Source organism: Molossus molossus, unplaced genomic scaffold (assembly GCF_014108415.1).
Source record: "Molossus molossus isolate mMolMol1 unplaced genomic scaffold, mMolMol1.p scaffold_m16_p_6, whole genome shotgun sequence".
NCBI lineage: Eukaryota > Metazoa > Chordata > Mammalia > Chiroptera > Molossidae > Molossus > Molossus molossus.
Genome location: NW_023425399.1, coordinates 57,189,418 through 57,333,596, shown reverse-complemented (window position 1 = coordinate 57,333,596; position 144,179 = coordinate 57,189,418). Strand labels below are relative to the sequence as shown.

At 41.6% G+C, this 144,179-nt stretch overlaps 1 protein-coding gene across 2 annotated transcripts; it reads right to left on the bottom strand.

Moving 5' to 3' along the window:
- Window positions 1-24,585: 24,585 nt before the first annotated feature.
- On the bottom strand, window positions 24,586-97,001 carry ALDH1L1 (aldehyde dehydrogenase 1 family member L1). 2 transcript variants are annotated; one of them, XM_036245024.1, is made up of 22 exons: window positions 96,875-97,001; window positions 94,772-95,006; window positions 93,756-93,921; window positions 91,583-91,684; window positions 90,674-90,763; window positions 89,702-89,839; window positions 88,609-88,734; window positions 75,522-75,613; window positions 51,862-52,009; window positions 50,234-50,353; window positions 48,959-49,086; window positions 45,104-45,254; window positions 43,984-44,054; window positions 40,579-40,684; window positions 38,952-39,039; window positions 35,773-35,866; window positions 33,048-33,147; window positions 31,601-31,699; window positions 30,506-30,671; window positions 27,806-27,911; window positions 26,416-26,615; window positions 24,586-24,641 (listed from the first exon to the last, which is right to left on the bottom strand). In XM_036245024.1, exons 1-22 carry the CDS (start codon window positions 96,999-97,001, stop codon window positions 24,586-24,588), a joined length of 2,709 nt encoding a protein of 902 aa, XP_036100917.1. The 2 variants fall into 2 exon arrangements, with proteins under 2 accessions (XP_036100917.1, XP_036100919.1); XM_036245026.1 differs by lacking the exons at window positions 91,583-91,684; window positions 93,756-93,921 and having other exon boundaries at window positions 90,674-90,748; window positions 94,783-95,006.
- Between the last annotated feature and the right edge of the window lie 47,178 nt (window positions 97,002-144,179).

Genomic DNA, 144,179 nt, shown 5'->3' with positions numbered 1-144,179 from the left:
GGAGAAACATCTGTAACAAAAATAAAATTAAAAAGAAAAAAAAATCTCATGTAAACATGACCTTTGGAATTATCTAATCTAGTGCATGAATCATGTCAAAGCTAAAATTTATCTTGTTATCATTGAGTATTAGGCACTTCCAAATACACTAGAGGAAGTTCAGTAACTTGTCAACAGCTTTGATGAAACAAGTTTATCAATCCATTCATTCTTAGGTACTTTCAAATGACCAAAGGTATATTTCTAAGAGTAAATTGGTCTCATGTAGGCATTTCAGGCAAGACTGACTACTGTATATGTACATTTCAATCTGACGCTGTTTTTAGAGTGATGTGTGTGTCCTCATCTTTTTAAAAAATTATTTTTATTAATTTATTTTTGTTACAGATCTTTTTCCTTTTCCTCCCACTGGCACCCCCCTCTCAATCCACGTCAATCCCACCCTGACAGCTTTGTTGTCTATGTCCATTGGCTTCACATACATGCATATAAATTCTGTTGTTCATCTCTTCCCTTCCTACCCATCCCCTCTTCTGAGGTTTCTCTGTCAGTACCCTACTTCTATGTTTCTGGGTCAATTTTGGTCATCAGTTTGTTTTGTTGATTATATTCCACAAATAAGTGAGATCATGTGGTATTTGTCTTTCTCTGCTTGGCTCGTTTCACTTAGGATGATACTCTCCAGGTGCCTCCATGTCCTCTCGAAGGATAAGGGATCTTTCTTTCTTATAACTGCATAGTATTCCATTGTGTATATGTACCACAGCTTTTTTATCCACTCATCTACTGCTGGACGCTGGGCTGTTTCCAGCTCTTAGCAATTGTAAATAGTGCTCTATGAACATAGGGGTACACATATTCTTTCTGATTGGTGTTTCATGCTTCTTAGGGTATGTTCCTAGAAATTGGATCACTGGGTCAACTGGCAGTTCAATCTTTAATTTTTTGAGGGAAAACCATAGTGTTTTTTATACTGGCTGCACCAATCTACATTCCCACCAGCAATGTACTAGGGTGCCTTTTCTCCACACCCTGGCCAACACTTGTTGTTTGATGATTTGTTGATGGTGGCCATTCTGACAGGTGTGAGGTGATACCTCATTGTTGTTTTAATTTGCATTTCTCTGATGATTAGTGATGTTGAGCATTTCTTCATATGTTTCTTGGCCATTTGTATGTCCTGTTTGGGGAGGTGTATCTGTAGGTCCTCTTCCCATAATTTAATTGGGTTCCTTGTCTTCCTTTTGTTGAGTTGTATGAGTACTCTATATATTATGGAAAGTAAGCCCTTATCTGATGTATCATTGGCAGTTATGCTCTCCCATATAGTGGGTTCCCTTTCACTTTGATGGTTGTTTCTTTTGCTGTGCAGATATTTTTAATTTGATGTAGTCCCATGTGTTCATTTTTTCCTCTGTTTCTCTTGCTTTAGGTGTTGTATCAGTGAAAATTCTGCTGTATATGATGTCCAAAATTTTGTTGCCTACATTTTCTTCTAGGATTTTTATGGATTTATTAGTCACATTTAAGTCTTTTATCCATTTTGAGTTTATTTTTGTGTATGGTGTAAGTTGGTGGTCTAGCTGCATGTTCTTTGCATGAAGCTGTCCAATTTTACCAACACCATTTATTGAAAAGGCTATCTTGACTCCACTGTATGCTCTTGCCCCTTTTGTCAAATATTAATTGAGCATATTGTCTTGGGTCAATTTCTGGCTTCTCTCTTCTGTTCCACTGATCTATGTGCCTGTTCTTGTGCCAGTACCTGACTGTTCTGATAGCAGTGACTTTGTAGTATAATCACATATCTGGTATTGTGATCCCTTCTACTTTGTTCTTCTTTTTCAAGATTGCTGTGGTTTTTTTCGGGGTTTTTTGTTTCCGTATGAACTTTTGAAGTATGTGTTCTAGTCTGTGAAATATATCTTTCGTATTTTGATGAGGATTACAGTGAATATATAGATTGCTTTGGGTATTATGCACATTTTAATGATGTTAATTCTTCCAGTCCATGAACATGGTATATGCTTCTACTTTTTTTTATTTATCTTCCTCTATTTTTTTTTTCAATGACCTGTAGTTTTGTGTGAAAAGGTCCTTTACTGCTTTGCTTAAGATTATTCCTAGGTATTTTAATTTTCTTGCCATGATGGTAAATGGGATTGTTCTTTTAGTTTCTCTTTCTGTGAGTTTATCATTGGTGTATAAGAATGCCATTGATTTCTTGACATTAATTTTGCATCCTGCTACTTTGCCAAATTCATTTATTAAGTCTGGTAGATTTTCTGATGGAGATTTTAGGGTTTTCTATGTACAATATCATGTCATCAATGAATAATGACATATTCACTTCCTCCTTTGCGATTTGGATCCCTTTTATTTTTTCTTCATTTCTGATTGCTGTGTCTAAGGCTTCCAGTACTGTATTAAATTAGAGTGTTGAAAGTGGGCATCCCTGTCTTGTCCCTGTTCTTAAGTGAAATACTTTTAATTTTGCTCATTAAATATGATTTTGGCTGTAGCTTTTTTTATATTTGGCCTTTATTACCTTGAGATATGGTCCCTATATTCCCACATTGCTGAGCATCTTTATCAGAAATGGGTGCTGGATTTTGTTCAATGCTTTTTCAGCATCTATTGATAAGATCACATGATTTTTATATTTCAATTTGTTTATGTTGTGTATCACATTTATTGATTTGCCAATATTGTACCCTTCTTGCATCCCTGGGATGAATCCCACTTGGCCATGATGAATTTTTTTTTTTTTTTGATGTATTGTTGGATCTGATGTGCTAATATTTTGTTAAGGATTTTGGCATCTGTGTTCATCAGTGATATTGGCCTGTGGTTTCCTTTTTTTGTAGTGTCTTTATCTGGTTTTGGAATTAGTATTTTGCTGTCCTCGTAAAATTAGTTTTAAAGTCTTCCATATTCTGGATTTTTTGCAATAGTTTGAGAATGGGTATTAGACCTTGTTTGAATGTTCAGTAAAACTCCCCCGTGAAATTGTCTTGGCTTGGGCTTTTGCTTTCTGTGAGTTTCTTGATTACATCTTTCATTTCCTCAGTTGTTATTGGTCTCTTCAAGTTTTCTATCTCTTCCTGGTTCAATTTTCGGAGACTGTATTTTTCGAGAATTTTGTCCATTTCACATAGATTGTCTAATTTGTTGGCGTATAATTGTTTGTAGTGTGTTTTAATAACCCTTTGTATTTCTGTGCTGTAGGTTGTTACTTTTCCTTTCATTTATGATTTTGTTTATTTGGGTCCTCTCTTTTTGTTTCTTGGTGAGTCTGGCTAAAGGTGCATCAATCTTGTTTATCTCTTCAAAGAACCTGCTTTTTGTTTCATTGATCTTTTGAGTTATTATTATTATTATTTTTTAGTTTCTATGTCATTTATTTCTTCTCTGACATTTACTGTTTCTTTCCTTCTACTTGCTCTGGGTTTTTCTTTTTGTTTACTTTCTAGTTCTTTAAGTTGTAGGGTTAGAAAGTCAATTAGCAATTTTTGTCTTTGTCTTTTTAATATATTTATTGTTAAATCTCTTTACCTGTTTGTAAGGAGACTTCATTCCTTAGCCCAGCTCAGAAGACCCCACAACAGCCAGTGAATGGTTAAAGTGCCCATCAGGCATTTGTCAGAGAATAGATAGGAGAACTTCATTCATCAATGTGCCTTAAAATTCACTTTCTAGAAGCAGTATTTTTTAGAGGATTAATAATGGGATGTGCAGTCCAAACAGGTACGCTATGTTTGGACTCACATAAACAGATACTACTTGTAATATACTTTGTTCCTGTGCTCTGCTCTGCCTCTGTATTCTTGGGTACATGAACCACCTCATCTTTGGGTTTGCCCCAAAGGAGCAGTTCACAGGAAAGCACAGGGAACAATGGGCAATTGTTGACTTTGGAGGGGAGAAGTGAAAAGGAGCTTACATTACACAATCCCACATTTTCTTCAAGACTGTTTGCCTCTCTGTTGTTGAGGGTCTCTCTTCCCTTCTTTTCCCCATAGCACCTAGCCTTGCCAGCTCCACATTCTCCCTTCTCCACCCCATTCCCACACACATTTTGAAGACCTTTTCTTTTACTGTGTGGAGCATTCCTGTGACTCAGCAGCCCATTTGTGCCACCTAACATTTATTCTGATAAATACAAGGGTCTCTCCAAAAAGTGTTCTGGTAAATTTTATTTCCTCTGACCCATCACCTGGGTCAAGTCAAATCAACAGAGAGCTACAATTTGGATCACTGTAGTCTGTCTATCCCACACTCCCACTCCCATTCTAGTTGGTGTAGTATGTGCTCCATTCCACTACAAGTACAGTTGTTTATAGTGGTTGTGGTTTAACCTGTGCTCTGCCTACTTTGGATCAGGTCACAAGAAACAGCTGTCTGCAACTTACCACTCTACTGTGAAAGAGTGTAAGATAGTTCTCATCACATTATAAAATGGTTTTGTAGAAGGACTCATAAGATGAATTTCTTTCCTACTCCAGGAAAAAACTGGTTTGTTTCTGTTATAAGGACACTATAAATTAAGTCACTGCTTAGGTTTCCTTGCACTCTTGGCAGCTAGAAACTCTGAGTTGAATTGTGGTTCAACTTTAGAAGGGTACAGAATTTCACAGAATGCAGCTTCAATATCAACCACACTCCTGATTTATCTTTCTACCACATTTCTCTTTGTCATGCTTTGCTCATTCATATTTTTATTTTGTTTATTATACTTCTAAACTGCCTCAAACTTTTCTATTAACATGGTGAGAAATAAATGCATTTATAAATTATATAAAGAGAGTGGTAGATGCTTATTTTTCTCATGTAACATTTCTTCCATCATATACTGCTCCACCCTCCCCCCAACCCAGCTGCTGCCCATATCCACATGATTGGAAAATGGCCACCACTGTGTTCACTGGGTCTGCTTCCAGCCAGTCCAAGGAGAGGAAAAGATGGAGAGTGATAGCTGACCCCTCCCATAAAGGGCATGTCTGGAAGTGGTACATAACACCTCCAATCAAATTCTGTCCATTAGACTGGTTTCCATGACCACTGCTTAGCTGCAAAAAAGGCTGTGAATTGTGTCTTTCTTTGGGGTATCCATGTGTTCAAATACCCCCAGGTGTAAATTTTGTGGTTTCCATGACTTAAGAAAGAAGGAGACAAAGAAAAGGAAATGGAAAATAACTAATAGTCTTACAATCCTTACTGTGAGATAATAGAAAATATATATTGGTCTCTGCCCCTTTCTCTAGGCACAAAACTCCTGAAACCCTTATCATTTTCTAAGTGATAGAGCACTAGGAACATCTTAAGTTGTAATGAGGTGACTGTCAGTGGGTTTACAGATGGCTCTTGAATAGGGAATGGTCACTAGAAGACAAATCTGTGATTAGAAGCTTAACATTTTCAGCCCCACCCCCACTTCTCCAGAGAGGGGAGAGGGGCTAGAAATTGAGTTAATAATTCATCATGCCTTCTTGAGGAAGTCTCCATTAAATCCCATAGGACAGGGTTCAGAAAGATTCCAGGCTGGCAAACAAATCCACACTGGGGGGAGGGGTGAAGCATCCCAACTCCAAAGGGAGAGAAGCTCCTGTGTTCAGGATTTTCTAAGACCTCACCATATGTATCACTTCCTTTCTTCACTGTATCCTTACCATATCCATTATTATATAATAAACTGGTAAACATAAGTAAATGTTTACCTGAGTTCTTTGAGCAAATTAATTGAACCTAAGGAGGGGGTCATAAGAACTTCCATCTAAATTAGATAGAAGATGGAGATAACCTGGGGACCTATAATTGATATCTTCAGATTGACATACGAAGTCAGGTGTAAACAGTTTTGTGGGACTGAGCTCTAACGTGTAGAGTCTGACACTATCTCCTGGTAGATAGTGTCAGAATTGAGTTATATCACAGGACATTTAGTTGGTGTTTCAGAAAATTGCTTGATGTGGAGAAAATCCCTCACACATTTGGTGTCCAGAAGTGAAGTGTTCTATGTAAAAGTAAAGGAGACACACAGGCGAGAAACACATGGGGGGGGGGGGGAGATTGGGTGGTTTTTAAAATTATACTTACTATATAGGCTCAGAAAAATTCTTAAAGGGGGAAAAGCTTTTCTGGCAGTGACAACCTCCCCATGATAACATGCTTCTCATTAAGAATCCCCTTCATCCCTCTCCAGAAGAAGAGAAGAGAAAACACATGAAGAAGTATCCAGTGCAGAGCTCCAGTTCCTACATCCTGGATGTGAAATGCCTGGGATGCTATAAAATCATTATATCTTCAGCCAAGCAAAAGTGGTTGTTTTGTGTTGGCTGTTCCACTGTCCTATCAGCTTAGGAAAAGCACAGCTGACAGAGGAGGCTCCTTCATAAGGAAGAAGCACTAAAAGCACATGAATCAAGACAAGTGGGGAACCATCCCAATAAGCACATTTTGAAATTAAAAAATAAAAATAAAAGAGGTGGGGGATGGACAGTGAAATGAATGGAAGCTACACAGAACATCTCCAGGACCAAAATGGAGTTACAACTAAAATAAAGACAAAGCATCAGGAAAACCCAACTGAAAAGCAGCTGGAGAGAACCCTTATAGCCAAGGGTGGAAAGAGAACAACAAATTGAGCCTGACAGGAACTGCAGAGATGGAAGAGGGCAGGCCGAGAGTCCACAGACAGCAGCTGAGGGCTGATTTAGTTGTGATCAGTTACCTCTGAGAGTCAGGGGTTAAAAACCCAAGCTGGATCCACAGCACAGAGTAGCAGGACAGGAAAAGGCAACCACAAAACACCTGGCCGATATCAACAGAGCAGAGCTTTGTGTGACAAAGAGAGGTATGGGGAAAAAAATGGTAGTTCTCTGAAGGGCCAGAGCACTAAATCAGCTACAGCCACTCCCATTGGGATGACACAGAGAGAGGGTGGACTAGAGCAGAACTGTGTGAAAAAAGTCTGGGGTTCTTAGCTCAGAAGAGAGTTGGCAAGGAGGACACCAGGAGTTTTATGCTGAATCACTCCATCGTAGTACATAAGCCATATTACTCAAAGAGCTTCTTCCCAGAGCCCTGGTGTTAAATTCCCTCACTCAGGAATTTAACACCACCAGGCCAGGCCAGAGAAATACAAATTGAAGCTCAGGAACAGCTGGAGACTGTCAGCAAACAATTGCTCCACCAGCTAAAAATCCTTACCCTGTACACTTCAGGGATTTTGAATTCAGCTGAGGGCTACTGCCTGAGGTTCAGCAAGTAACTAAAACTAATATCCTGCAGGCAAAAGCTAGAGGATAACTGAACCTTTGCTTGGTCTGAAAACCTACCCAGAAAAGTAAAACTTAACAGTGGTGTTTAAAGTGGGTCCTCCTACACTCATCCAAGCCCTGTACAGGGAGCCACAAACAGTGGAACACCAACACCCAGGGAAAATGTGGCAGGCTCCAAAACCCAATGAGACCATCAAAATGGTAAAACAAAGAAACAAATACAAAATGAAAGAACAAGAGAATTCTTCAGAAGAAGAGATAAATGAAATGAAATTACACAAGATATAAGAGGTAGAGTTCAGAGTAATGTTTATGGGGAAGCTCAACATCAAGAGTCAAAGACCTCAAAAGCATGAGTAAGGATATAGAAACAACAAAAATTAACCAATTGGAAATGAAAAATCACCAAGCAGAAATGAAGAATGATACAGTAGAAATAAAGAACACATTGAAAATAATAAATAGCAGAGTAGAAGAAGCCAAGGATCAGATGAGTGAATTAGAAGATGGTAGAAAAAATCACCCAGAGAAACAAAATGAATAAAACAATTAAAAAACAGAAAGAGAGCTAAGAGAACTGTGGGGCAACATGAAATGTAACAACATCTGCATTATAGGACTTCTAGAAGAAGAATGAAATGAGCAAGGGTTAGAGAATACATTTGAAAAAAACAGTGACAGAAAACTTCCCTAACTTGGTAAAAGAAAAAGGCATACAAGTTCAAGAAGCACAGAGAGCCCCAAGTAAGAAGAACACAAACAGGCCCACACCAAGACACACAGTAATTGAAATGCCACAAATTAAAGACAAAGAGAGAATTCTAAAGGCAACAAGAGATAAGCAACAGGTTATCTACAAAGGAACACCCATTAAGCTATCAGCTGACTTCTCAACAGAAACACTACATGCCAGAAGGGAATGGCATAAAGTAAACAAGGTAATGAAAAACAAGGATCTGAATCCAAGACTACTATATTCAGCAATGTTATCATTTAAAATAGAAGGTGAAACAAAGAGCTTCCCAGAAATAAAAGGCTAAGGGAATATATTAGCACCAAACTAGGACTCAAAGAAGTGTTAAAAGAACTGCTATAATAAGCAAAAGAAATAGGAAGAGAAACATAACCAGAATAAATAAAAATGGCAATAAATAAGTACATGTCAATAATAACCTTCAATGTAAATGGATTAAATGCTCTGTTCAAAAGACACAAGGTAGCTGAATGGAAAAGAAAGCATGACTCATATGTATGTGGTTTACAAGAAACGAATTTCACAACAAAAGACTCACATAAGTTGAAAGAGAAAGGATGGAAAAATCTTCCAAGCAAATGGAAAAAAAACAAAACTGGGTAGCAATACTCATATCTGATAAAATAGACTTCAAAATGAAGGCCATATGCCTGGGCCATTTTGGCTCAGCGGTTAGAGCGTCGACTCATGGACCAGAGAGACCTGGGTTTGGTTCCACTAAAGGCAGGTACCTTGGTTGCAGTTTGTCCCCGGCCCCAGTTGGGGTCGTGTGGGTGGCGACCACTTGATGTGTCTCTCTCACATTAATGTTTCTCCTCTCTCTTCCTCCCTCTCTCCCTCCCACTCTATCTCAAGATAAGTTAAAAAAAAAAAAATGTCCTCAGGTGAGGATAAAAAAAAAAAATTAAGGCCATACTAGAGAAAAAGAAGGCCACTACATAATATTGAAATAAACTATCCAACAGGAAAATATAACCTTTGTAAACATATGCACCCAAAATAGGAGCACCGAAATACATTTAAAAACTTCTGGAGGACTTCAAAGAAGAAATTGACAGCAATATAATTATAGTTTCGGACTTCAAAACCTCACTAACATCACTGGATAGATCCTCTAGAAAAAAAAAATTAACAAAGAAACACAGACTCTAAGTGATGCACTAGATCAAATGGATTTAATAGATATCCAAAAAGAATTATACCACAAAACTGCAGAATTCACATTCTTCTCAAGTGTACATGGGACATTCTCAAAGATAGGCCATATGTTAGGACACAAATTAAATCTCTACAAGTTCAAAAAGATGGAAAGTATATCAAGCATCTTCTCAGATCACAATGGCATGAAACTAAAAATTAATTACAACAAAAACATTCAAACACATGGAGGCTAAATACATGTTATTAAACAATGAATGGGTTACCAAGGAGATCAAAGAAGAAATTAAAAACTTCCTGGAAACCAATGATGAACACACAAAATCTATGGGATTCAGTGAAAGCAGTCCCCAAAGTTTAGTTCATAGAACTACAGGCCTACCTCAGGAAACAGAAAAAATTTCTAACTGACTATTTAACCTCACAACTTAAAGAACTAGAAAGCAAACAAAAAGAAAAACCCAGAGCAATTAGAAGAAAAGAAATGTAAAGATCAGAGCAGAAATAAATGACATAGAGACTAAAATCAATTAAAAGATCAACGAAAAGGTGGTTCTTTGAAAAGATAAACAAGATATATAGAGTTGAATAGAGCAATGGGCAGGACCTGAGGGAGGGTGAGTGTGTGAGAGAGTGAGAGAATGTATGAGAGAGTGTGTGTGGACATGAAGGTGGACGACCAAACCCGAGTAGTGCATAGCCATGGAGCAGAAAGTTCCTGTGCTGTGAACTGAAGCTGCCGGGTACCACGGTAAGTGCCCTTCAGGACACTTCTCCCTGCACCAAGGGGAGGTCCCACTCTTTTGGAAGATCCCGGGTCTTCCCTGTAAGGAAGCAGTGGGAGCGGATAGGGCCCAGCAACCTCAGCCCACCAGCACACATGGCACCATAGGACCAGTGGATACTCTGTGTCAACAAAGGTTGGTGAAAAGTAGTGGAGCTCCCAAGGTGCTGCTCGTGAAAGCCGCAGACAGCCTGGAGCACAGCAACATCCCCCATAGTAGCAGCCTGATCAGAGTCCAGATATATCAACAGCAACAGAGGCTGGGGAGCAGACACCCATCCCCAGGCAACAGAAGCACAGACCAGCAGCTGAGACCCATCCCCAAAAACTATAGCAAAAGCTGAGCAGGAGTTGAGCCCAGTGGGGCAGTAGAACTACCTAGCCCCCAGCAGCGACCCCTGTGGCTCCACAGAGGCCTGTGTGGTACAGTAGCCCATAAGAGCAGTGGGAAGCTGGAGCCCCAGAGAGACTGGTGCTATCCAGCTGCTCACCAGTGGGAACTGCAGGGTGTGGGGGCACCCGAAAAGCCTGTGCAACCTAGCTGTACACAAGATAGGCATAGAGGATGGAAAAATGGAGGCGAAGTAAATAGAAGGTACACAGACCATCTCCCTGGACCAAATGGGAATTACAAATAAAATAAAGACAAATCCTTGGAAAAAAAGCAACAGAAAAGCAGTAGGACAGGACCATATAACCAAGGACACTAGTAGGATCTGTGGAGGCACGAGATGGTGATGGGCTCGGAGACCACAGAGAACAGCAGTATTAGCTGTTAGCAGAGTTCTTGGACAATAAAGACCAAACCTGCTCAACAGTGCAGAGAGCTGGGACAGAGTGCTAAAATAGCCATAGCCACTCACCTGGGGCTATGGAAGATGGAGGGCAGACTGGGATGGCCCTCTGGGGGGACACCTGGGATTTGGAGAGCACTCAGAGTTTTTGCTGAGTTTTGGCCACAAAGGACAGTGGCTAGTGTGCTCCTTCCTGTAGCTGTGGGAAAAAGAAGCAGCCCCATTCCCCCTCGGAGATTCAGCTTTTCCCAGGTGAGGCAAAGAAATGCAAATGGACTCTCATTAACAACCATCATCTATCTCACCCTCTGGAAATACACTTTTTTTTTTCTTAATTAATTTTTGTTACAGATGTTTCTCTTTTTCTTCCACTGATTCCCCCCTCCTCCTTCCTTTCTGCCCTGTCCCCAGCGTTGTTGTCCATGTCCATTGTTCATGCATACATGCATATAAGTTTTGTGGTTTATCTCTCTCCCACCACACCCTCTTCTGGGGATTGTCAGTCTGTATCCCACTTCCACGTCTCTGGGACTACCCCCTTCCTCAGACTGTTATGTTCATTATATTACACAAATAAGTGAGATTATATGAAACTTCTCTTTCTCTGTTTGGCTTGTTTCACTTAGGATGATACTTTCCAGGTCCCTCCATGTAGTCTCAAAGGATAAGAGATCTTTCTTTCTTACTGCTGCATAGTACTCCATTGTGTATATGTACCACTGCTTTTTTATCTATTCGTCTACTGATGGACACTTGGGCTGTTTCCAGATCTTAGCTATTGTAAATAGTGCTGCTACAAACATGGGGGTACATATATTCATTCTGATTGGTGTTTCAGGCTTCTTTTTTTTTTTTTAATTTTATAAATTTTTATTTATTTTTTTGTTACAGATCTTTTAGCTTTTTACCCCATTGGCACCCCCACCCCACCCCACCTCCGCCCTGTCCCCGGCTTAGTTGTCCATGTCCATTGGTCATGCATACATGCATATAAGTTCTGTGGTTTATCTCTTCCCACCCCCCCACCTCCCACCCCCTCTTCTGAGGGATGTCAGTCTGTGCCCTACTTCCATGTTTCTGGGTCTACTGTATTCCTCAGACTGTTATGTTCATTATATTCCATATATAAGTGAGATCATGTGGTATTTGTCTTTTTCTGCTTGGCTTCTTTCAATTAGGATAATACTTTCCGGGTCCCTCCATGTCGTCTCAAAGGATAAGAGATCTTTCTTTCTTACCGCTGCATAGTACTCCATTGTGTATATATACCACTGCTTTTTTATCCATTCATCTACTGATGGACACTTGAGCTGTTTCCAGATATTAGCTATTGTAAATAGTGCTGCTACAAACATAGGGGTACATATATTCTTCCTGATTGGTGTTTCAGGCTTCGTAGGGTATATTCCTAAAAGTGGGATCATTGGGTCAAATGGAAGTTCAATTTGTAATTTTTTGAGGTAACATCATATTGTTTTCTATAGCAGCTGCACCAGTCTGCATTCCCACCAGCAGTTATTACACTCCCCTTTCTCCATACCCTCGCAAATACTTGTTGTTTGATGATTTGTTGATGGCGGCCATTCTGACAGGTGTGAGGTGATAACTCATTGTTGTTTTAATTTGCATCTCTCTGATGATTAGTGATGTTGAGCATTTCTTCATATGTCTTTTGGACATGTGTATGTCCTGTTTGGAGAGGTGTCTATTCAGCTCCTCTGCCCATTTTTTAATTGGGTTCTATGTCTTCCTTTTGTTGAGTTGTATGAGCACTCTATATATATTGGATATTAACCCCTTATCTAATACATCATTGGCAATGATGTTCTCCATACAGAGGGTTGCCTTTCCATTTTGATGACTGTTTCTTTTGCTGTGCAGAAGCTTTTTAGTTTGATGTAGTCCCATGTGTTCATTTTTATTTTTGTTTCTGTTGCCTTAGGTGATGTATCAGTGAAAATTCTGCTGTGTATGATGTCCGAAATTTTGTTGCCTACATTTTCCTCTACAATTTTTATGGATTCACGGGTCACATTTAAGTCTTTTATTCATTTTGAGTTTATTTTTGTGTAGGGAGTAAGTTGATGGTCTAGTTTCATTTTTTTGCATGTAGCTGTCCAATTTTCCCAACACCATTTATTAAAGAGGATGTCTTAACTCCACTGTATGCACTTGCGACCTTTGTCAAATATTAATTGAGTGTATTGCTTTGGGTCCATTTCTGGGTTTTCAGTTCTGTTCCACTTGTCTATATGCCTGTTCTTGTGCCAGTACCAGGCTGTTTTGGTTACAGTCCCTTTGTAGTATAACCTGATATCTGGTATTGTGATCCCACCTACTTTGTTCTTTTTTTTTTTTTCAAGATTGCTGTGGCTATTCGGGGTCTTTTTTGGTTCCATATGAACTTTTGAAGTATTTGTTCTAGTTCTATGAAATATGTCGTTGGTATTTTGATGGGGATTGCATTGAATCTATAGATTGCTTTGGGTAGTATGGACATTTTAATGATGTTAATCCTTCCAATCCATGAACAGGGTATGTGCTTCCACTTTTTATATCTTCCTCTATTTCCTTTTTCAATGACCTGTAGTTTTCTTCAAATAGGTCCTTTACTTCTTTGGTTAAGTTTATTCCTAGGTATCTTAATTTTTTTGGCGCGATGGTGAATGGGATTGTTTTTTTAAGTTTCTCTTTCTGTGAGTTCATCATTGGTGTACAAGAATGCCGTCGATTTCTTGACGTTCATTTTGTATACTGCTACTTCGCCAAATTCACTTATTACGTCTAGTAGATTTTTGATGGAGTCTTTAGGGTTTTCTATGTATAATATCATGTCATCTGCAAATAATGGCAGTTTCACTTCCTTTTTTCCAATTTGGATCCCTTTTATTTTTCTTCATGTCTGATTGCTGTGGCTAAGACATCCAGTACAATGTTAAATAAGAGTGGCGAAAGTGGGCATCCCTGTCTTGTTCTTGTTCTTAAGGGAAATGTTTTTAGTTTCTGCCCATTGAGCATGATGTTGGCTCTAGCTCTTTCATATATGGCCTTTATTATGTCGAGAAATGATCCCTCTATTCCTACATTACTGAGCGTTTTTATCAGAAATGGGTGCTGCATTTTGTCGGATGCTTTTTCAGCATCTATTGATATGATCATGTGGTTTTTATTCTTCATTTTGTTTATGTGGTGTATCACGTTTATTGATTTGCGAATATTGGACCAGCCTTGCATCCCTGGAATGAATCCCACTTGGTCATGGTGAATAATTTTTTTGATGTATTTCTGGATCTGATTTGCTAATATTTTGTTCAGGATTTTGGAGTCTATGTTCATCAGGGATATTGGCCTGTAGTTTTCTTTCTTTCTTGTGTCTTTTTCTGGTTTTGGAATTAGAATTATGCTGGCCTCATAGAACGTGTTTGGAAGTCTTCCTTCTTCTTGAATTTTTTGAAATAGTTTGAGGAGAATGGGTGTTAGTTCTTTTTTGAATGTTCGGTAAAACTCCCCCGTGAAGCCATCTGGGCCTGGGCTTTTGTTTGCTGGGAGATTCTTGATTACCTCTTCAATTTCCTTAGTTGTTATTGGTCTGTTCAAGTTTTCTATCTCCTCCTGGTTCAGTTTTGGGAGACTGTGTGTTTCTAGAAATTTGTCCATTTCGCTTAGATTGTCGAATTTGTTGCCATATAATTGTTCATAGCAGTTGTTAACTGTCTTTTGTATTTCAGTGGTGTTGATTGTCACTTCTCTTTCATTTCTGATTTTCTGTATTTGGGTTCTCTCTCTTTGTTTCTTGGTGAGTCTAGCTAAGGGTCCATCAATCTTGTTTATCTTTTCGAAAAACCAGCTCTTGGTTTCATTGATCCGTTGAATTGTTTTTTTGGTCTCTGTCATTTATTTCTGCTCTGATCTTTAGTATTTCCTTCCTTCTACTTGCTCTGGGGTTTTCTTTTTGTTTGCTTTCTAATTCTTTAAGTTGTGAGGTTAGACAGTCAATTAGAAATTTTTCTTGTTTTTTGAGGTAGGCCTATAGTGCTATGAACTTCCCTCTCAGAACTGCTTTTGCGGCATCCCATAGATTTTGTGTTGTGTGTTCATTTTCATTGGTTTCCAGGAAGTTTTTGATTTCTTCCTTGATCTCCTCGGTGACCCATTCATTGTTGAATAACATGCTATTTAGCCTCCATGTGTTGAAATGTCTTTGCATGTTCTTGTTGCAATTGATTTCTAGTTTCATGCCATTGTGATCTGAGAAGATGCTTGATATGATTTCAATCTTCTTGAACTTGTAGAGATTTAGTTTGTGTCCTATCATGTGGTCTATCTTTGAGAATGTCCCATGTGCACTTGAGAAGAATGTGTATTCTGTAGTTTTGGGGTGTAATTCTCTGGAGATATCTATTAAATCCATTTGGTCTAGTGCTTCATTTAGAGTCTCTGTTTCCTTGCTAATTTTTTGCCTAGAGGATCTATCCAGTGCTGTCAACAGGGTGTTGAAGTCCCCTGCTCTGATTGTATTGTTGTCGATTTCTCCTTGGAAGTCCTCCAGAAGATTTTGAATATATTTTGGTGCTCCTATATTGGGTGCATATATGTTTATCAAGGTTGTATCTTCTTGTTGGATAGATCCTTTCAATATTATGTAGTGGCCGTCTTTGTCTCTAGTTATGGTCTTCGTTTTGAAATCTATTTTATCAGATATGAGAATTGCTACCCCAGCTTTTTTTTGCTTTCCATTTGCTTGGAAAAATTTTTTCCATCCCTTCACTTTCAACCTATGTGAGTCTTTTGTTGAGAGGTGGGTCTCTTGTAAACAACATATAGATGAGTCATGCTTTGTTATCCAATCAGCTACTCTGTGTCTTTTTATGGGAGCATTCAATCCATTTACGTTTAAGGTGATTATTGATATGTAATAATTTATTTCCATTTTTGTTTAGTGAGGTTCTATTTTTCTTCCCGTTTCTACTGCTAATTACAGCAGTTCTTTTAACATTACTTGCAGTGCTGGTTTGGTGCTAATGTATTCCCTTAGCCTTTTTTTTGTCTGGGAAGCTCTTTATTTGATCTTCTATTTTGAATGATAGCGTTGCTGGGTAGAGTAGTCTTGGATTCAGATTCTTGTTTTTCATGACTTTGATTACTTCATGCCATTCTCTTCTGGCCTGTAGTGTTTCTTGTGAAAAGTGAGCTGAAAGCCTTATGGGGTTCCCTTTGTAGGTAACCTGTTGCTTATCTCTTGCTGCTTTTAGGATTCTCTCTTTGTCTTTAATTTGTGACAGTTTGATTACTATGTGTCTTGGTGTGGGCCTGTTTGGGTTCTTCTTACTTGGGACTCTCTGTGCTTCTTGAACTTGAATGCCTTCTTCCTTCACCAAATTAGGGAAGTTTTCTCTCACTATTTTTTTGAATATATTCTCTATCCCTTGCTCATTTTCTTCTTCTTCGGGGACTCCTATGATGCGAATATTATTACGTTTCCAGTTGTCCCATAGTTCACTTAAGCTGTCTTCCTGTTTTTTAATAGTTTTTTCCTTTTGTTTTTCTGATTGGTTGATTTTTTCTACCCTGTCTTCTAATTCACTGATCCGGTCCTCAACTTCCTCTACTCTGCTTTTTAAACCTTCCAATGTGTTTTTCATTTCTGACATGTCATTTTTTATCTCTTCTTGGTGGCTTTTAATTTCCAATTGACTTATTTTCAGTGTCTCTATGTCCTTACTCATGCTGTTCAGCTTCCTCAAGATCATGGCTCTGAATTCTAGCTCTGTTAACATGCCTAATTGTTCCACATTGATCTCATTTTGGTGGAGTTCTCTTGGTCTTTCATTTGGCTTCTGTTTCTGTGTTTCACCATTTTGGTTAGCACTGTGGGCTTTGGAGCCTGTCAATTTCTCCCTGTGGGTGTTGGTGTTCTGCTGTTTGTGGCTCCCTCTCCTGTGTTTAGATGAGCGAGGGAGGACCCACGTTGAACACCACTGTCAAGTCTTACTTTCCTGGTTAAAGTTGCCAGCCCAGGAAAGGTACTGTTATCCTCTAGCTTTTTGCCTGGAGGCAAGCAGTCTAGGTTACTTGATGAGTTTTGTCAGTTGATTGAAAACTCCCTCAGGTGCTTAGCACAAGGTGATTTCCTGAGGGTGGGGCAGATGCTGGTTGTTAGTGAGCCTCAATTAGCACTTCAATGGCCCACAGGGTGGGGTTGGATCTCCGAGGGAGGGGCTGCTGCCTCTCCCCAGAGCCCTGGGAAGGAGCAATATGCCCACCGTCCTGCGTGGCTGCACTCAGCCAAAGCTCTGAGCGCCCTCCAAATCCCAAGTGTCCCGACACCATTCCAGTCCAGTCTGCCCTCCCTCTGCCAGAGCCCAAGGTGAGTGGCTGTGACTGTTTTAGTCTCTGTCCCGGCTCTGCGCTGTGGAGCCGCCTGGGAGTGAAACTTGAGGGCGCCGCTGCCGAGCTACCGACCCTGGGCTCCCAGCCCCCGTCTCGCGCCTTCGCATGCCTACCAGGATTGCGTCAGTGTCCCTCATTATATGGTCCTCGCAAGCTGCTTTTCTGTTGGTTTTTACGTCGATTTGTCTGTGTTATAGTTGTAATTCCAGTTTGGTCCTGGGAGACGGTCTGTGTAGCTTCCGTTCACTCCGCCGCCATTTTTCTGTTCCTGTTTCAGGCTTCTTAAGGTGTATTCCTAGAAGTGGGATCACTGGATCAAATGGAAGTTCAATTTTTAATTTTTTGAGGTAACACCACATTGTTTTCCATAGTGGCTGCACCAGTCTGCATTCCCACCAGCAGTGTACTAGAGTCCCCTTCTCTCCACACCCTCGCCAACACTTGTTGTTTGATGATTTGTTGATGGCTGCCATTCTGACAGGTGTTAGGTGATACCTCATTGTTGTTTTAATTTGCATCTCTCTGATGATTAGTGATGTTGAGCATTTCTTAATATGTCTCTTAGCCATTTCTATGTCCTGTTTTGAGAGGTGTCTATTTAGTTTCTCTGCCCATTTTTTCAATTAAGTTCTTTGTCTTCCTTTTGTTGAGTTGTATGAGCACTCTATATATATTGGAAATTAACCCCTTATCTCATATATCATTGGCAATTATGCTCTCCCATACAGCCTTTCCATTTTGATGATTGTATCTTTTGCTGTGCAGAAGCTTTTGAGTTTGATGTAGACCCATGTGTTCATTTTCTCCTTTGTTTCTATTGCCTTAGGCAATATATCAGTGAAAATTCTGCTGCGTATGATGTCTGAAATTTTGTTGCGTACAGTTTCTTCTAGGATTTTTATGGATTCATGAGTCACATTTAAGTCTTATATCCATTTTGAGTTTATTCTTGTGTAGGGTGTATGTTGTAAGTCTGGTTTCATTTTTCTGCATGTAGCTGTCTAATTTTCCCAGCACCATTAATTAAAGTGGCTGTCCTTACTCCACTGCATGCTCTTTCCACCTTTGTCAAATATTAATTGAGCATATTGCCTTGGGTCCATTTCTGGTGTAAGGCCTTATAGAGTTAAACCTTGTTATTCTGCACACAGATCACTTGGAGACCAGATGTCTTGCAAACAACCTCTGGAATGTTCACATAGCCTTGGAGAGCACATAGCTTGCAAACAAGTATGTTACAACATATGCCTGCAAACAGGATATGGTTGACTCCCAGGGAACTCATTGACCTTACAGATTAAGGAATAGTTTGGTTATAACAAGAGTGAAGTCAGTGAATTCTTGGGACCTAGCCTAATGTAGATAGAGAATATAAAAATAAAACGACGCAGTACTCTGTGCTGCAGTCTTGTACCCTGTCTTTTGTGTTTGTCTGTTTCTTTGTTCATTCCCTTTCCCCCCCTTCCTGACACACGGGAGGCAACATCTGGGTTCTCTGTTCTGTTCCACTGATCTATATGCCTGTTCTTGTGCCAGTACCAGGTAGTTTTAATAACAGTGGCTTTGTAGTATAACCTGAAATCTGGTAATGTGATCCCTACAACTTTGTTCTTCCCTTTCAAGATTGCTGTGGCTGTTTGAGGTCTTTTTTGGTTCCATATGAACTTTTGAAGTACATGTTCTAATTCTGTGAAGTATGTCGTTGTATTTTGATGGGGATTGTGTTGAATCTATAGATTGCTTTGGGTAATATGGACATTTTAATGATGTTAATTCTCGCAATCCATGAACAGGGTATGTGCTTCCACTTTTTTATATCTTCCTCTTTTTCTTTTTTCAATGACCTATAGTTTTCTCCATATAAGTCCTTTATTATTTGGTTAAGTTTATTCCTAGGTATCTTAATTTTTTTGCTATTTTTTTATCCCAATGGTAAATGGGATTGTTTTCTTAGTTTCTCTTTCTGTGAGTTTATCATTGGTGTATAAGAATGCCATCAATTACTTGATGTTAATTTTGTTTCCTGCTACTTTTCCAAATTTATTTATTAAGTCTCGTAAATTTTGGATGGAGTGTTTGGGGTTTTCTACGTATAGTATCATGTCATCTGCAAATAATGGCAGTTTCACTTCCTCCTTTCCAATTTGGATCCCTTTTATTTTTTCTTCCTGTCTGATTGCTGTGGCTAAGACTTCCAGTACTATGTTAAATAAGAGTGGCGAAAGTGGTCATCCTTGTCTTGTTCCTGTTCTTAAGGAAAATGCTTTTAGTTTTTCCCCATTGAGTATGATGTTGGCTGTAGGTCTTTCATATATGGCCTTTATTATGTCTAGATATGATCCCTCTATTCCTACATTGCTGAGCGTTTTTATCAGAAATGGATGCTGGATTTTGTCAAAGGCTTTTTCGGCATCTATTGATATGATCATGTGGTTTTTATTCTTCATTTTATTTATGTGGTGTATCACGTTTATTGATTTGCAAATATTGTACCAGCCTTGCATCCCTGGGATAAATCCCACTTGGTCATGGTGGATAATTTTTTTGGTGTATTGCTGGATCCTATTTGCTAGTATTTTGTTGAGGATTTTGGCGTCTATGATCATCAAGGATATTGGCCTGTAGTTTTCTTTTTTTGTAGTGTCTTTTTCTGGATTTGGAATTAGAATTATGCTGGCTTCATAACACTAGTTTGGAAGTCTTCCTTCTTCTTTTGAATTTTTAGAAATAGTTTAAGGATAATGGGTGTTAGTTCTTTGAAATTTCGGTAAAACTCCCCCGTGAAGCCATCTGGGCCTGGGCTTTTGTTTGCTGGGAGAGTCTTGATTACATCTTCAATTTCTTCTGTTATTATTGGTTTCTTCAAGTTTTCTATCTCTCCCTGGTCCAGTTTTGGGAGAGTATGTGTTTTTAGAAATTTGGCCATTTTGCTTTGATTGTTGAGTTTGTTGCCATATAATTATTCACAGTAGTTGTTAACGATCTTTTGTATTTTTGTGGTGTCAGTTGTTACTTCTCCTCTTTCATTTCTGATTTTGTGTATTTGGGTTCTCTCTCTTATATACCAATAATGAATTTACAGAAAGAGAAACAAACAAACAAAAAAAAACAATCCCATTTATCATCTCCTGTCCTTTGAGAAGACATGGAGGGACCTGGAAAGTATTATCCTAAGCGAAACAAACCAAACAGAGAAAGACAAGTATCATATGATCTCCCTTATTTGTGGAATATAATAAACATAACAGTCTGCGGAATGGGGTAGTCCCAGAGATGTGGAAGTGGAGTACAGACTGACAATCCCCAGAAGAGGGGGTGTTGAGGGAGGGATAAACCACAGACTTATATACATGTAAGCATGAACAATGGACATGGACAACAATGCTGGGGACAGGCCAGGGAGAAAGGGGGAAGGTGGAGTCAGTGGGGGAAAAAGGAGAAACATCTTTAACAAAAATAAATTAAGTAATTAAAAAAAAAGTGAGAAGATAAACAAGATTGATGGACCTTAGCTAGACTCATCAAGAAACAAAGAGAGAGAACCTAAATACACAAAATCAGAAGTGAAAGAGGAGAAGTAACATCTGGCACCACAGAAATACAAAGGATCATTAACAAATACTATGAACAATTATACTCCAACGAATTGTACAATCCAGAACAAATGGACAAATTTGTAGGAACACTGAGTGTCCCAAAACTGAACCCAGAAGAGATAGAAAACTTGAATAGGCCAATAACCACTAAGGAAATTGAAGAGGTAATCAAGAGTCTCCCAGCAAACAAAAGCCCAACCAGGACAGCTTCCCAGGGGAATTTTACCGAATGTTCAAAGAAGAACTAACACCCATTCTCTTCAAACTATTCCAAAAATTTCAAGAAGAAGGAAGACTTCAAAACTCATTTTATGAGGGCAGTATAATTCTAATTCCAAAACATATAAAGACAATATAAAGAAAGAAAACTACAGACCAATATCCCTCATGAACCTAGATGCCAAAATTCTTATCAAAATCATAGCAAATCGGATCCAGAAATACATTTAAAAATTATTCACCATGAACAAGAGGGCTTCATCCCAAGGGTACACAGCTTCTACAATATTCACAAATCAATAAATGTGAAACACATAGGAACAAAATGAAAGATGTAAACCATATGATCATATCAATAGACTCTGAAAAAGCATTCAACAAAATCCAGCACCCATTTCTGATAAAAATGCTCAGCAATGTGGGAATAGAGGGATCACATTTCAATATAATAAAGGCCATGTATGAAAAATACAGCAAACATCATACTTAATGGGCAAAAACTAAAAGCATTTCCCTTAAGAACAGGAACAAGACAGGGATGCCTACTCTCGCCACTCTTGTCTCTTTTCTTAATCCTCCCATGAGGATATATTTTGAGTTATCTTCAGATAGAGTGGGAGAAGGGGGAAAGAGAGAGAGATAGGAAGAGAGAAACATCTGTGTGGAAGAGATACACCAACTGGTTGCCTCCTACATATCCCCAACCAGGGCTGGGGATGAACCCCAACTGAGGTATGTGCCCTTGACTGGAAGCGAACCCATGACTCTTTGGTCTATGGGCCAACACTCTAACCACTAGGCCAAACCAACCAGGGTGTCTTTTAGGTTTTCCATGTTCAATATCCCATCATCTACATATAATCACTTTCCCATTGCCAGTTTGAATCCTTTTTATTTTTTCTTCTTGTCTAATTGCTATCCAGTAGGGTATCAGGTTATACCACAAAGCCATTGTAATCAAAATAGCCTGGTACTGGCACAAGAACATGCATATTGATCAATAGAACAGAACAGAGAACCCAGAAATTGACCCAAGACACTATGCTTAATTAATACTTGACTAAGTTGTTGAGAGCATATAATGGAGTAAAGATAGCCTCTTCAATAAATGGTGTTGGGAAAATTGGACAGCAATATACAAAATAAATAAATAAATAAATAAATAAATAAAATAAAAATAAAACTAGACCACCAACTTACACTATACACAAGAATAAAATCAAAATCGATAAAAAACTTAAATGTGACTCATGAATTCATAAAAATCCTAGAATAAAATGTAGGCAATAAAATTTCAGATTTCACGTGCAGCAGAATTTTCACTGATACAATGCCTAAGGCAATAGAAACAAAAGAAAAAAATGAATAAATGGGACTACAACAAACTAAAAAGCTTCTTCACAGCAAAAGAAACAACCATCAAAAGGGAAAGGGAACCCACTATATGGGAGAGCATAATTGCCAATGATACATCAGATAATGGGTTAATTTCCAAAATAGATAGAGTACTCATAAAACTCAACAAAGGAGGACAAAGAATCCAATTTATAAAAGGGCAGAGGACCTAAATAGACATCTCTCTAAATAGGACATATAAATGGCCAAGAGACATTTGAAAAAGTGCTCAACATCACTAATCATCAGAGAGATGCAAATTAAAACGACCAGGAGGTATTACCTCACACCTGCCGGAATGGCTGCCATCAATAAATCCTCAAACAACAAGTGCTGGAGAGGGTGTGGAGAAAAAGAGACTCTGGTACACTGCTGGTGGGAATGCAGACTGGTGCAGCCACTATGGAAAATAATATGGAGTTTCCTCAAAACATTAAAAATTGAACTGACATTTGACCCAGTGATTCTACTTCTAGGAATATATTCTCGACCAGAGCCGCGGACAAACTGCAACCGAGGTACATGCCCTTAGCGGGAACCGAACCCGGGTCTCTCGGGACCGCAGGCCGACGCTCTAACCGCTGAGCCAAACCGGCCAGGGCTAGGAATATATTCTAAGAAGCCTGAAACACTAATCAAAAAGAATATATGTACCCTTATGTTCATAGCAGCACTATTTACAATTGCTAAGATCTGGAAACAGTCTAAGTGTCCATCAATAGATGAGTGGATAAAAAAGCTGTGGTACATATACACAATGGAATACTATGCAGCTGTAAGAAAGAAAGATCTCTTTCCCTTTGAGATGACATGGAGGGACCTAGAGAGCATTATCCTAAGGGAAATAAGGCAATCAGAGAAAGACAAATATTACATGATCTCTCTTATTTGTGGAATATAATGAATAAAATAAGCTGATAAACAACATAGACCGAGTGACATAGAAGTAGAGTTCAGGCTCATAAACCTTAGAGGAGGGGGAGAAGGGGGAGGGAAGAGATAAACTAAAGGAATTGTATGCATATGTGCATAACCAGTGGACATAGATAACAATGCTGTGGGGGTTGGGAGTGGGATCAGGAAGACTGTGTCAATGGGGGGAAAAGGAGAAACATCTGTAACAAAATAAATAAAAATAATAAAATAAAACAAAGGGGGAGAAGACTAAGAACCTAGTCTTACATATCTATACCAGAGTTCTCAAGTAGAACTGTAGTGGGTGCCCTGGCTAAAACCAAGTACTATATATGTGTTCAAATAGGGAAGAAAGTGTTTCTTGGCTTGATTTGAATTTGGACAGGCCTATGCTCGAGGTGTTGCCTGCTATTCTGCTATGAAGGCTTTTGCAGGAAATGCTTTGCACTGGGAGGAGCATGAAAGAGCCAGCTGAGGGTCAGCTGCATTAGCCTGGACTCCGCTGTTGATGCCCTGCCTGTAGGGGTGTTTGAGGCAAAACAGTGTGGACCAGGAAAAGAGGAAGATATGAGACTTGTCTGGTCTGATATAAGTTATTGTGTTAAGGCAGGTTCACAACCCCTTTGAGTATTGCCCTAGTCAGAAATGCCAGTAAGGACAACAAACCCACCATGGTCCAGGAGTCACCTCTTGCTGCAGTTTCCTCTGGTCAGTGGTTCTGCCCTAGGGAGGATTCTATCACATGCTGTATTTGCAAATGAAGCTGAGATGTGTGTATCACAGTTTGAGCTTCTTTAGCCCTTCCTGTTTCCTCCCCTTAGTGTTTGGGGTGGGAGTGGGGTTACCCCCACAAGCCTCTCAAACTCTTAACTCATCTTCAGCACCTGCTTTCTGAGGCTGGAGCTGACACACATCCATTTTTAAATTTGTGTTTCTTCCCAGGGCAATTGGCTCTCCAGGCCCCAAAACCTCACTTGTGTGCTGGGACTTGCAGGGCCACGGAGGGCATACCCAGATGGGCAGGAAAGATACACAGGGTGCTGGCTGCTGCTGGTCAGAACATTTATTTGTCCTGGGGCCACTTTCTCACCCAGCCAAATGTCGCTCTGATTGGATTGGGGTTGGGGGGCTGGGGTCCTGGACAGAAAAGGAGTTGCAGGCAACAGGCTTCCTCCACCAGCCACTCCAGGCGGAGGTGCTGTGCATCCAGGAGGGGGCAAGAAGGGCAATCAGGTTGCCAAGGGAGGCAGGTCAGGTTGTGGAAGGTGAGACAAAGGCTTTCTTCTTACAAGACCTTTCTTCAATACTCAAAAGTAACTGTCTTGACCCTCAGGTATTCATTCAGAGCCGCCTCTCCTGCAAGAAAGCACATGCCACTGGAACCATCATCATCATAGTACCTCTTGCACCCATCTTATCTCACAAAACCCTGCAGCAAGCAAGTGGTGTCTGACTCAGCCCCAGTTACAAGTGAGAAACCAAGACCCCAGGGGTCAGTGGTCACTGAGTGGGAATCCAGGATTCCCACGGGCATCAGAATACAAAACCAATCTGAGGCCACTGTTCTAGAGACTTCCCCAGCTCCAACCACCTACACTTAAGGGAGGGCAGCCTTATCAGCTCCAGGGCAGCCAAGAGGCTCTCCTGGTGCCTCTCCATTACCCAGATGTGCCAACCTTTCCCCAATCCTGCCTCCCAGCTAATTCCCGATCAAATTGTGATTTGAAAAAGGGGTGCCTCACAGGGTCTCTGGAACCCCTGAAACTTGGCTGTGCTATATGGCTGATATGTTTCAGCCCCACAACCAGCATGAAGGGCCTATGGTTGCCTGACAACTCCCCTGCCTGCTAAGGCTTGCTCCAGGAGCCATGTTTTCCTGATGCTGTTGCTTACACTGTTTTCACCACCAGTCGGGGCCCACTGAGGTCTCTGACCCATCTCTGGTGGGCTATTTGGAAGGCCTGGTTTGTGGGCACAGGACACAAGGACAGAATTCATATCTTGGGGACCCATGGCCTCCCTGAACAATGATGGTCCTGGTGAATTTCTATGGAGGACATCAGGAAGGTAGTACAGGAGAGGCGAGGACAGAGGGGACAGAAGTGACCAGCATGCATGTATGTGTACATTTGTGTGTGCATGTATGTGTGCGCCCATTCTGCATGCATAGTGTTTGTAGGCAGTCAGGCTTTGGGGCTATTGTTGGATTCTTTTACAGGAACTCTTGGACCTTTCCTCAGGGTTTGAAAGATGGAGGGAAGGAGAAATAGAATAGTGACTATCCTTTGGCTTCAGCCTCAGCCTGAACATCCCTGGGGACCCTGAGTTGGGCAGGGGAGGCCTGCACAGAGATAATGCGCTGCTCTCTCATACCTTTTTCTCCCTGCCAAGGTTGGCATTAGAGCTATGATCCCTAAGTGGAGTGAGTCCCCAATTTCTAGCTTCCAGAGTGGCAGGATTAAGGCAGTGGGACTCACCTTAAGTCACACAGCAGTCCCTAGAAAGAGGTGTGCTGGAGCAGAACTCCACTTTCCCTGGCAGGTCAGGCTGGGCTTGCATTTGGCTTGCCACCAAGATGACCTTGTCTCTACACTAGGGACTCACACTGCCTCTGAGGGCACACTTGGCCCCATGGCTTCCCCTCTTCCTGAGGATGAAGCCTGAGGCCTGACTGTGGCCCCTGGGTCCCTTGATCCGACCCTGACTGCCTCTTGAGCCTGCTTGCTTCCTGTTGTACCCACCCTGGGTCTACATCAGCCTCTCTCTGCAGCTCCAAGACCAAAGCTGATTCCCTCAGGACCTGCCATCCCCTCTTCCAGGAACACACATCCTCAGGTCTTTACAGCTGGCTCCTCCCATCCTGGGGTCTCAGGCAGGTGCCATCTCCTCAGAGAGGTCCTCCATGGTTCTTGACTAAAGTCATCCTCCCAGTCTCCTTGCCCATATTACTTTGACTTGCCTGCTTTCCAGCATTCCTCACTTTCTAGAAGGATCTTGTATACTGCCTTATCACTTGTCCATTTCCAGTAAGAAGTGAGCATCAACAGCCATCTTTCAATGTTATACCCATGGCCCCTTGGACAGGACCTGGCACCAAGAGGCCTCTAATAGATGTCTAAGATTAAGTTACCTAGGTCTTTGCCAAATCCAGACTGCTTGAACCCTCCGAAGGGAGCGGCCACGTCGGTCTTGTTGTATGTGTTGATGAACACAGTGCCTGCCTCCAGCTTGTCACTGATGTACAGAGCTTTGCTGATGTCTCTGGTGAAGACACCAGAGGCCAGGCCAAATTCTGTGGCATTGGCCCGAGATAGCACAGTGTCCACGTCACTGCAGGGAAAATCCAGGAAGAATTTGGTGAAGGAGGGTTGGGGCAGCCTTGGATATAAAATTCAGGGAGACCTGCATCCCCTCCCCAAAAGGGGAATCTGATCCCCTCCAAGCTTCCCACCATTCAGGACCTTTTGAGGAGAAATGTGCCCGGCTAACAGTAAGAGTAGAGGAGGCCTTGCAATAGAGAGAAGAGAACAAAGTTAAATAGAGGAGGAAGAACAGAGTCAAATTTGCACACAGTTGGCCAAAAGGACACTTTGGGTCATCAAGGGTGAGCTCCTCACTTTACAGACAGGGGGACAGGGACCCCAAGGGGGCAGGTGAGGCCCCCACCACACAGGGAAGTACACATGCACTGGGTCCTCTCCAGGGAGCCATGTTGAGGTGCTTCTTAAAGACTCAGCACAATATTTGCTCAATAGATAGCAGAAAAGTATCTTATTCTAATACAATCAGAATGTGATGATAATTTTTTGATAGTTGAAAGTATAAGAGATGCCATTTTATAGCCTGTTCAAAGGCCCTACACTGAAAAATAATAGTCCACAGAAGAACTCGTGGTAGTTCAAATATGGCCACAAAGTATAACCCCTCTCCATTTAAACTCAGGCTGGCCCTGGTGACTTGCTGGGCCAATAGAACATGGTGAAAGTTAGGTTCTTGGATTTCTGAGGTTGATCAATAGATCTTGAGGAGCCTGGAAACTTCTACCCAGCTTCTGTTTGGGAGGCCCTGAGTCTGCTATGGGGGAGAAGGCATGCAGGGAGCTCCAGAACCCATTCAAGGACAACCACTCCAGGCATCACCATTGAGTTCTAGATGTGGCTTACAACAGAAACAGTCAGCCCCAACCTGCAGATTCAAGATTGAAATAAATAACTGTTGCTATTCCAAGTCACTGAGTTTTGGGGTGGTTTATTACATAGCAGTAGATAATAGGACACAGCCCAACACACCATGAAAGACATCCAAAGGTTCAGAGAATGCTCACATTGGGACCCAAAGCCCTGCCAGTCCGCTGGGGCTCTCCTCACCTTAGTAGTTGATGAGGACTCGAAAGGCAACCAGGCTACATCCACAGCCCCCACCTGTCTGAGTTCTCCTTCTGCTCCCATAAGTTCATTTGAAGAACCCAGTGACACATGGAAAAAAACTGGCTTTTGAGAGATATAAGTAGGATTCCTTACCCATTGGCAAACCGAGAGATGATCATGACAGGCCCAAAGGACTCTTCCTTGGCTATGAACATGTGGTCCTCCACGTCTATGAAAACAGTTGGCTCAAAAAAGAAACCTGTGGGGGAGACAGAGGTCTATGGCATAGGGGAAGGCCCTCCTCCAGTAGGCTAGCCTCTCCCCCTCTAGGCTGGGTGCCTCCAGCCACCATATGCACATCCCACTCCAGTAATACAATATGTAATACCTATGTGGTTGATGGCACATTCTGTGAATGGCTTTCCTGTCCCAGACATGTGAGTTTATGTGAACCTCACAACACTTTCAACTAAATGCTGCTGAAGAAAATGAGACTTAGAGTTGGTCTGTGATAGAACTGACATTTGGATCCAAGTCTATCCAAGGCCAGCACCAAAACTCAAGACTATGACAAAGATTTGATTTTTCTAGTGACATTTAATCTGAAAACATACCTGGATATTTTGGCTAGTGCTGCCTCCCAGATGGCTCTCCACTGGTCACTGTGAGATGGCAGGTTGGGGGGTAGAGGGAGGCTTTGGACACTGGTCTTGATGGATAAAACCTCCCAGGACTGCCTCCCTTCTCCTTCCCAACTCTGAGATGTGGGCACTGACTTCCCAGTGAAGGGTAAGTGCTCTTGGCCAAGATACAGCCTCCTGCTCTCCTGTCAGCATGGCCCACCATGTATTCTCACATAGACTGCCACTATATAGGTCCTGGTTGCCTGGACAGAATCATTTCTGATGGCAAAAACACTTTCTCTATTTTTCCTCTGCTAGACTGAGAATTAATTCAGCCTGACTTAAGAAAAAGCAAGAGACGTGAAAAACAAAAATATAAATTTAACTTTAAAAGTCATTTAATTAATAGAATATTCCACATTTTATATGTTTATAAATGTATTTTAGCATTAATTACCATTTTTAAATGTGAGTTATATATGAATACATGCTGACTCCTGTGGCGTGGCCAGTCTGTCCCTCTGCATCCCTTTTGCTCTTTTCTCTGCCCTGCTGTGGGGAGCTCCTTCAGCCTCCAGTTTCCAATTAGGTTTGGCCACTAGGAGGCAGCCCCTGTCCCACAGCTCAGCCCCTAACCAGATCCCAGGAATTCTGCTCCCTCCTCTTGCCCTTCAGTTCAGAGAGTGGTGGTGGTGGTGAGGGTTCCCCACTGTTTTTGGTTCCTGGGTGCTGTACCTCCAAATTGCTCTTTGAACAGTGCTTTCATGTCTCTCTCTCCCATCCACCCCTGAGCTGTGGCCTCATGGAATCCCCAGTAGAGTATGGATGTGGAAGAGGTAGGTAGACAGTGGCAGTATAGTGGTTATAAAACTCTGTCGAGATATGAGATGCCCAGGAGCTCCTGTGACACAGCGATGGCCTGAGCCTGGCTGCCATTTAAGCTGGGAAATGAGTGGTGGGGAAACTGGGGAGGTGTTCACTAAGCAGAGGAGCAATAAATGCACAGAGAGCAAGAACATGTGAGACGTGTTCAGAGGGAGAGTTAAGCATGGCCAAAGCATGGGCCAAGGGCAAGCAAGTTAGACATACATCATGAGACATTTGGTGGGAAGCTGAGAAGTTTGAGTTTGCCATTGCAGGAGAATGGGTCACTGTGGAAGTGTTCCAACACTGGGAGTGGCATAACCAGACCTCTGGCAGCTGTGTAAGCAAAGGATTAGAGGGTTTCAAGAGATTCATAGGAAGACACAGTGATCATCTAGGCAAGACAAGATGCAGAGTTGACCTGATGGTAGCAGGAATACAGGAGAAGCAAGAAATATTTCTAGATTTAAGAGCATTTAATCAATTTAATTAATTAAAAGTAGGTCAAGAAGAGATAGGAATCAAGAATTCATTCTTTCCTTTCCTCCTTCATTCCATCAAGTTAATTCAGGCTTGGTGTAGGCTTAGTGCTGACACAAAGGACCTAACAGTGTAGAGCACCTGTGTTCCTGGAGCAGGCAGGCTGAGGGGAAGCAGCTCACGCAGTCCACACCTGTGGCTCCGGCACCTCTGGCACCTCTGGCTCTGTGACTTACCAAGTGGAAGATTTCAGAGATGCAGGTGTGTGTGTCTGGGGTCAAGTTGGTTCTGGGGACACTATGATGATGTGATGAAATTGGTACCCTTTGAGTTTGAAGGACCTGGGGGACATGCAAGTGAAGGTGTCCAGGTGGTCAGGAGTTCTGAGTGAGGAGGAGCCTGGAGACAGATATTTGGGAGGGTCTGAGCCATTGTAGAGAGTGAGATCCTGTACGAAAAGTGTCCAACATGAGAAGCGCCTCAAACTCAGGACAGACCTGGGGATCTATCTACATTTAAGATATTGGTGGAGAAGAAGCCTCCAGCAAAAAGCAACTGCTAAGAAGTAATGGCCAAAGATAGGAAAACCATGAGATCCAGGGACATGGAACCCACAGGAGGAAAGAATTTCAAGGATACAGTGATGTTAGTGGCAAGTCAGAGTTCACTATGATATAGATTAAACCAGCATTCACTTTGTTAGTCCCACACCTTGTCTGGCTGGTATCCAAACAGCCAAGATCCTGGATGAGGCATGAGACCTGAGAGCCTGACTGTGCAGGTACCTGGCCTTCAGATACCTCCTGTTAGAGCTGAGCAAGAAAACACAGGCTGTGCTACCTGCTGCCTCAGTTTGCCCAAGTGGGCCAGAAATGCTCTCACTGACCTGGCCGAGGGACTTGCTTCCCACCACAGACCAGAGTGGCCCCCTCCTTCACACCACGCTGGCAATACTCTATCAGCTTCTGCAGGTGGGCTTGGTGATTCTGTGGCCCATGGTTGGTGTCCCGGTCTAGAGGGTTGCCAATCTTCATCTTCCTCACCTCTTCTACCTGCAGAAAGTCCTCCTAGTCAGGTCTCACTCAGGTGCTGCAGTTTCTGGCTGTGCTCATTATCTGACCTCCCTTCCATGCTTTCATTTTCAGTGACCAACCACCGGCCCCTGAAGAAAGTCCATACACTGGTTTCTGGCACTCAGGGCATTACATATTTTTGTTCCCAACATGCCTTTTAGGCTGAAACTCAAATGTATGCTCTTTGCAAGGAGACCCGAGCCTAGTGTCAGATGGGCAGGGAAACAATTGTGCAGAATATGAGTGAATGAGAGTTGTGTCTATGAGTGAGGGAGGCCAGGGCAGGGAGTAGCACAGTCGCTACACTGGTCCTGCATCCAGCTTCATGGACTAAGAAGCTGAAGGAAGGCTTATCCTGGGACTCTAGTATATGGGATGGGGATGGGGTAAGAAAAAACCAGTCCTGCTTCAATGCCTCGGTGACAAGGTTGGACAGGCATTGAGTGGAATGGGGAGGCCTGGGCCTTGAGTCCACCCACCCTTGCCTCCACTCAACTCCAGGAGTATACCTGAGAGGTGTCATTTGTGCTCCAAAGCTCCTGTCCCTGAGTCAGGCCAAGGCTGGATGTTACCTGAGACCATGTCCTCAGTCCCCATTCTCTCCTGGAGCCTGGCATCTTTCAGGCTTTATGTGAGAGGTTGCCTTTGGTAGGCAACATGAATTCCTGGCTCAGGCTCCACTGCTACATGCCTGACCTAAGGTAAACCCTTTTTGGTTATGTCAATTTTAGCTACTGGGTTTTTATTTCTAGCTAAAATAATAAAATCCAGTGAAGACTTGATATAGCTCCCTCTGAATGTTCCCTGCTCCAGGTGAATGGTGCCCAACTCCACCTGGCCCAAGCCCCCTGAAGCCTAGGTGACTGTCTCAGTGCACCAGCACCTCTGACACCCCTGGCAGAACTTACCACCTTCTGCACAAATTGGTCATGTATTGAGTCCTCTACGAAGAGCCGGCCAGCAGCAATGCAGTTCTCGCCTTTGTTGAAGAAGACGGAGCTCATTCCCTTTGGCAAATGGATAGGAATGTTGGATTACAGCTGCTCCCAGGGGTATCAGCTCCTCACTCCCACTGGGTCCCGGTACCCCCTTCATATAGGAGAGGGGAGGAATGCACATCTCCTAAACTTCTAAGGTGGCCAGGCCCATTCAGTGCTGGGCACATGCACTGTCCTTATTCCTTAGCCACCTTGAGAGGAGAGGCAAAGGGTGACCTGCCCCTGGGGGACAAGGCCTGTGTCCATGTTGCAGAGAATGGAGGAGAAAAGGAAGTGAAGTGGACTGAGCCTGGAGACCCCACATGTGGGATGGGCTTCCTGGGCCTACATCCTTGAAGTTGAGCCTGGTGAGCCTGTTAGCATGAAATAGGCATCAGAAGGTGGGCAAAAGTAGGCAGTCATCCTATCTTAGAAGGGATGGGTTACCAGCCCAGGCCTGAGGGAACTCTTGGCAGGAGTCCAGAATAAATGTGCACACAGGTCCAAAAAAGCCTGCTTTGTGGACCTGGGGAATTAGGGGAGGAGGGAGAGGCTAGCTGCTTGGCTCTGCTGAAAGCTGGGACTGCACTGCCCTGTGGCAAGACACAGACTTCTGGCCCAGCAGTGTCAGCCTCAACACTAGGGCCAAGATCCTTGGGCCGACAGGCTGGCCTCCCTTGGTTTCCCCATCTAGAGAGGCTATACTCTCTTTCATGTCCATGCCGGGTGTCACATCATCCTCCAAGGCACAGTGGGACTTAGATGGGTTGGGGGCATATCTGGGCACCTGGCTGAACAGGGCCTTACTGTTCAGCCAGGAGCTGAGGCATAACAATGACAATGCGATAATACTAATGTAAGAACTAATACATGTCACCTGCCACATGAGGTCACTGTTCTAAGTCTTTTAGACATAATAGCTTGTTTAACCCTTATAACAACCATTCTCCCATCGTACAAGTGAGACCATGGAGGCCCATAAATGTTAAGTAATTTGCCAAAGACTTCTCAGCAAACCTGTGACAGAGCTGGGTAAGTATGGACACACTCAAAGTTTGGGGGTGAGGATTGCTGTCAGCAGGGTTGTGCCCAGTGTCCAGGGTTCTACTTTGCTTTCCTAGGATAGGAAAAGTTGCCATGCTGATTTCAGCACATGTTTCCCAAAACATGAAGCTGATTCTAGTCATCCTTACGGTTATAAAACATCTTGGGAAATTGGTTTCGGAGGGCACATGTCATTCCTTGTCCCCAAGGCCCCTTCCTGCCAGTCTATGCTTATGGTGACACTACAGTTCAGGTTCAAGTTTGACTGTAGAATCAAAGAAAGCCCCCCATTACTCCCCCAACTCGCCCCCTCACCCTGCAGGGCAGCCCTCACCATCTGCACAGCCTTGCTGAGGTCACAGTCAGCAAAGATGATAAGGGGTGACTTCCCACCTAGCTCCAAGGACACCTTCTTCACATTACTCAGGGCACAGCTGAAAAAAACAGTGTTGGTGGGGTTGGGTCCCCCTGTTAGAGGGAGCCCCATGTGAGACCAGGCCAAGCACTTTCCCCACCTCACATTGGCCAACTACTCCCTCCCATCTGCCCTGGCTCCCTGGCTTTCCACTGTGCTCCCTCCTCCTCCAACACCCAAACCCATGCCCACCTCAGAGCCTGGCTCTCACTGTTCCCCGTTCTGGTCATTCCTTCTTCAGATGTCCCTGAAGCTCATTTCTCACTTCCTTCAGGCCTCTATTTAAGGCTATCTTTTTAGGTTGCCTGCCCTGATAGCCCCATATAAAATTCAAGCTCCTGTGTACTTGGACAAGTACAGTGTATTTGTCTGACCCCATCCACCTGAGCCTAAGCCCCACTGGAGTGGGCAGGCATTTGTCTGGGCATGCAACTTGTATTCGATAAATGTCAAATTAATAAATCAGACACAGAATCATTCCCCAGCTGGGGCAGCTGCAGTACTGGAGTGGCTTCACACCTTAGATTTTTAATGATGGTGCAGAGAGCAGCTGGGGGGGTCCTGTGCCTGTCACACCAGTGGACACGAAATGGACTTACTGATACTCTTCTCAAAGAAATACTCAGTGGACGGGGCCAATGAAACATGAGGCATCACACAGGGAAGGGGACTTCTTACTCAGGACTGACTATAGGAGGAGGACTCCCCTGTTTCAGGCACCAGCTACAAGGGCTTCAAGAGGATCCCGGAAAGACAGCAGCCAGAGCCATGGAATGCTGCTCACCCAAATCCTTCTTCCCTTGAGTTCTTTGGACATTTCCTGAATCCTTCCTCTGCACTTTGCACATACACATTCAGATGTGACTGTCACCTACACGCTACAGAAGAGACTGGGCAGCTACAGAAGAGGTAAATGAGCTACTATAACTACTTGCAGTTACCTCCTGTGCTTTGTCATCTGTCTGTCTGTCTGTCCGTCCATCAGTCCCTCACTCTCTCCAACCTCCTCTTCAATATGGAGGCTTGCTCTGCTACACTCAAAATGAATCAGAGCTAGTCTCACCTGGTGCACTTCCAGGCTGCAACATCAGCCTCTACTGACCCTAGAGACATGATCCACCAGGCACATTGGCCATGGATTCTGATCCAGAAGTGGATGTTACATAAGGCTATTGTGATTGATACAAGCATGGTGCCCATTTGAGAAGGGGAATATGGCCCAGGCTAGCTCACAGAGGGCATGTGCAGGCCTGAGGGGCATGAGCCCCACCTTGTGGGGCATGGAGAGGCCTGTGGGGTGGGGGTGGGGGGTCATAACTGTCCCAGAGAAAGAAAGCATTGCTCTGCGTTAGGAGCTACAAAAGGAGACTTTGTTTTAATACAAGAGAAGCTTCTCCTTGTAGAATTGTCATGATGTAGCTGGACTCCTCACACATGTAACCCTTGGAGAAGAGAGAAATGAGTGGGCATGTGTCCTTAGAAATCCTGAAGTTTAGTCAGCTCAGAAGAACCCTCAGCTGCTTTCTATTTGCACCCATCATTAAAGTGTATATACTCAAAGCCCACCCAAGAAATTCAGCTTTAGTGGGGTGGGGTTTAGGCATCCGGTGATTATCTTGGGGCAGCCAGGGTTAAGAGCTGCTGCCCTGGGATCTAGCCCTATGTACCTCTCCAAGTTTGTCTACTACGCAGACCAGAATTACTGAGCCTGCTAATCACCTCATTGAACTGGTGGGGAAACTGATACCTGGAAGGGTCGGGTTGGCCTGGGTCATATTGTGGATTAGTAACAGAGCTCAAAACACAACCCACTCAGTTTAAGGCCAAAGTCTGAGAAATAAGAGATTAGAGGATGTCCTAGAGATGTCCTAGATCACTGCCATGTATCACAATAGAACAGAAGCCTCAAATACTAACCACATACGTAATGACAATTTTTTTAGTAGCCACATTAAAAAAAAACAAAAAAACTGTCTTGGCTGGTTTAGCTCAGTGGTTAGAGCGTCAGCCCGTAGACCAAAGAGTCGTGGTTCGATTCTGGTCAAGGGCATGTACGTACATACCTTGGTTGTGGTTTGGTCCCTGGCCCTGGTCAGGGGTGTGTGGGAGGCAACCAGTATGATGTTTCTCTCTCTCTCCCCCCACTTCCCACTCTGTCTGAAGATAAATAAAAAATTATCCTCAGGTGAGGATTTAAAAACAAAACTAAAGCAAACTGATGAAATTAATTAATACATTTAATTTAATACAATTAATAAAATATTATTATTTCAACTGTAATTAATACAAAAATTACTAATGAGATGCTTTACTTTGTGTGCTAAGTATTGAAAATCCAATGTCTTTTACACTCCCCAGCACATTTTAATGCAGAGCAGCTCTATTCCAGAGACTTAGCAGCTACATGGCTCCAGCACCTCACCAATCCAAGTGAGCTCCACAGAGCATCCACCACTGGCCATACCAAGCGTTTGTCACACACTTGAAATCAAGCCTGCATTAACCTGGCCTCTGGGAACTGTCGCACACATGAAGTCTTGAGCAGGATCCAGCTCATACACAGCGCTGTCCAGTTCTAGACACTAGGACCAGAGTCACAACTTCTGTGGCATTGGTGGCCTCGTCCACATACCCAACCACCTACCTCTTCATGATGTGCTTTCCCACCTCTGTGGAGCCCGTGAACCCAATTTTTCGCACATCAGGATGGTCTGAGAGTCTCTGGCCAGCCAATGAGCCTGTGGATGGGAGTAGGTGGAGGGAAGGGAGGTAGTCAGGGTGGCCAAGGTGCTACAGTGTACAGGCATGAGCACCTTTACCCCTTACATGTCCACCCTGAGGCCAGACTCTGGGCTGTGCCCTGTGTGCTTAGCGCTGTTGGTTTCTGAGGCTCACTGGGTCATGATCCCCATTAAGGGCATAATTGTATCTCCTCAAAATTAATATTATATAGATGTAGATGTGAACAAAATCAACTCCTTCCCTGTGTCCTGGATTTCATTTCATTGTTAAGTTTCATGCTCTGACCTTTGACCAACCTAGCTGTCCTTAATAAGGATACCAAAGCTTTCTAGATGATTGTGTTCCTTTTTTAAAAATTATTTTTATTAACTTGCTTTTGTTACAGATGATTCTCCTTTCTCCCCCATTGACACCCTCCTCCCCATCGCCCCCCACCCCCACCCCTTCCCCAGCTTTGTTGTCTATGTCCATTGGTTATGAATACATGCATATAAGTTGTGTGGTTTTTCTCTCCCCCCACACACTCTCCCTCTTCCATGGTTTGTCAGTCTGTACCCTACCTCTATGTCTCTGGGTCAGTTTTGTTCATCAGTTTGTTTAGTTCATTATATTCCACTAATAAGTGAGATCATGTGATATTTGTCTTTCTCTGCTTAGCTTGTTTCACTTAGCATAATACTCTCCAGGTGCCTCCATGTCGTCTCAAAGGATAAGAGATCTTTCTTTCTTACAGCTGCATAGTATTCCATTGTGTACATGTACCACAGCCTTTTTATCCACTCATCTACTGATAGACACCTGGGTTGTTTCCAGATCTTAACTATTGTGAATACTGTTGCTATGAACATAGGGGTACATATATTCTTTCTCATTGGTGTTTCAGGCTTCTTAGGGTATATTCCTAGAAGTGGGATCACTAGGTCAAATGGCAGTTCAATTTTTAACTTTTTGAGGTAAGACCATAGTGTTTTCCATAGTGGCTGTACCAGTCTGCATTCCCACCAGCAATGTACTAGAGTCCCCTTTTCTCCACACCCTTGCCAACACTTGTTTGATGATATGTTGATGGCGGCCATTCTGACAGTTGCGAAGTGATACCTCATTGTTGTTTTAATTTGCATCTCTCTGATGATTAGTGATGTTGAGCATTTCGTCATATGTCTCTTGGCCATTTGTATGTCCTTTTTGGAGAGGTGTCTATTTAGTTCCTCTGCCCATTTTTAATTGGGTTCTTTGTCTTCCTTTTGTTGAGTTGTATGAGTACTCTATATATTTTGGAAATTAATTCCTTATCTGATGCATCATTGGCAATTATGATCTCCCATATGGTGGGTTCCCTTTCCATTTTGATGGTTGTTTCTTTTGCTGTGCAGCTTTTGAGTTTGATGTAGTCCCATGTGTTCATTTTCTCCTTTGTTTCTGTTGCCTTAGGTGATGTATCAGTGAAAATTCTGCTGCTGATGTCTGAATTATGTCTGAAATTTTGTTGCCTACATCTTCTTATAGTATTTTTATGGATTTATGAGTTACATTTTAGTCTTTTATTCATTTTGAGTTTATTGTTGTGTATGGTGTAAGTTGGTGTTCCTTAATATAGCAATAGACATTTTTGTTAGTAACAGCCACGAATGGCATGACAACAGAGATAAGTATCAAAGTGGTAATAGTGTCTATTATAAACAATCATGTATCACGAGACCACAAGAGGTATGATCCCTAGTGCTACTGCATTCTTTGTCTCTTTGTCCTGTCAGTCTTTAGTACCCAAGTTATACTATAAAAAAGTACAGTAACAGGGTCTGTTAGTGGAAACTACTCTGTGCAGAGTTGCTCAATTGTCTCTTCCACTCTGACCCAATCTTCCCATAAATAAATTACTGTACAATATATTCTGTTATATTCTATGGAGTGGCATGCTTCATTTTTCAGTCTGAAGATAACTTCTTGCTGTGGTGGCTATTACCTTTGCCCCACTGTCAGAGGCATATGTTAATCCCTGACCCCCAGTACTTCACGTGTGACTGTATCTGGAGACAGGGTTTTCAAAGAGGTAATCAAGGTCAAATAAGGTCATTAACCAATCGAATTAGGGTTATTATCCCTAATTTAATCTGAATGATGTTCTTATAAGAAAAGCAGATTAGACAGACACACGCAGAGGAAAGGTCCTGTGAAGACACAGGGAGAAGATGGTCATCCGAAAGCCAAGAGACAGGCCTCAGAAGGAACCAGCCCTACTCACATTTTGATCTTGGACTTACGGCTTTCAAAACTGTGAGAAGTAAATGTCTGTTTTTAAAATTTTTTTTTTAATTTATTGATTTTGAGAGAGAGAGAGAGAGAGAGAGAGAGAGAGAGAGAGATTTGACGTTCCACTTATTGATGCATTAATTGATTGATTCTTGTATGTGCCCTGACTGGGGGTTGAACCCACAAACTTGGTATATCAGTATGAGGCTCTAACAGACTGAGAAATTCCACCAGGGCTAATGCCTATTGTTTAAGCCCTGCAGTCTGTGGTAATTTGCTATGACAGCCCAAGCAAACTTATACAGTCCACATATGGCTTTCAACCTATCAAGGTAGACACCAAGGGTGCAGGCACCCAGACTTCCAGCTTTAGCAGGGTTTCCAGCAGAGACCCATGGATTGCCTGGCCTGGCTGTGCGGGCAGTGGTGTCCAAGCATCACAGACACCTAAAGGCCTTCCTTGGGGATGCAGCCTGGCCAGGAGGGCCCCAGGCATGGAGAGTAGAGGGCCCAGGTGTGGAGACCCAGGCACTCACTGACCCACATGTTTGGAATGCTTGGAACCTAACTCTCCCCTTGCCGCATGGCCTTTCTACTTCATCCCAAGCCCTGCATACACTCTTCCCCCAAATGTGGTTAATTTCTATTCAACCCTCAGATCTCTTTTTCAATGAGGTTTCAGGGTCACCTCTTCCCATTCCACTGGCTCTGCACTGGGTTGCTCACCTGTCAGGGCACATAATGCAGCAGGCCCTATTCTGACCAAGTGTATCTCCAGCTGCCTGGAGCCTTGGCTCCCCCAGATGCCTGTGTCCCCATTTACAACCTTACCAGATCCGGGGAGGATATTGATCACGCCCTTGGGAATGCCGGCCTTCAAGGTCAGCTCGGCAAACTTCAAGGCTGTGAGTGGGGTCACCTAAGGAGGCAGGGAAGAATACCAGGGCAGGAGGGATTAGAAAGTGGGCCCTCCCATCCTCTCCCAGCAGCCTACATAGCAAGCAGGTAGGGGCAGCTGTGGCAGGAAGACCCCTGAAGGAAGGCATATTCCTGCCTCACCATAGCAGGCACCACCAACTCAGCCAGGAACAGGGTCTGGTAACCTCAGGTATCTTTCTAGCACCTTCTCCCAGCAGGGCCTGGGCCCCTCAGCCAGGCCTGGACCCCTTTCTGCACGTGTCACTGTTTATACTGAGCACTCAGGGAGTGCAGAATCTGAGGACTGCCCAGCAGGGTATCATATTCAGAAGGCTACAGGGCTTACCCATGCCCTGCCTCCTCAGAAAAAGTGGCCTCCTTCTCTGGCTCTGGTTCCACCTTAGTTACCCACCTGCTGGGCTCTGGCAGCACCTCAGCCCTGGAAAGCCTGGTGCTCCAGGGTCCAGCTGTGATTCTACTGTTGGGACTGGGGCTGGGGCTGGTGTCCTGCCCTTGACCAGACAGCTATTGAATCTCTTCTGGAGGAACAGAGAATAAATTGGTGGCCCAGGTAACTTTCCTGTCAAGGTAAGGGTGTGTTCCAGCCACCACCAGGCCTCAGGCTGAGGGGTCAAAGATGTGGGGTGTTGGCCCTGGGAGTAGGGTCTTGGTGTTTCTAAGGGCAATGAGCTAGTTGGGGGGTCTTCGAGGGACAACAGCCCCCCCCATGAGAAGGGGGAGGTTTAGGGTAACCTCAGGGGGGTTTTGTGATGCTTAAATAAGCAAATGTATGTAAATTACTATTAATTTGTTATATATGTTAAAATGCTCAAGGAGTGCCTAACTCCTTGAGTTATCATAATACTATAAATGTCAGCTACCATTATTATTATTATTTTTATTACGTTAATACCCTTGGGGACAAATTGACTCAAATAAGCTGGGGGAGTGGGAAACCTCCTGGGCACATTGTTGAGAGCCACATGCTGGAGCACCTCACATTTAGTTCCTAACTTCCCGATGTCCCAATTCTGTGCCCGTAAGGGGCTGGGGTGGCAAATGCACTAATCCTACTTCTCATCCTAGTTTCCTTCAGGACTTCTGGTCTCCGAAGCCAAATAGGAGAGCACAGCACCAGCTTTACTAATAGACCACTGAAGGCTGTCTCAGAGCACGGGTCCTGAGCAAGGGGTACAAGTGGGGTTTCTACTTTTCTGAATCCAGAGTTCTGGTGTCTGTGGAGAAATCCCTGACTCTGCTCACCAGGCAGCTACAAACACAAGCACGGTTATCCTGATGCAGCCACCCCATGACTGAAAAAACACAAAGTTTGCTTATGGCTGGCACTGGTCCTACTGCATGCTACTGCTGTCCACTGTGTGCGGGACTCACAGCAGGATGGCTCTCATCAGCAGTACCCTTCTTCTTTGAGGAGAAACCAGGACCAGTGTGGGCAAAGGGGCTAATAGGTGATCTGGCTCCTCCTTTACAGGGTGCTTCCCCATAATCTCTACAGCCCACAGGCTTTGCTCATACCTACCTGGGCAGTCTTGATCACCACTGTGTTCCCAGCAGCTAGGCAGGCGGCCGTCTTCCAGGAGAGCATCATCAGGGGGTAGTTCCAAGGGATGACAATGCCACAGACCCTGCCATACAAAAGAAGGCCTTCATCTCTCCACTCAGTCTGAGTGCCCACAGTGGACCTACCAGCTTTCTCCTCTCTCCCAGGTCTGCTATCTACTCCAGAGTCAGGCTTTTGGTGATATAGCACCAGAGGTTCTGCTGCAGGTAGCTCCTGTCTACCTTTCCAGGTCCTGGTGGGGCAGTATATCCAGTTTGGCAGCCTCTCTCCAGGTCATGATGGCATGGGACACTGAACAGTTTCTGATGGGAGCTAAGACACCAGTCTAGTGATGCAGTTTGGTAGGGAGTGGCACCAGGCAACGGGGGAGGTGACAATAAGCAGGCATTCTTAAGGACCTGGCATCTAGCAGGGCCTGTCAGAGGTCTGGGGTGACATGGCAGGTTGGGGGAACATGGGACAGGGTCAGGGTCACAAGAGTAGCCCAGAAGGATGTGGGAAAGGGTTCTTCTGGGTGTGAGGCCAGGGCTCAGTCCCATGAAGATGAGAAACATGGAGTCAGCCTGGGAAGCTTGATAAGGTTTGCCTGCTTTGCATTAAGACACGGCACTCAGTGTTGCACCACCTCTCAGTTGAGGAGAAAGCCTTTGTCTGGGCAGTGTCTTCATGAAGGGGATGCCACCCCACAGTCCTAAGGGACTTGCTGATGACACCTGTGGTCCCAGTAGATATGTGGCCCTGCCTTTCCGTCTCCCTTGTTGGAGCTAGTGCACACAAGAGCCTCACACTGACTTTGCATCTGTTTTCATCATTGCCATCATCATCTTCATGACCACCATCACCATCAGAGAATGCTCCCCAAAATGATTGCTTAGCTGAACCCAGGAAGTGGGAACAGATGGTGAGAGGCCACAGAGTATAAGGCTGGGCAAAGTGGGAGCAAGGTTGGGGCTGAGTAGGTACAGAGACCAGCTCAGGGGTCCCCACACCATCCTGGAAGTGATGGGGCACACTGAGGGGTTAGAAAAGTCACTTTACCACACCATGTACACCTATCAAACCTAAAGGGACAAGATAGAAGACCAGAGTGAGTGTTCCCAAGGAAGTGGTGAGGTCACCAGGGAGAGAGAGAGGACTGGATTGTGGGGTCTCCACAACAGGAAAGATGTCAGAGAAATAAGTTCCACTGTCATGAAATAAATTATGCCCTCCAAAATTTATATGTTGAAGTCCTAATTCCAGAACCTCAGAACGTGACCTCATTTGGGAGTAAGGCCATGGTTGATGTAATTAATTAAGATCAGGTCTTGCTGAAGTAGGGTGGATGCCTAACTCGATATGACTACTGTCCTTATGAAGAGCACACCATGTGAAAAGACAGACACACACACAGGGAGAACTCCATGTGAACATGAAGACAAAGTCAGGCAACACCAAAGATTGCTGGACAATCACCAGAAGGTAGGGGAGAAGCCTGGAGCAGATTCTCCTTTATGGCTTTAGAAAGAACCAACACTGACAGATACCTGGATCTGGAATTTCCTACTTCAAAATGCTAAGACAACAAATATGTGTTGTTTGAGCCTCCCAGGTTGTTATGGTGGCTTGAGAAAATCCCTACACTTGTCAATATAGGGGAAAGTCTGCAGCTCCTGGGACTGGGGTCTACAGAGCAGGCCTTGGAATGGTGTCAAAGCCAATGGGGGTATGGGACACAAGGACAAAATGACTACATCCTTGGCTAAGTTTCCATGAAAACAGTCCTTCATTAGCCTCAGTGTGTCGTCTATTCCTGGTGGCCTGCCTTGGCTCCCCTAGTACTGCGTCCTGCACCTCCCAGCCACGGCCCTGCTATACTCCACTTTCCTGGGCACTGTAATAAGGTGACTCCTGCCTGTCATAGGGTTCTGTCCAATGTGCCTAGGTGATGGGAGATGACACTTTCCTGTCACTAAAGAGAGCCCACTGGCCACAGGGAGATTGGGACAGTGTGCAGCAGAGGGAGGGGTGAGGCAGCTGTGGCCTCACTCGGGCATTGGCCAGGGGGCTTGGTTGGTGTACATTGGTTGGAGCCACCCCGTACTCTGTATGAAGACATTTTTGGAATGTTCAGTGTATCCCCTGGGAGTGCAGCAACATCAGATTGGATGGCATGTGTCATGCAAAGAACAAAATAAGATTTTAGACTACAGAGTAGGCTAACTTAGGGCACTGGTCTTGGAGAGGAGGTCACCACATAAGTGACACCTAAAGGACCAGGGATTGGAGGCTGAAGGTGGGGTCAGTGTGAATACCCAGAGAGCAGCATAGGTATAGAGGACACAGGGTCCATGAAGAAGCCAACATGGCTGAGCACAGTGAAGGGATAGGGTCAAGGGCAACAGGCCCCCATCAACCAGGCAGCCAAAGTCAGGAGTTTGTTTTCATTTTAGGCGCACTGGGAACCACCAGATGATTCTAGGAGAAGCAGGGAGATGGGCTCATAAATCTTTGAATGTTTTCTGAACATCAGAAAGAGATGGTCTTTTCTCTTTCTCAGCATCAGGTAGGCAATTCTCTTCTCCCCATAGTTTAAGCTGCTTGGCCTAGTCTGGGGAACCACTTCCTTGTAGTCCATGCCTCCTCCCCCAGCCTCAGCCCTCCCTGTGTGCTAAAGGAAGGAATTTCCTGTTTCTACAGCCTACATCTGGGCCTCTGAGCCATCTGATAGTGAGATAGGGTCTCTTGCTGCTGGATTTAAATAATTTCCTCAGTCCCAAGTCTTGTCTATACTGACTGGATACTTGTCTTCCTCCTTCTGCTGAGCACCTGTCTCTCTTGCCTCTCTCTATCATTTTCTCTGTTCCTTGGGGGCTGTTTAGGAGTCCCTCATTTTTAAGCCCATCGATTATTATACTATTTTCAGATATTTTTAGAGTGTACATTCTGTTTTCCACCATGACCCTGACTGATATAGGGTTGTTGTGGGGATTACATAAAATTATATTTATAAAGTAGTTAAAATAGGGCCTGGCACAGAACAGATACTGTGGTAGTGGAAGCTGTTTTATTATTATTTTAATTTTTATTTACCTTTATTGATGAAAGTATTATAGATGTCCCCTCTTCCCCCCACCCCAGGCCTTCACTGCACTATTGTATATGTCCATGGGTTATGAAGCTGTATTATTCGGAGACTAGAAATTTTAATTGTTTTGATCATTGTTGTATCTCCAACCCCTGAAATGTCTGGTACATCATAGTTGGCTAATAAATAGATGTTCGATAAATGCATAAACAGAAGATAATATCAGCGCCCCATACATTGTGTTGCATGAAAGGCACCTATTGTGTAGCTACTTTCTGCTCTGTGCTGAGACTTACCCGATTGGCTCCTTCCTGGTCAAGGTCAGGTTTCGGTTAGGTCTGGCCTGGTTAATGGGGATGGTGGAGCCCTAGAAGAAGCATGAGGGAGTGTCAGTGGGAGGCTGCTCCAGTTTCTCATCCTTTCCCTCTGGGCAGCCAGCCTGCCCCAGGGGCCCAGGGAAGAGCAGGGTCTGGTTTTCATCCTGGTGCCCCCACTACTCAGGTAGGTAGGAGACTCAAACCTCCCAGCTTATGTATAATGGGGACATCTGAGTTCAGATACAGGTTGGGTGAGCAGCCCACCTCCCTCATTGCTTAAACTTCTCAGCCCCGTGAGGAGGATAGGAGGCATGGAGCCCAGACCTGACAGAGACACTCTGAACTCCACTGTCATGGGTCTCTCTGGGGAAGGGACAACCCCTCACTGCCTGCCCCAGGCAAACCACTGTTCATGGCCTCGAAGGTGATGCCCTGATACCTGTGACCTGGGATACTGCCAGCTACACCTCCTGCAATGATGTAGTACAGAGCTGTTGACCTTAGAATGGGAAGATGATGCAGGTGGGCCTAGCATAACCACAGGAGCCACCGTAAAAGCAGAGAGTTTTCTCCAATTAGTTGCAGAAGAGTTGGAGAGATGGGGGAATGAAGTTTCAGGGTAGGGACCAGCAAGAGGTCCTCAGGAGTTGAGAGCAGCCCTGGCCGGCAGTCAGCAAGGACCCAGGCCCTCAGTCCTGTCACTGCAGAAACTGAACTTGCCAACACCTGGTCGGGCTAGAAAGCAGGTTTTCCCCTGGAGTTTCCAGTTAAGGCCCAGCCCAGCCACACCTTAACATCGAACTTGTAAGACCCTGACAATAGAAACCAGTAGAACCCACCTGAACTTATCACCTACAGAACTGGGAACTAATAAATGGTGTTGTCCTAGGCACTGAATTGTGCTAGCCCACCTCCCTCACTGCCCATACTCCTCAGCACCGTGGAGAGAAGAGGAGGCACAAAGCCCAGACCTGACAAACACTGGAGGCCCACAGCCATGCTACACAGGTTTTAGAGTAATGTGCTGTCCTTGGAATTTCCTGCCAAGCCTGGTTTGCCTGTGTGAGCTCTCATGTAGTGGGCAAGAGTTAGTCCCCACCTGGATCTTGTCACACCAGCCAGCAAAGTAGCGGAAGGTCTGGATGGACATGCCCACGTGGGTTTTCAGGGCCAGTGTGTAGACAGCACCTGCATCCAGAGCCTCAATGGTGGCCAGCTCTTCTTGATGCTCTTCCATGAGGTCTGCTAATCTGGACAAGGAATGGAGGAGGGAAGAAAGATGGGCACAGGCCTGGCACAGCCTGGCCTCCCTTTTTAATGCTGTTCTTCAAGGAGTAAGGGGCCCTGCCCTGCACACTCAGAAGTACTGGCCTCAGTTTCCTCATCTGTGAGATGGAATAGTAACACTTACTTTGCTAGATGAACATGAGGGTGATGACCTCTGTCCTGTTCTCCATTCCTCTCTCCCTTTTTCCTTCCCAAAATATTGATGAATTGACTACTTTATAATAATCCTCACACATAATCCTGAAGAGGAAGCTGCCTGCCTCCAACAAGGTCACCATCCCAGAATCCCACCCTCTCTGTCTCTGGCTGGCTTCCACCAGAGAAAAGCCGATCTGGCTTGCAGCACCAGCTAAATCAGTGGAGGATGCTCCCAAACTGATGTCTCCAGGGATAGAGAGAGAGGGATGACTGGGAGAGGTACAAGGGAAGGCATGTATGTCTACACAGCCCTCCTGAAGTCTGAGCACTACGACATCCAGTTGTTCTCCCATGATTCTGGTGGGTTTGCTGCTGCGGGCAACCTAGGAGTTAGAATGGAGCATCCTTCCTGATGGTCGGAGGCATCCAGGGGGCAAGGTGGGTGGGGAAAGGTGGAGACCACTGATCTATAGCAGCCTTCAATCTTGTACATGGGGAAGCTCCAGCCCAGAGACAAATATGGGATCAAAGCCTGTTCCCACTCTGCTCTTTCTGCCTACAGCCACTGGCAAGGTCCTAACACTGGCAAGGTCCTAACACTGGCAAGGTCCTCTTTCTTATACCTCCAGGCCTCCCAGTGGCTGCCCATAACACTCAGGATACATCCCCAACCCTGTGATGACCAACCAGCCCCAAGGACCTATCTATTTCCTCCTGGAACTATGGCTCCCACAGCCTTCCTCTTCCCTCCTCCCTCCATCAACCTCATTCAGGTGCTCAGGTAAATCAGGCCACTTGCCTGGGACCTTTGGGAGCTGCACTGCATGCCATGGGCCCAGCCTGCTCTTCCTGTACTCATTTCCCTCCCTCAACCCTCTGCACCTCTTTCAAACCCTCTGGGAAACAGCCTAATCCTACCCACCTAAAAGCAATCCCATCTCCTTATAGTGTTCTGATAGCATCCTTGCCTTTTTTCAAAGCTCTCCCAACTTCCACTGATAGTCTCTTAGATGAGTATTTCAGTACTATTGCCTCTCCCATGAAGGCAGAGACAGCATCTGTCTCCTGCTCCCCACTAAGCATGTGGAGAGCACACAATGCAAGACTGGGGAGTAAACCTGGACTGAATGAGCACAACAAATCAGCAGCAGAGCCACACTGTAACCTCAGAAACAGTGCCCAGGTCACTCTTTCAGAAAAATTAAAGACCAAATATTGAAAACACCATGTTGTAGATTTCAAGGACTAGGGTTCCATCAGCTACAATGGATAGATGAGCCAAAGATAGCCCATGGGTTGTTTATGTCTTCACTGTAGGCTGAGACTTGTTAGCATGAAAGCCAACTGGTGTCAATTTTTACATATACAATTATTTTTAAAATAGCCCAAACCTGCACATTTCAGCCATTTACAGCCCACCTACTTTGCATCCCTGCAGAACCTCACTGACAGCTATTATCATCATTGAGACAGGCTGTGCAATTATAGCCCCTGCCTTAAAGAGCCCTGTGACCCAGAGGTTCCCATTTTGATGCTGTGACAATACATGGATGGGGTAGCTCCTTCTCCAACTCCCTGCCCTTCAAGAATCCCTGCCCCTCTCCTTCTAAGTGGAGGGTCTCCTCCTGTTGGAGATGTTCCCACCAGCAATCCAATAAAGCTTATTTTGAGTTGCTGCCTCTCATAGTCATTACTTTTTCTTTGATCAGCCTCAAACCTCTCTAATCCTTAATAAAGAAACTGTCACCTGAGTGCACTAGTTGGGAGGCTCCGCGAGGGGAGCCATGTGGTGGTATTCTACTGTCAAGTTGGTGAAGCTGCACTTCTGCCTCCGAGGGCCCCAGCCTCTGACCAACAGCAGCCCAGGCCACCACAAGACCCTGGTGGAAATGAACACAGGGTGGCAGTTTCCCACAGATACTTCTACCAGATCTTCATGATCTCACTCTGGCAGCTGGGTATGACTGGCTCCCCAGATTTCCAGGGAGGTTCTATCTTGTCAGGGTGGAGAGTTTGGCTAGTGATTTTCTCTAATGCTCCCTTCTAAATCTGTCTTCCCAACTCCTCCCACAATTGCATCATGTCTTATTCTTCTAACATATTCCATATTCCATAATATCCATGGTAGTTCTACTTCCCTCACTGAACCAGGGGTGCTTTACAGCCATTTCTGTGGGAAATCTCAGGGCAGCAATGGGCACACACTGGGCATGCCTCCTCCCCGAGGACTAAGGCTGCACAGGCAGCGAGAAGGTCACTAGTTTTTGGGCCTTGAGATGTCTATCCACACAGTTGGAGTCTCCACTTACTGTTGTGCATGACACCACCTCCTCACTATCTTTGTCATTAGTGGAGTTGTTACATGTGCCACCAGAAGGTAGGAGAGCATCTCAAGGGAAAGCCACTTTCTTCTGGGGTAGCACCATCTTTCACAGGGTCCCTGTTCAAGGGCTAGCAGCTCTCCAGCACCAGCCTAGGCATGTATATTTCATAGCTCTGACTGATCTTCAGAAGCTCTAGGTCACTAGCCAATGGTTTCCTAAAATTTATGGGTGCTCCAAAAAGTCTTGAGGCTAAAGTTAAGGTAGTCTGGGCATGCCCAGGCTTCATAGCCCTCACCTGTCCCAACCCTACCATCACTATTCCATTTTGCAAACCATACAGGCCCCTCTCTCTGCTTCCCTGCTGCAGGGGCTGCTATGGCATGTCTGACCTCTGGAAAACAAACAAAAGGCATTCCGATTGCATGGCCAAGGTGGGGCCTCTCCCACCAGATGAAAAGCACACTCGGACTACATCATCACCAGGCTCCATGCCTGAGAGCTTCCCCAGAACCCAGAGCATCAAAGCCAGGTTCCTGAAACTGGTTCACCAGGTTTTTGGATACTGCTCATTTGTCCAGCATCCTCCCTTGTGCTGGAAACATCACCCCACTTCCTGATGGGGGTGGGGGTGTCTGCTCCACCCCCACTGGGGCCACCTGGTTCTAGGGGAGCAGCTCCTCTCTTACAGAACTCACATCCACCCTGTGGTCACAAACTAGAGCAATCTCAAGTCCTTCCCTAAGACTTCTGATTGGAGTTAAGGAGAAAGGGTCATTTACACTCTGACTTAAAAAAAAAAAGTAAAAAGTGCGGACGAGCCCCATTCCTGTCCTGTTGGCTTCTGTGCACAGGAGCCCCAATACCTCTTCCAGCCTAGGCTGGTCCAGGTAAGCACCCTGTCTATCTGGGTCTGCCCAGAACTAGCTGTTAGCTTTGCCAGATTGTGGCGCCCATCTGAAGCACTCCCTCATTTTTCCACCTCCTCATCTTTGCTCACACTGTCCCCTCTACCTGGGACATTTTTCCCCTAAGGCCATTTGTGAAGTCCCTCTTGCCTCTCAAATCACTTCCTCTGAATAGCCATTTATGAGCCTCAGGATTCGGTGACCTATCTGGAACCCCATATATTCCTGACAGGACCTGAGCATCCATCCTCCCCTGAGCTGAAGGTGGTAGTGGCAGACAGGTGGGTGTGTGGCTCTCACCTATACAGGAGCCGGCCCCGGTCCCGTGCGCTGATCTTCCCCCATAATCCGTTCTCAAAGGCATCTTTTGCAGCAGCCACTGCCTTGTCAACATCGCTGATCTGGGCCAGGGACACCTGGCAGATAACCTGTGGTGGAGCAGAGCTCTGAAGCCCTCCCTGGAATCAGTGGAAACAGACACAGCACCTGCCTATTCCCTCCACCACTTGCGTGTACTCAGAGAAGAAGGCCTGCCAATGGAAGGGCACTGGGTAGGCACAACAGTAAGATGGGGCCTGGGAAAGGTCTGTTTGTGTTTCTACATACCAGGGACCTTCTCATCACTTCCCCAGTGATCCCATAGAGGGAAACAGACTTGGACTGCAGACTAAGGCTGAGTGTTTTCAAACCAAGAGCATAGACCCGTTAATTTAGTGAGTCCAAGGTAAAAGGTTTATTTTTTAAGTGAAATAGGCTAGACATTGGAGGTGACTAGACTCATCCATTTTATGCATTGCATGCCCTGAGGGTACCCACGTGCTCTATAGCACAGGCCTGGGTGTAAGGGGGAGAGAGGAGTAGGAGGGGTGAGGCCAGCATTTCCTTGCTGGTCACTACTGATAATGCCTACTTGGAAGCTCTGTCCACAGAGCCACCATCCCAAGACTCCCAAAATAGGCTTTGAGGTGGTAATAGCTCTTGATGCTCCAGCCCGAGGGCATTGTACACTTTGTCTGTGTTCCCACATTTTGTCCATCTCTTTGTGAAGCACTGTCTTTAAACTCTCCTCAAATGAGCTACTTTGAGTGCACTATTTGTTTTCTGCAGAGACTGGAGTGGTGCTGTAGGATGGGACAGGATAAAAAACAATCAGTATATATCTGTGAGCAAGTGTTGCTCAAGGTATGTATGTGTGTGAGATGCATATGTGCATGGGTTGTGATGTAACAGGGTCATAGTCAAGAATCCTGACAAACACAGGAAGGAATAACTATTAAAGTGTGGAGGGAGAGCAATGGTCTTCTTATCTTCCTTGGAAGATTTGAAATCAATTCCATCTCTGAAGCAGACCCTTTAGAGCCCTCTTGACCCCACCGTGTCAACCCCTCTCTACTATATCTCTCTCTGTGCCACTCCTGAATGGAGAAATAGAGATGGGATGCAACCCTTTTGTGTCCAAGCAGTTTCCTGGGCCAGGACCTCCAGATGTCATATAGGGAAGTAGATAGGAAAGCATGCCATGGATGGGAGAGCAGTAGGTGGAAGGAAAGAAGAAGGTGCTGGGCCTGTACTCACACTTCCATCAGTCGGGTTGATGGTCTCATAGGTCTTGGCATCCTCAGCATCTACAAATGTGCCCCCAATGAAGAGCTGGTGGGGCATTCGGAGGGTCAGCTTATTCACTGTCTTTTCCACCTGGGAATGAAGGTTTCACAGGCTTTAGCTGTAGTTTTGATTCTTCACAAATGGGCACCAGTGACTGGCACAAACCCATATGGAGACACAGGAAACATTCAGATGGATAACCACTGGCATGAGCATGTGCGCACATCCACACACACACACACACACACACACACCCACCCACCCAGGGGGTCTATTACATGAGAAGTCTGAGGATCTGAGTGGTAAGAAGAAATGAACAGTATAGACTCTGAGGCTAGGCTGCCTGGGTTGAAGTCCTAGCCCTGCTACTTACTTGCTATGTGACCTCAGGCTGTTTGGTTGGCCTTCACACAGACCCTTGTAAGCCACCAGACCTGACACCAGTCCCACCACTCACTTCCCTACAGATCTGCAACTCCACGCTGAATGCAGGAGCCTCTGGGAGGGCAACCCCTTCCTGAAACCTGTTCATCAGTCATTTGTCCACAAACACAAAGCCAACCTGAGGTCCATCCTGCCCACCTGTATGTTTTTCATCAGCTTTTGTTTCAAATTACCAGCCAAACAAACTACCTCAAAGCTAATTGCTTTGGTAACCTGGAGATAATTATTAAGAGTTTTTTTAAGAAACATGCTGGCCAGGTGGCTAACTTGGTTGGAATGTTGTCCCATATACCAAAAAGGTTGCGAGTTTGTTTCCTGGTCGGGGCACATACCTAAGTTGTAGGTTCGATACCAGGTCTGGGCACATATAGGAGGCAACTTATCAACGTTTCTCTCTCTCTCTAAAAAAAAAAAAAAAAATCAATGAGGATATCCTTGAGTGAGGATTAAAGAATAAATAAATAAAGCTTCTTTAAGAAACAGATTTGCAATTATTGCATCACTCTTCCATTATACAAATTGAAAGTATAAGAACATTTGTTTTCCTTATTGGGAAAACATTCCTAATTCTTTTTCTCTTTCTTTTTTTTCCTGGAATTTCAACAAAAGTAATTTAATGCAGAGAATTGGTTAAACAATTGATGGAAGAGCTAAGAAGCCATGACTCAACTCAGATATCAGCAACAGCAGGAAGCCACTTCCCTCACTAAATTGTAGGTACAAATGGAGGAGATGGTTGTACCAGAACCAGGGGCTAGGGTCACCCAGGGCAACCAGAGTTGAGGCAGGTAATCTGGGCGGGGCTGGAGGCACAGAAGAGATGCAGCTGGAAAACCCAACAAAGGAGAAAGGGGGAGAGAAGTGCTCAGTAAAAGCCTCTTCTTATTATCCTGGTCTCATGTCTTGGGACTCAGGACTTGTGCCACATTCTACACCTTAGACAGCAATTTCCCCTGTTGAGTTTGCCCTACTGACCTGGCATCCTCAGGCTATCCAGAGCTGCCAGGGAGAGCCTGGGACACTGAAGGGTGGGCTCTTGGCGGATCCTGCATTTCTGTGCATCCAAGTCTCCCCCATGTGGCATTTTGGATCATAGTTGTAGATGCCTGAGGGATCTACAAGATTATGCCCTTGTGGAGGAGCCCAGAACTCACGTAGTCAATGACACACTCGCTCTCTTTGCAATCCCCTCGAAGCTTTCTCACTAGGAGTTGGATAAAGTCCTTGAAGGTGGTTGCCATGTACACATCTTCATTTTCTAATTCCATGCCATCACACAGCTCTTTCACTTCTTCCACCAGTCTGAAGGAAAGGAGGTTTTAAAGAGTGGGAGCATGGGAAGAGGCATGACAGACCTGCATTATTCTAGCAGCAAAGGTGGTGGTGCCAAACATTTATCCAGAAGAGATTATCATCCCAGCACCCAAACCATGAGTGTTAGCCTAAAATTGGGGTTAAGATCCCAGTTCATGGACTCAGAAGGCCCTGGTTTTAAGTTCTGACTCCACCACTTACTAATTTGTGACCCTGGGCAAGTGACAAACTCTTCTGAGTCTTAGTTTCTTCACCTGTAATATGGAAATAATAATAGCTCCACTACTATTTTTTGATCAGTAAATGAGATAATCCAACTACTACCACTAATTAATAGATTAATAATAATAATCTTCAAAAGACGCTGTTAAAAATGAAAAATCAAGCCACAGATTGAGAGAAAACATTTCCAAATTATATATCTGATAAAGGACTTCTATTCAGAGTATATAACAAACTCTCAAAACTCAACACTAAGAAAAAAACAATCTAAGTAAAAATGATCAAAAGATTGATCAGATGTTTCACCGAAGAAGAAATATGGATGGCACATGAAACGATGCTTAACATCATTAGTCATTAGAAAAATCCAAATTAAAGCCATGAGATATGGCTACATATTTATAGAATAGCTAAAATTTTAAAGCCTGACCTTACCAACTGAACTTTCATATACTGCTGGTAAGATTGTAAAATGGCACTTTGGAAACCAATTTGTAAAGTAGTCTGGTGGTTTCTTAAAATTTAAACGTATACTTCCCATATCACTTTTAGGTATCTACCCAAGGAAATTAAAGCCTAAGTAGAGACAGAAAATGACAGAATAGGAAGCTCCAAAAATTCATTCCTCTACCTGTATAACTATTGAACTGGTAGAACTGTCTAAATCAATTGTTTTGTAACTCTGGAAACAAGTGAACATTTGCATTACGCAGGGGACAGCATGATGAGGAGGCTGGTAAATGTGGGTAAATTGTAGTGAATTTCAGGTATTGGCTGTCATCTCTTATTTCTCATCTTTGTGACAGGAAGCAATGTAGGCAGCAGGCCATATTCCTGGTTGTAGCTTCCTGGAGCCAGAGTGGGCAATGAGGACTTTGTCCCTTATAACTCAGGATTATGTGTTCTGAGTGCTGATCCTGAACACTGAGGAGCCACTACAAAGTCTGGTGGCCATTGTTTCAATCCCCACATGCTGAAACAGCTTCCTCAGGATTTAAAAAAGCAGGGCATTGTGTTTTGTTGTTGTAGTGGTTTTACTCTTTTTTTTTTCCTTTTGGGAGCCAGACATTTAAAGGACTACAGCCAGGTCACTGGCTGACTGTATAGATAACAGAAGATAAACTTTAATGACCATACACAAAAAGGAATACACACTTTGTAAAAAAAAAAGTTTGAATAAAGGACCTATTCACAGAAAACTACAGGTCATTAAAAAATATATAGAGAAAGATATAAAATAGTGGAAGCACATACCTTGTTCATGGATTGGAAGAATTAACATCATTAAAATGTCCATATTACCCAAAGCAATCAATAGATTCAATGCATTCCCCATCAAAATACCAACAACATACTTCAAAAAACTAGAACAAATACTTCAAAAGTTCACATGGAAGCAAAAAAGACCCCGAATAGCCACAGCAATCTTGAAAAACAAAAACAAAGTGGGAGGGATCACATTACTAGATTACAGGTTATACTACAAAACCACTGTAATCAAAACAGCCTGGTACTGGCACAAGAACTAGCATATAGACCAGTGGAACAGAATTGAAAACCCAGAAGTGGACCCAAGGCAATATGCTCAATTAATATTTGACAAAGATGGCAAGAGCATACAGTGGAGTAAAGACAGACTCTTCAATAAATGGTGCTGGGTAAATTGGACAGCTACATGCAAAAAAATTAAACTAGACCGTCAACTTACACCATACACAAGAATAAACTCAAAATGGATAAAAGACTTAAATGTGACTCATGAATCCATAAAAATCCTAGAAGAAACTGTAGGCAACAAAATTTCAGACATCATACGCAGCAGAATGTTCATTGACACATTACCTAAGGCAACAGAAACTAAGGAGAAAATGAACACAAGGGACTACATCAAACTAAAAAGCTTCTGCACAGCAAAGGAAACAACCATCAAAATGGAAAGGCAACCCACTGTATGGGAGAATGTTGTTGCCACTGATACATCAGATAAGGGGTTAATCTCCAATATAGAGAGAGTGCCCATACAACTCAACAAAAGGAAGACAACAAACCCAATTAAAAAATGGGCAGAGGAACTAAATAGACACCTCTCTAAACAGGACATACAAATGGCCAAGAGACATATGAAGAAATGCTCAACATCACTAATTATCAGAGAGATGCAAATTAAAACAACAATGCAGTATCACCTCACACCTGTCAGAATGGTCGCTATCAACAAATCATCAAACATGTGTTGGCGAGGGTGTGGAGAAAAGGGGACTCTAGTATACTGCTGGTGGGAATGCAGACTGGTGCAGCCACTATGGAAAACAATATGGTGTTACCTCAAAAAATTAAAAACTGAACTTCCATTTGACCCAGTGATCCCACTTCGAGGAATATACTCTAAGAAGCCTGAAACATCAATCAGAAAGAATATATGCACCCCCATGTTCATAGCAGCACTATTTACAATAGCTAAGATCTGGAAACAGTGCAAGTGTCCATCAGTAGATGAATGGATAAAAAAGCAGTGGTACATATACACAACGGAATATTATGCAGCTGTAAGAAAGAAAGATCTCTTATCCTTTGAGATGACATGGAGAGACCTGGAAAATATTATCCTAAGCGAAACAAGCCAAACAAAGACAAGTATCATATGATCTCCCTTATTTGTGGAATATAATGAACATAAAAGTCTGAGGAATGGGGTAGTCCCAGAGACCTGGAGGTGGGGTACAGACTGACAATCCCCAGAAGAGGGGTTGGTGGGGGGCGGGAAGAGATAAACCACAGAACTTATATGCATGTATACATGAACAATAGACGTGGACAACAAAGCTGGGGACAGGGCGGGGAGGGAGAAGAAGGGGGGAATCAGTGGGGGGAAAGGAGAAACATCTATAACAATAATAAATTAATTTTAAAAAAGTTTGGAAAAGTCATAAATGGATGGTCTATCTCATTTTTTTTCTGTTCTAATCTTTCTTCCCTTTCTCTCTCTCTCTCTCTCTCTCTCTCTCTCTCTCCCTCCCTTCCTTCCTTCCTTCCTTCCTTCCTTCCTTCCTTCCTTCCTTCCTTCCTCTTTCTTGCTTTCTTTTTCTTGTAATATATTTTGTTTTGGTATTAGGATAATGCAGGCTTTGTAAAATAAATTTGGAAGCATTCCTTTTTCTTCATATTTTTTTTGGAATAGTTTGAGAAGAACAGTTCTTTAAATGTTTAATAGAATTCACCTGTGAAGTCATCTGGTCCTGGACTTTAGTTTGGTGAGTTTTTGTTTTTATTTTTAAATTAAATTTATTGGGGTGACAATGGTAAATAAGATTATATAGCTTTCAAGTGTACATTTCTATGATACATGATCTGCATGTTGCATTGTGTGCCCAAATCCAAAGTCAAATCATCTTCTGTCACCATATATTTGACCTCCTTTACCCTATATTACTTCTCCACCCCTTCCCTCTGTTAACAACCATACTGTTGTGTGTGTCTATGAGTTTTTGTTTGTTTTTCTTGTTTCTTCATTTGTTGCTTTCAGTTTTATATCACATGCTAGTAAAATCACGGTTCTTAAATTTTTTTGTCTGACATATTTCACTTAGCATGTTATTCTCAAGGTCCATCCTTGCTGTCACAAATGACAGTATTTCATGTTTTCTTATGGCTGAATAGTATTCCATTGTATATCTGTATTACATCTTCTTTATCCAATCATTTACCAAAGGACATTTTGGTTGTTTCCATGTTTTTGCCACCATGAATAATGCTGTAATGAACAAAAGGGTGAATATATCTTTGCAAACAAATATTTTCAAAGTTTTTCAGGTTGATACCCAGAAGAGAGGTTTCCAGGTCACATAAAAACTCTATTCTTAATTTTTTGAGAAACATCTATACTGTTTTCCATAGTGGCTGTGCCAGCTTACATTCCCACCAGCAGTGAATAAAGATTCCCTTTTTTCCACAAGCTCTCCAACACTTGTCATTACTTGTCCTGTTAATAATAGCCATTCTAACAGGTGTGAGGTAGTATCTCATTGTAATTTTGACTTACATTTCCCCAATAGGCAGTGAAGTTGAGCGTTTTTTTCATGTATCTGTTGACCATTTGCATGTCTTCTTGGGAGAAATGTCTGTTAAGGCCCTCTGCCTATTTTAATTGGATTATATGTTTCTTTTCTTTTTTTTTTTTTTTAACTGTATGACATCTCACTCGTTAATTATCTATTTATTTATTTTACATTTATTTTATTTCATTTTTTCATATTTATTTTATTATATTATTTTTTAAAATTTTATTTTTGTTACAGATGTTTCTCCTTTTTTACCCCATTGACACCCTCCTCCCCCTCTCCCCTACTCCATCACCAGCTTGGTTGGCCATGTGCATAGGTTATGCATACATGCATATAAGTTCTGTGGTTTATCTCTTCCCTCCCTCTACCACCCCCTCTTCTGAGGGTTGTCAGTCTGTACCCAACTTCGATGTTTCTGGGTCTACCCTATTCCTCAGACTGTTATATTCATTATATTCCATAAATAAGTGAGATCATGTGGCATTTGTCTTTTTCTGCTTGGCTTGCTTCACTTAGGATAATACTTTCCAGGTCTCTCCATGTCGTCTCAAAGGATAAGAGATCTTTCTTTCGCATTCTGTTGTGTATATGTACGACAGCTTTTTTATCCATTTGTCTACTGATGGACAATTGGGCTGTTTCCAGATCTTAGCTATTGTAAATAGAGCTGCTATAAACACTGGGGTACATATGTATTATCCGATTGATGTTTCAGGCTTCTTAGAGTATATTCCTCGAAGTGGGATCACTGGGTCAAATGGAACTTCAATTTTTAATTTTTTGAAGTAACACCATATTGTTTTCCATAGTGGCTGCGCCAGTCTGCATTACCACCAGTAATGTACTAGAGTCCCCTTTTCTCCACACCCTTGTCAACACTTGTTGTTTGATGATTTGTTGATGGTGGCCACTCTGACAGGTGTGAAGGGATACCTCACTGTTGTTTTAACTTGCATCTCTCTGGTGTTTAGTGATGTTGAGCATTTCTTCATATGTCTCTTGGCCATTTGTATGTCCTGTTTAGAGAGGTGTCTATTTAATTCCTCTGCCCATTTTTTTTTTATCCTCACCGGAGGACATTTTTTGATATTTTGTTCAGATAGAGTTGGAGGGAGAGAGATTGAGAGAGAAACATCGATGTGAAAAGGACACATCGAGTGGTTGCCACCCGCACAACCCAACCAGGGCCGGGGACAAAATGCAACCGAGATACGTGCCCTTAGCGGGAACCGAACCCAGGTCTCTCTAGACCACAGTCCGTCTAACCGCTGAGCCAAACTGGCCAGGGCCCTCTGCCCATTTTTTAATTGGGTTCATTGTCTTCCTTTTGTTGAGTTGTATGAATACTCTATATATTTTGGAAATTAACCCCGTATCTGATGTATCATTGGCAATTACGTTCTCCCATTCAGTGGGCTGCTTTTCCATTTTGATGGTTGTTTCCTTTGCTGTGCAGAAGCTTTTTAGTTTGATGTAGTCCCATGTGTTCATTTTCTCCTTAGTTTCTGTTGCCTTAGGTGAGGTATCAGTGAAAATTCTGCTGCATATGATGTTCGAAATTTTGTTGCCTAAATTTTCTATTAGAAAATTTATGGATTCATGGGTCACATTTAAGTCTTTATCCATTTTGAGTTTATTTTTCTGTATGGTATAAGTTGATGGTGTAGTTTCATTTCTTTTCATGTAGTTGTCCAATTTTCCTAACACCATTTATTAAAGAGTCTGTCTTTACTCCACTGTATGGTCTTGCCACCTTGGTCAAATATTAATTGAGCATATTGCCTTGGGTCCACTTCTGGGTTTTCTATTCTGTTCCACTGGTCTATATGCCTATTCTCGTTACAGTACCAGGCTGCTTTGATTATAGTCGCTTTGTAGTATAACCTGTAATCTGATAATGTGATCCCTCCCACTTTGAAAAACAAGATTGCTGTGACTATTTGGGGTCTTTTTTGGTTCCATATGAACTTTGGAAGTATTTGTTCTAGTTCTGTGAAATATGTCGATGGCATTTTGATGGGAAAGCATTGAATCTATAGATTGCTTTGGATAATATGCACATCTTAATGATGTTAATTCTTCCAATACATAAACAATGTATGTGCTTCCAGTTTTTTATATCTTCTTCTATTTTTTTTTCAATGTCCTGTAGTTTTCTGCAAATAGGTCCATTACTTCTTTGGTTACATTTATTCCTAGGTATCTTAATTTTTTGCTGTGATGGTAAATGGGATTAGTTTTTTTTTTTTTCAGTTTCTCTTTCTGAGTGTTCATTATTGGCGTATAAGAACGCTGTCGATTTTTTTGACATTAATTTTGTATCCTGCTACTTTGCCAAATTCATTTATAAGTCTAGTACATTTTTGATGGAGTCTTTAGGGTTTTTTATATAAAATTTCATGTCATTTGCAATAATGACAGTTTCACTTCCCCCTTTCCAATTTGTTTCCCTTTTATTTTATGTCTGATTGCTGTGGCTAAGACTCCAGTACTATGTTAAATAAGAGTAGCGCAAGTGGACATCCCTGTCTTGTTCCTGTTCTTAAGGGAAATGCTTTTAGTTTTTGCCCATTGAGTATGATGTTGGCTATAGGTCTTTCATATATGGCCTTTATTATGTCTAGATATGATCCCTCTCTTCCCATATTGTTGAGCGTTTTTATCAGCAATGGGTGCTGGAGTTTGTCAAAGGCTTTTTCAGTACCTATTAATATTATTATGTGGTTTTTATTCTTCATTTTATTTATGTGGTATATCCCATTTATTGATTTGTGAATATTGTACCAGCCTTGCATTCCTGGAATGAACACTCTTGGTCAGGATAATTTTTTTTGATGTATTGCTACATTTAATTTGCTAATATTTTGTTTTGAATTTTGGCGTCTATTTTCATCAGGGATATTGGCCTGTAGTTTTCTTTCTTTGTAGTGTCTTTTTCTGGTTTTGGAATTAGAATTATTCTGGCCTCATAAAACGAGTTTGGAAGTCTTTCTTCTTGAATTTTTTAAAAATAGTTTGAGTAGAACGGGTGTTAGTTCCTTTTTGAATATTCGGTAAAACTCCCATGTGAAGCCACCCAGGCCTGGGCTTTTGTTTGCTGGGAGAGTCTTGATTACCTCTCAATTTCCTTAGTTGTTATTGGTCTATTCAAATTCTCTATCTCTTCCAGATCCAGTTTTGGGAGACTGTCTTTTTCTTTTCTTTTTTTCAAACCTTTATTGTTGGATGTAAAATGTATTACAGATGTTCCACATTTTTCCCCCATTGACACCCTCCTCCCCACTCCCGACCCCCTCCCACCTTTTCCCACACTATTGTCTGTGTCCATTGGTTATGCATATAAGTTCTTTGGTTTATTTCTTCCCACCTCCCCAACCCCTTTCCTTTTGAGGTTTGTCAGTCTAGCAATGAATTTGTGCTTCTTAATCCCTTCACCTTTTTCACCCATTCCTCCAACCCCCCTCCCAACAGGCAACTAACAAAATGTTCTCTGTATCTATGACAATGTTTCTGTTCCACCTGTTCATTTTGTTTGTACATTCCATTGTTGATAGGTATGTATTCATTGCCATTTTGTTTGTTCATACATTTTATCTTTTTCTTCAAAAAGACCCTTCATCATTTCATATAATAACGGTTTGGTAGTGATGAACTCCTTTAACATTTTCTTGTCTGGGAAAGTTTTTATATGTCCATCGATTCTAAATGACAGCTTTGCAGGATAGAGTAATTTTGGTTGTAGGTTCTTGGTTTTCTTCACTCTGAATATTTCTTCCCACTCCCTTCTGGCCTGCAAAGTTTCTTTTGAGAAATCAGCTGACAGCCTAGTGGGAACTCCCTTGTAGGTAACTAGCTGCCTTTCTTTTGCTGCTTTTATGATTCTCTCTTTGTCTTGAACCTTTTGCATTTTGATGATGATGTGTCTTGGTGTGGGCCCCTTGGGGTTCATCTTGTTTCGGACACTCTGTGCTTCCTGGACTTGAATGTCTGTCTGCTTCACCAAGTTAGGAAAGTTTTCTGCCATTATTGTTTCAAACAGGTTTTCGATTTCTTGTTCTAGCTCTTCTCCTTCTGGCACCCCCAATATGCGAATGTTGGCACACTTGAAGTTGTCCCAGAGGCTCCTTACACTAGCCTCCTTTTTTTAGATTCTTTTTTCTTTCTGCTGTTCTGATTGGGGATTTTTTGCTTCCTTATATTCCAAATCGATGGTTTGCTCCTTGGATTTACATACTCTATTATTGAAGCTGTGTAAATTATTCTTTATTTCAGTTAATGCCTCCTTCAATTCTAACTGTGTATCCATGATTTCTAACTGGTCCTTTTTTATGCTCTTGAGGCCCTCCCTAAGTTCACTGAGGTTCTCACTAAGTTCATTGAGCATCCTTATAAGCAGTATTTTGAACTCAGTATCTGTTAGGTTGCTTATCTCCATTTCGCTTAGTTCTTTTATTGGGGTTTTGTTCTGTTCTTTCATTTAGGACCTGTTTCTCTGTCTCCTCATTTTGGCTGCCTCCCTGTGTTTGTTTCTGTTTATTACTTAAGGAGAGGTATGGGGCTAGCTGAGACCAGATGCTGCTCGTTTGAAAGAATGTAGGAAAAACCTGAAGCAGGATCCAAGACAGGCCAATCCTATGGTTAAGCAAGTGGCAACAGCTTGGGTGGGCTAGAAAGTTGTGTGGGGCGGGGCGGGGCAGGTCCTCAGGGAGTCACAGGGCGGGGCTACCAGTATGAGCCAGGTTGCTGGAGTCCCAGATATGGAGACTGTCTGCTGCCCCCGGGAAGTGCTCACCAAAGGAACAAAGGCCTCTAACAGCACATTTGACCCCGAGAAAGCCCCTTCTCCAGCCCTCGCTCCAGTGCCAAACAGCTCAGTTCTTCCCTGTATGTCTATGGTGCCCCTTGAGCTGCCTCCCCTCCGAGCTTAGAGGGAGAGAGTCTGGTAAGTCCGTGCACGGGCCCTTTAGGGAGCTACCTGGGGCCCCAGCCACTTTAGCTTCCCTGAGCCTCAGTTTCCACTGGTTTTTCCAGCCAGAAGTTATGGGGACTTCTCTTCCTGGCACTGGAACCCTGAGTGGGGCACCTGGTGTGGGACGGGGACCCCTCAGTCCTCAGGAAGGACCTTCCCAGCCACGGGAGTCTCCTGATTTTTATTGGCCACACTTGGCAGTGGGACCAGCCCATCGCGCCGCTGCCCCTCCTACCAGTCTGGATGTGGCTGCTGATTTAATTCCGTAGTTGTAGGACTTCCATTCAGCTTGATTTCAGGCGTTTTTGAATGATGGTTGTTCTGTAGTTTAGTTGTAACTTTGATGTGGTTGTGGGAGGACGTGATACCACGTTTACCTACGCCACCATTATGACCAGAAGTCGAGACTGTGTTTTTCTAAAATTTGTCCATTTCGCTTAGATTGTCAAATTTGTTGCCATATAATAGTTCATAGTAGCTGTTAATGATCTTTTGTATTTCTTTGGTGTGGGTTGTTACTTCTCTTTCATTTCTGATTTTGTGTATTTGGGTTCTCTCTCTTTGTATCTTGGTGAGTCTAGCTAAAGGTCCATCAATCCTGTTTATCTTTTCAAAGAACCAGCTCTTTGTTTCATTGATCCTTTGAATTTTATTTTATTTATTTACTTATTTTTTTGTTCCTATGTCATTTATTTCTGCTCTGATCTTTACTATTTTCTTCCTTCTACTGGCTCTCGGGTTTTCTTTTTGTTTGCTTTCTAATTCTTTAAGTTGTGAGGTTAGACAGTCGATTAGAAATTTTTCTTGTTTCTTGAGGTAAACCTGTAATGCTATGAACTTCCGTCTCAGAACTTGTTTTGCTTCATCCCATAGATTTTGTGTTTTTGTGTGTTCATTTTCAGTGGTTTCCAGGAAGTTTTTAATTTCTTCCTTAATCTCCATAGTCACCCATGCTATTTAGCCTCTATGTGTTCAAAGTTTTTTGCATGTTCTTGTTGCAATTGATTTCTAATTTCATGCCATTGTGATCTGAGAAGATGCTTGATATGAATTCAATCTTCTTGAACTTGTAGAAATGTATTTTGTGTCCTATTCTGTGGTTTATCTTTGAGAATGTCCCATGTGCACTTGAGAAGAATGTGAATTCTGCAGTTTTGATCTGTAATTCTCTGTATATATCTATTAAACTTATTTGGTCTAGTGTTTCATTTAGAGTCTCTGTTTCCTTGCTAATTTTTTGTCTAGAGGATCTAACCAGTGGTGTCAACGGGGTGTTGAAGTCACCTGCTTTGATTGTATTGCTGTAGATTTATCCTTTGAAGTCCTCCAGAATATTTTTAATATATTTTGGTGGTCTTATATTGGGTGTATATATGTTTATCAAGGTTATATATTCCTGTTGAATATATCCTTTCAATATTATGTAGTGGCCTCTTTGCCTCTAGTTATGGCCTTCATTTTGAAATCAAATTTATCAGATATGAGAATTGCTACCCCAGCTTTTTTTTTCTTCCTTTCCATTTGCTTGGAAGATTTTTGTCCATCCCCTCACTTTCAATCTATGTGAGTCTTTTGTTGTGAGGTGGGTCTCTTGTAAACAACATATAAATGAGCTGTGCTTTCTTATCCTATCAGCTACTCTGTGTCTTTTTATTGGAGCATTCAATCCATTTACATTTAAGGTGATTATGGATATGTACTTATTTATTGTCATTTTTGTTTAGTGTGGTTCTATTTTTCTTCCTATTTTATCTACTAATTACAGCAGTCCTTTTAACATTTCTTGTATTGCTTGTTTGTTGCTAATGTATTCCCTTAGCCTTTTTTAGTCTGGGAAGCTCTTTATTTGACCTTCTCTTTTGAATGACAGCCTTGCTGGGTAGAGTAGTCTTGGATTCAGATCCTTGTTTTTCATGACCTTGATTACTTCATGCCATTCCCTTCTGGCCTGTAGTGTTTCTTTTGAGACGTTACCTGAAAGCCTTTTGGGGTTCCTTTGTAGGTAACCTGTTGCTTATATTCTGCTGCCTCTAGGATTCTCTCTTTGTCTTTAATTTTTGACATTTTATTTACTATGTGTCTTGGTGTGGGCTTGTTTGGGTTCTTCTTACTTGGGGCTCTCTGTGCTTCTTGAACTTTAATGCCTTCTTTCTTCACCAAATCAGGGAATTTTTCTGTCACTATTTTTTCAAATATATTTTCTAACCCTTGCTCATTTTCTTCTTCTTCGGGGACTCCTATGATGCAAATATTATTACGTTTCCAGTTGTCCCACAGTTCTCTTAAGCTGTCTTTCTGTTTTTTAATCATTTTGTCTTTTTGGTTTTCTGATTGGTTGATTTTTTTCTACCCTGTGTTCTAATTTACTGATCCGGTTCTCAGCTTCCTCTACTCTGTTGTTTAGACGTTCCAATATGTTCTTTATTTCTGATATATCATTCTTGATTTCTTCTTGGTGGTTTTAATTTTCAACTGGTTGATTTTCAGCATTTCTATGTCCTTACTCATGCTGTTGTGCTTCCTCGAGATCATGGCTCTGAATTCCAACTCTGTTAACTTGCTTAACTTCACCACATTTATCTCATCTTCAGTTGAGGTCTCTTGTTCTTTCATCTGGCATTTGCTTCTGTGTTTCACCATTTTGGCTATCACAGTGGGCTTTGGAGCCTGCCAAATTTTCCCTGTGGGTGTTGGTGTTCTGCTGTTTGTGGCTCCCACTCCTAGGTTTGGATGAGCCAGGGAGGACCCACGTTAAACATAACTGTCAAGTCTTACTTTTCTGGTTAGAGTTGCTAGCCCAGGAATTGTACAGTTACCCTCTAGCTTTTTGCCTGGAGGCAATCAGTAGCGGTAACTTGAAGAGTTTTGGGTTGTTAGCTGAATGAAAAACTCCCTCAAGTGCTCAGTGTGTAAGGGTATTTTCCTCTGGTGGTGCAGATGCTAGTTGTTAGTGAGCCTCAATTTGCATTTCAATGGCCCACCTGTGTGGGGCTGAATATCCGAGGGTGTGGCCACTGCCTCTCCCCAGAGCCCTGGGAAGGAATAAGACGACCACTGTCCTGTGTGGATGCAACTCAGCAAAAGCTCTGAGCCCCCTCCATATCCTTAGTGTCCCCACACAATTTCATGCCAGTCCGCCCTCCCTCTGCCAGAGCCCGAGGATAGCGGCTGTCGCTATTTTAGCGTCTGTCTCGACTGTGGGCTGTGGAGTTTCTTGGGAGTTCAACCCGAGGGCGCTGCTCACAGATAAGGCTGCTGCTGTCTGTGGGCTCCCAGCCCCCCTCTGGCTCCTCTGCAATCCTACCAGGATTGAGTCAGTGTCCCTGTTTATATGATCCTCGCCAGCTGCTCTTCTGCTGCTTTTTCCTGTCGATTTGTTTGTGTTTTAGTTATAATTCCAGTTTGGTCCTGGGAGACGGTCTTTGTAGCTTCCATTCATTCTGTTGCCCTTTTGGAATCTCTTCTTCGATATTTGTTTCATCTTGGGTTGTATGAGTTCTATATATATTTTAGATATTAATTAACTCCTTGTTGGTACTGTTGTTTGCAAATATATCCTCTCATTCAGTTGGTTGCCTTTTTGTTTTGTTGGCAGTTTCTTTTGCTGTTCAGAAGCTTTTTAGTTTAATATAGTCCCATGAATTTATTTTTGCCTTTATTTTCCTTGACATTGGGGTCAAAGTAATCTTCTCTAAGACAAAGGTTCATAAGTTTAGTACTTATATTTTCTCCTATGTAATTTATTGTTTCAGATCTTTAGGTGTTTGATTCATTTTTTAATTAAATTTTGTATATGGGGAGACAAACTATAGTCTAGTTTTATTCTTTGGCATGTGGCTTTCTAATTTTTCAGCACTATTTATTGAAGAGGCTTTCTTTTCCCTATTATATATTTTTGGCTCTTTTGTCAAAAATTATTTGTTCATATAAATGTGGGCTTATTTATGGGCTCTCAATTCTGTTTCCTTGTTCCATGTGTCCGTTTTTCTGCCAATACCATGCTGTTTTGATTATCATTGTATAATTTGAAACCAGGAAGTGTGATACCTGTGGCTCATTTTTTTTCTCAGGATTGCTTTGGGTATTCAGGTTTTTTCTAAGGTTCCATACAAACCTGATGTTTTGTTCTTCTATTTCTTTCAAAAATATTAAGATTTTGATGAGGATTGCATTAAATCTGTATATTGCGCCCTGGCCGGTTTGGTTCAGCGGTTGGAGCGTCGGCCTGCGGTACAGAGAGACCCGGGTTTGGTTCCCGCTAAGGGCACGTACCTCAGTTGCAGTTTGTCCCCGGCCCTGGTTGGTCGTGCGGGTGGCAGCCACTCGATGTGTCCCTTCACATCGATGTTTCTCTCTCTCTCTCTTCCTCTCTCCCTCCTTCTCTATCTGAACAAAAAATGGAAAAATGTCCTCGGTTCAGGATAAAAAAGAAAAAAAAAATCTGTATATTGCTTTGGGTAATATAGACATTTTAACTATGTTGATTCACCCAATGCATGACCACAGAATATCTTTCCATTTCACTGTGTTTTGTTTTGTTTTTTCAATCTGTTTTAATAATGCTTTGTAGTTTTCTGTATTGTTGGTATTATTATTATTATTATTATTTTTACTACTGATTCATTTAATTGCTAATAATCAGTCTATTCAGATTTTGCTTCATCCTGGTTCATTCTTGGAAGGGTTCATGTTTCTAGAAATGTATTCATTTCTTCTAGGTTATTCAGTTTGTTGGCCTATAAATGTCCATAGTATTCTTTAATGAGCCTTTGCATTTCTATGGTATTGGTTGTAACCTCTCCTCTTTAATTTTTAATTTTATTTATTTAGGCTCTCTCTCTCTTTTTCTTGATGAATCTGGCTAGAGGTGTAAAAATTCTCAACAAAATTTTAGCAAACTTAATTCAATAGTACATTAAAATAATTATACACTGTGAAAGTGGGCTTTATCCCAGGAATGCAAGGATAGTTGCATATTCACAAGTCAATATCACATCAGCAAAACCAAAAATAAAAATCATATGATCATTTCAGGAGATGCAGAAAAAGCTTTTTAACAAAATTCAACATCCATCTATAATAAAAACTCTCAACAAATTGGATATAAAGAAAACTTGCTTCAACATAATGAAGGCTATATATGACAAGGCCACAGCTAGCATCATACTCAATGGCCAAAAGCTAGAAGCTTTTCCTTTAAGATAAAATACAATACAAAGATGCCCATCTTTACTACTATCACTCAATATCATATTAAAAGTCCTAGCCATGGCAATCATACAAGAAAAAGAAATAAAAGGCATCCAAATTGGAAAGGAGAAAGTAAAATTGTCACTATTTTCAGATGACATCATATTATATATAAAAAATTTCTAAAGATCCCACAAAAAATATTAAACTAATAAATAAATTCAGTAAAGTTGCAGGATACAAAATTAATATACAAAAATCTACTGTGCTTCTATACACTAATAACAAATGATCAGAAGGCAAAATTAAAAACAATCTCATTTGAAATTTCATTAAAAAGAATAAAATACCTAGGAATAAACTTAGCTAAAGAAATGAAAGACCTGTACTCTGTAAACTATAAGACACTGAAGAAAGAAACTGAAATAGGTACAAATAAATGGAAGGATATATTGTGCTCATGGATCAGAAGGATTAATATCACTGAAATGTCCATATTGCCAAAGAAATCTACAGTTTCAATGCAATACTCATTAAAATACCAATGGCATTCTCAGAAGTAGAAAAATTAATCCTAAAATCTAATCATTCCACAGAAGATCTTGAAATAGTCAAAGCAATCTTGAGAAAAACAAAAAGCAAAGCTGAAGTTATCATGTTGCCTGATTTCAAATGATACTACAAAGCTGTAATAATCAAACAGTATTATAGTGGCATAAAAATGGACACAAAGATCAGTGGAACACAAAAAAGAGCCCAGAAATAAACCCTCGCTTACATGGTCAATTAATCAAAGGAGGAAAGCACATACAATGGAGAAATGACAATCTCTCCAGTAAATGGTGCTATGAAACTGGACAGCTACATACAAACGAATGAAGCTGGACTGCTCTCTTATACCATATACAAAAATAAACTAAAAATGAATTAAAGCCTAAATATAAGACCTGAAACTATGAAATGCATAGAAGAAAACAGGTAGTAAAGTCTTTGGCACAGATCTTACCAGTATCTTTTTAGATAAGTCTCCTTGAGCAAGGGAGACAAAAGCAAAAATAAACAAATGTGACTAATCAAATTAAAAACCTTTAGCATAGGAAACTATTAACAAAACAAAAAGACAACCTACTGAATGGGAAAAGATATTCTCAAATAATATATCCAACAAGGAATTAATTTCCAAAATATATAAGGATATCATACAACTCATCATCAGTAAAAAATCTAATTTCAAAATGGGCAGAGGACATGGAGAGACATTTCTCAAAAGAAGACTACAGATGTCCATTAGATGTGAAAAGATTATCAGCATCAGTAATCATCAGGGAAATGCAAATCAAAACCACAATGAAATACCACCTCACACCTGTCAGAATGACTCCTATCAATGAGTCAACAAATAACAAATGTTAGTGAAGATGTGCAGAAAAGGGAACACTTGTGTACTGTTGGTGGGATAGTAAATTGGTTCAGCTGCTGCAGAAAACAGTATGGAGATTGCTCAAAAAGTTAAAAATAAAACTACGATATGACCCAGCAATTCCACTTCTTGGTACTTATTTCCCCCTTTCAATGGTAAAGTTGAAAAGACAAGAAATTAGACCAGAGCTACGGTGCAGCCATCTTGTCACTATGAGGAAAGTTCTGCCCCCAAATGAAGCAACAAATGGTGACAATTTAATAACATAATTTGAGTCTTTGGAGTAATCAACTATGCTGAAAGAAAGCTAGCATAGATTGCGAAAATGGCGGCGGAGTGAATGGAGCAACACAGTCCATCTCCGAGGTCCAAACTGTATTTACAACGAAAATAAAGGCAAATCTTCAAGAAGGGGCAACCGAAAGACAGCTTGGAGGACCACATAACCAGGGACACCGATTCAATCTGATAGGCTTGTGAGGACACGAGAGGGGGCCAGGAGCCCACGGTGCAGAGCGGCCTGGGCAGGGACCAGGGGGCTCGGCGGGAAGTTGCTGCTGCTGCCTCAGCTGTGACCCTGACTAAGTCATGCGAACTCTGCTGCCTGCTAAGCCCTCGGCTGGTGGCGCACGGACTGGCATGGACTGGTGGCGACCAGGGGACTCGGAAGGATGCTGCTACCAAGGCTGAGTCCTGCGAACTCTGCGTGCTAAGCCCTTTGCTGGTGCCGCACGGACTCGTGGAGACCAGGGGACTCTGCTGGAAGCTGCTGCCACCTTGGCAGTGTCCCGCTACGGTGGCGTAGTCCTGTGGCTTCTGCTGAGTGTAACGCCCTTGGCTGGTGCCACAGCCTTGGCCACCATTGGCTGGAAGCAGCGCCATCGGGTTAAAAGTCCCAGGCGGCTCCACCACGGAGTCTAGACAGAGGCTAAATTGGCAGCGGCCACTCACCTTGGGCTCCGGCAGAGGGAAGGCAGACTAGACTGTAACTGTGTGGAGACACTCAGGTTTTGGAGGGTGCTAAGAGCTTTTGCTGAGTGCAGCCATGCAGGACTGTGGTCATTTTACTCCTTCACAGGGCCATGGGGAGAGGTGGAGGCCCGTCCCTCAGAGATTCAACCCCACCTGGTGGCCACTGAAATGCTAATTGAGGCCCAATAACAACCAGAGCTGCCCCACCCTCGGGAAATCCTCTTACACGCAGCACCTGAGGGAGTTTTTCAGGCAACCCAGAAACCAAGGGTCTTCAGGTGAACTCTACTAATAGCCTCCAGGCAAAAAAAGCTAGAGGATATCTACCATTCCCTGGGCTAGCAACACTACTCAGGAAAGCTAAGACTTGACAGTGGTGTTTAAAGTGGGTCCTCCCTTGCTCATCCAAACCCAGGAGAGGGAGCCACAAACAGCAGAACACCAACACCCACAGGGAAAATTGGGCAGATTCCAAAGCCCACTGTGATAGCCAAAATGGTGAAAAACAGAAACAAAAGCCACATGAAAGAACAAGAGACCTCTATGGAAGATGAGATAAATGAAGTTCAGTTAAGCAAGTTAACAGAACTAGAATTTAGAGCCATGATGTTGAGGAAGCTCAACAGCATGTGTAAGGATATGAGCACCAGGAGTAAAGACATAGAAATATTGAAAATCAACCAGTTGGAAATTAAAAACCAACAGGAAGAAATGAAGAATGACATATCCGAAATGAAAAACACACTGGAAGGTCTAAAAAGCAGAGTAGGGGAAGCTGAGGACCGGATCAGTGAATTAGAAGAAAGGCTAGAAAAAATCAACCAATCAGAAAACCAAAAGGAAAAAACAATTAAAAAACAGGAAGACAGCTTAAGAGAAATGTGGAACAACTGGAAAAGGAATAATGTTCGCATCATAGGAATCCCCGAAAAAGAAGAAAATGATCAAGGGTTAGAGAATATATTCAAAGAAATAGTGACAGAAAACTTCCCCAATTTGGTGAAGGAAGAAGGCATTCAAGTTCAAGAAGCACAGAGAGCCCCAAGTAAGAAGAACCCAAACAGGCCCACACCAAGAAACATAGTAATTAAACTACCAAAATATAAGACAAAGAGAGAATCCAAAAAGCAGCAAGAGATAAGCAACAGGTTACCAACAAAGGAAACCCCATAAGGCTCTCAGCTGACTTCTCACAAGAAACACTAAAGGCCAGAAGGGAATGGCATGAAGTAATCAAGTTCATGAAAAACAAGAATCTGAATCCAAGACTACTCTACCCAGCAAGGATATCATTCAAAATAGAAGGTCAAATAAAGAACTTACCAGACAAAAAAAGGCTAAGGGAATACATTAGCAACAAGCCAACACTGCAAGGAATGTTAAAAGGACTGCTGTAATTACCATGAGAAATGGGAAGAAAAATAGAACCACACTAAACAAAAATGGCAATAAATAAATAAATATCAATAATCAGCTTAAATGTAAATGGACTGAATGCTCCCATAAAAAGACACAGAGTAGCTGATTGGATAAGAAAGCATGACTCATCTATATGTTGTTTACAAGAGACCCACCTCACAACAAACAACTCACATAGATTGAAAGTGAAGGGATGGAAAAAAATCCTCCAAGCAAACGAAAAAAAAAAAAAAGCTGGGGTAGCAATTCTCATATCTGATAAAATAGATTTCAGAGTGAAGGCCATAATTAGAGACAAAGACGGCCACTACATAATATTGAAAGGATCTATCCAACAGGAAGATATAACCTTGATAAACATATATGCACCCAATATAGGAGCACCAAAATATATTTTAAAACTTCTGGCGGACTTCAAAGGAGAAATCGATAGCAATACAATCATAGCAGGGGACTTCAACACCCCGCTGCCATCACTGGATAGATCCTCTAGACAAAAAATTAGCAAGGAAACAGAGACTCTAAATGAAGTGCTAGACCAAATAGATTTAATAGATATCTACAGATAACTACACCCCAGAACTACAGAATTCACATTCTTCTCAAGTGCACATGGGACATTCTCAAAGACAGACCACATGTTAGGGCACAAATTAAGTCTCTACAAGTTCAAGAAATTGAAATCATATCAAGCATCCTCTCAGATCACAATGGTATGAAACTAGAAATCAATTGCAAGAAGAAATACAAAGACTTTTGAACACATGGATGCTAAATAGCATGTTATTAAACAAGGAATGGATCACCGAGGAGATCAAGGAAGAAATCAAAAACTTCATGGAAACCAATGAAAATGAAGACACAACAACACAAAATCTATGAGATGCAGCAAAAGCAGTTCTGAGAGGGAAGTTCATAGCACTACAGGCCTACCTCAAAAAAGAAGAAAAATCTCTAATAGACTATCTAACCTCACAAATTAAAGAAGTAGAGAGCAAACAAAAAGAAATCCCCAGAGCAAGTAGAAGGAAGGAAATAGTAAAGATCAGAACAGATAATAAATGACATAGAGAACAAAAAAACAGTTTAAAGGATCAATAAAACAAAGAGCTGGTTTTTCGAAAAGATAAACAAGGTTGAGGGACCCTTAGCTAGACTCACCAAGAAACAAAGAGAGAGAACCCAAATACACAAAATCAGAAATGAAAGAGGAGAGATAACATCTGACACCACAGAAATACAGAAGATCATTAACAACTACTATGAACAATTATATGGCAAAAAATTAGACAATCTAAGCAAAATGGACAAATTTCTGGAAACACATAGTCTCCCAAAACTGGATCAGGAAGAGATAGAAAATTGAACAGACCCGTAACAACAGAAGAAATTGAAGATGAAATCAAGACTCTCCCAGCAAACAAAAGCCCAGGCCCGGATGGCTTCACAGGGGAGTTTTACGGAACATTCAAAGAAGAAATAACACCCATTCTCCTCAAACTATTTCAAAAAATTCAAGAAGAAGGAAGACTTCCAAACTCATTTTATGAAGCCAGCATAATTCTAATTCCAAAACCAGAAAAAGACACAACAAAGAAAGAAAACTACAGGCCAATATCCCTGATGAACATAGACGCCAAAATCCGGAACAAAATACTAGCATATCAGATCCAGCAATACATCAAAAAAATTATCCACCATGACCAAGAGGGATTCATCCCAGGGATGGAAGGCTGGTACAATATTCGCAAATCCATAAATGTGATACACCACATAAATACAATGAAGAATAAAAACCACATAATCATATCAATAGATGCCGAAAAAGCCTTCGACAAAATACAGCATCCATTTCTGATAAAAACGCACAGCAGTGTGAGAATAGAGGGATCATATCTAGACATAATAAAGGCCATATATGAAAAACCTCCAGCCAACATCATACTCAATGGGCAAAAACTAAAAGCATTTCCCTTAAGAACAGGAACAAGGCAAGGATGCCCACTTTCACCACTCCTATTTAACATAGTACTGGAAGTCTTAGCCACAGCAATCACACAGGAAGAGAAAATAAGAGGGATCCAAATTGTAAAAGAGGGAGTGAAATTGTCATTATTTGCAGATGACATGATACTATACATAGAAAACCCCAAAGACTCCATGAAAAGTTTACTAGACGTAATAAATGAATTTGGCAAAGTAGCAGGATACAAAATTAATGTCAATAAATCGATGGCATTCTTATACACCAATGATGAACCCACAGAAAGAGAAACTAAGAAAACAATCACATTTACCATTGCAGCAAAAATATTAAGATACCTAGAAATAAACTTAACCAAAGAAATAAAGGACCTATTCGCAGAAAACTACAGCTAATTGGAAAAAAAATAGAGGAAGATATATAATTGGAAGCACATACCCTGTTCATGGATTGGGAGAATAAACATCATTAAAATGTCCATATTACCCAAAGAAATCTATAGATTTAACGCAGTCCCCATCAAAATACCAATGACATACTTCACAGAATTAGAGCAATTATTTCAAAAGTTCATATGGAACCAAAAAAGGCCTCGAATAGCCACAGCAATCTTGAAAAGGAAGAACAAAGTTGGAGGGATCACAATACCAGATTTCCGGTTATACTACAAATCCACTGTGATCAAAACAGCCTGGTACTGGCACAAGAACAGGCATATAGACCAGTGGAGCAGAACAGAGAACCCAGAAATGGACCCAAGGCAATATGCTCAATTAATATTTGACAAAGGTGGCAAGAGCATACAGTGGAGTAAGGACAGCCTCTTTAATAAATGGTGCTGGGAAAATTGGACACCTACATGCAAAAAAATGAAACTAGACCATCAACTTACACCCTTTACGAGAATAAACTCAAAATGGATAAAAGACTTAAATGTAACTCATGAATCCATAAAAATCCTAGCAGAGACTGTAGGCAACAAAATTTCAGACATCATACACAGGAGAATTTTTACTGACACATCACCTAAGGCAATAGAAACAAAGGAGAAAATGAACACATGGGACTACATCAAACTCAAAAGCTTCTGCACAGCGAAAGATACAATCATCAAAACGGAAAGGCTACCCACTGTATGGGAGAGCATAATTGCCAATGATATATCAGATAAAGGGTTAATTTCCAATACATATAGAGTGCTCATGCAACTCCACAAAAGGAAGACAAAGAATCCAATTAAAAAATGGCCAGAGGAACTAAATAGACACCTCTCCAAACAGGACATACAAATGGCTAAGAAACATATGAAGAAATGCTCATCACCACTAATCATCAGAGAGATGCAAATTAAAACAACAATGAGGTATCACCTCACACCTGTCAGAATGGCCACCATCAACAAATCATCAAACAACAAGTGTTGGCGAGGGTGTGGAGAAAAGGGGACTCTAGTACACTGCTGGTGGGAATGCAGACTGGTGCAGCCACTATGGAAAACAATATGGTGTTACCTCAAAAAATTAAAAATTGAACTTCCATTTGACCCAGTGATCCCACTTCTAGGAATATACCCTAAGAAGCCTATAACACCAATCAAAAAGAATATATGTACCCCCATGGTTGTAGCAGCACAATTTACAATAGCTAAAATCTGGAAACAGCCATATTGTCCATCAGTAGACGAATAGAAAAAAAGCTGTGGTACATATACACAATGGAGTACTACGCAGCTGTAAGAAAGAAAGATCTGTTATTCTTTAAGACTACATGGAGGGACCAGGAAAGTATCATCCTAAGTCCAACAAGCCAAACAGAGAAAGACAAATTTCATATGATCTCACTTATTTGTGGAATATAATGAACATAACAGTCTGAGGAATGGGGTAGTCCCAGAGACGCGGAAGTGGGGTACAGACTGACAATCCCCTAAAGAGGGGGGTGGTGGGGGATAGATAAACCACAGAACTTATATGCATTCATGCATGGACAGTGGACATGGACAACAAACTGGGGAAAGGGCAAGGCGGGAGGGGGAGTGGGGAATCAGTGGGGGAAAAAAGGAGAAACATCTGTAACAAAAATTAATTAAGAAAAAAACAAAACAAAGCTACAGCAGACTTTGGGCTTTCCTTCTTTATTTTTTATTTTTATTTTTTGTATTTTTTGCTTAAATTATACTGAATTAAATTACCATTGTTATAAGTAAAGATATTCTAATACATTTCACATCCTTCTCTTTATACACTGTTAAATGGCAAGCAGCACAATTCATAGGAAGTTGAAGAACAGGTAAACTAATTTATGGTGATAGATTGTCTATAGGCCATGAGGCCACTGACTGGAAAAAAGTAGGAGGAAACCTCCTGAGGTGAAGCTATTGCCTATCTTGATTAAGATATAACTTGAGTTATATATAAAAGATATAGCATAATCTATATATTATATATGATATAGCTTGTGTGGGTTACACAAGTAAACCAAAGTTTACTAAACTGTTGTCTTAAGATCTGTGCATTTCATTGTACATAGTCATACCTCAATTTTTAAAATATTGAAATTGTGATTCTTTACCCCCAACACACACCTGATGGGAACACTTGTGTAATTAGATTCATTTGCTCTGGTCTAACCTGCCTGTCCGCCCCCCCCCCCCCCCCCCCCCGCGCCTTACACATCTTGGCTTTCACTGGGGGTATTGGAGTTTGTGGCAATTTAAAACAGAGTCACACATTACTTGACCCTCTTCCCATTAAGGGGTGTGTCTCAGCCCCCTGCCCTTGCCTGGGAATATGGATGGGCTTATGACTGCTGAGACTAATCAAGTCAGTGACAGTGATATGATAAGACTTTCCAGGTTGGGTGATGAAAGGCGCTACCACACTTGCCTTGTTTGCTGGCACTCTCGCTCTCAGCACCATGAGCTGCTACAGGGAAAAGTCCAAATCCCCAAGCCTCCATATGCAGGTGCCTGGTCAGTGATCACAGCAAAGGAGCTGTCAGTCTTCCTGGCCCAGGTACCAGGCATGGCAGTGAGAAGCCAGCTAGCAGAAGTACATCACTACTCAGCTGTCCCACCTCCTGCCAGTCCACTTACCTGTAGCTATTCAAGGTGGGCTGCCAGAATTGCACTCAAGGGCCCTTTCTGGATCACTGACCTACATAATCATGAGTATAACAAATGGTCGTTGTTTCCTGTCATTCAGTTTGGGGCTGGTATACAGCCTCAGACACCTGGGATAGGACCCCTCCACTCCTGGCCTTACCTCACAACATCCACTGATGCAGCCCCTGACTTGAAGAAATCGGTGGAGTCTTCTACCTCCAGGATGTTGGGGAGAATCCGTTTCCAGGCATTCTGAAAAACAGGCATGGTGAGAACACAGCTCCCAGGGGAGCTAAGAGCAGGTGTCAATTGGGTGACAGCAGCCCCTGATTTGTGGGCTTGGCTCATGGTCCACTCAAAGGTTCAGCTTCTTTGAAGAGCCTGAAAATCCTAGACTGACCACCCCTTGGGGAAGGAAGAGCTGTCACAGCCTGGACTGCTATTCTCATACCCATGTTACCTTGACCTCCAGCTGCTCTGGAGTCCCCATGGCAGTCCAGGAATGTAAGAAGGATGGATGTGCTGGAGCTAAGGGCATGGCTGGGGACCAGAAAGGCAGGGTCCAGTTCCTCCTGAGCCACCCCCCACCCCTCACCTTGGTGCTATTGTTTAGATTGGAATATCTCCAGCATGACACTGATGTGGAGATGTTGCAGTGTAGAAGGGAGAGCTAAATGGTGGTAGTCTTGAGAGTGAAAACAAAGCACACTGATGAGGCTTAGGAGGCCTGGGATTTGTCCTTACTGAGAAGCTAGCTGGTTCTGTGCCAACTCTCTGGACCTGTGGAGGGCAACAGTGCCCACCAGCCAGCCTTGTAAGTGAGCATGAAAAGAGCAGTGACAGTTGAGTGGGCAGCACCCACCCAGTTTCCCAAGAAAGTTGTCTGGCAGGTCAGGATGGAACAACTTTTTTCTGGGCAGGCTTTCAGCCAGACCTGTTAGGACAGGACCCAGGAGAGGCCTCACACTCTGTCTAAGCTCCAGGCCATGGCTGGTCATTGGTGGGATGGACAGGCCCAATTAGGAGCAGCTCACCATGACCCCTAGCCCAACCTTTACCTGCCTCCCTTCTTTCTTTTTGGAAAGGTAGGCTAAATTTACACTTCTCACTCTCAGTGTGACAATCAGCAGTGATTCCAAGTCGCTTCCTGTTCCCACGTGGCTGCTGCCTGCCCTCCACAGCTACACTTGGACCCTCACCCACTTACAACACCTTTCCCTAAACCCCCAGATTACATTTAAATCCTGGGAATCCTTCAGAGCCAACTTCTGCATCACCTCTTCCCTGAAACCACCCCTCTTAGTGTCTCTCATTTTCTGTTCCTTCTGTCTTGAAGGTATTCTCCCAGATATTTTCTCTCCACTCAGGTCTCTGTTCAAGTCCTTCCCTCCTCCCACTCTGATTATTCTTTCTAAAGTTGTCCCCAAGCAGAAGATTCCAAAATGACGAAAGAGTAAATGGAAGCTACACAGACCATCTCCCAGGACCAAACTGGAATTACAACGAAAATAAAGACAGATTGTCAGGAAAAAGCAACTGCAAGGATCATATAACCAGGGACACTGAATTGATCCTGGTAGGACTGTGGAGGTGTGAGATGGGGGCTGGGAGCCCACAAACAGCAACGGTGTTAGCTGTGAGCAGTGCCCTCAGGTTAAATTCCAAAGCCCGATCCACAACACAGAGAGAGCTGGGACAGAGTGCTAAAATAGCCACAGCCACTCACCTTGGGCTCCAGCAGAGGGAGGGTGAACTGGACTGGAACTGTGTGGGAACACTCAGGATTTGAAGGGTGCTCAGAGCTTTTGTTGAGTTTTGGCCAAACAGGACAGTGGCCATCTTACTCCTTCTCAGGGCTCTGGTGAGAGGTGGCAGCCCCTCTCTTGGAAATTCAACCCCTCACAGGTGGGCCAAGAAAATGCAAATTAACGCTCATTAACAACAACAGTTGCCCCACTCTTGGGAAATCCTCTTACACTGAACACATGAGGGAGTTTTTCATTCAAATGAGAACCCAAGGCTTTTCAAGTAACCATGATTAATAGCTGCCAGGCAAAGAGCTAGAGGATTACTGAACCATTCCTGGGCTTGCAACTCTACCCAGGAAAGTAAGACTTGACAGTGGTGTTTAACATTGGTCCTCTAATGCTCATCTAGACCCAGTAGAGGGAGCCACAAACATCAGAACACCAACACCCACAGGAAAAATTTGGCAGGCTCCAAAACCCACTGAGATAGCCAAAATGGTGAAAGAAAGAAACAAATGACAAATGAAAGAACAAGAGACCTCTACCAAAGATGAGATAAATGAAATGCAGTTAAGCAAGTTAACTGAGCTAGAATTCAGAGCAATGATCTTGAGGAAGCTCAACAGCAAGAGTAAGGACATCAACATCATTAGTAGAGACATAGAAAGATTTAAAATCAACCAACTGGGAATGAAAAACCACAAACAAGAAATGAAGAATGACATAGCAGAAATAAAGAACACATTGGAAGGATTAAACAGCAGAGTAGAGGAAGATGAGGACCGGATCAGTGAATTAGAAGACAGGGTAGAAAAAAATCAACCAATCAGAAAACCAAAAGAAAAAAAAAAAACAAACAAAACAATTAAACAGGAAGACAGCTTAAGAGAACTGTGGGACAACTGAAAATGTAATAATATTCACATCATAGGAGTCCTTGTAAAAAAAGAAAATGAGCAAGGATTAGAGAATGTATTTGAAGAAATAGTGGCAGAAAACTTTTCTATCTTGGTGAAGGAAGAAAGCATTCAGGTTCAAGAAACAAAGAGAGCTTCAACTAAGAACCCAAACAAGCCCACACCAAGACACATACTAATTAAAATGCCAAAAATTACAGACAAAGAAAGAATCCTAAAAGCAGCAAGAGATAAGCAACAGGTTACCTACAAAGGAAACCCCATAAGTCTATCACCTGACTTCTCAACAATACAGGCCAGAAGGGAATGGCATAAAGTAATCAACGTTATGAAAAACAAGGATCTAAATCCAAAACTACTCTACCCAGCAAGGCTAACATTCAAAATACAAGGTCAAGGTTCTTCAGAGAAGATAGCAGCGGGCAAGACCAGAGGGAGGGTGAGTGTGTGAGAGAGTGTGAGTGGACATGAAGGTGGACTACCAAACTCCTGCAGTGCAGAAACTCAGAGCAGAATGTTCCTGTGCTGTGGATGGGAGTAGCCAACTACTGTGGTAAGCAGCTCTTCACGGTGCTTCTCCCTGTGCCACAGGGAGGTCCCACAATTTTGGAAGATTCCGGGTCTTCCCTGGGAGGAGGCAGTGGGAGCAGCTAGGGCCCAGCAACCTGGTCCCACAAGCACACCTGGCACCATCAGACCAGTAAACACTCTGTATCAACACAGACCAGTGCACAGTACTGGAGCTCCCAAGGTGCCGGTCACAGAAGCTGCAGACAGCCAGAAGCCCAGCACCATCCCCCACAGTAGCAGCCCAATCAGAGTCGAGATATTGCCCAGCAACAGAGGCTAGGGAGCAGACATCCATCTCGAGGTAACAGAATCACAGACCAGCAGCTGAAACCCATCCCCAAAAACCACAGAAAAAACTGAGCAGAAGTTAAGCCCCACAGGGCAGAAACACTCCCCAGCCACAAGCTATGGGTCCTGGGGATCCACAGAGACCTGTGTGGCCCAGCAGCTCACAAGAGCAGTGGGAAGACATTGCCAGAGAGGGACTGGTGTGACCCAGCTGCCTACCCACAGGACCTGCTGCAGGGGCACCAGAGAGACCTGTGCGACTCAGCAGAAACTATGCGCTCCAGTTACCCATGGGACCTGCGGGGTGATGAAGCACCAGAGAGGCCTGTGCAACCCAGCAACCCATAACATAGGCATAGAACCTGGTCCCCAAAGGGAGTGTGCGATCCAGTAACCCTCAGAACTAGGAAGGTGCGGGGGCACCAGGGAGGCCTGTGCAACACAGCTGTGCACAAGATAGGCATAGAGGATGTGAAAATGGAGGTTGAGTGATTGGAAGCTATACAGACAATCTACCAGGACCAAATGGGATTTACAAATAAAATAAAGACATCCTTGGAAAAAAACAACAACAGAAAAGCAGCAGGACAGGACCCTATAACCAGGGAAACTGGTAGGATCTGTGGAGGTGCAAGTGGGTGGCAGGCTGAGAGCCGTGAAACAGTAGCAGTCTTAGCTGTGAGCAGAGCCCTTGGAGAATAAAGACCAAGCCCACTCCACAGTGTAGAGAGCCATAACAGAGTGCTAAAATAGCCAAAGCCACTCACCTGGGGGCTATGGCAGAGGGAGGGCAGACTGGGCTGGAACTCTGTGGGGACACCCTGGATTTGGAGGACACTGAGACTTTTTGCTGAGTTGCAGCTACAAAGAACAGTGGCCAGTGTGCTCCTTCACAGCACGTTGAGGAAAAGCATCAACTCCCCCTCAGAGATTCACCTCTTCCCAGGTGAGGCAAAGAAATGCAAACTGAGGCTCATTAACAACCAGCATTTATCCCACAATCAGAAATCCTCTTATGCAGAATATCAGGGCTACATTCCAAGGCACTGAGTAACTGAGACTACTAGCCTCCAGGAAAAAGATAGAGGATAACTGAACCTTTCCTGGGCTTGCAAATCTACCCAGAAAAGTAAGACCTGACAGTGGTGTTTAACGTGGGCCCACCAAGGCACATCCAAACCCAGTAGAGAGAGCCACAAACAGCAGAACACCAACAACTACAAAGAAAATTTGGCAGACTCCAAAGCCCACTGTGATAGCCAAAATGGTGAAACACAGAAACAAATCTCAAGTGAAAGAATAAGAGAACTCTATCGAAGATGAGATAAATTAAATGCAGTTAATTATCAAAGCTAGAGTTCAGACCCATGATCTTGAGGAAGCTCAACAGCATCAGTAAGAACATCAGCACCATGAATAAACATATAGAAACACTGAAAACCAACCAAGTGAAAATGAAGAATGACATAGCAGAAATAAAGAACACATTGGAAGGACCAACCAGCAGAGTACAGGAAGCTGAGGACTGGATCAGTGAATTAAAAAAAGGGTAGAAAAAATGAACCAATCAGAGAACCAAAAGGAAAAAAACAATTAAAAAATAGGAAGATAGTTTAAGAGAACTGAGGGGCCACTGGAAACGTAATAATATTTGCATCATAGGAGTCCCCAAGGAGGAAGAAAATGTGCAAGGGTTAGAGAATATATTTGAAGAAACAGTGACAGAGCCCTGGCCGGTTTGGCTCAGCAGGTGAGCGTCAGCCTGTGGTCCAGAGAGACCCAGGTTCGGTTCCTGCTAAGGGCACGAACCTCAGTCGCGGTTTGTCCCCGGCCCTGGTTGGGTTGTGTGGGTGGCAGCAACTCGATGTTTCCCTTTCTCATCAAAGTTTTTTTTTTCTCTCTCTCTCCCACCCCACTCTATCTGAACAAAAAAAGAAAAAGTAAAGAAAAGAAATAGTGACAGAAAAATTGTCTAACTTGGTGAAGGAAGAAGGCATTCAAGTTCAAGAAGTACAGAGAGCTGCAAGTAAAAAGAACCCAAACAGGCCCACACAAAAACACATAGTCATTAAAATGCCAAAATCAAAGACAAAGAGAGAATCCTAAAGGCAGCAAGAGATAAGCAACAGGTTACCTACAAAGAAAACCCCATAAGGCTCTCTGCTGACTTCTCAACAGAAACACTACAGGCCATAAGGGAGTGGCATGAAGTAATCAAGGTCATGAAAAACAAGTATCTGAATCCAAGACTACTCTATCCACCAAGGCTCTCATTCAAAATAGAAGGTTAAATAAAGAGCTTTCCAGACCAAAAAAAAAAAAAAAAAAAGTCTAAGGGAATATATTAACACCAAAAAAGCACTGCAAGATATGCTAAAAGGACTGCTGTAATTAGTAGAAGAAATATAACCACACTAAACAACAATGGCAATAAATAAGTACATATCAGTTATAAGCTTAAATGTGAATGGTTTGAATGCTCCGATAAAAAGACACAGAGTAGCTGACTGGATAAGAAAGCATGACTCACATATATATTGTTTACAAGAGACCCACATCACAACAAAACACTCACATCAGCTGAAAGTGAAAGGGTGGAAAAAAATCTTTCAAGCAAACAGAAAAAAAAAAAAAAATAGTAGATTTCAAAATGAAGGCCACAACTAGAGACCAAGAAGGCTACTACATAATATTGAAAAGATCTATCCAACAGGAAGATATAACCTGGGTAAATATATATGCACTCAATATAGGAGCACCAACATATATTAAAAATCTTTTGGAGGACTCCAAAGAAGAAATCAAAAGCAATACAATGATAGCAGAGGACTATAGCACCTCGCTGACATCACTGAATAGATGATCTAGACAAAAAATCAACAAGAAAACACAGACTCTAAATGAATCTAATGGATTTCATAGATATCAATACAGAATTACACCCCAAAACCACAGAATTCACATTATTCTCAAGGGCACATGGGACATTTTCAAAGATAGACCACATGTTAGGACAAAAACTAAGTCTCTACAAGTTCAAGAAGATTGAAATCATATCAAGCATCTTCGTGTATCACAATGGCATTCAACTAGCAATCAACTGCAACAAGAACATGCAAAGACATTTGAAAACATGGAGGCTAAATAGCATGTTATTGAATAATGAGTGGGTTACCAAGGAAGAAATTAAAAACTTCCTGGAACCCAATGAAAATGAACACACAACACAAAATCTATGGAATGCAGCGAAAGCAGTTCTGAGAGGTAGCACTACATGTCTACCTCAAGAAACAAACAAAAAAAAATTCTAACAGACTAACCTCACAACTTAAAGAACTAGGAAGCAAACAAAAAGAAAACCCCAGAGCAAGTAGAAGAAAGGAAATAGTAAAGAGAGCAGAAATAAATGACTAGGAGACCAAAAAAACAATTCACAGGATCAATGAAACAAAGAGCTGGTTCTTTGAAAAGATAAACAGAATTGATGGACCCTTAGCTAGACTCACCAAGAAACAAAGAGAGAGAACCCAAATACACAAAATCAGAAATGAAAGAGGAGAAATAGTAACTAACACCACAAAAATACAAAGGATTGTTAACAAATATTATGAACAATTATATGGCAACAAATTTGACAATCTAAGCAAAATGGACAAATTTCTAGAAACACATAGTCTCCCAAATCTAAACCGGGAAGAGATCGAAAAGTTCAAGAGACCAATAACAACAGAAGAAACTGAAGATGTAATCAAGACTCTCCCAGCAAACAAAAGCCCAGGTCCCCACAGTTTCATGGGGAATTTTAGCCAACATTCAAAGAAGAACTAATACCATTCTCCTCAAACTACTTCAAAAAGAAGGAAGACTTCCCAACTCATTTTATGAGGCCAGCATAATTCTAATTCCAAAACCAGAAAAAGACACCACAAAGAAAGAGCTATAGGACAATAATCCTGTTGAACATAGATGCCAAAATCCTGAACAAAATACTAGCAAATCGAATCCAGCAATACATCAAAAAAGTTATTCACCATTACCAAGTGGGATTCATCCCAGGGATGCAAGGCTGGAACAATATTCGCAAATCACTAAATGTGATACACCACATCAAATAAATGAAAGATAAAAATCATATGATCGTATCAATAGATGCAAAAAAAGCATTTGACAAAATCTAGCAGCCATTTCTCATAAAAATGCTCAGTAATCTGTGAAGAGAGGGATCATATGTTGACATAATAAAGGCCATATATGAAAGACCTACAGCCAACATCATCCTGAATGGGCAAAAACTTAAAGCATTTCCCTTAAGAACAGGAACAAGACAAGGAACATGCCCACTTTATCTACTCTTATTTAACATAGTACTGGAAGTGTTAGTCAGAGCAATCAGACCGGAAGTAAAAAATGAAAGGGATCCAAATTGGAAAGGAGGAAGTAAAACTATCCTTATTTGCAAATGACATGATACTATACGTAGAAATCCCCAAAGATTCCATTAAATATTTCCTAGATTTAATAAATGAATTTGGCAAATTAGCAGGATATAGGATTAATGTCAAGATATCGATGGCATTCTTATATACCAATGATGAACTCACAGAAAGAGAAATTAAAAAAACAATCCCAAGTACAATAGTAGCAATAAAATTAAGATACCTAGGAATAAACTTAACCGAAGAAATTAGGGACCTATTCACAGAAAGCTACAGGTCATTGAAAAAAGAAATAGAGGAAGATATAAAAAAGTGGAAGCACATACCTTGTTCATGGATTGGAAGAATTAACATAATTAAAATGGCCATATTACCCAAAGCAATCTATAGATTCAATGCAATCCCCATTAAAATACCAACGACATATTTCATAGAACTAGAACAAATGCTTCAAAAGTTCACATGGAACCAAAAAAGACCCCAGATAGCCACAGAAATCTTGTAAAACAAGAACAAAGTAGGTGGGATCACAATACCAGATATCAGGTTATAGTACAAAGCTACTGTAATTAAAACACCCTGGTTCCTGTTCAAGAACAGGCATATAGACCAGTGGAAGAGAACAGAGAACCCAGAGCTGGACCCAAGACATTATCCTCAATTAATATTTGACAAAGGTGGCAAGAGCATACAATGGAGTAAAGACAGCCTCTTTAATAAACAGTGTTGGGAAAATTGGACAGCTACATGCAAAAAAATGAAACTAGACCATCAACTTACACCATACACAAGAATAAACTCAAAATGGATAAAAGACTTAAATTTGACTCACGAATCCATAAAAATCCTAGAAGAAACTGTAGGCAACAAATTTCAGACATCATACGAAGCAGAATTTTCACTGATACATCACCTAAGGCAACAGAAACTAAGGAGAAAATGGACACATGGGACTACATCAACTTTTAAAGCTTCTGCACAGCAAAAGAGACAACCACCAAAATCGAAAGGCAATCCACTCTATGGGAGAGCACCACTGCCAATGATACATCAGATAAGGGGTTAATTTCCAATATATATATAGAGTGCTCATATAGCTCGACAAAAGGAAGACAAAGAACCCAATTAAATAATGGGCAGAAGAACTAAATAGACACCTCTCCAAACAGGACATATGAATGGCCAAGAGACATATGAAAAAGTGCTCAACATCACTAATCATCAGAGAGATGCAAATTAAAACAACAATGAGGTATCACCTCACACCTATCAGAATGGCCGCCATCAATAAATCATCAAACAACAAGTGTTGGCGAGGGTGTGGAGAAATGGGGACTCTGGTACACTGCTGGTGGGAATGCAGACTGGTGCAGCCACTATGGAAAACAATATGGTGTTACATCAGAAAATTAAAAATTGAACTTCCATATGACCCAGTGATCCCACTTCTAGGAACATACCCTAAGAAGACTGAAACACCAATCAGAAAAAATATATGTACTCCCATGTTCATAGCAACACTATTTACAATAGCTAAGATCTGTAAACAGCCCAATGTCCATCAGTAGACAAATGGGTAAGAAAGCTGTGGTACATGTACACAATGGAGTACTATGCAGGTGTAAGAAAGATTTTTTATCTTTTGAGACAACATGTAGGGACTTGGAAAGTATTATCCTAAGCGAAACAAGCCAAACAGAGAAAGACAGATATCATATGATCTCACTTATTTGTGGAATATAATGAACATAAGAGTCCCAGAGACGTAGAGGTGGGGTACAGACTGACAATCCCCAGAAGAGGGAGTGGCGGGGGAAAGATAAACCACAGAACTTATATGCATGTATGCATAACCAATGGACAGGGACAAGAAAGCCAGGAATGGGGTGGGGGAAATGGGGAAGAGGGTGTCAATGTGAAAAAAAAGAGAAACATCTGTAACCTAAATAAGTTAATAAAAAATTAAAAAATAATGTTGTCCCCAAGCCTCCAGGGTCCTTATTTCCATCACTCTGATATTTTGCTCATAGCACTTACCTTTGTCTAAAACTATTCTGTTCATTTGCTTGACTGTTTTTTGGCTCTGTTCCCCATTAGAAAGGACACTTTGTAACAGTACAGACAGTGCTTATTGTCACATTCCTAGTGTCTGGCTTAGAACCCAGCATTTGGTAGGAGTTCAAGTCATACTTCTTTTTGTTTGTTTGTTTGTTTGTTTTTTGTTTTCTTTTTTATCTTTATTGTTGAATGTATTACAGATGTTACTCTTTTTTCCCCTATTGACCCCCTCCTACCCACTCCTGCTTTTTCCCACACTGTTGTCTGTGTCCATTGGTTATGCATATAAGTTCTTTGGTTTATTTCTTCCCACCCCCTACCCCCTTCTCTTTGAGGTTTGTCAATCTAGCAACCAATTTGTTCTTCTTAACCTCTTTACCTTTTTCACCCATTCCCCCAACACCCCTCCCATCTGGCAGCCAACATGTTCTCTGTATCTATGAGAATATTTCTGTTCTGCCTGTTCATTTTGTTTGTAGATTCCATTGTTGATTGATATGTATTCACTGCCATTTTGTTTGTTCATATATTTTATCTTTTTCTTCAAAAAGACCCTTCAACATTTCATATAATAATGGTTTGGTGGTGATGAACTCCTTTAACTTTTTCTTGTCTGGGAAAGTTTTTATATGTCCATCAATTCTAAATGACAGCTTTGCAGGATAGAGTAATCTTGGTTGTAGGTTCTTGCTTTTCATCACTCTGAATATTTCTTGCCACTCCCTTCTGGCCTGCAAAGTTTCTTTTGAGAAATCAGCTGACAGTCTTATGGGAACTCCCTTGTAGGTAACTAACTGCTTTTCTCTTGCTGCTTTTAATATTTTCCCTTTGTCTTAAACCTTTTGCATTTTGATGATGATGTGTCTTGGTGTGGGCCTCTTGGGGTTCATCTTGTTTGGACTCTGTGCTTCCTGGACTTGTATGTCTGTTTCCTTCACCAAGTTAGGAAAGTTTTCTGCCATTATTGTTTCTTTTTTAATCATCCTCACTCGAGGACATTTTTCCATTCTTTGTTCAGATAGAGTGGGAGGGAGAGAGAGGAACAGAGAGAGAGAGAAACATCGATGTGAAAGGGACACATCGAGTGGTCGCCACCCGCACAACCAACCAGGGCTGGGGACAAACTGCAACCAAAGTACATGCCCTTAGCGGGAACCGAACCCGGGTCTCTCCGGACCGCAGGCCGATGCTCTAACCGCTGAGCCAAACCGGCCCGGGCTCTGCCATTATTGTTTCAAACACATTTTCGATTTCTTGTTCTCTCTCTTCTCCTTCTGGCATCCCCAAGATGCAAATGTTGGCATGCTTGAAGTTGTCCCAGAGGCTCCTTACACTATTCTCATTTTTTTTGGATTCTTTTTTCTTTTTGCTGTTCTGATTGGGTGTTTTTTGCTTCCTTATATTCCAAATTGATGGTTTGCTTCTTGGCTTTACCTACTCTACTATTGAATCTGTGTAAATTATTCTTTATTTCAGTTAGTGCCTCCTTTATTTCTGACTGTGCATCCTTCATTTCTGACTGGTCCTTTTTTTTATGCTCTTTAGGCCCTCACTGAGTTCACTGATGTTCTAAGTTCATTGAGCAACCTTAAAAGCAATATATTGAACTCAGCATTGTTTGGTTGCTTATTTCCATTTCGCTTAGTTATGTTCCTGGAGATTGTTTCTGTTTTTTTATTTGGGACCTGTTTCTTTGTCTCCTCATTTTGGCTGCCTCCCTGTGTTTGTTTCAGTGTATTACTTAATGAGAGTTATGGGGCTAGCTGAGATCAGATACTGCTCGTTTGAAAGAATTTAGGAAAACCTGAAGCAGGATTCAAGACAGGCCTATCCTATGGGAAAGCAACTGGCAACAGCTTGCATGGTCCTGAAAATTGGGTGGGGCAAGGCCTCAGGGAATCATCAGGTTGGGGCAACCAGTATGAGCCAGGTTGCTGGATTCCTAGATTTGGCGGTGTCTGCCGCCCCAGGGAAGGGCTCACCAAAGGAACAAAGGCCTCTGACAGCACGTTTGTCCTGGAGAAAGTCCCCTCTCCAGCCCTTGCTACAATACCAAACAGCTCAGTTCTTCCCTGTATGTCTCAGGTGCCCCTCAGGCTGCCTCCCCTCCAAGCTTAGAGGGAGTGAGCCCGATAAGTCCATGCCTGTGCCCTTTAAGAGGAGCTGGCAGGGGATCCAGCCACCTCAGCCTCCCTGTGCCTCAGTTCCCACCGGTTTTTCCAGTCAGAAGTTATGGAAACTATATATAACTTCCTCGCACTGGAACTATGAACGGGGCGCCTGGTGTGAGACGGGGACCCCTCAGTCCTCTGACAGGATCTTCCCAGCCGAGGTATCCTCCTGATTTTTATCTGCCCCACGTGCATGTGGGACCAGCCTGTCCGCCTCCGCCCTTCCTACCAGTCTCGATGTGGCTGCTTTTTTAATTCCGTCATTGTAGGACTTACATTTAGCTTGATTTCAGGCAGTTTTGAATGATGGTTTTTCTGTAGTTTAGTTGTAACTTTGATGTGGTTGTGAGAGGACATGATACCGTGTTTACCTACGCCACCTTCTTAATGGAAGTCCAATTTATATTTCTTAAATAAGTAATTAAATACATAATTGAATGAGTGAGTGGCTGAAAATTCATCCAATGTCATCCATTCAAATGGCCAAGTATTATCTATATCGTGCTTTCCAGGGAGATGGCGATGGGTGGGGCAATCAGGCAGGTCATGGACACTTCTGGGAAGTGAACACCTATTGGACTCACGTGGAAGAGACTGATTCTCAGAGAGGAAAGCACTGCCCAGCATCATGAGGAGGGAGCTGGACTGGAATCCAAGTCTGCCTGACTATGACATCTTGCTGGTCATATTGCAGGGCACTCCCTCCAGGGGAGCCTTTCTGGAAGGTTCCAGTACACATGATCTATCACAAGACTTTAGGCTTGGTACCTGACTCTTTTAGCTATTTCAGGGGCTTCTGTTTCATTTGTCTACTGTTGACAATGAGTCTCCAGAAGAGTCAGAGACAGCTGGTCAAATATCAGGGTCCCAGTGGTAGAGAAAGAAAAGACACGAGGACATAGAATTCCCCAAGACAGGATAGAACCAGTACTGTGCCTGAGGCCAGCACACAGATCCACAGAAAGTGTGCATAGTCTGACTCTAGAGAGTGTGATTCACAAAACATATGTGCAGTACATGACTGCTCAACCAGAGAGTAGCCCTGAAGTGGTCTCATACCCTCACAGCCTCCATGGTGACCAGCTCTGCCTCCGTCAGCTCGAGGGCACTGTTGTCTTCTCCCTTGAAGAAGTGTGAGGCCGGGATCATCTTGCCATCTTCCAGCTGGATGTTCTTCACCAGTAACTGCATAAGAAAGGATTTTACAGTGCCTGTTGTCCTTATGGAAGGGAAGAGAGCAAGTCCACAGAGAGTGTGGTGCTTCATCTCCAAACCTCACCGCAAGAAAGGCATAAGGAATCTCAGATAAATGATGAGGAGAGGACTTCAGAATGGGGAAGCTGCTATTTAGGGACACAGAAAACTGTAGAGCTCATGCTCACTTTTCCTTATCACCCACCCTACCATGCTCTTTTTTTTTTTTTTTTAATGTGTAATGAATTTATTATTTGTATAAAACTGATGTCCATGCATTAGACAAAATAATTCTAGCACTTTGAAAACCAACTGAGAAAACAATTAATACCAATAGTCCAGCTCCCCAAACCTCATGAAAACATCTGGTCCATATTTGACCCTCTGGGGGACAGAGGTGGGAAGAGTAGCAGATGTACTCATGGGTAGAGAAGGACATCTCTGTTTGATAAGAGGTCTATAAGAACATTATAGTTTATACATGCCCTAACAGAATTGGTGCCATGTTCTGTGCCTGACCCCCAGCCTGCTGCCTTTTGAAGATGTTCTGGAGCTTTCTATAAGTTAAGGCCCAGCCATACCCAGCTGGAAATTCCAGAGAGATGGTTAAACCAAAGGTCTCCACCAAGGCTTTGCTTTGCTGTCCCTAGGATATCACAGAGGATGGAGTCGGTGCCCTTCTCCCATAACAGGGCCCTTCTGGGCTAGAGCCCTCATCCTTCAGCTTCTGCAAGTGTGGGCTGTTAGTGGCCTACTTCTGCACCCATATCCTCCTCTCTGTTGGCAGATAAGCATGGCCATGCACAGAGGTCAGGGGTATGCATGGACTCCTAGGGCCTGCCATCTTATTTTCTCCAGAGTAGCCTGGGATCTAACTGCATGGCTAGAACCCCAGAACAAAAGTCTCTGTGGCCATGAGACTGCTGTAGGGACATGTGACCTACAGCAGCATTGTTACCATTCTGTCATCATTTCCGAAGAGGACCAGTCCCCTTTTGGTGACCACCCCTGGCCGATGTGCTCCTGTGATGGGCAAAGCTTCTCCCTCAGGCACCAGGCCTGCAGTGTTCAGTGTAGAGTTGAAAAACGTCAGCTTCTGTTTGGAAATATGACAGGAAAACCAGAAGGCAGTGAATGAGAAGAGGTCTCCATTGTTGGCAGCCAAGGCAGGACTAAACAGGGCTAGGGAGGTGGGGGGGGGGGGCAGTGCAATGTGGGCCTAGGATTTTGTCTCTAGGGGCATAAGCAAGGCATGGAGGAGCCTTGGAGCCCTTAAGCCTTGTGTGTCCCTAAGAGTCTTTGTATTGGCCCTCAGATCTCAGGTAGATAGACATTGGAAGAAAATCTGCTCAAGGTGCCACAAAGTGAGGACACCTGCCCTGGGGATGCCACCAAGCACTGATCCTTTGCAAAGGGTCATATGATGGCAACTCCAGACACAGTCTGGACAGTTGGTCAGTGATCAGAGGTTCGGACAGTCTGGGACTTTGTGGAAAGGACTGACCTCCATGGAGTGCAGACAAAGTCCCTGCTCACAGTCTTATCAGACCCTGACCCCTTGAGACAGGCTGTAAGCACCATCTAACTTGCCTCCTGCCCAGCCTGTGGCCTGAGCATGCTGACCGCACCCTGGGACTCAGTTGAAATCAGAGGTGGGCCTGGGATCTCTTCAAGCCCAGGGGTGAGTCAACATATTTTATAACCAGTAAAGCTCAATCCCAGACTTGTTGTAGGGCCTGGAAGCCTTGAGCTGTACTGTCCCTTTACTTTTTAGCCACCAGATGATGGATAGGTCTTGTGGTCCCGGGGGAGGGACTGGGGATACTTAGGTGGGGTTGGAGTTCCGGGCAGTGGCTATTTGCCAACCAGTTTTACAGTCAGTAGGGCACATCAGTAAATCTAGCTCAGTCCCAGCCATGCATGAACACACCTGCCCACAAGCCTCTGCCCAGGCACCTGGCACCTTGTCGTTCCCACGGATCCAGTTATGAATGGCTTCTGCTGGCTGCTTCCAGTTGATCTGTGGGGCAGGGTATGTCTGCTCAGCAGGTCTTTCTTCATTCGATGACCATCTGGGTAACATCTATGCCCTCCCCTCCAGCCCTGTTGACCTGTGATAGTAGGTGAATCCCTGGGAAGAAAGCTGGGAAGTTCAGCTTCTTCTCAGACAGTAGTCTGAGTCCCTGAGCTGGGTGGGTGTCTCCTTGGTACCCATGCTCTGGGTGTTCTCTGACCCTCAGACTTTCACAGGTTGAGTAAACATAAACTAATGGTTTGTGGAAGATAATATTCCATTGTTAAGATGGCCAAGGCTTTACACAGAGTCTCCAGCACAAAGAGCAGGTCCATTCCATAGTGCCCCTCCACCAACAGCTTCTCCTAGCCCACAGGACTCACACAGATTCCCATATAGCTCCCCATAAATACTGAGTAGAGATACAGCCTGTAGACACCCAAGACTCTGTCTGCTACTTGTGATGGCTTTGAGGAACTGAATGATCTCTTTTCTCATCTTAGAGTCTTCTAGCACTACAGCTGATTTTTACACACACACACACACACACACACACACACACACACACACAATTCTCTCTGCCCATTCTTCCTAAAGAGAAACAGGGACAAACCCAGAAAGATGCTGTTCCCTGCCTGTCTGGTGCTGCATGCCTTCCTCCACCCAGAGCTTTGCTCATGCTTTCCCAGCCTGGGTAGCCCTCTCTTACAGCCTTAAGACAATCACATTCTGGCTGCCCAGACAGAACCTGTTTCCCCAGAATACCCTCTGCACCCCAGACCAAGCACAGACAGGCTTCAAGATGGAATGAGTCCAGGCACTCACCTTGGCTGTTTCCTTCTTCTGAATGCCCTCGTAGGTGGCTCCTTCCTCAGGTTGAGGGAGTCTGGGAGCTTTGCCCTCAGCAATCAGTCTCACAGCCTGCACCTGAGGAGACCCGGTTGGTCAGCATTCCAATATTAGGACCTTCCCCTTACTCTCATCCCCCGGGTTCACACTGAGTCTGCACCTTGCCCCATACTAATCATACATGCCTGACACACAACAGGCTCCCAAGAAACATTTCCTGTATAAAGAGATGGAGTTACTCTGAATTCAGTTGAAATCTGTACAATGGGCACAAAACCCTGCCCTCTCTACTACACAAGATTTTGGAAGATTATATAGAACACACACAGATTCCCATGTTTTTATCTAAAACCTTCCCTGCTCTGTAAAGAGAGTAAATTGCGAGCCTCACAAAGGTTTTAGAGGTCTGATATTAAACAAGAAGTAGTTTCTTTGTTAAAGGAAAGTGAAAGATTGTGTGAGAAGGAATCAGGGTAGGGGGGAAGGGCAGCCGAGGAGCCTGAGCTCATTGTGAGAAAGGGGCTGGGGGAGAGCCCCCAGAGACAACAAGATTGAAAAGTGATGGGAGTGTCAGAAATTTCTAAAGCAGGACTGCCCAGGGGAAAGTTCTGTAGTGAGAACACATCCTATGCCTGTGCTGTCCAATACAGTGGCCGTCAGGGATTTGTAGTTCCTAGGGATTTGAAATGTAGCTAGTGAGACTGAGAAACTCAATTTTTAATGAGAATTCATTTTAATTAATTTAATAGCCTCATGTGACTAGTGGCTGCTCTATTGGACAGTGTAGCCTCAAAGGATATTTTAATTTATTTCCTGTGAGATGTTCAAGGTAAGCCCTTTCTCTCTCATATCAAATCTCCAGCAAGTTTACTTTGATTTTTCTTTCTATATTGATTTGAGAGAGAGGAAGGGAGAGGGAGAGAGAGATAGAAACATCAATGAGAGTGAACATCGATTAGCCACCTCCTGCATGCCCCACACTGGGGATCAGGCCCACAACCTGGGCATGTGCCCTGACCATGAATCGAACCGGTGACCTACTGGTGCATGGGTCAATGCTCAACCACTGAGCCACATCGGCCGGGCCAGCAAGTTTACTTTGCATGGGAGAGACTACAAAGAGGTATCTAGTTTAACACACCTGAAAAACAAAAGATGGTGGCATACCAGACTGCCTAAGGGCAAGGGTGCAGCTGATATCTGGGCAGCAGTGAGCACTTTCACGTCACTGTTATGCTTATTGATACTTCCAAACAGCAAATGCTCTCCTCCTGAAGAACTCCTCCTGTCTGACTCTTGTCTGTTGTTGGAATCTGTGAGAAGCAAAAATGTGCCTGCCTTTGGGCATCACTGGCTGGCCTCCTCCTAATAGACCACCAGCAGCCCCTCACACACACCAACTCCTTTGGAGTCAGGTCCCATGGGATCTGCCTGCTGTGCCAAACGTAAGTGTCTCTGATATCAGTCATTCTTGTGTCTTTTTCCTCTGGTAACAATAGAAAAACTCTCATGAGAAAAACTCATTCCACAAGCATGTGACTGAGGCTAGTCAATCAGAGTACCCCATCATCCTGGTCAATGATTGGCTCAGGGTGATCACATGACCCCCAAATAGGCCAATCGCAGTCTTCTCTGATTTTTCATTCATGAATTCTAGAAGAAAGAGGATTTGATTTTCTTCCCCCCACACCCCTCAGAGGTATAAGCTTTGAGCTACCAGTATCTATCTATTGTTCCTCTCATTTGAGGGCAGGCAGCCTGAGAATGAAGCTAACCAAACAGAGAAAAGTAGATTCAGGATGAAGAAAAAGAGAGAAATCGAATCCTAGTGATATAGCTTAAGCCTCAGGATTCAGTCATGTCTGACACCATCCCTGCCTTTAGTATTCTTTATTAAATGAGCCCAAAATGTCCCCTTTTGGGCTAAATCTTTTTGAGTTGGGTTCTGTCAGTAGTAAGCAAAAGTCCTGCCTAATACAATACATATCCTAATCATGCCTCTTTGAAAACCTGAAATGAGAGCTCTCTCCCTCCAGAATCCTGGAATTGGGGGAACAAATTCCAGGCCAGCTCTAGGGGCAGGCTGGGCCTTAGAAAGGGTGTCTGGGACAAACAGGCAAATGTGGCAAAGCCAGCTCCCAGCTCTTACCATTCCTTTGATGCCTTCAGGGAAGAGAAATCGGTTATACAAAGTGCTCACGGTGTCATCTGGGAGGATCTCACACTCCTTCTGGAGCAGAAGGTCCCCAGTGTCCAGGCCATCATCTGCCCAGAAGATAGTAAACCCTCCTTTTTTATCTCCATGAATGAGGGTCCTAGGGAACAAAAGAATGAAACTCTGAGTCTAGCAGTTAGGGCCACAGAGAAGGATGGCTTGGGGGTAGCTCTTGTGGCTCCTGCCATTCTCCAGCATACCCCCTTGTCCCCATCGACCCCTGAGAGGACTGATACCTGCTATGGCAAGAGTGGGAAAGAGAAGGAAAATCCTATTTATTCACACCAACCATGTACCAGGCATTGTGGTAAAAGCCCAATATGCCTCATGGAACTTAATCTTTCCAACTGGTGTAACAGGCATTGCACACCCCCTTTACAGACAAGGAAACTGATATCCAGAGAAGTGAAGAGGCGTGGCTGTAGATCTTGGTGTCAGCATTCCAACCAGACCAATTTGGCTGCAAACCCACTCTCTTTTCCTAGCTCAGATGCCTCCCTACCCTGACTGTTAATCTAAACTGCCCCACCTACCAGACACAGCACCCATTTATTGTCTTCTTAGTAGTTCTCATCATCGATCTTTATCTCTTTCTAAGTACAGTGCCACTGAGAGTATGGCAGTAGTGGAGGTTAGAGCACATCACCTGGGCTAGTGGTTCCAGTAGCTTCCTGGGTGAAGCCTCCAGCAAGCCCCCTGATACTGTTTCTGAGACCCCCACATCGACTGCCCACTTTGAATGCAGGGTACTTAGCAATGCCTATCCCCAGTTCTCTTGAGCATAACCCAGTTCTCTTGACTAATAACACTTCACCAAACGCGTATGTGGATGCCATCTGGCAGCACAGGACAGGCACCTGCATGATACCTGCTCTGCAGCCCCAGAGGAAAGCTCCAGGCTAAAGGAAGATGACAATTCTGGCAGAGGGGGGGTGTTTTTGCCATCTTACCAGTTGATGGCTGAGGCCCCTCGATGCCTGGGGAGCAGACTTGGGTGGTAGATGATGGAGCCATGGCGGGGGGCATTGATGACCTCCATGGGAATGAACTGGCTGCAGAAGGGCAAGACGTTGAGCTCAGCACCCAAAGCCTGGTATTTTGCTACCACGTCAGGCAGAACCTGTCCTCTTGTCCTCCAGCGAGGGAACTTAAACACTGGCACTCCATCCTTCTCAGCCTCCAGGCCTGTGGAACAATAAGTGAGAAACCAGCCCCTTTTTGTACCCACCCACACAAGGCCACCTCTGCTTTCCTAGCAAAGTAACTCCTCCACCTTTGCTCTAGGTCTATCCCTTTCAGCCTTCCCCATCACCCAGCCAGGCTCCACCAGACTGCACAGAGGGGAAAGCACTAGCCAAGGATGAGGTTTCAGGGACTGTTCTGTCTGGACTGACTTCTGCTGACAACCAAAAGATAACATTTAAGCTGCTCCCTCTCCCAAACTTTTGCCTGACCCCCAATGCTGACCTCTTGCCCTTATGTGACTCCCCATAGCCTCACCCCATGCCCATCACCAAGTAACTATTTCTCCACCCATCTCCTTTCTTTGGATGGTGTCTGGGACCCTGCAAACCACAAAAGCACTGCCAGTACGGGTGCTGGAGGGACACTGACAGGTTGGAGGGGCAGAGGAGAAGAGGGGAGGAGGGCTTGCTCCTTTCTGTGAACTCTTGTCCTGTGAGCATGACCCCAGCCTCACTTCTTCACCTCAGAGAAGCAGCTGAGTCAGTTTACAGTCTTCCCAATATCTGCAGAACTAGCCTCAGTGCACACAACCCCCTCTTGCTGGTGTCTGCACTCTAAAGTCCAAATCCCAGCCCTCACTCCCCTCTTCTTACTCTGTTACCAGCACACCATTCTCACAGGTCTGAATTGCAGCCCCCAAATTCCAAGTTTTAAAAGTCATAGCTTCTTCCCTTGATTTTCCCTAGCCTTAGAGGTGGCAGCTTCCCCTGCAGTCACTAAACCAGTACCTGCAAGTTCTCTTTTGCCTGCTCCTCTTTAGCGCCTTTCAGACACTTGCCTGTACTTGATTCTCGGTTACCACTCCTGATGTCTGGTCCTTAACTGGACCTGACCCACCTTCTAGCCCCCTCTGCCTCTGTACCCTGGTATCCAGGGGTGCTGAAGGAGGATGGGATCAGTGTGCAGACTACACTGTGCTTTCAAAAGCTGTTTTCACTGTGACCAAGGGAAGACTTCTGTAGAATTCCTGAGGTAAGGTCAAGTAGCAGCCTCAGCCAGGCTCAGTCTGGGTCTAAGCTCAGGAGCTGGTCTCAGTTGTCACTTTGTGCCTGGGGCTGGGCTCAGGCTGTGTTATGGTTCACAGTGGGATCAGATCTAGGAAAAAGGCCTGCACTGCTGTCTGGGGAGACTAAACTCTTTCTTATGAAACAAATCCTTGTGCTCGGTCAGCCTCACAGGCCTCTTTCCTAAGCCTGGCCCCATATTCTGTGCCTGTCAGAACTGAGAAGGACCCATGAGTGTCCCTGGAAAGTCTGAATCTGAGCTGAGGGCCCATGCATCTTTCCATGCTGCTGAGGTTCCCAGCTCAGCCAGTGATTCTCAAATTGTGCTTCTCCTAGAGCCAAGGGCATCAGCATCATCTGGGAACTAGTTAGAAATGCAAATTATCAGATCCCATTCCATCTCTTTGAACAGAAACTCCCGGAGTAGGCCTCAGCACTCTGTGCATCAGGCCCTCCCAGTGGTGGGGACACAGTGACTCCTGCCTGGCATCCCTTTCAGGGCCTAGGCACTAGGGTCAGAGAAACCTGGGGTAATCTGACAATAAGGCCCTGGGAGCAGGTGGAGTTTTTCCATGGCCCTTCTCCAGGATGCAAACCCCACCTCACAATTAGGTAGGCAGGAGGTTTCCAGAAAAGCTGGGTAGGCACTTGGCACCTGAGCAAGATTCAGAGTGGACCATGTCAGGCTGCCTCCAACCAGGGACACCAATAGCCCCACCACAAGACCCTGCAAGCTTCTGCTCCCATCAAAACTACCTGCCTTCTTGGACACCCCATTTCCCTGCTCCTAGACCACACACTCACCCAGGGGGTCTGCCTTCCCATTCTGGTCTGGGATAGTGAACACGCCTACAACCTCATGGCCTTCCTTCCTCAGGTGGCAATAAACTTCTTGGCCAAACAGGCTCTGCCCAATCACTGCAATCTTCATGGCAGGTAGGGTGAGTCAGAAGGACCTGGGGAAGAAATAAGGTGCAGCATTAGACAGGGCTCGCTAGCCTCACAGAAGCTGGCCCTCATCCAAGTGTGGCAACAGCATGGTGCCTCACCTGCCTGCCCCTCCCCTAGCCTCTCATTCCAGTTTTGGGGCTTCCTAGTGGCAGGACACTGCAGGGAAACTACCACTGTGAAAGGACCAGAAGAAAACATTCCCTAAGGGAAGCAGGGGAGATTTTAGATGTTATAGTGGGTAAGATGCACAGAGATGTAGAATTAGGAATTCCTGCTTGAAACCCTCCAAAGTGGCATGGAACATTGAGTGTCAAGTTCCCTGAGGCATATTTGAGCATATTTCTGTAACTAACCAGTCTGTGATTTTGGTCAAGTCATATGAAGTTTCAGTTTCCTCATTTGTTAGTGAAAAAGATGCCACATGTTTCAAATGACTTTCAGCCTATAGAACAGGCTTATCACCCTGAGCCAGGAAGCATCAAGGGGGCCTGGGCCTGAGGGCCTGTCTACCTCAGCCTCACAGAAAAGCACGCTTAGTGGACAGGCCCTGAGGACTGAGTGGTGTTGGGAAGTGGGAGGGAGTGCCACTGGATTGGCCAAGATGAAAGACAATGTATGGAATGACACATAGCTAGATCATGCAAATATCTGCAACATTTGCTCATTCAGTCACCACACTTTTATCTGTAAAACCTTTTATTCACCTGATACATTTATTTAAATTGTCCATTTACAAGAACATACATACTTTGGGGAAATTTTATTGAAGTTACAAGCCTCATATATACAGAAAAGTACACAAAATATTGGTATGTAGTTCAATCTTCACAAACTGGAATATACCCTTACAATCAGCACTCAAAAAAAGAATTACTTCAGAAGCCCCCTTGGACCTCTTCCAGTCACTACACTTCACCTAGAGTAAATAAACTTTTAACATCGAATACTTTTGTCTGTTTTTTTTTAAAATATGTTTTTCATTTATATAAATGAAATCATACATTGTAATGTTTTGTGGATTTTCCCCCTTTAACATGTTGTTGTACTGTGATCATTCTCGTTGCTGCATAGTATTTCAATATGTGAATGTAAAGATATACCTTTATTTACCCACTCTACTGTTGATTGGCATTTACGTAGTTTTCTAGTTTGAGGCTATTACTAACTAGGATGCTATGAAGATTCTGCCACTTACTGTATATAGGTACACATTTCTGTGAGATATATACCTAGTGGTGGAATTCCTGGGTCATAGGCATGAAAATGTTTGGCCTTAGCATATTCTGCCAGTTTTCCAAAGTGGTTATACTGATTTCCACTTCCATGTGCTCTACACTGTGGCCTTCTGCCTTATAATTTCAGCAATTTTGCTAACATAAAATATAGCTGTATCACTGGGGTTTTAATGACTAATGAAGTTGAGCAGATATATATATATATATATATATATATATATATATATATATGTCTTGGCCCTTTGTATATCTTCTTGTGGAAATTGACTCTTTGACTATTTCCATTGAGTGGTCTTTTCCTTATGATTTGCAGGAAATTTTTTTGTTTTGTTTTTTTAAAAAATCTAAACTATGAGACTCTCTCTCTCCATACACACACACACACACACACACACACACACACACACATATATATAATCTTCAATTCTGTGGCTTTCTTATTGACTTACTTATGATGCGTTTTGATGAACAGAGAAAATTTTAGACTTAATAGAGCATACTCTATCAAAATTTTCTTTTATGGATAATGGTTTTTATATTCCATTTAAGAAATCTTTGCCCACTCTAAGTTCATGAAAATGGTCTTTGTCTTCTAAAATCTTTTTTGTATGACAAAGAAGCAAAGGCTATATAATGGAGCAAAGATTGTTTTTTTGACAAATAGTATTGAAACAATTGAACATTTACATGCAGAAATTAACTAAAAATCATCACATACCTAAATATAAAACAGAAAACTAGGAGATAACACAGGAGAAAACCTAGGTAACCTTGGGTATGCAGTGACTGTTTTAGATACAACACCAAAATCATGATTCATAAAAGAGAAACTGGATAAGCTAGACATTGACATAAAATAGTTTTGTTCTGAAAAACATATTGTCAAAGAATGAGAAGAGCCCTGGCCAGTTTGGCTCAGCGGTTAGAGCATCAGCCTGTGGGCAAAAGAGTTTCAGGTTCAACTCCTGGTCAAGGGCATGTACCTCAGTTGCAAGTTCCCCAGTCCTTGTTGGGGTCGTACAGGAAGCAACCAATCGATGTGTCTCTCACACCAATGTCTCTTTCTCTCTTCCTACTCTACTCTATCTAAAAATCAAAGGAAAAAATATTCTGTAGTGAGGATTAAAAAAAAGAGAGAGAAGCCACAGACTTAACAATAAGAACATAAACAACCTAACTTAACAGGCACATCATCAAAGAAAATATACAGATGGCAAATAAGCATATGGAAATATGCTCCACATCATATGGCACCAGGGGATGCAAATTAAAACAATAAAATACCACTACACACTTACTAGAATGGCCAAGTCTGGAACGCTGCCCACACCAAATGCTGGTGAGGATGTGAAGCAAGAGGAACTCTCAATCATTGTTGGTGGGAATGCAAAATGATACAGTCTCTTTGGAAGACAGTTTGGCAGTTTCTTACAAAACTAAACTTATCCTTAATGTATACTCCAGCAATTGTGCTTCTTGGTATTTACCCAAATGAATTAAAAACTTATGTGCACACAGATGTTTATAGCTGCTTTATTCATAATTACCAAAACTTAGAAGCAACCAAGATGTCCTTCAGAAGGTGAACAGATTGATAAACTGTGGCATATTCAAATGATGGAATATTATTCAAACTAAAAAGAAATGAGCTATCAAGCCATGAAAAGAAATGAGGAAACTTAAGTGCATATTACAAAGTGAAAAAAGCCAATCTGAAAAGATTACTTACAGTAGGATTCCAACCGTGTGACAGTCTGGAATAGGTAAACTATAGCAATAGTAAAAAGACCAGTGATTACTAGGGATTGGAGAAGGAGGAAAGAATGAATAGGTAGAGCACAGAATTTTTAGGGCAGTGAAAATACTCTCTATGATATAAAGATGGATATGTGTCATAATATACTTGTCCAAACTCAGAGAAGGTACATCTAGAGTGAACCCTCTAGGTGATAATGTTGTGCCAATGTCAGTTCATTGTTGAGGTAGAGGGTAAATGAGAAATTTCTCTACCTTCTCCTTAATTTTGCTGTGAACTTAAAACTGCTTAAAAAGAAAGTCTTAATATTATTTTTTATTGAGGTAACATTGGTTTATGTCACTATGTACATTTCAGGTGTGCAACATCGACGTCTGTATATACTTCACTTTGCTCACCACTAAAAGTTTAGTTACCATTTATCACCATACAATTGAACCCCCATTTACCTGTTTTGTCTTCCCTCCACTCCCTTCCCCTCTGGTAACCACTGCTCTGCTGCCTGTCTCTATGAGTTTGTTTTTTGTTTGTTTGCTTGCTTTTTTATATTCTAAATGACTGTAATCATATAGTATTTATATTTTTCTATCTGGCTTATTTTACTTAGCATAATAATCTCAAGATCCAATATATGTGTGTATTTCATATCTCTATCCATTCATCTGTTAATAGACACTTAGGTTGTTCCAATATCTTGCCTATTGTAAATAATGCTGGAATAAACATAGTGGTGCATATATATATTTCTAATGTGTTTTCATACTCTTTGGAAAAAGACCCAGAAACGGAATTGCTGAATTATATGGTAGTTCTATTCTTATTTTTTTGAGGAACTTCCATATTATTTTCCATAGTGACTATACCAATTATATTTCCACCAACAGTGTACAAAGTTTCCCCTTTTCTCCACATCCTTTCCCACACTTGTTAGTTTTCTTTTTGATGATAGCCATTCTAACAGGTGTGAGGTAATATCTCATTGAGGTTTTGATTAGAATTTTCCAAATAATTAATAACATTAAATGGATTTTTATGTGCCTATTGTTGTTGAATTGTATGAGTTTTTAAAATATATTTTGCATATTAACCCTTTATCAGAGGTATGATTTGTAAATATCTTTTCCCACTCGGTTGTTGTCTTTTTGTTTTGTTGGTGGTTTCCTTGGCTGTGCAGAAGATGTTTTAGTTTTATGTAGTTCCATGCTTTTACTTTTTAATTTTTAAAATTTTTAAATATATTTTTTATTGATTTTTTTAGAAAGAGAGGAAGGGAGAGGGAGAGAGAGATAGAAATAGAGATGAGAGAGAAACATCGATTAACTGCCACTGGGGATCAAGCCTGCAACCTGGGCATGTGTCCTGACTGGGAATCAAACTGGCAACCTCTTGGTCCATGGGTCAATGTTCAACCATTGAGCCACACTGGCTGGGCCCATGTGTTTGTTTTTGTTTCCCTTGTTGTTGGAGTAGAATCCACAAAAAGATAGCTAAGAATGATGTCAAGAAGATTACTACCTATGTTTTCTTTTATGTATCTTATGGTTTTCAGTTAATTTTTGTGCATGCTGTAAGATAGTGGCCTAGTTTCATTCTTTTCCATATGCTTATTCAGTTTTTCCAACACCATTTGCTGAAGAGACTTTCCTTTTACCACTGAATGTTCTTGATTCCTTTGTTAGAAAGTAGTTGTTCATATATGTGTGGGTTTATTTCTGAGCTCTTGATTCTGTTCCATTTATCTGTGTGTCTTTTTTTCTGCCAATACCATGCCATTTTGGTTACTGTGGCTTTGTAATGTAGGCTGAAATTAGGGAATGAGATACCTTCAGCTTTGTCATTATTTTACTCTTGACATTATTAGAGTAATTATGCCATCATTATGTTAAAGTTGGCATCTATCTTCATGGCCTCCAACCATTAAGCCCCACTAGTCTCAGCCTTCATCACACACTTCTCTGCTGTTAACTAATAAGGGAAGAGGATACCATGGGTTGGTGTTTTTGAAGCCAGAGATGGATGAGAAATTTGGAGGGAGAAGAGGGTAGGTGAAACTACAGACTGAGCTCCAGCCATGGGCCACATCCTCCTGCCATAAATCTATTCTAGCGGTATCTTGCCAGCATCTTTGGGTGTCAGAGATCTGGATGTGAGGATGTGGGACACACTTAGAAAGTTGAGGCAAAGAGACTGCTTTCTGAGAGTTACAACATAAGTCAGCACTTATTGTACCTGAGAAATCAGGCCTCCTATGTACAAGATCATATATTTAAGTGTTTATAGGGAATTTGGCATTTAATGTAGATTAATGAGATGGGACAGATGTAAGATCTAGCTCTCATCTCACTTTAGGTAGAAATATGAGTACAAAAGATATTTTGCTTTCTTCTTAATACTTTCATGGGAAAAATAGCAGTCTGGTAGGATAATATATAATGAGGCTTAATCTCAGGGAGAAGGACACACTGAGGGTGAAGGGGACTGTAAGAAACTAGAATAGAGCTTGCCAGCAAGAATGCCATGTAATTAGAGAGATGCATAAGCTTATCAGAAGAAGAAAAGCTCAGCACCCACCAGAAAGCCCTGGTATCTTCGTGCTGGGGTGTGCCTGTCATCTGAAGGGCAAAAGCTGGAGGTTATGGGGGTGGAAAGAGAGGAGAAACAGGAGGCTAGACATTCATAATATATCTTTAGTGATTTTTGCTGTTGTCAATCAGAGTTGTTTGAGTAGGAGCCGAAGAGAGCAGATAGCCACACCAATGAAAAACTTATCTTTTCCAAATACCTCATTATGAAAGTTCATTGACTGAAACAAATGTATTCTATGGAGGTTTTAGGGTCATTCGATAGAATCACTTTATAGAAACATAAACTGCATCCACAGACAGGCAAATGGGAAATTACAACTAGAAAAAGAAACCAACCGTGTAGAATCATCAAGAAAACAACATTACAAAGGTGAGGCATTGATCTCAACAAGAAAAAGCAACAGCATCCAAAGAAATAAAAAAGACTACAAATAGGAAAAACATCTCTCAAACCAAAATAATGTTATTATGTAATAGGAGAAAATAAATAAAATAAGGAAAAGTAAAAAACAAACAAAAAAGAATATGATGCAGAATACCCCTACTTTTTTCATGAGTTGCACCCTATCTCATGGTCAATTTTATAAATGTTCTAGAAGCCCTTGAGTAGAATTGTGCTTTCTGGTCAGAGTGCTTGTTCCATATATAGATCAACTTTATTATTCTATTATTCAGACTCTCTATATCTTACTTAAGATGTGTTAAGAAACGTAAGCACTAAGTTGACTTCTGTTCATTTCTCCATGTAGCTCCCTACAATTTGTAGAGCTTGTCATTAGTAGGTAAGCCTTGCAAGAATACTCTGATAGCTATAAGGAGGTCTGTCAAGTTGAGAAAGCTTCCTTCTATTATTGGTTTGCAATGAACTTATCAGGAATAAGTGCTGAGTCTTATTAAATATTTTAGTACATATTGAGAAATCTGTTAATTTAGTATATTTTATAATATTGAAGTATCCTTGCCTTATTAGAACAAACATACTTAATCACAAGCTATTTTTAAGATACTGCTAATTTAATTAGCTAATATATTTATAAATTGTGTATTTATAAACATAAGACAGATTGGCAATTTTCTTAACCACACACAATGAATATGTGTATTCACACATGTACAGAGAGTGAGTGAGAGGAACATTTAATATGATTAACTTGGCATTTCAAATCAGTGAGAGAAGAATGGATTTGGTGTGTTGAAAAATGACTAATAACTTAAAAAATATTAGAAAATAGAGAAGACTTCAGGCTTCCAGCTGGGCATGTACAGAGCTTAGAAGTCAATACTCCTGTCCTCACCACAAGAAAAAGGCCGGACGAACAGAACATGAACAACTAGTTTTATATCCATCAGAGAATTGAGGGCATAGGGCAAACTGCTCCAAAAATGGGACAGACAATAGGTTGATACAGAAAATCACATCTTACCAAAGCAGAAGCCCAGGAGTAGAAACCTCTATAAAAGCCAGTATGAGGGTAGGAAAACTTAAAATGCAATTAATGAATTATTGGAAGCTCAATACGGGCAAGCTTGAGAGCTAAAAACTCCAGGGGTGCCAGTCTGAGGAGGGCTCCACACTTTTGTATATTTTACATCCAGAAGCACTACCAGGCTCTCACAGTGAATATCAGAGATAAATCTCATTGTGTTTCTGGCAGGAGGAGCAGGAAAGTAGCCATCTTAAAATACACCCACCATACTCTGCTCTTCTTAGTAAGTCCTTCCCTCAAGTAAGTCTATTTCACCAGAGCCTAACTGGAGTTTTACCAAAGCCTAATGAACCTGAGGTAGAGAGGGAAATACTCAGCTCCAGCCCCTTCTCACCTTCCTGCCTCATCTAAAGTGAGACAGACGTGGGGACCAAGAAGCATTTGTGAAGATCACTGTCAGGGGTGCAGGCTCACTAATACTGACAGCTAATCATGGGACTATAGTTTTCCCCCACCACCAAACCTCATCACCATGTCACTGGGGCTCCTTCATAATAACAGGAGATTACAAATGAAAGAACTGAAGGCCTAGGACCCTATTTAAGGGTCTCTAGAAAAAGCCAAAGACATGAAAGAAGACAAAAACAAGGATATCAGGGAAAATTTTAGTTTCTGAGACCATGGCTATAACAAATAGTAAACACAACCTAACTCCTAGCCAGATGAAAATAAAACCTCACACTAAAGTCCTATCCGTCTTAGTTCCTTTTACCCAGTCAGTACACCATGGCTAGCTTTCCACAGAAATTTACAAGGCAAACTAAAAGACAACAGTGTTTGAAGAAACAGAGCAAGCATCAGAACCAGACTCAGATATGGCAAAGATGTTAGAATGATCATATTGGAAATTTAAAATAACTATGATCAAAATGCTAAAGGAAATTTTGCATTGCCTTTAATGAAAATGGGAAAAGCTTACAACATGCAAGAACAGATCGATCATGTAAACAGAGAGAAAATAACTCTAAGGAAATTCTAGAAATAAACTTTGTAACAAACATGAACAATGCCTTTGATATCTTCATCAATACAGTTTATATGGCTGATGAAAGAATTAGTGCGCTAGAGAATAAGTCAATAGAAACTTCTTCAACTGAAATGCAAAAAGAAAAATCTTAAAATGACTAAACAGAATATGTAAAAAAAATATGGGACAATTACAGTAGGTGTAATAGACCTGTAATAGGAATACCAGAAGGAGAAGAAAGAGAAAAAGAAATAGAAGAATATATGCAGTACTAGTAACTGAGATTTTCCCAAATTAAAGACAGACATCAAAACAAAAATCCAGTAGACTCAGAGAAAATCAATCAGAATAAATACCCCCACCCCCTACAAATCTATACAGGCATATCATATTTAAACTACAGAAAATAAAAGAGAAAATCTTTTAAGAAGACAGAAGGGAAAATAATCTCTTCAGAAACCAGACAGGCAAAAAGAGTAAAATAAAATATTTACCTAGAAGTGAATCTAATCTGTATCCAGTGAAGAAGAAATGAAGACTTTCTCAGACAAATAAAAATGAAGTGGATTTGTCACCAATAAAGCTGACTTACACAATATCTTAAATGAGGTTGTTCAAAAAAGAAGGGAACTGATAATTAAGAACACTCAGAACTACATACAGAAAGCAAGAGCATTAGAAAAAAAAACAAATAAAGGTAAAATAATTTTTCTTATTCTTAATAAATCTGATAGATAACAGCTTGTTCAAAATAATTATAGCAGCAATATATTTCATGATTATAGCTTTATAGCTTGTGGATAAGTGAAATGACAGTAGTGATAATAAGGTATGAAAAGATGAAATCAGGTATTTGCAATACCCATCAAACATTATAGTATTATTTGAAAAAGGACTTGGATTAATTGTAAATGTATACAGCAAACTCTAGACCAACCACTACAAAATGCAATGAAAGTTATAATGCATATGCTAAGAGAGAAGAGAAAATTAAATGATATAAAATTCTTACCTAAAACCAAAAAAGTCAGAAAGAGTAGTAGATCAAAAAAAAAGGAAACAAAGAGCAAAGGCAATAAATAGAAAAAGTAATAAATAGTTTGATGTTAATTCAACTATATCAATGATCACTTTGTATATCAATGATCTAAATACACCAAGTAAAACACAGAGACTTTCATAATGAATAAAAATAATCAAGACCTAATTATATTTAATCCACAAGAAACCCACTTTAGCCTGGCCAGTGTGGCTCAGTGGTTGAGCACTGACCCATGCACCAAGAGGGTGCCAGTTCAATTCCCGGTCAGGGCACTTGCCCAGGTTGTGGGCCCAATCCCCAATGGGGGCCATGCAGAAGGGGGCCAATCGATGTTCTCTCTGATCAATGTTTCTCTCTCTCTCCCTCCCCCTTTCTTTCACTAAAAATCAATAAAGAAAAAAAAATTTTTTTAAAGACACCCACTTTAAATATAAAAACACAGATATATTCAAAGTAAAGAGGCAGAAGAAAGATGGTGGCAGGCAGGATTGAAGAGAGGGTAAGTATGTGAGAGAGTCAGCGAGTGTGTGAGAGAGTATGAGTGGACGTGAGGTGGATGACCAATCCCAAGCACTGCAGAGCCTCAGAGCAGAAAGTTCCTGTGCTGTGGATGAAAGCAGCTGGCTACTGTGGTAGGCGGCTCTTCAGGGTGCTTCTCCCTAAGCCACGGGGAGGTCCCACCATTTTAGAAGATCCGGGTCTTCCCTGGGAGGAGGCAGTAGGAGTGGCTAGGGTACAACAACTGGCACCATCGGACCAGTGCACAGTAGTGGAGCTGCCAAGGTGACGGTCACAGAAGCCACAGACAGCCCAGAGACCAGCACCATCCCCCATAGTAGCAGCATGGTCAGAGTCAAGATATAAACCCAGCAACAGAGGCTGGGGAGCAGACAACCATCCCCAGACAACAGAAGCACAGACCAGCAGCTGAGACCTATCCCCAAAAACTATAGCAAAAGCTGAGCAGGAATTGAGCCCTATTGGGCAAAAGCTCTCCTCAGCCGCCAGCTGCTGGACCTGGGGCTCCATGGAGGCCTGTGCTGTCCAGTAACCCACAAGAGAAGTGGGAAGCCAGAGCACAAGAGACTGGTGCAATCCAGCTGCCAGCAAGCGGAACCTGTTGGGTGCTGAAGCCCCAGAGAGGCCTGTGCGACCCAGCAAGGACTGTACCATCCAATTACCCACAGGACTTGGTGGGTGCTGAAGCACCAGGGACTGCATGATCTAGTTACCCACGGGGCCTGTGGAGTGCTAAAGCACCAGAGAGGCCTGCATGACCCAGCAGGGACAGTACCATCCAGTTACCTGTGGGACCTGTGGGGCGCTGAAGCACCAGAGAGGCCTGTGCGACCCAGCAGACCATAACAGGCATAGAGCCAGGTCCCCAAAGGGACTGTGTGATCCAGTTACCCACTGGATTTGCAGGGTGAGGGGGGCACCAGAAAGGCCTGTGCAACTCAGCTGCACACAAGATAGGCGTAGAGGATGTGAAAATGGAGGTGGAGTGAATAGAAGCTACGCTGAAGATGCCCCAGGACAAAACAGGAATTACAACTAAAATAAAGACAAATCCTCAGGAAAACAACAACAACAACAACAAAAAACATGAAAAAAGCAGCAGGACAGGACCATATAACAAAGGACACTGGTAGGGTCTGTGGAGGCGCAAGAGGGTGGAGGGCTGGGAGCCCAGGAACAGCAGAAAAAGTAGTTGTAAGCAGCGCCCTTGGGGAATAAAGACCAAGCCCGCTCCACAGTGCAGAGAGCCAGGACAGAGTGCTCAAATAGCCACAGTCATTCATCTAGGGGCTACGGAAGAAGGAGAGCAGACTGGGTTGAAACACTGTGGGGACACCCGGGATTTGGAGGGCACTCAGAGATTTTGCTCAGTTGCGGCCACAAAGGAAGGGGGCTCGTGTGATCCTTCCCTGAGCTGTGGGGAAAAGCAGAAGCCCACCACCCCTCAAAGATTCAGTCTTTCCCAAGTGGGGCAAAGAAATGCAAATAGAGGCTCATTAACAACCAGCATCTATCATGCCCTCTGGAAATCCTCTTATGCAGAACACCAGGGCTACATTCCAAGGCACTGAGTAACTAAGACTACTAGCCACCAGGAAAAAGCTACAGGATAACTGAACCATTCCTGGGTTTGCAAATCTACCCAGGAAAGTAAGACTTGACAGTGGTGTTTACCGTTGGACCACCGAGACACATCCAAACCCAGTAGAGAAAGCCACAAACATCCAAACACCAACACCCACAGGAAAAATTTGGCAGGCTTCAAAACCCACTGAGATAGCCAAAATGGAGAAACAAAGAAACAAATCCCAAGTAAAAGAATAAGAGAACTCTATCGAAGATGAGACCAATGAAATGCAGCTAAGCAAATTATCAGAGGTAGAGTTCAGAGCCATGATCTTGAGGAAACTCAAAAGCTTCAGTAAGGACATCAGCACCATGAGTAAACATATAGAAACACTGAAAACCAACCAAGTGGAAATGAAGAATGACATAGCAGAAATTACGAACACATTGGAAGGACTCACCAGCAGAGTCGTGGAGGCAGAGGACCAAAAAAGTGATTTAAAAGACAGGGTAAAAAATCAACCAATCAGAAAACCAAAAGGAAAAAAAAAACAATTAAAAAGCAGGAAGATTGCTTAAAAGAACTGTGGGACAACTGAAAACGTAATAACATTAGCATCATAGGAGTCCTCGAAAAAGATGAAAATAGCCAAGGGTTAGAGAATATATTTGAAGAAATAGTGACAGAAAACTTTCCTAACTTGGTGAAGGAAGAAGGCATTCAAGTTCAAGAACACAGAAAGCCCCAAGTAAGAAGAACCCAAGACACATAGTCATTAAAATACCAAAAATTAAATACAGAGAATCTAAAAGCAGCAAGAAATAAGCAACAGGTTACCTACAAAGAAAACCCCATAAGGCTCTCAGCTGATTTCTCAACAAAAACACTACAGGCCAGAAGGGAGTGGCATGAAGTAATCAGGGTCATGAAAAACAAAGATCTGAATCAAAGACTACTCTATCCAGCAAGGCTACCATTCAAAATAGAAGATCAAATAAAGAGCTTTCCATACAAAAAAAAAAAAGGCTAAGGGAATATATTAACACCAAACCAGCACTACAAGATATGCTAAAAGGACTGCTGTAATTAGTAGAAGAAATAGGAAGAAAATATAACCACACTAAACAAAAATGACAATAAATAAGTACATATCAATAATAATCTGAAATGTGAATGGTTTGAATGCTCCGATACAAAGACACAGAGTAGCTGATTGGATAAGAAAGCATGACTCACATGTATGTTGTTTCAAGAGACCCACCTCACAACAAAAAACTCACATAAGTTGAAAGTGAAAGGATGAAAAAAATCTTTCAAACAAACAAAAAGCAAAAAAAAAAAGCTGGGGTAGCCATGCTCATATATGATAAAACAGATTTCAAAATGAAGGCCATAACTAGAGACAAAGAAGCCCACTACACAATATTTAAAGGATCCATCCAACAGGAAGATATAACCTTGGTAAACATATATGCACCCAATTTAGGAGCACCAACATATATTTCATATCTTTTGGAGGATTTCAAAGGAAAAATAAACAGCAATACAATCATAGCAGGACACTTCAACACCCCGCTGACATCACTGGATAGATCTTCTAGACAAAAAATCAACAAGAAAACACAGACTCTAAATGAAGCACTGGATCAAATAGATTTCATAGATATCTACATAGAATTGCACCACAAAACTGCAGAATTTACATTCTTCTCAAGTGCACATGGGATATGCTCAAAGATAGACCACATATTAGGACACAAACTCAGTCTCTACAAGAGCAAGAAGATTAAAATCATCTCAAGCATCTTCTCAGGTAACTATGGCATGCAACTAGAAATCAACTGCAACAAGAACATGCAAAGACATTTGAAAACATGGAGGCTAAATAGCATGTTATTGAACAATGAATGGGTTACCATAGAGATTAAGTAAGAAATTAACAATTTCCTGGAATCCAATAAATATGAACACACAACAACACAAAATCAATGGGATGCAGCAAAAGCAGTTCTGAGAGAGAAGTTCATAGCACTACAGGCCTAGCTTAAGAAATAAGAAAAATTTCTAACAGATTTTCTAACCTCACAACTTAAAGAACTAGAAAGCAAACAAAAAGAAAACCCTAGAACAAGTAGAAGGAAGGAAATAGTAAAGATCAGAGCAGAAATAAATGACATGGAGACCAAAAAAAAAAAAAAACAATTTAAAGGATCAACGAAACAAAGATCTGGTTCTTTGAAAAGATAAACAAGATTGATGGACCCTTAGTGAGACTCACCAAGAAACAAAGAGAGAGAACACAAATACACAAAATCAGAAATACAAGAGGAGAAATAATAACTGACACTACAGAAATACAATGGATTGTTAATAAATATTATGAACAATTATACAGCAACAAATACAACAATCTAAGCGAAATGGACCAGTTTCTAGAATCACATAGTCTCCCAAAACTGAACCGGGAAGAGATAGAAAACTTGAACATACCAATAACAACAAAAGAAATTGAAGATGTAATCAAGACTCTCCCAGGAAACAAAAGCACAGGCCAGGACAGTTACATGGGGGGAATTTTACTGAACATTCAAAGAAGAACTAATACCCATTCTACTCAAACTATTTCAAAAATTTCAAGAAGAAGGAAGACTTTCAAACTCGTTTTATGAGGCCACCATAATTCTAATTCCAAAACCAGAAGACACTACAAAGAAAGAAAACTACAGGCAAATATCCCTGATAAACATAGATGTCAAAATCCTGAACAAAATTCTAGCAAATGCAATCCAGCAATACATCAAAAAAATTATTCACCACGACCAAGTGTGATACAACCCAGAGATGCAAGGCTGGTACAATATTTACAAATCAATAAATGTGATACACCACATTAACAAAATGAAAGATAAAAATCATATGATCATATCAATAGAAGCTGAAAAGGCATTTGACAAAATCCAGCACCCATTTCTCATAAAAATGCTCAGCAATCTGGGAATAGAGGGATCATATCTCGACATAATAAAGGCCAAATATGAAAGACCTACAGCCAACATCATACTCAATGGGCAAATATTAAAATCATTTCCCTTAAAAACAGGAACAAAACAAGGATGCCCACTTTATCCACTCTTATTTAATATACTATTGACAGTCTTAGCCACAGCAATCAGACAGGAAGAAAAAAATAAAAAAGATCCAAATTGGAAAGGAGGAAGTGAAACTGTCATTATTCGCAGATGACATGATCCTATACGTAGAAAACCCCAAAGACCCCATCAAAAATTTCCTAGACTTAATAAATGAATTTGGCAAAGTAGCAGGATACAAAATTAATGTCAAGAAATTGATGGCATTCTTATACACCAATGATGATCTAACAGAAAGAGAAACTAAAAAAACACTCCCATTTACCATTGCGTTAAAAAAAAATAATTTAAGATATCTAAGAATAAACTTAACAAAAGAAATAAAGGACCTATTTGCAAAAAATGATTGGTCATTGAAAAAAAGAAATAGGGGAAGATATAAAAAAAGTGGAAGCACATAGCTTGTTCATAGATTGGAAGAATTAGCATCATTAAAATGTCCATACTACCCAAAGGAATCTATACATTCAATGCAATCCCCAGCAAAGTACCAACGACATACTCTCAGAACTAGAACAAATACTTCGAAATTTCATATGGAACCAAAAAAGTCCTTGGCTAGCCAGCCACAGCAATCTTGAAAAAGAAGAAAAAGTTGGAGGGATCACATTACCAGATTTCAGGTTATACTACAAAGCCAGTGAAATCAAAACAGCCTGGTACTGGCACAAAAACAGGTATATAGACCAGTGGAACAGAACAGAGAACCCAGAAATGGACCCAAGGCAATATGCTCAATTAATATTTGACAAAGGGGGCAAGAACATACAGTGGAGTAAAGATAGCCTCTTTAATAAGTGGTAACAAAATTTTAATAAATGGGAAAATTGGACAGCTGCATGCAAGAAAATGAAACTAGACTATCAACTTACACTGTACATAATAATAAACTTAAATGGATAAAATACTTAAACGTGACTCATGAATCCGTACAAATCTTAGAAGAATATGTAGGTTACAAAATTCCAGACATCATACACAGCAGAATTTTCACTGATACATCACCTAAGGCAACAGAAACATAGGAAAAAATGATATATCAGATAAGGGGTTAATTTCCAATATATATAGAGTGCTTACACAACTCAACCAAAAGAAGACAAAGAACCCAATTAAATAATGGGCAGAAGAACTAAATAGACACCTCTCCAAATAGGACATGCAAATGGCCAAGAGACAAATAAAAAAGTGCTCAACATCACCAATCATCAGAGAGATGCAAATTAAAACAACAATGAGGTATCACCTCACACCTGTCAGAATTGCCGCCATCAACAAATCACCGAACAACATGTGTTGGCAAGAGTGTGGAGAAAAGGGGACTCTAGTACACTGCTGGTGGGAATGCAGACTGATGCAGCCGCTATGGAAAACAATATGGTGTTACCTCAAAAATTAAAAATTGAACTTTCATTTGACCCAGTGATCCCACTTCTAAGAATATACCCTAAGAAACCCAAAACACCAATCAGAAAGAATATATGTACCCTCATGTTTGTACAACACTGTTTACAATAGCCAAGATCTGGAAACAGCCCCAATGTCCATCAGCAGATGAATGGAGAAACAATGGAGTACTATGCAGCTGGAAGAAAGAAAGATCTCTTATCTGTTGAGATGACATAGAGAGACCTGGAAAGTATTATCCTAAGCAAAACAAGCCAAACAGAGAAAGACAAGTATCATATGATCTTACTTATCTGTGGAATATAATGAACATAATAGTCTGAGAAATGGGGTAGTCCCCAAGATGTGGAAGTGGGGTACAGACTGACAATCCCCAGAAGAGGCAGTGGTGTGGGAGAGATAAACCACAGAACTTATATGCATGTATGCATGAACAATGGACATGGACAACAACGCTGGGAAGAGGGTAGTGGGGGGGGGGGAATTAGTGGGGAAAAATGGAGAAACATCTGTGACCAAAATAAATAAATTAATTTAGAAAAAGGAGCTAGAGAATGGTATATCCTCCTAACACTGATAAAAAAAAAGTGTGGCGTAGCTCTGTTAAGTTTAGACAAAGCAGACTTGAGAGAGAGGGAAATTATTAGGAATAAAGAGGAATACTACAAAATGGTAAAAGGTTCAATTATCTGAGAAGATATAACAGTCCTTAATGTATATGCACCTAAAACAGAGCATCAAAACATGTGAAACAAAAACTGATAGAATTGCAAGAAGAAATAGACAAATATAGTAGTATAGTTGGACCCCTCTATCAATCCCTACTAATTAAGAGATCCAACAGGTAGAATATCAGTCACGACATAGATGAACTATAGCACAATCAATTAGCTGGATCTAATAGGCATTTATAGAATACCTCATCTAACAACAGCAGAATATATATTAATCTCAGGTTCAGGTGGACTGTTCACTAAGATAGACAGTAAAATACATCTTAACAGATTTAAAAGAATAGAAATTATACAATGTATGCTTTCAGACCACAATAGAATATACAGAAATTAATAACAACATAAGGGTTATAGAAGAAGTCTCAAGAGAAATTTTAAAATATTTTAAACTAAATGAAATGAAAATAAAAATATAACATCCCAAAATTTGTGGGATGCAGTTAAAGCAGTGTGTAGATGAAAATTTATAGCATTAAATGCACATATATTTAAGAAAAATATCTAAAATCAATAAAATAAGCTTCCACCTTAGGAAACAAGGAAAACAGAAGCAAATGATATCAAAAGTAAACAGAGAAAAAGAAATAATAAAAACTAAAGTAAAAAAAATCAATGAAATTGAAAACAGTAAATCAATAGAGAAAATAAAACCAACAGAAGTTTCTTTTGAAACATGAAAAAAATTGATAAGCCTCTAGCCAGACTAACAAAAAACAGAAAACACAAATTACTAATATCAAAAATGAAAGAAGGTCCATGACTACTAATTCTATGGTCATTAAAATAATAATAAAATCATATTATAAATAACTATACCCAGAAATTTGATAAACTAAATGAAATGGAACAATTCTTTAAAACACAAAATTTACTAAACTCACACAAGGAGAAACACAATCTAAATAGGTATATATTTGTTAGAGATATTGATCCAATAATTAATACCATCCTCAAACAGAAAGCACCAGGGTTCACTGGTAAGTTTCACCAAACATTTAAGGAAGAAAAATTATATCAATTCTCTACAATCTGTTTCAAATAATAAAAACATAGGAGATATTTTCTAACTTTTTTTTTTTTAACCAGGAAAGCATTATCCTAATAAAAAAAACCAAAGACAATACAGGAAAGGAAAAGTGCTGACCAATTTCTTTCATAAATGTAGATATTAAATTCCTCAACAATATATTAGCAAATTGAATCCAACAGTGTATAAAAAATATGCACCATACGCAAGTGGGATTTATTCCAGATACCAAACATTCAAAAATTAATTAAAGCTGTGGTACATATACACAATGGAATACTATGCAGCTGTAATAAAAAGAAAGATCTCTTATCCTTTGAAATTACATGAAGGGACCTGGAAAGTATTATCCTAAGCGAAACAAGCTAAACAGAGAAAGACAAGAATCATATGATCTCATTTATTTGTGGAATATAATGAACATAACAGTCTGAGGAATGGGGTAGTCCCAGAGACGTGGAAGTGGGGTACAGACTGACAATCCCCAGAAGAAGGGGTGGTGGGGGAGAGATAAACCACAGAATTTACATGCATGTATGCATAAACAATGGAGATGGACAACAAGCTGGGGACAGGGCAGGGAGGGTGGGGGAGGAGGCAATCAGTGGGGGGGGGAGGAGAAACATCTGTAACAAAAATAAATAAATTAATTAAAAAATATATATTTTTTTATATGCACAGAAAAGTAGAGATGTACCAGACCAGGATTTTAAAAGACATATATGTTTCAGCTACTTTACTTTTGTTAGAAAGAAATAAAATATTCTAGATATAAAAAAATTAATTATTGTAATCGATCACATCAACAGGCTAAAAGAAAAATCAGATAAACACATAAATAGATGTAAAAAAGTATTTGACAAAGTCAAACACCCATACTTGATAAACATTTTAAGCAAACTAGAAATAGAGATGAATTTAACTTGATAAAGAACATCTACAACACAACTACAGCTAACATTATACTTAATGGTGAGAAACTAGAAGCTTGCCCACTAAGATCAGGAATAAGGCAAGGGTGTTCCCTCTCATTACTCATGTTCAATATCCTACTGGAAATTCTAGCTAATGCAGTAAGACAGAAAAGTAAATTTAAAAAATGTATACAGATTGGAAAGAAAGAAATAAACGATCTTTGTTCACAGATGACATGATTGTCTTTGCAAAAAATCTCAATCAACAAAAAACTCCTGGAACTAATACACAATTATAGCAAGGTTATAGGATACGAGGTTAATATACAAAAGTCATTTGGTTCTTACATGTCAGCAATAAACAAGTGGGATTTAAAATTGAAAACACAATAACAGTTACAGTAGTACCAAAAATGAAATTATTTAGTTATAAATCTAACAAAACATGTAAAATTGCTCCATAAGGAAAACCACAAGACTCTGACAAAAGAAATCAAATAAAACCTAAATAAATGAAGAGATATTCCATACATGTGGATAGAAAAACTCAATATTGTCAATTTAGTTCTTTCAACTTAATTTATAGTTTTCATACAATCTAAATAAAAATTCCAGCAGTTATTTTGTGATTAACAAGTTGATGCTAAAGTTTATTTGGAAAGGCAAAAGTCCTGAAATGCTCAACACAATATTGAAGGAAAGGAAAAAAGTCAGAACAGATACTACATGACTTCAAGACTTAACTATGAAGCTACACTAATCAAGATAGTGTAATATTAGCAAAAGAATAAACAAGTAGATAAATACACAGAATAGAAAACCCAGAAATAGACGAACACAAATATAGTCAATGAATCTTTCACAAAGGAGCAAAGGCAATACAATACAGAAAGAATAGTCTTCAACAAATGATTCTTCGACAATTGGATATCCACATGAAAAAAAGGTCTCAAAATCAAACATAGTCATAAATATAAAATGCAGAACCGTCAAAGTCTTAGAAAATAATACAGGAGAAATCTAGGTGACCTTGGGTTTGGCTTTATAAGTACAACACCAAAAGCACAATCTATGAAAGAAAAACATAATAAATTAGACTTCATTAAAATTTAAAACTTCCACTCTGCAGAAAACACTGTGAAGAGAATAAAAAAAAAAAAAAACAACAGAGAAAAACTATTTGCAAAACACATCTAATAAAGGACTGTATTCATAATATACAAAGAACCCATAAAACTCAACATAAAAAATATTACTAAGTCAAAACATGGAGGAAAGAACTGAACAGACACCTCACCAAAAAAAAGATGTACAAGTGGCAAAGAAAGCTTATGAAAAGATGTTCAATGTCATATATTATTAGGGACCTCATATTAAAACAACAATGAGACTTTTAGTCAAGAAATCTCTAATACTAACACTAGGCAGCACAGTTAAACACAGTACTCACCTCCTCTCACAACCACATCAAAATTACAGCTAAATTATAAAACAGCCATCATTAAGAACTGCCTGAAATCAAGCTAAATGGAAGTCCTACAACTATGAAATTAAAGAAGAAGGACATCGAGACTAGTAGGAGGCGCAGAGGCAGGTGCAGAGGCGCGAATAGGCTGGTCGCACAACGACGTGTAGAGGATAAAAAATCAGGAAGGTTAACTCAGCTGTGAAGTTCCTCCTCGAGGAGCAAGAGGTCCCAGTCCCACACCAGGAGCCCAGCTCAGGGATCCAGTGCCAGGAAAAGAAGTCTCTGTAACTTCTGGTTGTAAAAGCCAGCGGGAATTGAGGCTGAAGGATGCTGAGTCTTCTAGGGTCCTAAGCTCCTCTTAAAGGGCCCATGCACAGTTTTACTAGGACTCACTTCCTCCAGGCTCCAGCACTGGGGTGGCAGCTTGAAAGGCACCAGAAACATACAGTGAAGAATCAAATTGTCTGGCATCAGAGTGAGAGCTGGAGAGGCAGCTTTCTCCAGGACAGACTTGCTGGCTGAGGCCTTTATTCCTTTGGTGGGCCTTTCCTCCATAGGGCAGGCAGATGGGTGCCATATCTGGGATTCCAGCAACCTACCCTGCTGATTCCCTGAGGCCCTGACCCACCCAATTTTCTGGCCCACCCAAGCTGTTTCCAGGAGCTTTACAAAGAATCGCCCTGTCTTGGCTCCTGCTTCAGATTTTCCTAAATTCTTTCAAACATGCTGCATCTGACCTTAGTGAGCACCATACCTCTCACTAAGTGGTCCCAGGCCGAGCACAAGAAGCAGCCATCTGCAGATCGCTTTGTAGCTTATGCCTTGTGGCCCAGGGTAGAACATAGGCCATGGTTGACCTTGCTCCGGAGCCAAAACACCCAATAGATAGCTTCAGACCACATCGGAGCACTACCACTTAACCATCTCCACAAGTGGCACACTCAAGTGGGAATCAGATTCCTGCTGAAGTAAGTCTCACTCTGTGTCATGGGCCCCTGCACAGCTGATCTTCCAAGGTAGTTAGAGGTCAGTGGTCAGTGGGCATAGCCAGTCTTTGCAGCTGATCAGCCTGAGTCAATCCCTCCCATTAATGTGCCAACAGCGATCAAAACTCAATTACAACAGAAGGGTGTATAGTCTCCCCAACGGGTGCACCTCGGGGACCCAGCTTGGGTGATCAGGGAGGCTGTGTCACTGGACCCTACAGAATACCTACTATTATAGGCCACCTTATGAAGCCTAGGAGACATAGCAACTCTACCTAATACATAGAAACAAACACAGGGAGGCAGCCAAAATGGGGAGACAAAGAAACATCCCAAGTTAAAGAACAGAACAAAACTCCAAGAAACTAAACAAAATGAAGATAAGCAATCTAACAGATGCAGAGTTCAAAACACTGGTTATAAAGATACTCAAGGAACTCAGTGAGGAACCTCAAGAGCATAAAAAAAGGACCAGTCAGAAATGGAGGATGCACTAACTGAAATGAAGAATAATTTACAGGGGATCAATAGAAGAGTAGGTGAAGCCAAGAAGCAAACATCAATTTGGAACATAAGGAAGCATGAAACACCCAATTAGAATAGGAAAAAGAAAAAATAAATAAAAAAAAAAAAGAAGACAGCGTAAGGAACCTCTGGGACAACTTCAGTGTACCAACATATTTGCATCATGGGGGTGCCAGAAGGAGAATAGACAGAGAAAGGAATTGAAAATCTATTTGAAAAAAATAATGACAGCCTAACTGGTGTGGTTCATGGATTCATTGTTGTCCCATGAACCAAGAGGCCCCAGTTCAATTCCTGGTCAGGTCACATACCCAGGTTTCGGGCTTGATCCCCACTAGGGGACTTGCAGGAGGCAGCCAATTGATGTTTCTCTCTCTCTCTCTCCCTTCCTCTCTTTCTAAAAAAATCAATAAAAACATAATTTTAAAAATGACAGAAAACTTTCCTAACTTGGTAAAGAATGTTCCGGGAAGCACAGAGAGTCCCAAACAAGATGAACCCGAAGAGGCCCACACAAAGACACAATATAATCAAAATGCAAAATGTTAAAGACAAAGAGAATCTTAAAAGCAGCAAGAGAAAAGCACTTAATTACCTACAAGGGGACTCCCATAAGACTGTCAGTTGATTTCTCAAAAGAAACTTTGCAGGTCAGAGGGAGTGACAAGAAATATTCAAAGTGATGAAAAGCGAGGACCTACAACCAAGATTACTTTATCCTGCAAAGCTGTCATTTAGAATGATGGACATATAAAAAGTTTCCCAGACAAGAAAAAGCTAAAGGAGTTCTTCACCACCAAACCAGTGTTATATGAAATGTTGAAGGGTTTTCTTGAAGAGGACGAAGACGAGGGTGAAGAAGAAGAAGAAGAAGAAGGAGAAGAAGGAGAAGAAGAAGAAGAAGGAGAAGAAGAAGAAGAAGAAGAAGAAGAAGAAGAAGAAGAAGAAGAAGAAGAAGAAGAAGAAGAAGGAGAAGAAGAAGAAGGAGAAGAAGAAAAAGGAAGAGGAGGAGGAGGAAGATTAAAAATATGAACAATAAAATGGCAATAAATACATACTTATCATCAGTTGAATCTACAAACGAAATGGACGATCAGAACAGAAACAGACTCATAGATACAGAGAATTTTTTGTTGGTTGCTAGGTGGGAGGGAGGTTGGGGGAATGGGTGAAAAAAGATGAAGGGAGTAAGAAGTACATATTGGTTGTTAGACTGAGGAACCTCAAAGGGAAGGTGGGGCAGGGTGGGAAGAGAGAAACCAAAGAACTTATATACATATATGCATAATCAGTGGACACAGGAAATAGTGTAGGGAAGGCAGTAGGGGGCTGGGAACAGGAAAGAAGGAGTCAATGGAGGAAAAAGGGAGGACATCTACAATACATTCAACAATAAAGATAGTTTTAATAAAATAATTAATTTTTAAAAATACATAAAACAATGAAATACCACTACACACCTATTAGATTGACTTAAATCTAAACATTGATCAGTACCAAATGCTGACAAGGATGCGGAGCAACAGGAACTCTCATTCATTGATAGTGAGAATGCAAAATAATCCAGACACTTTGGAAATAATTTGGCAGTTTATTACAAAACTAATCATACTCTTTTCACAAAATCCAGCAATCACACTCTTTGGTATTTACTTAAATGAGTTGAAAATGTATGTCTACACAAAAACCTGCACGTGGAAAATTACAGCAGCTTTTGTTAATAATTAGTAAAACCTAAAAGCAACCTAGATGTCTTTGGGTAGGTGAATGGATAATAAACTGCAGTACATCGAGACAATAGAATATTATTCAGCACTAAAAAGAAGTGATCAAGCCATGAAGAGACATAGAGAAACCATAACTTCACATTGCTTAGTGAAAGAAGACAATATTAAAAAGCTACATACTATATGATTCCAACTATATGAGAGTCTCAAGATGGTAAAACTAGGGGTACAGTGAAAATATCTGTGGTTGCCAGGGGTTTGGGAGGAAAGGGAGGAATTAACAGGTAGAGCACAGAAGTTTTTAAAACACTGTTCTGCCCAGCCAGTGTGGCTTATTGGTTGAGCGTCGACTCATGCACCAAGAAGTTGCTGGTTCAATTCCTGGTCAGGGCACATGCCCAGGTTATAGGCCAGATCTCTAGTGGGGAGCATGCAGGAGGCGGCCAATCAATGTTCTCTCTCATTGATGTTTCTACCTCTCTCTCCCTCTCACTTCCTGTCTCTCTAAAATCAATAAAGAAAAAAAAAAAATTAAAAAACAATCACTGTTCTAAAAAAACCCATCTATTGGAAATTAACATGGTGTTTCCTCAAAAAATTAAAAATGGACCTGTCATTTGACCCAGTGATGCCACTTCTAGGAATATATCCTAAGAAGCCTGAAACACCAATCAGAAAGAATATATGCACCCCTATGTTCATAGCAGCACTATTTACAATAGCTGAGATCTGGAAAGAGCCCAAGTGTCCATCAATAGATGAGAGGATAAAAAAGCGGTGGTACATATTTACAATGGAATACTATGCAGCTGTAAGAAAGATCTCTTATATACATATATGCAGACAGTATGGAGGGTACTGGAGAGCATTATGCTAAGCAAAAAGCCAATCAGAGAAAGACAAATATCACATGATCTCACTTATTTGTGAAATATAATGAACCAAATAACCTAACGAACAAAATAGATACAGATACATAAAAATATGGAACAGACTGACAAACCTCAGAGGGAAGATGGGGTGGGGGGCAGGAAGAGATAAACTAAAGAACTTATATGTATATATGCATAACTAATTGTCACAGACAACAGTGTGGTGAAAGCAGGGGGGACGGGAGCAGGGAAGAGGGTATCAATGGGGGGAAAAGGAGGAAATCTGTAATACAACAATAAAGATGAAAAAAATCTATTAATATAATTAATATATTAATATAATTAATCATATAAATAAATAAATCTAGCTCTATGGTTCACATCTTATTCCAAAATACAGTACAATTTGGCTTAAAATATTCAAAATATTAAGTATGGGAAGAAAACATTAAAGTATTAGAAAATGCTGGTAAATTTGGGGCTTTGCAAGTCTGGAACTACAGAAGAAATGTAAAAGAAAGTATGTGATAAACTTTCATACATGAAAATTTTACATGTCTCTGAAACAATTAGCCAAAAACCTGCTAATAGACTAATAAAAACATGTTCAAATCACAAGTAATCAAAAAATGTAAACTATCACAAGGGACTCTTTTTCCTCCTATAAAATTGGAAGATATTTAAAACAGTATGAAAATCTGATGTTGGCTAGACTATGGAAAATTGACAATCTTATATACTGCTGATAGTGCTATATGATAAACAGATACCCTGGTGCACTGATAAACTAGTACAAACTCTCTGGAGGAAAGTTTGGCAATATCAAAATTTTAAAAATAATTCTTCTGACTCAGCAATTTCACTTCTAAATTATGTTTGGACAAGAAAATAAAGACATGAATATTTTTAAATAGTGATACATTCACACTGTTTAAGCCATGCAGCTGTTAGAAATAACAACATAATTTGTTTCATTCCCAAGAATCTATTAGCCAAAACACCCAAACAAATAACACACCACTATAGTTTTTTAAGGCATGTGTGCAAGCACCTATGTTTTATGTACTTGCAGTGTAAAAGCCTGAAAGATTCACACAGAAATGTTAAAAGTCACTGGATAGAGTTTTTTTTGTGTGTCTGGGATTTTTTTGGGAGCATGAGAATGGAAGATGACTGCATTTATCCTTTTCTTACCAGAATGTTGTTCTTTTAAAAAACAAAAATTTCAATCCTCACCTGAGGATATGTTTTTATTGATTATTTTAGAGAGATAGGAAGAAAAAGGGAAACATCCATCTGTTGCCTTCCTTACCCTACCCAGGATCCAACTGCAACCTAGGTATGTGCCTTGATGGTAAATCAAACCCAAAATCTTTTGGTGTATGGGAGGACACTCCAACCAACTGAGCCACCAGGCCAGGGCTTTTTTTTTTTTTCTTCCCCCTCTACATTGGGCATAAATTCCTTGTGGAAAATAAAGGGGTACAAAAAGATTCATTGGAAGCAGTTAGGTAGAGTCCAGTAGCCACTAGGTGAGGCTGTTGTCACAGTTAAGGAGAGGTGAGAGGGGCCTCAGCTAAACATTGACCCTTGGCAGAAGAAAGATCAGAGGCAGTGAGGGGGAGGAGCAGGGAAAAAGAGACAACAGAGCCTGCATGGGCGCCTTGCAACCTCCCAGCCTATGCCTCCTTCCTGAGTTAGTACCTCTCAGGGTCCTTGCCCCAGGAGGTGTGTGGGGACAATGAGGGCTGCCCTGGCAGCAGTAGGACTGTAATGGCTTCCCAGGTCTCCTACCACAAACCCCAACCCAGGACTGGCTCCCCAAGATCCAGCTACCAGACCCTGTCCAAGAGAGTGGAGCTATGCTGTGCAGGAGAGGTAGCTCTGAGCCACCTGTTATGCTGTAGTCCTGTGACCCACTAAGGAATGCAGCTCTAGAACTGGGCGGAGGCTCCGTTGAGCCACCGGGTCTCCAGCTTTCATTCAGTAACAAGGTGTCCCATGCCTCTGATTGCCCTTTGAAGGGCCCAAAGCTACTCCTCTCCAGCTATTTGCCTGTTCACAGGTTGGCACCTGGCTGGCAGCACACTTTTCCTCCCACAACCAGGATCCCCTGGAGGAGCATCTTTCCTAAGGTCCTGGGCATAAGGGACAGATAGCAGTGCAAGATACCTAGACAACGTGAGGCTGCAGACCTGGGCTCAACCCAGGCGAATCGCTTCCCTCTCTGAACCTCAGTTTCCTTGTCTCTACAAGGGGTTTCACAGTATTGATTCCCAACATTGTTTCGAAGGGTAATAACCAGTCAACTTTCACGGAGGGCCTCCTATGGCCAGGCATGGTATATAGTCTCATGTAATTCTCAAGCAACCCTAATAGGTAGGTACTGTTAATCGCCCTTCCTAATTTCAGCCCAAGAAACTAAGATTCAGAGTTTGAGAAACTTGCCTAAGATCACAGAATAGGGAATACTTGTTAAATTCTATCTCTGTCCGCCCTTAGGGGAGATTTCTCTCTCTCCTAGGCAGATGGCAAATGAGGGGGCCCCAACAGGTAGGGGGGTGGGGCGGTGCCTAGGCTCTGATTAGGGTAAACCCAAGAACCATGTTGTGTAATCCTGCTGGGACTCCGGGGTCTGAGCTTCTCTTGCACAAAACCAATCATAGGGTAGCTTTCCCAGTCCCTAGAATGGCATAAGAAATTTAGAAAACGAGGAAATGTTGTTCCTCTGTCAAGAACCATCCTTGTCACCTTCGGTTTGTTCCTTTTTCTCTCCAAACCTCAGTTTTTTCTTCTGTAAGCATGGCCTGTAACGCCCACCCCAAGGGGCGGTACCGGCTCCTTTAAACATCCTGCCCAGGGTCCCAACCCGGCAGCTGGAGGCTCGGTTGCCTCAAGGGAAACACCGGACCTGGATGCACCCCTCCCCCCCTCTCTTGGTGAGGCTGGTGGTCCCCACAGGAACCCCTGAGCCCAGAGCCAGCTGGAGCAGCCTGGGGGTGGAGGAGGGCGGATTTGGGTGCGCAGGGGACTCACCTATCTCTGAAGGAGGGGCAGCGGTCGCGGACCTGAAGGGACCTCTGAGAGTTTAGCTCTGAGAACTAAGCTCTGGGAGGCAGGACTGGCCGGGGAGGCGGAGAGGTGGGACCTGCTTTGGCCAGTCGGGGAGCCCAGGCCAAGGCCACAGCCCGGGGAGGGAGGGGCTCCAGGCGAAGGCGAGAGGGGCGGGGACACAGGGCGGGCGAAAGTCAATCTGGGCCGCAGTGGGAAGGACTCGCACAATTGTGAGTCCAAGACTGGGCGCTTCACTAGCCATCTCTGGGCCTGCTTGCGTTAATAGAGAACACTTGCTGCGGACCCTTCCAGAATTCACAAAGCTTGGGCTTTGAAAGCCCAAGCGGACCGATGTTCTGAGTACTTGAAAGGCTGGGTTAGTAAGAGGAAACTGGCCAAACCGGGTAATTTTCACCCACTCATTTACTCAAAAATAATGTGTCAAGTTCCCACCATGTGCTGTGAACACAGGTAAAGCCAAACAAAGTCCTTGTCCTCTGAACCTCCATGAACCTGAGAAACGCAGTAACTGGGTGTCTTGGTGCTTACCGAGGTTTGTGCCTGCTCAGTGCCCATCCTGCCTTTCTAGGCAATTTCCCTTCTTCTAGAGCTGATTTCCACCTAGTCTGGATGCCAGGGACCCCTCCCCTGGCTCCCAATCTGACCAATCCTGTCTCAGGCAGGGTTATCTGTTTCCTTCTGGACCAAAAAAGTCAGGAAAAAAAGAATACAGAGGAAAATAAATATAACCACTATTTCCTTACTTCCAGCCTTTGCTAGGTCGCTCCTTCCACATGGAATGCCCTGTCTGCCACACCCTCAGCTAGACTTCTCCTCACCCGAGGATATTTTTTCATTTTTTGTACAGATAGAGTGGGAGGGAGAGAGAGGAAGGGAGAGAGAGAGAGAAACATCGACGTGAAGGGACACATCGAGTGGCTGCCACCCGCACGACCAACCAGGGCCGGGGACAAACTGCAACCGAGGTACGTGCCCTTAGCGGGAACCGAACCCGGGTCTCTCCGGACCGCAGGCCGACGCTCTAACCGCTGAGCCAAACTGGCCAGGGCTCAGCTAGACTTCTCTATGCCCTTCCTAGCCTTACTTCTTTGGAGGGCTCTCTCTACCTGAATTCCAGCCGCTTGGACCTCTGTTCAGTGCCTGAACACATCAAGCTTGCCCCAGCCTCAAGGCTTTTACATTGGCCTCTGCTGGAAAGTTTCCTCTCTCAAATACTACAGAAGCATGCCCTCTCTCACCTTCACATAGTGGCTTATACGTCGACTATCTGATGCAGAGCCTTAGAGAAGCTGTTCTAGATAACAGTCTAAAGTCCCTCAGCAACTCTCTATCACATCACCCTGTTGTACTTCGTTCACAGCACTTACTGTGTATCTGAGATGTTCTTGTTAATTATTTGTTTATTATCTAGCTCTATTACTAGCTTCTGAGTTCTTTGAGGGCAGGAAGCTGGTACAATGTATTCATTGTTGTATTCCCAATGCACAGTGATGGCACATAATAGATGCTAAATGTTTGTTGAATGGCCTAATGCCCACATGCCAGGATGAACACCCAAGGTTGAGATGACCCATCTCTACTGAGCCTACTAGCCCATTCTCAGTAGCTGTCCCCTTGTTCTTTCTGCTTAGCTTCCAGGTCTCCTGGCTATCCCTCACGTGCACCAATCTTCTTCACTTATAAACTTTCCACCTCCTATTCATCTTCTTCCCCAAGGGAACCCCATTCATACTTCAGGAGGTTCCTACTTAAATGTCACATCTTCGGGAAAGCTTTCCCTAAGCACAAACCCACTAGAACAGATTATGTGACTACAGAAGGGCCTCTAACTTTCCTTTATGCACCCCCCTTCAACTGTAATTTTATCACGGTTTTGGGGATTATTTGATCGACATGTCTACCCCACTAGAACATGAGAGCAAAGACTATCTTAGTTTCCAGGAATTTCTCAACATTTAGTGTAATTCCTTTGTTCAGAGATTCTCAATAAAATTTGTAGAATAAATGACTGAATGTTAGGGGCCTGGAATGGGAAAGTAGTGTGAGTAGAACTCTGCTAGAATAAAGTAGGCAGAAAAAATAGGTGGTAATGGGGACCACTAAAAGAATGACTTAGAGATTGGACACCCTAAAAAGATGAAAATCAGAGAATAACCCATAGTTTTACAGGATATAGAGAGCAGGGAAGGAAGGAAGTTAAAGCAGGAAGTTTAGCAACGCTGCCATCTGAAGTAACGTGGAAAGTAGAAAATGCACTAAGTGAACTGGGTAATCTGGTAAGGAAATGTTCAGGCAAAATTTTGAAGGTCCTTCCTAGCTTCTTCTTGCTGCATGTATTAAAATGTAAGCTAATAGAACTGTTTAGCTAAAAAGGGACCAAAACTTGCTAGTTTTAAAAATTCCCAGCTTCTCCAGATGTCAAATGATGTTTAAATTAACTAATAACTTCCAGGCAAAGATGCAGTCCAGGACCAGGCCAGGAAAAGATGATTTAAAGATGAAGCCAAGCTGTAATAAAAATTAATTAATTAAATAAAAAAAAATAGAGATGAAGCCAAGAGTGTGGCTGTAAAATCTTCTGTTAAGTTCTCAAAAAGATCAAAAGCAGCACCTCAGATTTTCAATTAAACAGGAGGACATCCAAGAATCTTAGAGTTGTTATTTATCTAAAGCACAAAGTAGAGAAGAACTAATCTCAGAGAGATGCTGGTTGTGTAAAGGAGTGAACCTCAGTAAGATTCACAAGAAAACACAAAGTTTTTAAAAAGAATTATATTAGCAAAATAGTGCCAGCTTGGAGCTTGGACTAAAAGGATGAGAGATAGTACAAAATAAAAAGAGACTTCTGGAACTATCTGCCCCCCTCTCCTCATCCCCCGCCACTGCCCTGCTCCAATTCTACTGGCAAGAAACGGTCCCAAAAAGCACACAGATGCAAATATGGGCTACATTTTATGGAAACAAAAGGGCGACTGGAGAGCAGCAGAAAGAGTCCAAGGCTGGAACCAAGAGCAGGGAGAGGACAGAGTCAGACTGAGTCCTAATCAAGGAACTTCTCACATCTGCCCAGCTATATTTCAGAATTGTAGGGACTAGGGACACTTGTGTGCCTCACATCTCTGTCCCCTTTGAACAGAAATATCTATAGTGGTTATGCTATTCCTGTCCCGTCATTGTATGTTGGGGTGGGGGGGGGGAGCAAGAGTGTAGACAACTTGTCCCTGGAACTCACAGGTCTGCAAATTGAGAGCAACTGTACTCTAGGAGGTACACTGAAGGAAATACACCCAAGGAGCCTCCTTCACATCAGAATCTGATTTGGATGCAAAGATTCTGGACTTTGAGCTCATTCTGTAGTAGGATGGGACTCTGTGGGGGTGTTAGGAAGGGTGTGTATGTTTTGCAAGTGGGAGGATAGCAAGTAATTTGTGGCAACTGGGTGGACTGTAGTAATTTTAAAACTCTTTGACACTCCCTCTGTCAAGAGGAGGAGGAGTACAATTCCTTGAGCCCTTGAGTGTGGACTAGACTCTGTGACTTGCTGCTAACAAATGAAATATGGTGGAAGTGATCGTATGTGGCTTTTACTTTATTTTTATTTTTTTAATAATTTTTATTTTAGGATTTTTCCCACTGATTTGTAGATAGAATAAAAGAGTAGGGAGAGAGAGAAAGAAACATCGATGTGAGAGAGATACCTCCATTGGCTACCTCCAACACAACTCCAATCAGGGCCCTGGGGATCAAACCTGCAACCCAGGTAAATGCCCTTGACTGGGATTGAGCCTGAGACCCTTTGGACTATGGACCAATCTTCTAACCACTGAGAAATGTGTGTGGCTTTTGAATTTATTATTTCATAGACTAGATAGAGAAATTGAGCCCATGGTCAGAGAGTGGCAGAAGTCAGCTTTTCTGTATCCTAGAACTCTATGATAATTTCTGAATGAATCTTGCTAAACACACCTCTGCCAGTTCAGTTCACTGTTCCAGGAATGCCCCTTCACTTCATCTACCTAAGCTAATGCTTCAGGGATTGTCTTGTGTATTATCTCTTTTGGGAAGCCTTCCCCAGCCTTCCTCCCTTGGAAATTCCCATATGTATTGCACAGATTATACTCTAATATAATTTTCCAGATGTTTGTCTCTCTCAACTGCAAGGCCCCTGAGAACAAGGACAGGGACTACTTTATCTTAATCTTTGGACCCCAGAGCCCTGCATGGGACCTGACTCAAAAAAGGCACCAGTGGTTGAATGGATTGTGGAGTCACTTAACAGAGAGAACCTCTGCTTAAACTGTCTTGTAAATCCTTAGGTGGCTAGGAGGATAATGGGTGCTGGGCAGGGGTATGTTCTGGTTAAGGGGATGAGGCTACTGCTCTCTAGGGCATTTTAGAAGATCAGTCTGCTCAGGGCCACATGGGTGGGTGACCAGATGGATAGAGAGATGGATTTACTTTCTGTTGTGTAAGGATGATTCAACTTGTCCTTTGTGAACTTAGTAACTGTGTGGTGCTCTGTGTACCCTGCAAAAGAAACATTAACTTGCCAAGGTCTATGACCTTTGGGAAATCAAAACAGGCAGGGCACATGACCTGAACTTTCTTTTCAAGTTTGGGGCCAATGTTCCCCTGTGCTCAACTTCTGTGGCCTCCTATTCAGATGAAAAGTGAGACCGTCCCATACTTCTACTTTGCCTTGTGAATTACTCATGGTATCACCTGGTGCCCCATTCCTTAGAACCTCTTCCTAGGGATAACCTAGAATTCAGGATGATTTTCCTTGATATTCTCCCTTAAAATGGTCAACATGTGATTTTACAGATTGTTTTAGTTCATTCTAGCTGCTAGTACACAATACAGTCTGGGTGGTTTATAACGAACAGAATTTTATTTTTTATAGTCCTGGAGGCTGGACATCTGAGCTCAGGAACCTGCATGATTGGGTGAAGGCCCTCCTCTGAGTCACAGATTTCTCATATGTCTTCACATGAATTCCATGGGGTCTCTTTTATAAGGGACCTCTTCATGAGGGCTCCACCCTCATGGCCTAATCACCTCCTGCTGGTGATGAGAATGGCACCAGGTGTTGATTAGACCAATGGCATCTGACTGGACCTCGGTTCAGCAATCTCAGTACTTGAGTTCTGGCTAGGAAAGAATTTAGTCAAAACTCAAACTATAAGAGAAAGTTTATTTAGAAAGTCACAGAGGTAGAAGAAGTGGGCTCAGGGAACAAGTTCAGAAGCGTACAAAGGGCACTTGGAGCTTAGGGGAGAGAGAGAGAGAGAGAGACGTAAAGGTAATGCTATGGGGGAAAAAGAAAAGGGAAAGGGGAAAGGCTTGGGTGTGCTCCTGGGAGGTCCTTGGTCCTAAGAGCTTTGAAGGGCAGGAATTTTAGGGGAGGTCCCAGGAATAAATATCAATAGAATATTCATCAGCTTTCCAGGTGTGTCCTTTCAGGGTCATGGTCTCCACTGATTGGTCAGTACTAGGGCAGGGGGTAATTAGTCAATGCAGCTTGTCCTGACATCAGCTATGGCATCACTTGTCTGGTTTTGATGGTTTTCTGGGACTGGAGCTGAAACACAACTATGGCCTAAATGTATTTGATGTGAGTCAGAACTTAATTGTCCTGGGGACTTAATGCTTAAGGGCTATTCTCCAGCTCCCTTATTTGTTCCCCATCTAAGGAGGTCTAACCTGCATGACTAGCAACATGCCAGGGGAGGAAAGGTCAAGAGATAATCCAAACTGCCTGACCAGCAATATGAAAGGTCAGGGAGCTCTAAACCACATGACCAACGATATGCTAGCGGAGGAGGTCCTTGTTTCCCCAGTTTTACCCTGGTGGAGAGGAGGTCCTTGTTTCCCCAGTTTTGCTCATTGCTAGGCACCAGGGGCTTTCTTCCCTGGTGACCTCTGTACCTGGCCTATGGTTCTTGCTCTGCTTATGTTTGTCTAACTGCCCACCATACTTCAGAGGTCCAACCTCCTAATATCATCGTTTTTGAGAATTAAGATTTCAGCATATGACTATTGGGGAGACACAAACATTTAGGTCATAGCACATGTAGAAATAAAAATATGAGTTAGCCTTAACACAAGCCCAGACCTTAACACAGGATACATCTGAGAATCTGAAGTCATAAACAAAAATGTTTTTGAAGAACTAAGCAGATGGTCAGGAAGTTTACAGCTATTTTTTTTTTTAAGGACTCACTGGCTCCAGGAAGAGCCTGTTGACCCCTGTGTAAAATCAAACCCTGAATTTGTTTTGCGCTTGCATCCCCAGTACCTGTGACAGCTCCTGGCCTAAAGCTGGCTCTCAGGAGCTCATTGCAGAGGAACAAATGATAATAGGGGAGAGTTGGGTGTAGTCTCCCTCAGATGCTTGTAGCCCAGTGTGGGAGATGACCGTGCAGACACAACCTAAGTCAAAGATAAGGAAGTGATGTGAACCATGAGAGGGAAGACAACCAAGAAAGGGGTCCTGGGGTACATTAGGCATTCTTTGGAGGATAAGGCCTGCAAGACAAGAATGAATTTAAATTAGAAAACATGAGAAAGATTCCAGATGGAGAGAAGAGTAAGAATGAATACAGGGGAGTGCATGGAGCAAGGGACATGGAGGTGTTTTCTAAGGAATGATGAGAAAACATGATTCATCATGCTTACCATGGGCCTGGTTGAGAAAAACTGGAAAGGCTTTAGGTCTTGAGAACTTGTGGCACAAGGCAAGGAGTCTGCATTTCACACTGAGGACCAGTGGTAACCAGACATGTGATTTCATAGGCCAGGGCCATTTTAGAAGCATTCGAGTGACATTGGGTTACTAACTTTATTTTTCAAAGTGAGAACATCTGAAAAATAAAAATAAAATAAAAAAAATCAATTTCCTGGAATATTATTCAGCCTTGAAAAGGAAGGAGATTCTGACACATGCTACAACATGAATAAAACTTAAGTACATTATGTTCAGTGAAATAAACCAAACAAAAGGGAAAGACTATATTATTCCACTTAAATGAGGTCCTTAAAAGAGTCAGATTTATAGAAACAGAACGTAGAATGGTAGTTGCCAGGAACGGGGGAGAGGAGGAATAGGTAGTTAGTGTATAATGGGCATAGAATTTCTGTTTGGGACAATGAAAAAGTTCTCAAGATGGACAACAGTGATGGTTGCACAACAATATGAATGTACTTAATGCTACTTAACTGGACATTTAAAAATTAGTAGGATAAAAAATTTTGTATAATTTTATTACAATTAATTTTTTAAAAATCCATTTCCACTGGCCATCATTATAATTTAATTTTAAAGACCATTTAGCATCAAAATACTTAAAGGAACAATTAGCATTGTTGAAAACTTTGTACCAGTTCACTATTGATCTTGGACCTGGCATTTGGGAAGCAGCTCTGGCTCTAGCAATTATGTGTTTGAGAGACTTGAGGTGGAGACACTGGAAAGTCGGAGACTACCGAGAAGACAGTGGCACTAGGAGGGAGGAAAAGGTGGTGCCCAGGGCCAGTGACAGCTTTGCTGTTACCACCTCTAGGCTATGTAGGGCTGGAAATAGGGGCATGGAACCTTTATCACACCCAAAGGAGGACAGTGTGGAGAGAGGGCTGTTTGAGAGAAGTCGTGACTTTGGGCAAGGACACAGCCAGCTACAAGGGAGAGCCAGGGGAGTAAATACCCATCTCATTATCCTCCCTCTCTCCTCAGATCTCCTTCCAGGACTCACTCATGGTTGGGTAACTGGAAGTCAGAGGTAAAGAAGCCAGTAGATGCAGTCCTTCTTGGTTAGACTCTTTAGCAGCAAGCAGCAAGGAAAGGAGGATAGACTTAAAGAGACCAGCAGATGAGCAGATATCATCGTTAGGAGAAAGCCCACTCAAGTTTAATGGAGGGTATTTAATACGAAGCTATAGTTATAGAAGTGTTAGAAGAGCTGAGTGTGCAGACAAGAAATGATGAGACAACCCAGAGATTAGTATCAGACAGGAAGCTAAAACCCCTAAGGCCAGATGGTCTTACAAAGGGAAAATGAGGTCACAGGTGCTAAACTCAATGCACAAATTTTTCTCCTCATCTTGACTTCTCCATTGCAGTCAATGCTGTTGGTCCCCTGTGTCAGTCATGTACCTGGTTGTTCAAAATGCTTGCCCTGCTCTGCTCTGTATTGCAGAGCTCTGAAATTGAAGTCACTCAGTGGGGGCGGGGCATGGAAGAGGACCACAAGGAAATGGAACCAATGGTTGCCCAGGGAGAGCTGGGATCAAGGATGTGCAGTCCCTCCTGGAGATGGAGCCTGAAGCACAGATGATGACTCATTCTTTTCCCATCTTTCCCAGGGCTTCCCAGAGCTTGAACTGGAAGGCACTCACTTGACAGTAGCCTGAGAAATATGGTTCCCTGAGGCCAGGCACCCAGAGTATGGAACAAGGTGAGGGGCAGGGGAAAATGGAGGAGGGAGGCAACAAGGCACATGACTGACACACGGGAGTTAAGAGCTTTGAGTGCTCCAGAGATGACGAGATGGGGAAGATAGACTGTGCATGAGATTTAGCAACATGAAAGGTATTGGTGATGTAAGTGAACACTGTCTGGAGTACTGGGAGCAGAGCCAGCTTGGAGGGAGTAAGAAGCAAGTGTGTGATGAAAATATGGAGACAAGCACATGTGAAGTCTTTGGCTGTGAAGGGAAAGATAATGAGAAAGGCCAAGATGGGAGAATAACCTGGATTCAAGGAATAGGGTTTTTATTTATTTTTATTTTTTATATTTTTAGTTTGGATGATCTATGTGGAACTTTTTATTTTATTTATTTATTCATTTAAATTAATTTATTTTTGTAAAAGATGTTTCTCCTTTCCCCCTTTTTGACACCGTCCTCCTGATCCCCAACCCCCAGCCTTGTCTTCAGCATCGTTTTCTATGTCCATGGTCACACATACATGCATGTAAGTTCTGTAGTTTGTCTTCCTTCCGCTACCATTCCCCTACCCCTCGTCTGACGTTTGTCAGTCTGTACCCTACTTCTATGTTTCTGTTTCTATTTTGTTTATCAGTTTGTTTTGTTATTTGTTATATTCCACAAATAAGTGAGATCATGAGATATTTGCCTTTCTCTGATTGGTTTGTTTTACTTAGGATAATACTCTCCAGGTCCTTCCATGTCATCTCAAAGGATAAGAGATCTTTCTTTCTTACAGCTGCATAGTATCTCATTGTGGATATGTACCACTGCTTTTTTAACCATTCATCTATTGATGGACACTTAAGCTGTTTCCAGATCTTAGCGATTGTAAATAGTGCTGCTATGAAAATAGGGGTACATATATTATTTCTAATTTGAGTTTCAGGCTTCTTAGGATATATTCCTAGAAGTGGAATCACTGGGTCAAATGGCAGAACAATTTTTTATTTTTTGAGGTAACACCATAGTGTTTCTCATAGTGGCTGTACCAGTCTGCATTCCCACCAGCAGTGTACTAGAGTCCCCTTTTCTTCACACCCTCATCGACACTTGTTTTATGATTTGTTGATCTTTCTGACAGGTGTGAGGTGATACCTGATAGTTGTTTTAATTTGCATCTCTCTGATGATTAGTGACATTGAGCATTTTTTCATATGTCTCTTGGCCATTTGTATGTCCTGTTTGGAGAGGTGTTTGTTTGGGTCCTCTGCCAGTTTTTTAATTGAGTTCTTTGTCTTCCTTTTGTTGAGTTTTATGAGTACTCTATATAATATATTTTTAAAATTAACCCCTTATCAGATGTATCACTGGCAAATTATGTCTGAAATTTTGTTACCTACATTTTCTTCTAGGATTCTTATGGATTCATGAGTCAAATTTAAGTCTTTTATCAATTGTGAGTTTATTCTTGTGTATGGTGTAAGTTGGTGATATAGCTTTTTTTTTTTTTTTCATGTAGCTGTCCAATTTTCCCAACACCATTTATTAAAGAGGTCTTTACTCCACTGTATCCTCTTGCCACCTTTGTCAAATATTAATTGAGCATATTGCCTTGGGTCCATTTCTGGGTTCTCTATTCTGTTCCACTGGTCTATATGCCTGTTCTTGTGCCAGTACCAGGCTGTTTTGATTACAGTGGCTTTGTAGTATAACCTGATATATGTTATTGTGATCCCTTCTACTTTGTCCTTGTTTTTCAAGATTCCTGTGGCTATTCAGATTCTTTTTTCGTTCCATATAAACTTTTGGAGTGTTTATTCTAGTTCTGTGAAATATTTCGTTGGTATTTTGATGAAGATTGCATTGAATCTATAAAAACGTTCAGCAAATTTTATAGATTGAATCTATAGATTGCTTTGGGTAGTATGAACATTTTAACAATGTTAATTCTTCCAATTCATGAATAAGGTATATGCTTCTACTTTTTTATATCTTCCTTTATTTCTTTTTTCAAAGACTTGTAGTTGTCTGTGAAGAGGCCCTTTAGTTAATTTAATTTCTAGGTATGTTAAATTTTTTGCTGTGATGGTAAATCAGATTTTTTTTTTTAGTTTCTCTTTCTGTGAGTTCATTGTTGTTGTGTAAGAATGCCGTTGGTTTCTTTATGTTAATTTTGTATCCTGCTCCTTTGCCAAATTTATTTATTAAATTTAGTAGATTTTTGATGGAGTCTTTAGGGTTTTCTATGTACAATATCATGTCATCTGCAAATAATGACAGTTTTACTTCCTCCTTTCCAATTTGGATCCCTTTTATTTTTTTCTTCATGTCTAATTGCTGTGGCTAAGACTTCCAGTACTATGTTCAATAAGAGTAGTAAAATTTGCTGAGCATTTTTATAAAAAATGGGTGCTGGATTTTGTTGAATGCTTTTTTAATGTCTATTTATATGGTTTTTATCTTTCATTTTGTTTATGTGGAGCATCACATTTATTGATTTGTGAATATTGTACCAGCATTGCATCCCTGGGATGAATCCCACTTGATCATGGTAAATAATATTTTTGATGTATTGGTGGATCCAATTTACTAATATTTTGTTAAGGATTTTGGCATTTATATTTATCAGAGATATTGGCTTGTAGTTTTCTTTCTTTGTAGTGTCTGGTTTGGAATTAGAATTAATCTGGCATCATAAAATGAATTTGGAAGTCCTTCTTGAATTTTTTGGAAAAGTTTGAAGAGAATGGCTGTTAATTCTTCTTTGAATGTTCAGTAAAACTCTCCCATGAAGCTGTCTAAGCCTGGGCTTTTGTTTGTGGGGAGTTTCTTGATTATATCTTCAATTTTCTAAGTTGTTATTGGTCTATTCAGGTTTTCTATCTCTTCCCAGTTTAGTTTTGGAAGACTTGCATTTCTAGAAATTTGTCCATCTCACCTAGATTGTCAATTTGTTGGTGTATAATTGTTCATAGTATGTTTTGATGGTCTTTTGTATTTCTGTGGTGTCAGTTCTTGGTGAGTCTGGCTAAGGGTCCATCAATCTTGTTTATCTTTTCAAAGAACCAGCTCTTTGTTTTATTGATCTTTTGAATTGTTCTCTTAGTTTCTATTTGTTTATTTCTGCTCTGACGTTTACTATTTCTTTCCTTCTACTTGCTCTAGGTTTTTTATTTTTGTTTACTTTCTAGTTCTTTAAGTTGTTGGGTTAGAAAGTCAATTAGACATTTTTCTTGTTTCTTGAGGTAGGCCTGTAGTGAACTTCCCTCTCAGGACTGCTCTCACTACGTCTTATAGAGTTTGTGTTGTTGTAAGTTCATTTTCTTTCATTTCCAGGAATTTTTAAATTTCTTTCTTGCTCTCCTTGGTAACCTATTCATTGTTTAATAACATGCTATTTAGCCTCCAAGTGTTTGAATGTTTTTGTGTGTTTTTGTTCTAATTGATTTCTAGTTTTATGCTATTGTGATCTGAGAGGAGGCTTGCTATGATTTCAATCTTCTTGAATTTGTAGAAACTTACTTTGTGTCCCAACATGTGGTTTATCTTTGAGAATGTTCCATGTGTACATGAGAAGAATATGTATTCTGCAGCTTTGAGGTGAAATCTTTTGTAAATATCAATTAAGTCCAACTGATCTAGTTCACCCTTTAAGGACTCTGGGTTTTATTAATGTTTTGTCTAGAAGATATATTCAGTGGTGTAAGTGGGCTGTTAAAGTCACCCACTATGATTGTATTGCTATTGCTCTCTCCCTCGAAGTCCCCCAGAAGTTTTAAAATATATTTTGGTGCTCCCGCATTTGGTGCATATATGTTTACCAGGGTTATATCTTCTTGATGGATTGATTCTTTTAATATTATGTAGTGACCTTCTTTGTGTCTTATTATGGCCCTCATTTTGAAGTCTACCTTAACATATATGAGTATTGCTACACCAGCTTCTTTTTCATTTCCATTTGCTTGGAAAAATTTTTTTCCATCCCTTCACTTTCATCCTGTGTGAGTCTTTTGTTTTGAGGTGGGTCTCTTGTAGACAGCATATATATGGGTTGTGGTTTCTTATCCAATCAACTACCCTATGTCTTTTGACTGGAGCATTTAAGTCATTTACATTTAAGGTTAATATTGATAGATACTTATTAGTTGCCTGTATTGTTTTATGCCTGTGTTCCTCTCTCTTTCCCTGTTTCTTCTTCTTCTTCTTACACGTCCCTTCAGCATTTCTTGCAGTGCTGGTTTGGTGGTAATAAATTCCTTTAGCTTTTCTTTTCCTTCTTTCTTGTGTCAGTGAAGCTCTTTTTTTCACCTTTTAAATGATAGCCTTGCTGGATAGAGTAGTCTTGGATTCAGACCTTTGCCTTTTATTACTTGGTATACTTCATGCCACTCCTTTCTGGCCTGCAGTATTTCTGTTGAGAAATCAGCTGACAGTCTAATGGGAGCTCCCTTGTAGGTAACTTTCGGTCTCTTGCTTCCTTTAAGATTCTTTCTTTGTCTTTAATGTTTGCATTTTTATTATACTGTGTCTAGTTGTGGGTATTTTAGAGTTCATCTTGCTTGGGACTCTCTGTTTCCTGGACTTAGTGACTTTTTCCTTCACCAGTTTAGCTAAGTTTTCTGTCATTATTCCTTCAAACAGGTTCTCTAATCCTTTCTCTCATTCTTTTCCTTCCAGTAGCCCTATGATGTGGATGTTGTTACATTTTGTATTGTCCCAAAGGTCCCTTAAACTTTCTTGCTTTTTACATTTTTTTTTTTCATTTGCTTCTCAATTTGGGTGTTATTTTCTGCCTTGTCTTCTAACTTGCTGATTCGGTCTTCAGCTTCTTCTAATTTACTATTGAATTCTTCTAACATATTTTTCATATCAGCTATGTCATTCTTTATTTCCTGTTGACTTTTATTCATAGCTTCTACCTCTTTTTTTTTAATCTGATGTAGTTCTCACTGAGATCTTCATAATTCTTATTAAGTTGCTTATAGTTCTTACTTAATTGTTTGAGCATCATTAAAATCATTGCTTTGAATTCTTTATCTGATAAAGTTCATGTTCCCTTTATCCCACTTAAAAAAATGATCAGTTCATGGCCAAACTTGTTTATTCATACCCATTTTCTCTTCCCTACTATTAGTTTATTTTTAAGCAGAACCTAGACATCATGTCATTTCATTTGTAATATTTCAAATATTGCTGAAAGATAAAATTATTTTTAAGAAACAACTGCAACCTCATATCACACCTAAAAATGAATAATAATTTATTAATGTCATCAAACATTCAGTATGTATTAAAATTCCCCCAATTGTTACATATCGTATATTTAGATCTAAATCAGGTCCCCACACTGTAAATTATTGATATATCTCTTAAGTTTTGTCTTGTTTTTAATCTTCACTCAAGGATATTTATCTTCAGATAGAGTGGGAGGGAGGGAGAGAGGGAGAGAGAGAAAAACATCGACGTGAGAGGGACACATCGACTGGTTGCCTTTCAAATGACCCTGACCAGGACCAGGGACCAAAGGCAACTGAGGTATGTGCCCTTGACTGGAATCAAACAGGTGACTCTTTGGTCCCTGGGTCTATGTTCTAACCACTGAGCAAAACTGGCCAGACCTCTTAAATCTCTCTCCCTCTCCTTCTCTTTCCTTGTCTCTCTCCTCTACCCTCTCTTTCCTTGTCTCTCTCCTCTACCCTCTCTCTCTCTCTCTCTCTCTTCTTCTCTCTCCCTCTCCTTCTCTCTCTTTTCTCTCCCTCATCTTTTTCTCCTCCCCCACCCCCTCTTCTTTCAATTCTTTGCAATTTATCTATGAAGAAACAATATGGATTTTCTTGTAAAGTTTTCAGCTGGCTTTTAAGATCACATTCCTTTGATGTAAATTAGTAGTTGAAGCTAGAGGCATGGGACTCAGGTTGATCTGTTTGTGTGTTTGTTGGTGAGACTACTTCTAAAATTGTGTTGCTACTTTCATAATATTGTATCTCTATTTTTTTAATGTTAGTTGTCATTGATACTCATCGCCTGGATCCACTATTTCATTTTACCAGTTACACTAGCATCTCCCAAGGGTGACCATTGACCATTTTAAGCATAATTATGAACTCATAGAATTTGATATATTTTTGTGTACTTTAATTATTGGCAGTTATTTTTTTTTTTTCTTATTGTTCAAATGTCCTGTCTTTGGCAAGGCTCCTGAGCACAGTTGCCATGACTGCCATATGTTTGAAAGTTCCTTGCTTTCTGTTATGAGAGAATGTGGCAGGTTCATTTTGTGCATCTCCTACCTCAGACCCAGAATTAGCTATTTCTCCAAAGCACCACCCCCAAAATTGCAAAGTTAGTATGTGCTCGGTGTGCTCAGTGCTCAGAGCTAGAATACACTTTCAATAAGATAGAATTTATCAAAAGTTCATACTGAAACTTTTTGTTTAAACTTATGCTTGCACCATTTTATTTAACCCCTTTGCTCTCACTCACATCTGCAGCACTTTCCTCCCATGTGGAAGATTCCCCTTCCCAACAACATCAATAATAATCACCACTTCCTTTATCCCACAACACTGGACAACAGTGTAGAAAAAACTGTATTGACACTTCTTCTGACTATTTGATGACTGAAAAAATGTTAAGATTTTTTTAGTAATTCTTTTTATATCTGCATAGTACTCCACTGACTGCATGCATTATCATTTCTTCACAAGCTCATGGCTGATGAACATAATGACCACAGATGGGCATGCCATGGTGCAGTCAGTCATCCCAATGCACAGCACAGTGTTTCAGTGCCTCTACCCTAAACAACAGTATTGTGGCAAATATATGCTAAAACTCATTCTGTAGGCTAGTTTTCCAAAAGTTGAGTTGCTGCATTAATGGTATAGATGGCTCTGATCTTCTTAATAGAGATGATCAAATTTGCTATTTAAAAATATTATAACATTTCACTCTCTTCTTACACCCCAGTGTAAGAGAGCAGGTGACTTACCAACACTAGATGTTATCTGACTTTCATTTCTGTCAATCAGACTTGCAAAATTGGAATCCTACTATCACTTTAAGATTGCAACTCTCTGACCACCGAGGAAGTTATAATGTTTTACTATGTTTATTGACGATCTGAATTCCTCTTCTGCGTTTGCCTGTAATTTGCTTGCATTTTCCTATTTTCATCTTTTTCTTGTCAATTTATAGAAGACTTTTGTATATTAGACCTAAATTCTTTGCCTGCCTTGTGTCTTTTACTTTTAGACAGGTGAAAGTACATGCACACACACACACACAAATACCAAGGAAGTTAGACATAGAGTAGAGGACAGTGAGAAAGCTCCAAATCATAAATCAATATCATCCAAGAAATAAGAAAGGCTCTTACATTTTGAGATGAGATTCTAATAAAAAATAAATAATTTGAGACATTCTCAAACAGTGGCATTATGTACCTTAATAACATGATCTCACCACTCATCCATAGGAGATAAGTTCAGCCTGCTCTGTGTATGAATTGAAAGACCTTAACAACCAGATGGAAATGACTCTTTTGTTGCCATTGCATTGAATGGAAAAAGCATGTGTCCATACAAATGGGGAGATAGTGAAAACCAAAATCTAAACAAGTCATATACAAAAAAATGGGGGTGCAAATACAGTAGTATTCTCAAAGGCAAGAACTACTGCACTCAAAATTCTGATGGAAGTTACTTTCAATCACATATTTTATTTCCAACTCAAAGTGAAACACTTAGAGAGTAGAAGGAGTATTTAAAAAAATAAAAAACAAGTACTGAAAATTTACATACACACAAACCACATTTTTTCTTAGAAGCCATTAGAGTACATAATCCAGAAAAACAACAGAATATACCAAGAAACAGCAAGGTTTGGATCAAGGCAACAGGAGGACCAGTATAAGAAATGGGCAAAGGTTGGTCTCGGGATGACAGGCTACGCCAGACAGCAAGGAGTTCACTTAGAGGGGTCCAGAAGTACCAAGACAGGAACTGACAGATTCTTCACTAGGATCAAGCACCTAAGAAGAATATCACTATACATTAGCAGGTCTAATGGGGCATTCTGAAAAAATAAAAAACAAAGATTAGTACATTGAAAAGTAAGCAAATTTTATTTATTTATTTATTTATTTAATCCTCACCTGAGGACATTTTTCCATTTTTTATTCAGATAGAGTGAGAGGAAAAGAGAGAGAGAAACATAGATGTGAAAGGGACACATTGAGTGGTTGCCACCTGCACGACCAACCAGGGTCGGGGACAAACTGCAACCTAGGTATGTGCCCTTAGCAGGAACCAAACCCAGTCTCTCTGGACTGCAGGCCAACATGCCAATCACTGAGCCAAACTGGTCAGGGCAAAAAGTAAGCAAATCTTAAAAAACTAACTCTAAGAATAACAAAAAATTAGACAAGAAAATATTCATACTGTTGTCTCTACAGTGCATAGCATCATATAGTCATAATAGATTGTTAATTTTATAACAGACTATTAATTTTACCAAAATTTTGCTATATCCGTTATTGGGAGACTGGGGGGATGGTGGTGAGGGAGAGATTACAGAGAAGGGGAAGGTCACTAATCAGGACTACATCCTCCTTTGCCAAACAGATTCCCAATAGAGCATTTCAAAAATTGTTAATTGAGCAATAATAGTTTAAGCACATTATTTAGATATAATGATCAATTCAATTAGTATTTAACTTCTAGTTGTGAAATACCTACTAAGTGGCAGGTGTTGTTGCAGGCACTGGGGACCTGAGGGTGAGCAAAACCAACACTTGAAGAAGTGAACATGATCACCCATAGGAAGCAGAGCCAATAGGAAGTAAACAGGTGGGGTGTAAAGAGCTGAAATTTTTATCATAGGTTTTTAGTACTGCTTGAATATTTAATTGTATTCATGTATTATTTTTATTAAAAAATTAATAACTGTTTCAGAAATTCTAAAATGACTCACCAAACATTCATTCTTATCCACTTTTCTCCCTTACCTTTCTCTTCTATAGGGACTGGAAAATTAAAATACAGTATTTCTTACCTCTCTTTCTTTTTTTCTTCCAAGTTCAAGTGAAACTTGACTGCAGTAAAAACAGAGTACATACAAATAAACAAGTTAAGTCACCAGTTAAAATTCCAGGCAATACCAACAGTCAATATTCAGTATCAGTGAAGCTGATGAAAACACTGCTATTCATATGGCATGGTCTTTTACTACCAAATATTTGAAATCTTTATTTGGAAATTGAGAGAAAACTAAATTCCATATGAGTGCATGTCATAGCAACTACTACCAAGAAAATTCTGTATTCTTACCTAAATGTTTAGGCCTCAGAAAATACTAGATAAATCACGTGTAGAAATAACTGACTGTGAACTGAAATACAAAGTATATGTAAAATGCGATTTTTTTTCTTTCAAACTATTTATTTATTTATTTTCATTAATTTGTTTTTGTTATAGATGTTTCTCCTTTTCCCCCATTGACACCCTCCTACCTACCCCACTCCCGCCCCATCTCCAGCTTTGTTGTCTATGTCCATTGATTATGCGTAGATGCATATAAGTCCTGTAGTTTATCTCCCTGCCCCCAACACCCCCTCTTCTGAGGTTCGTAAGTCTGCACCCTACAGCTATGTCTCTGGGTCAATTTTGTTCATCAGTTTGTTTAGTTCATTACATTCCACAAATAACTGAGATCATGTGATATTTGTCTTTCTCTGCTTGGCTGTTTTGCTTAGCATAATACTCTCCAGGTCCCTCCATGTCACCTCAAAAAATAAGACATCTTTCTTTCTTACAGCTGCACAGTATTCCATTGTGTACATGTATCACAACTTTTTTTATCCAGTCATCTACTGATGGACACTTGGTTTGTTTCCAGATCTTAGCTATTGTAAATAGTGCTGCTATGAACATAGGGGCACATATATTCTTTCTGATTGGTGTTTCAGGCTTCTTAGGGTATATTCCTAGAAGTGGGATCATAGGTCAAATGGCAGTTCAATTTTTAACTTTTTGAGGTAACACCATAGTCTTTTCCTTAGTGATTGCATCAGTCTGCATTCCCACCAGCATTGTACTAGAGTCTCCTTTTCTCCACACCCTCGCCTACACTCATTGTTTGATGATATGTTGATGGCGGCCATTCTGACAGGTGTGAGGTGATACCTCATTGTTGTTTTAAGTTGCATCTCTCTGATGATTAGTGATGTTGAACATTTCTTCATATGTCTTTTGGCCATTTGTATGTCCTGTTTGGTGAAGTGTCTATTTAGGTCCTCTGCCTATTTTTTTAATTGGGTTCTTTGTCTTACTTTTGTTGAGTTGTATGAGTACTCTATATATTTTGGAAATTAATCCCTTATCTGATGCATCATTGGCAATTATGGTCTCCCATATAGTGGGTTTCCTTTCCATTTTGATGGTTGTCTTTTTGTTTTGTTTTGTGTTTTTTTTTTTGCTTTGCTTTTGAGTTTGATGTAGTCCCATGTGCTCATTTTTTCTTTTGTTTCTCTTGCCTTAGGTGTTGTATCAGTAAAAATTATGCTGCATATGATGTCTGAAATTTTGTTGCCTACATTTTCTTCTAGAATTTTTATAGATTCACAAGTTACATTTAATTCTTTTATTCATTTTGAGTTTATTTTTGTGTATTGCGTAAGTTGGTGGTCTAGTATCATTTTTTTGCAAGTAACTGTCAAATTTTCCCAACATCATTTATTGAAGAGACTGTCTTGACTTCACTTTGTACTCTTGCCACCTTTGTCAAATATTAATTGACCATATTGTCTTGGGTCAGTTTCTGGATTTTCTATTTTGTTCCATTGATCTATCTACCTGATCTTTTGCCAGTACCAGGCTGTTTTGATTACAGTGGCTTTCTAGTAATGTGATTCCTCCTACTTTGTTCTTCTTTTTCAAGATTGCTGTGGCTATTTGGGGTCTTTTTTTGGTTCCATATAAACTTTTGGAGTGTTTGTTCTACTTCTGTGAAATATGTCATTGGTATTTTGATGGGAATTGCATTGAATCTATAGATTGCTTTGTGTAGTATGGACAGTACTGGAAGTCTTAGCCATAGAAATTGGACATGAAGAAAAACTAAAAGGGATCCAAATTAGAAAGGAGGAAGTGAAACTATCAGTATTTGCAGATGGCATGATAGCGTACATAGAAAACCCTAAAGACTCTATCAAAAATCTACTAGAATTAATAAATAAATTTGGCAAAATAGCAGGTTACAAAATTAACATCAGGAAATTGATGGCATTCTTATAAACCAAGGATGAACTCACAGAAAGAGAAACTAAAAAAAAAAAATCGCCCTGGCCGGTTGGGCTAAGCGGTTAGAGCATCGGCCTGCGGTCCAGAGAGACCAGGGTTCGGTTCCCGCTAAGGGCACATACCTCGGTTGCAGTTTGTCCCCGGCCCTGGTCGGTTGTGCGGGTGGCAACCACTCGATGTGTCCCTTCACATTGATGTTTCTCTCTCTCTCTCTGTTCCTTTCTCTCCCTCCCACTCTACCTGAACAAAAAATGGAAAAATGTCCTCCGGTGAGGATAAAAAAAAAAAAATCCCATTTACCATCGCAGCAAGAATATTAAGATACTTAGGCATAACTTTAGCTGAAGAAATAAAGAACCTCTTTACAGAAAACTACAGGTCATTGAAAAA

Excerpts from the sequence above, each read along its gene's own strand:
- ALDH1L1 (XM_036245024.1), bottom strand. The coding sequence starts at position 97,001 with ATGAAGATTGCAGTGATTGGGCAGAGCCTGTTTGGCCAAGAAGTTTAT. Across the intron at positions 90,764-91,582 it reads AGAAGAAGGAAACAGCCAAG|ATCAACTGGAAGCAGCCAGC; the intron begins GTGAGTGCCTGG and ends CCTGCCCCACAG. Across the intron at positions 49,087-50,233 it reads TCAACCCGACTGATGGAAGT|GTTATCTGCCAGGTGTCCCT; the intron begins GTGAGTACAGGC and ends GCTCCACCACAG.